Source organism: Molossus molossus, unplaced genomic scaffold (assembly GCF_014108415.1).
Source record: "Molossus molossus isolate mMolMol1 unplaced genomic scaffold, mMolMol1.p scaffold_m16_p_9, whole genome shotgun sequence".
Taxonomy (NCBI): domain Eukaryota; kingdom Metazoa; phylum Chordata; class Mammalia; order Chiroptera; family Molossidae; genus Molossus; species Molossus molossus.
In genome coordinates, this window is record NW_023425403.1 from 60,492,840 (window position 1) to 60,637,018 (window position 144,179).

General features: G+C 39.4%; 1 protein-coding gene across 3 annotated transcripts; it reads right to left on the bottom strand.

Annotated features, from left to right (window-relative positions):
* Positions 1-6,812: 6,812 nt before the first annotated feature.
* Positions 6,813-99,664, bottom strand: TUBGCP3 (tubulin gamma complex associated protein 3). Of its 3 annotated transcripts, XM_036249855.1 has the most exons (22): positions 99,563-99,664; positions 84,119-84,226; positions 80,887-80,954; positions 76,965-77,042; positions 75,956-76,170; positions 73,580-73,752; positions 70,967-71,085; positions 69,808-69,933; positions 66,090-66,158; positions 65,599-65,731; positions 63,479-63,645; positions 45,419-45,529; positions 44,980-45,088; positions 41,642-41,831; positions 39,489-39,624; positions 38,554-38,622; positions 33,379-33,514; positions 23,062-23,150; positions 22,801-22,932; positions 17,681-17,821; positions 10,151-10,267; positions 6,813-7,219 (listed from the first exon to the last, which is right to left on the bottom strand). In XM_036249855.1, the coding sequence occupies exons 1-22, from the start codon at positions 99,636-99,638 to the stop codon at positions 7,061-7,063; spliced, it is 2,721 nt and encodes a 906-aa protein (XP_036105748.1). In that variant the 5' UTR covers positions 99,639-99,664; the 3' UTR covers positions 6,813-7,060. The 3 variants fall into 3 exon arrangements, with proteins under 3 accessions (XP_036105748.1, XP_036105750.1, XP_036105749.1); XM_036249857.1 differs by lacking the exons at positions 6,813-7,219; positions 10,151-10,267; positions 33,379-33,514 and having other exon boundaries at positions 17,703-17,821; XM_036249856.1 differs by lacking the exons at positions 6,813-7,219; positions 10,151-10,267; positions 17,681-17,821; positions 22,801-22,932; positions 23,062-23,150 and adding an exon at positions 32,980-33,093 and having other exon boundaries at positions 33,359-33,514.
* Positions 99,665-144,179: the final 44,515 nt, after the last annotated feature.

Genomic DNA, 144,179 nt, shown 5'->3' on the forward strand with positions numbered 1-144,179 from the left:
GAAGGTTTGGGCCGCATGGCAAGGCAGGGCACCAACATCAGCCGAAGTGAGGTCTGTGGGTGAGGACAACTGAAAATGAACAGTGGAGAAGAAAAGGAGGACCTGGCACAACTTTGCACATGGTGATGGGCAGGGCTCACCCCACTCGCCACCTCCTTCTGTTTTCCCTCAGGAAGAGATGCTCTAACCTTGTCGGGAGAACAGAACTATGGACCATGAAAATGAGCCTCTCAGATCTTCCCGTGGGAATATCAGATCTGAAACCCATGGCCTTCAGGCCACGGCCATGCTTCCCATGGTCTCTCCCAGCCCACAACAGAGTTGCAGGGATACTAATATAGACCCATCCTTGGAGACATAGGCCTCTTTTGGTTAGTAACTAGCACAGGGACTCCATGATATTTGCCAAACACCCTCAGAACCGCACTGCAGTCCACCAAACCATCCTTCCCTCTCGCCCTTCTTCACAAGGATGAAATGAATCTTTGCTGGTTTTCCCAGGCTCCACCAAATCCCTCCCCATTATCCCTCTCAGGTATTATCCCCAATAAATCTCATATATTTTTAAAATATGTTTTTTATTGATTTTTTTTTAGAGAGAAAGGAAGGGAGGGAGAGATAGAAACATCAATGTGAGAAAAATACATCAATCAGCTGCCTCCTGCAAGCCCCCTACTGGGGACTGAGCCCACAACCTGGGCATGTGCCCTGAGTGGGAATAAAACCAGGACCTCTCATTCCATGGGATGATGCTCGATCCACTGAGCCACATTGGCTGGGCAAATCTCACATATTTAATTCCATGTTCTGTTTGCTTCTTGGAGGATCCAGACACAGGTACATAGAAAATCCAAGGAACCTACAGATAAACTATTAGAATTAATAAACAATTGCTAAGCTAATTTAGCAAGACTTAAGAATACAAAATCAATATAGAAAAATTAATAGCATTTCTGTGTATCAGTAACAGGAAGAAAATTATATCTTAAAAAATATATACCATTTATAATAGCATTTTTTAAAATGGAGCCCCTAAGAATAAACCTAACAAAAGTTGTGCAAACCCATCGCGGAGAGGTTTATAGAATTTTGAAAGACATTAAGAAAGACCTACATAAATATAGAGATATACTATGTTCATAGGTTGGAAGAATCAATATTATAAATATGTCACCTCTCTCCAAATTAATTTATAGATACAGTATAATCCTCATCAAAATACCACGTTTTTGGCAGTGTGGGGACTGAATTCTAAAATTCATGCAAAAGAAAAAAAGGTCAGCCTGGCCAGTGTGGTTCAGTGGTTGAGCATCGACCCATGCACCAAGAAGTTACCGGTTTGATTCCTGGTCAGGACACATGCCCAGGTGGTGGGCCTGATCCCCATGGGGGGCGTGCAGGAGGCAGCCAATCGATGTTCCCTCTCACCAAAGTTTCTATCTCTCTCTCCCTTCCTCTCTCTCTAAAATCAATAAAGAAAAAAAAAAATTTTAATAAAAAAGGTCAGAAATAGCCAAGGCATTCTTGAAGAACAGTGAGAAGTTTGAAGCACTTTCCTTAAGAGATACCAATCTCTATTATAAAACTAGAGAAATTTTAGATAGTCTTACATTGATGCAGAAATAGACAATTTGACCAATGGAGAAAAAAACATGAATATATAGATTTTTATATATGTAGATTTTGCTTTATGGCAGAGATAGTGTTTCAGATTACACTTTTCAATTATTGGTGTTTGGAACTAGATACATGTATTTTAAAAAAATCAATGAAATTGGGCTCTTACCACATACCATATGTAAAAATTCATTCCAGGTAAATTAAAAACAAAATATGAAAGGCAAAGTTATTAAGTTTTTAGAATAAAATATAGGAGACTATCTTCCATGGTTTCAGGGCTGAGAAGTATTTCTTAAATAAACATATTGGCTACCAATAACATTTTTACAAAACATAAAGATGACTGTTGGTTCTATACTGAAATTTAAAATAAGAAGACAATACAAAGAAAACATGCCAGAAATTGAGATGTACAATATTATAACTGACAAAAGATGAGCATATAAGATTTATAACGAACTCCTATAAATCAGTAACAGGATGGCAAACAACCCTCCAAACAGCATAAAAGACAGAAGCCAGTAATTGAAAAATGAGAAAATTCAAATAACCAGTAAAACGTTCAAACATATCCAACCTCATTAATATTTAAGAAATATAAATTAAAGCCATAACATACCATCATGTAACCGCCAGATTTGGCAAAAACTTTAATGTCTGGTAATGCCAAGTGTTCCAGGATACTGAGCAAGAAAAACTTTCAAACACTAGGGGTAGGAATGTAATTTGAACATTTTAAAGTAGTTTGGCACTACGTAGTGAAGTTGAAGTTATCCTATGACTAGCAATTTCACTCCTGGTATTTACTCTAGAAAAACTTTTGCATATGGAACTGAGGAATCATGTTCAATGATGTTCATAGCAGCAATGTTTGTAATAGCTAAAAACTGCAAACAATCCAAACATCCATTAGCAATAGAACGGCTGAGTAAATTGTGGCATGTGAAAACATGGTGTACAGGCACACCTGGGAAATATTGTGAGTTCAGTTCCAGAGCACCACAATAAAGCAAATAGTGCAATAAAGCCAGTTACACAAATTTTTTGGTTTCCCAGTGCATGTAAAGTTATGTTTACACTGTACTTAATAAAGTGAGCAATCACCTTATGTCTAACAAAACAATGTTCATACATTAATCAAAAAATACTTTACTAAAAATGCTAACCAGGCCCTGGCCAGTTTGGCTCAGCGGTTAGAGCGTTGGCCTGCGGTCCAGAGAGACCCGGGTTCGGTTCCTGCTAAGGGCACGTGCTTTGGTTGCGGTTTGTCCCCGGCCCTGGTTGGTAGAGCGGGTGGCAGCCAATGTGTCCCTTTCACGTCGATGTTTCGCTCTCTCTTCCTCTCTCTCCCTCCCACTCTATCTGAACAAAAAATGGAAAAATGTCCTTGGGTGAGGATGAAAAAAAAAAAATGCTAACAAGCATCTGAGCCTTTAGTGAGTCACAATCCTTTCGCTGGTGAGGGCCTTACCTTCAATTTGTGAAAAATGCAGTCTCTGCGAAGGGCAAGAAAGCTATGCACAAGAAGGGAGGTGTCCCATAATTCACAGCAACGAGTTACAGCGGCAGCTATCAGTTAGTTATTAACATGAGACTTAAATTACAGGTATCAATATGATCTCCAATAGAAAATGCTGAAATAAATATTTCATTAACAATCTATTGTTGTTAAGAGTGCATACACGGGTGGTAAATTTTTTTTTTAAGCAAGAGAGTGATGCCACGGAAGTCAGGTGACTTACTCACACAGAGAGAGCAGGAAATAAAATCAGGAAGAGTCAAAAGGGAGCTCCCAGGTCACTAGAAATGTTCTACATTTTAAACTAGGAGGTAGGAACATGGATCCTAGCTTTATAATTAATATTTAAACTCTACCTGTCTTAAATACATGCAGAAATTAGTTATGTAGAAAAATACCCATGTAACCAAAAGCTGCTTTTTATAAATCAGTAAAACCAGCACTCCAATGAAATAGCTCTTATCAAAATCATCTTCCTGCCCAATGCAATGATCAGTTCTCTTATAATCGACACCTGCCTTTCAGCAGCACTCAAAGGAGTTGATGATCAGCGACTTCTTGCGATAGTGTCCTTGTGGTCTCCTGTAACTTGCCAACACTCCTGCTCAGCCTCTAAATGTCGGGAGAACTTCAGCCTGGTACTGAATCATCTTCTCTATACTTTCTTCCAGGGCAATCTCACTGAAGTCCATGCCTTGAAATACTACCCACATGTTGGTGATTCTTAAATAAGTATCTCTATCCCTGGCCTCTCCCCTGAATCCCAGACTTATAAATCCATTCCTCATAGCTACAGCCACGAGCAGCCCATGCTCGCCAAGGCCCACAAGCCCAGTGCACGGCTTCAGCTGTCCACACGACCTACAGGTGGTGCGGTCTCCTGTAACACTTGTCCTTTACATATAAACCTTGTGCCTCGTGATTCAACTGGAGGATGACTGTGGCTGTTTGATTACAGTGCTCTTTTCCTACTGAGTGGCATTTTCAAGTTGGCTGTACCCTTCTGTCTGTGTGTTCAAGTCTGGACACATTCTCCACCGGCACAGGGAAATCACAGCGCTGAGTCCTGCCGGGGACACACACCAGGAGGAAAGGCAGGCCTTTCCCCTGCAGTCACGCCTATCAGCATACCAGGCCATGCGGTAGGAAAGTCCTTTCCCCGAGGAACTGAGCCTTCAGCCATGGTAACTGAACCTCCTGGCAGAAGAGGCGTCCTCAGTGACAGAAAAGCTCGGTTAAAGCTTAGGTGAGCTGCTGGGACAAGACTTCACTCTGCTAGAACACGAGAGCGCCATTTGTGAAGAACCTATTATGAGTATTATGCTAAGTAAAGTACGCCAGTCAGAGAAAGACAAGTATCACATGATCTCACTTATATGTAGAATCTAATGAACAAAGTAAACTGATGAACAAAATAGATCCAGAGACATGGAAGTAGGAAACAGACTGATGAACCTCAGAGGAAAGGGGGTGGGGGCGGGATGAGATAAACCAAAGAACTTATATGCTTATATGGATAACCAATGGGCACAGACGTATGAAGAAGGCCTTGAGAGGGGGGCGTCCATGGAGGAAAAAGGAGGGGACATCTGTAATATTTTCAACAATAAATTTTAAAAAACACAAAAAGAACCTATTATGAGCCAAATCTTATGCTTATATTATCTTTAATCTTTACAACCCTGAAAGGTTAGAATGATTACCATTCTCTGGATGAAGTGACCCTCCCAGAGCAATGCCAGGGGTTTCTGCCTCCAGAGTCAAGTCAGCCCCTGCGGCGGGGTCTCCCATCTCAACCACCCAGTGTGGAGCCCCCCGACTTATCCAAGACTTTGTGATCCTGGTTGATGGGACCCTGCTCTGTGACAGGCCTGCCAGTCTGTTAGTGACGTCCCAGCGGACCTGAAATGAGTTCTTCCAAGGCCTCATCTAACCACCAGCCCTGGACTGCCCTGACCCTCTGGTCCACAGCTCCATCTTCCAGACCCACAGTTCTGCTGAGTGAGACCTGCATCCTGGCCCTGCCAGGACTGTCCTGGCTCCATGCAGGGGCCATTCTCAGAAGCTCCTTCTAACCCACAAGTGTGTCCCAATCACTTGAAGGCGCCTAAGTTCAGATGGACTTTTAATCCCCAAAGTAGAATTTTCTGGAGTGGTTTCTACTGAGGATTCATCTCTAGAGAAAGCTTCAAATAAAATACAAGCAAGATCCAAGGTGAAAACACTTTGGAGCTACACAGTTCATCATCATTTCTGGACTGCTTTTCATAGAGAAATCTGCTTCAAATTTCTGACTTTATGAATTTTTAAATTAAAATAAAATCTATATCCTAAGAAGTTTTGACCTTCACCATGAATTCCTTTCTGCATAGCCAGAAATTCAAAAGAATCAGATGCAGATATCCAGTAAGTAGTATCCGTGGGAGACTGACTCCAGAACCCTGCACCCATACCCAATCCGAGGATGCTCAAGCCGCTTATATAAAATAGCACAGTATTTGCATATAACCTATGCACATCCTCCCATACACTTTAAACCCTCTCTAGATTACTTATAATACTTAATATAAATGTATGTAAATAATTATACTGTATTATTTAGGGTATATGACAAGAATAAAAATCTGTACATGTTCAGTACAACCACAACCATGTAGGCCTACCTATACATCAGCAATGACCTTACTCTTTTTTATTTGATCTGTGGTTTGTTGAATCTGCAGATGCAGAACTCACAGATACGACAGGCCACCTGTGTATCCTGTGAGCACTGAGTGGTGGTATCCCCTTCGGCTCTGCACTGAAAGTTGCACACGGTCTGATTTCTTGGTTTCACTGATTAAATAATTCATATACTGAAGCACATTAAATCCAACTCTGTGAACCCCTGTCCCCCCAACCTGGCAAGTGGACTGTGTCTCCATAGACTACTCAAGAAAGAAGCAATACGTGTGAAAGATAATTGCTTTTAATTTTCTAAGTTTTCACTTAAGCAACATAATAAAGGCAGATTTATGTGACTTGATATGACATTTTTACAAAAACATTTCCCTCCAACTTCTGGTCAGCAGTATATAAATATTTACAATGGAAAAATAGGCAAGGAAAAAGGAAATCTTCATCATTCAAGTCAACTTCTTCCCAATGCTTATCAGAATTTTTAAAATAAAATACTTCATTAACTTTCTAGTCATCCATATTTACATACTGCTTCAGCTGATGGTTTCAAAAGAATCTTAGGTTTAAGGATGTTTTTGTTCCACATCACTCTTACTTTGTCCTACACTATTTAGCAGTTATCTGAAAGAGTCAATTAAATATAAAAAAATGTAAACTTTGAAGAGAAAAGAACAAAAATGGGTAAATGCACTAAGATATAAAGGTTCTTATAGAGGTTAATATTTTACAACACTAAGAAACAAAATAAAATGCTCTATATATCTTCTTAGTAAGGACATTTTGTTTAGATTTAATTTGATTATATTAACAAAAATTGCCTCTAAAGAGGATGTTAAAAAATACCAATGACATGACCATCTTAATTGATTCATATCCATGCCCAAATTTTCTCTGAAAGAAACTGATTTTTTTTTAAAAAGTGACAAATATAAATTATATCATGGAGAGCTTAAGAAGCCTCAACAAAGTGTGGTATCTTTTAAATATGAAAACTTTAAAAAATAAATGTGAAGAGTGCAAACCAGCCTATTTACTTTAGTGCTATTACAAATATTTTCAACTCCAATGTGTAACATGACTTTGATTCTACCAGACGCCATGCCATTGAAACACTGAAGTACTTGTGGGCAGGAATGGTGGGTGCCCGTAGCATGCCAGTTGCCTTGAGAATTTAAATGTGAACGTTATGTCAAACAATGTAATGATTAGCATTTTCAGTTCCCTGAGACGACAGGAAACACTTCAGGTGTGGGAACTGCGCCGCCCTCTGGTGCCCAGGGACACGCGGAGTCTTGGCTCTCTGGCTTTATAATGCTCATTAAAGTCCAACCTAAAACTAAGAAACCGGAGGCTTTCATCAGAACTGGTCATCAGCAACACCAAAAACTGCTGCACAATCCCCTAAAAAGAAACAAAAAGAGTAAAACATCATTTCAGAAAGGAACTACCCACCAAACAGGCACACACACACCCACTTTTCCCTTCCAAACACACACGCACGACGACACGGGGCGGTGAGAACTGCTCCAGGAACACCACGGTTTTACCCACCGAGCGAAGCCCGTGTTAGGAGGAGACGCCCATTTTCACAAATACAAATTAGCAACCAATAAATTTCATTAAAAAAGAACCTAACCAATAGACTTTTCCATTTTGCCCTAAGTTCTACAATAATCAAAACAGTAAAGCAACTGATGTCAAAACATCCTATTCTTTTTATCTTAAAAATTCATGTTACACTTTTCATCTTTCGTATGAGTCATAAAGGAGTAATATCACCACAAAGCCCTGCTGGGAAAACAAACTGAAATCATAAAAAATGGATACATGCTCCAAACCCTATTTTCAGGATCCCACCCTAAAGGGTGTGGCTGTATCACCTCCTTACCAAAGGGGCTCTGTAAAGATAATGCTATATGTCAGAGTTCACTCAGACTTTGACAAAATTACTGACTGCTTCTATTAGGGCTGAAGGAGTTACTTAATAATTACAAACTCCACTCCTGTCCGGTTCCACAGCCTGTGGCACAGCTAGCAGACGTGTATTTATCTGTTCAAGGTAAGTGCTTTTGTCTCCATACTTTCATGTTAGGAAGAGTTCTCATCTGCAGAGAAAAAGTCACTTAAACACCCCATACTCATCCTTCCCAGACTCTAACAGCGCTCACGCTCCCTCTCCTTGCTTCGGGAGAGCTGTTATACGCAGAGATCCGTCCACACTATACAAAGGTATTTCATATCTGAGCAAGCATACAGCATACGGTGTGAATATCACTGTCTCTAGACGATAGAAAATTTACATGAAAGTTCCTAAGGAAATGTCTAATCACTATGTTGTACACCTAAAACTAACAATATTTTATGTCAACTGTAACTGAAAAAATTATTTAAAAATATATAGGCAGTGACTTCTTGTTAAGTGATGAAAAATGATAATGTATGAAGCTCACTCTAAGGAAATCTGAGGAATCCTCTCTACATGCTTGAGTCTCTGGTGTTCATTCATAAGCAGTAAATGATGAGCGGCTGTTAATACCCTATCATTTCAGACCTACACAAAGAGAAAAGAAAAGGGCTTTTTTCTGTTAAGGAAAAGAAATTTGAATAGCAATGATTTACAGAGAAGATTAAGACTGTAAGTAAAACTAGGATTATACTGATTAAGACTACTTTTTAAAAAATATACTAACTCTATCAGGAAAATGTGTAACCATCACTGTTTCTTTTAGAAATAAGCACATGGACACATTGTTAAGTTACATACTACTCCTATCTTAACTAATGATATGGAACTAATCATTAGGTATCCATTTTTAAGAATTATGAATATATTCTATATGACAATATGAGGTCAAGAAGGCATTTCTCTCTTTTTTAAAATAATACTTTTTTTATTCTGTAACCACTCCATCCTCAGGAAATCACCTTAGTGTGCCCCACCATGGTCTTCTGTCAGTTCCTTTATTTATTTTTCTTTTTATTGTTAAAAGTATTATCGATGTCCTTCCTTTTTTTACCCCCATTGACCTCCTCCTCCCTGTTCCTACCCCCACCCCCTGCCTTCACCACACAATTGTCGGTGTCCATTGGTTATGCATATATACATATAAGTTCTTTGGTTTATCTCTTCCCGCCCCCATTCCCTCTGAGGTTTGTCAGTCTGTTCCCTACATCCATGTCTCTGGATCCATTTTGTTCATCAGGTTTTTAGTTCATAAGAGGGCATTTCATTATCAAAATACCTATCCAATAAAGATACTTCTGTACTGAACACAAACCAGTCATTATCACCATTTATGAAACAAGTTTTCAACAAAATGCAACAGCAGGCCAATATCAGAGTAATACCATTTGCAAAAGGGACACATTCCACCCTTAGATATGCTCAATAAAAATATAATGAAAGCTATGAAGGCCCCAGGAAGCACACCACGTGCCTCTGGTAGAGCCATGATGCTTCATTCTCAGTTTAGAACCACGTGACGATAATAGCACACAAAAACACAGTTTTTTGGTTTTGTTTTTTTTTATCCTCACCCAAGGACACTTTTGCATTTATCTTCAGATAGGGCGGTAGGGAGAGAGGGGGGAAGAGAGAGACAGAAACATCGACGTGAGAGAGACACATCAACTGGTTGCCACCCACACAACCCCAAACGGGGCCGGGGACAAACTGCAACTGAGGTACGTGCCCTTAGCGGGAACCAAACCCGGGACACTCTGGTCCGCGAGCTGATGCTCCAACTGCTGCTGTGCCAAACTGGTCAGGGCAAAAAAACACACAATTTTTTAGTTTGCTTTGCTTTCTAATTAGTTATTAGCAACTGAATAAAAAATTCTTCATGAAAATCTTTTCATCTGTATTTCCAACATGAAAATCACACTGAGAAACAGATGGAATCAGAAACCAAGCCCACAAAATAGAAACGATGGACCCTGTGGATCAGCTTCCCTCATCAGCAACTTCAGACCTGTTCTGGGAACTTAACCCCTGGCTGCCTTGGCAACTCAGCTCCACACACAAGCAGCTTCTTGCACTTATGATCCTGACATACTTGTGCACTTCTCTCCAGGTCACAATGAAGTCTGAGCTGCAGAGATGCACACTGGTCTTCCCTGAGCTGCCCCCACCACTGTTAACACCTGGCTGCACACAGCACTCAGACCAGAAACTGGGAAGGGTCACAGCCAAGGTTGGGAACCATTGTGGGTGCTACTCACAACAACTACACGGATTGAAATAATTCCTTTTTAATCATTTTGACAGCCAACTGTCAATTCCAGAAAATGAGCAATGAGATTTGGACAGCAGTTTGTTACTCTAATATGTACCTGGTAGAAATGCGTCAATATTCGCAACTGGGAACACATTTTTGGTATAGATTCTTGAAATTCTTGAATCCTCTTGTTCTCTTCCTCCTCCTCTGCTGCTGTAACTCCCCACCGGCCCTGAAGAGACAGAAGTGCCAAGTTAAATTAACATCTGGATCGAAGAAACTGTTCGAGTGGGCCTGCGAAGAAATATCAGGAGTGGGGGGTGGATGTTTTCTACGACCCTCTGTACTGCTAAGAACTTTTATGATAACTTTCTGATGCCAAATTGTTCTCCAGCTTACTTTTCTTCCAATTAGTAATGTACCTTGGCAATAGATCAGTACATATGAGTAAACATAGAACTCCCTCATTGTTTTAAATAACTATAGTATTACACTTAATGACATGTAACGATTTTGATAACTTGTCACAAGCAAGTCTTGTGCTATTACTAATGATGCTGTAATAAACAGTCTTGTGTCTTTCCATCATTTTGCATAGATATATATATATGTGTGTATATATATATATATATATTTTTTTTTTTTTTTAATTCCTCACCCGAGGATATTTTTCTACCCAGAACAGATAGAGTGGGAGGGGGAGAGAGAGAGAAGGAGAGAGAAACATCGATGTGATAGAGCCACACTGATGGGTTGCCTACTGCAAAACCTGACCAGGGCTGGGGACAAACTGTAACTGAGGTACGTACCCCTGACCAGAATCAAACCTGCCACTCATGGGTGCATGGGCCAATGCTCCAACCGCTGAGCCAAACCAGCCAGGGCCATTTTGCATATATTTTAAATACAGACAGTATACATAAAAGTGGAACCCAGATGGGTCAAAGACTGGCACCCCTTAAACCTTGCATTAACTCTTGACTTTAATGGGAATGCTTTTTACTGTTTCCCCTAAGCATGCTGTATGTTTTGGCACTGGAGATACATCCATCTACTTTATTTTTTAAATAATTTGATTGTTCTCAATCAATGGTGAATTTGACTAAATATCTTTTCAGCCAGCACAGAAAGAAATTATCACAGGAGTCTTTTCATCGACTGACACAGTGAATTTACATGAATAGATTTCCCAAACCGTGGCATTCCCGAAATAAACCCAGTCTTGGTAAATTATTCTTTTTAATATTCTATTCAATATTTCCCACTAATATTTTATGTAAGACTTTTTCCATCGATATTTATAATTCAGATTTGATCTTGCTTTTTTTCATTTGGTGTCAACTTCATAATGCTCCATGAACACTGTCTAGAGACTTTCCTTTCTACACCAGAATGATTTATAGAGCACGACAGCTCAGCACCGCTGACAGGTCTGGTAGGCTGTCTCAGGGCTGTCTGGCCTGTTCCTTTTTAGGTGACAGAGCCACTCAACAACTTTATATCTTGTCTAGTAGTTGTTCCGTTCAGAATTTGTTTTCTCTTCTCAGGTCAATTTTGGAAATCTCTAGAAAACCATTAATTTCCTTTAGGTATGTAGATTTATTTCAATGACACTGAGAGAATTGTAGCTGTTTTCTCACTTGTTCTTTGCATCTGTTTTCTCCTCCCATTACCTATTTAGTGAATCGCTTATTTTCTTTCCCTGCCAGTCCTGTGCCCCCAGAAAAAACAAGCTCTTGGATTTTATTCACCTCTTTTTACTGCTTTCTACTTCATTCTTGCTCTTGCCATTACTAAATATTTCCTCTGGCCTTCTTTAGGTTTATTTCACTGCTGCTTTACTAATGTCTTGAGTAGGGTGTTTAGTTTACTTACTGTCACTCTCTATTAACATAAGCACTGAGGATTACGGATTTCCATAACTATGCCATACTACTTGTTTATGTGCACTTGAGCTTCTGTGGTCTAAGAGAAACTGAATTATTCTTCTAATATGGATGTGTTCTTCTGGTATTTCCTGAGTTTTGTTTTATGAATACTGATACTGTAACTGTTTCGATCTTCACTGTGACTTGCACCTTTTGTCATTAGAAGGTATCCTTGGTCTTACTGCTTTTTGCCCAAAGTGCAACTTGCTTTCCTTAGAAGTATTTCACTTGCTTACTATGGCTTATCTGTTCTTTGCATCCTTTCTATGCCACTGTTCTGAGTTTCTCTTATATACCAGAACTTCCCAACTGTAGGTCTGCCCAGACAATGAGTCCTTCAGTCCTCTACCAAGTCACCCTTAGCAATGGGCCATCCAGTCCACTTACTCAGAGGGACCAGCCAAACACTATTACTGAGAATCCTTGTCTTTTATCAGGTGGGTTTAACCTAGTTACCTTTATTGATAGAATGGATAGGTCTGGTCTTAGTTCTGTCATATTTATAATGCTTTCTGATTTTCCTGAGGGTGGGAATATTTTATTATATGGTCTGTGTTTCTTCTGATAACCTGAAAGGTTTATATTTTTGTTCTAATGATTACCTTTATTACTAACTATACTTTCATAAAACGTATCACTTTCCTAACCTATTACTTTTAAATGGTAATTAACACCCTAACCTGAGCAATAATAGTTCGTATTCTCTTTCTGCCACTGGATTTTAGAAGATATTTTCATGTTTATATCTTTTAATATATGCCTGTTTTACTTGCTTTATAAGCTTCAAAAATCACCTTTTTATACGGAAATTACAAAACTTATACAACCTCCTATCTCTTCTACACCTGTCATCTTTTGTCTTTTATTAAACCAGCTTTTTTAAAATATACTATTTTATTCTAGTATAATACACTTTAAAAAGTTTAAGAATCCACCCAGCCAGTGTGGCTCAGTGGTTGAGCATCGACCCATGCACCAAGTTCGATTCCCAGTCAGGACACATGCCCAGGTTGTGGGCCAGGTCCCCAGTGGGAGGCATGCAGGAGGCAGCCAGTCGATATTCTCTCTCATCAATGTTTCTCTCTCTCTCTCCCTCTCCCTTCCTCTTTCTCTAAAAAATCAATAAAATAAAACTTAAAAATAAAAAGTATAGGGATCCTAAATGGACAGCATGATAAACTGTCACGAAGTTAATACACCCAGGCAGCACCATCCCAATGGAGAAACAGAACACAGCCAGTCCAGAAGACCCTCTTGCAGCCCCTAACATGACCACCACCTTCCCACCCGGAGGTAAAGATCAGGAGTGGGCCAAATTAGGTTTACAGCTGTGAGTATGCAAAACACAGGATTTATTCTTGTATTATTATTTATCAATTACTGTATTATTTTCCAAATGAACAACTGTAAACATACTTTTGCCCACGGCTGTAGCTCTGCGGAATGATACCTGATAGAGAATGCATTCCTGTTGAGTATATACTAAGAGTGAACATGCTGGGTCAGAGTTCCTAAATTCAGCTTTAGTCAACTGCCAAATGGATTCCGAAGTAGCTATACAACTTACCTCCACCAGCAGGAGCGGGCAGCTCTCGTTTGTCATATCCTCACTAACATTTGCTGTTGTCTATTTTAAAAATTTAATCATTCTGTTGCGGTGTAATGTATATCACTAGGGTTTTAAATCTTCACTTTCTTAATGTTATTGAGAGTAAGTATCCTTTTATAAATTTAAGGCCTACTTCCAATGGGGTTATCTTATTGATTTATAGAGCTCTTTATACATCTGGATAAACTGCCGCTTACATGTACGTAAATATCCTCTCCCATTCTATAAGCTTGCTTTTTTTCATGCCCTTAAGGGGTCTCTGATAAACAGACATTACTAATTGCAGCATAATGATTAATCTTTCATTTCTTTTATGTTACCTTCTGAAAGCTTTAGCATTTTACCTTTCATGTTGAGATTTACAACCTACCTCATAGTGGTTTCGTGTGTGCGTGTGTGTGCACATGTGTGAGTGTGAGTGTGAGGTAGGATCGAGGTATTTACCTAACACCATTTATTGCTTTTACACTCCCCACAGTTCTCAGTGCCACCTCTGTCAGGAATTAATGATCCCTAATTGTGTGGGGCTCTTTCTGGACTTTACCCTGCTCTACTGATTTGTCCTTCCTTGAGCCAACATCATTAATTACTGTAATTTTATTTTAAGTCTTGGGTATGCATGTATACTCAATTATAAATGTATATCCTCTAATTTTGTTGTTGTTCAGTATTATCTTTACTAGGCCTGATGAATTTCCACATAAGTAGTAGAATTAGCTTATCGTTTTCTACCAAAATAAATAAATAAATAAAAACCACAAAACTGTTGAGATCAGAACTGGGATTGCACTAAATCTACAATATGTATCAGTTCTCCAATCCATGCACATGACACATTTGGCTATTTATAAGAGTCCCTATAACATCACTCAGTGACGCGGTGGTCAGCAAGCTTTTTGTGTAAAGGGCCAGAGAGCGAGTGTTTCAGAGTTTGCAGGCCACATGGCCTTTGTTGCAATCACTCAACCCTACTGCTGCAGAACAAAAGCAGCCTCAAACAGTATGTAAATGAGCGGGCATGACTGTCCCAATAAAACAATCTACAGAAACAGATGGGAGACCAAATTTGGCCAGCAAACCTTAGGTTGCCAAGCCCTGCTTTATAGTTTTCTGTACAGAGATCTTGTATATATTTTATTACATTTTAATGTTCATTTAATGGCATTTATTTTAAAATTTCATTTTGTTTGTTGCTGATAGGAAAAAATACAATTTATTTTTGTAGGCATCTCTTGATTTTTACTTACTGACCTTGTCCTTCTACCTTGATAAATTGACTTATTAATTCTAGTAATTTATCTAAAGATTATTTTGGATTTCCTATGTCTACAACCATGACTTTTACAAAAAGAGAGAGAGAGAGCAAGCGACGAGCTTTCTTACTTTCATTTTGTATTCCTTTTTTTTTTTTAATCCTCACCCGAGGACAATTTTTGCATTTATCTTCAGATAGAACGGGAGGGAGAGAGGGAGGAAGAGAGAGAGAAACATCAACATGAGAGAGACACATTGAGTGGTTGCTACCCATACAACCCCAACCAGGGCCTGGGACAAACTGCAACCGAGGTATGTGCCCTTAGCAGGAACCGAACCCAGGCCTCTCTGGTCCATAGGCCGACGACGCTCTAACCGCTGAGCCAAACCGGCCAGGGTTCATTTTGTATTTCTTTTTCTTGGTTTACAACACTGGCTGGACCACCAGTGATACTGAGTAAAGTGGTGATAGCACCATGTCTCATTCCTACAACCAGGGAGACACTTCTAATACTGCACCATTAAGCATGCTTTGCTGTAGACTTTTCAGATGAACCTTTTATCAGATTTTACTTGTTATTAAATAATTTTCTCCATCTGCTCGGCCGGCATGGCTCAGTGGCTGAGCATCGACCCATGCACCAAGAAGTCGCTGGTTCGATTCCCAGTCAGGTTGTACGTGCCCAGGTTGTGGGCCCAATTCCCAGTACAGGGCATGCAGGAGGCGGCCAATCGATGTTCTCTCTCATCAATGTCTTTATCTCTCTCCCTCTCCCTTCCTCTCTCTCTAAAATCAATAAAGAAAAATTATTACACAACAACAACAACAAATTTAAATAATTTTCTCCATCAGTTCAAATGATTATAATTGTTCTCCTCTGATATGTCACAGCCTGGAGATATTCTGTTTGGGCTCCCACACCTGTGTTCATGACAGAGACTAGTGCCGAGCAGACAACAACAAGACCAACTTGTCCAAATGCTTTGTTTTGTAGATTTGACTTGGAAACCAGGTAACTATTTTACACTATAAAATTCAATTTTGCTTTGTAAAAAAAAAAGCTATCCCAAAAAATTAAAAGAAAAAAATGAAATCAGTTAATCTGTGCATTGAGTTGGTGGCATAACCTTATGGAAATAACTATTTCAAGAGGCATTGCAACATGGAATCTGATGTCCATACCTAGCGGACACACTGATCAGTAACTATACTGGTGCTAGGTTGTCAATGGTATCATCGGATGCTCATTCTGAGAGAGTTGTGTGTGTCTGGGGACAGAGGGTGGCATTAGTGTTGTCGGACAGCAAATAACTGAGTATGCTAATGGTAGATACCAAGATTTCCGATATATAAGATATAAAAAGAAAGAACACACTTTAATCGTAAATTAGAATTAAAAATATCATTATACATGTAGGAGTTCTGAGAAGAAAAACAGACACTGAGGGAACCCTTTGCCCAATGGCAACACACAAAAAAAGACAAAGAGCTGAGAGTGAAGCAGGCAGAACCATGTCCCACCAGACTCAGGATTTACTACACTCAGCAATCTCAGGATTCTGAAATCTTGTTATGAGTCTTCTAGCATAATCTCTTTAAAATGTCAGTGGGCCTTAGGTTTAAATGACTGCTTCATAAATTATTTTGCCTACTGAATTTAAGTAATTTCTCAGGAATAGTTTCGGCTTTTAGATGTTGTACTCTATCCCTAAGCATATCTGAGTAGAATATACTGAATAAACCTGACTTATTATGTAGATCTTGTTCCACTGTCTAGAGAGAGAAAATCGTCAACCCCCAGGCAATTGGCTGCCATGCTATAATCAGAGTGTGAAAATCCTAAAGACTGATGTTTGTAGATTGACATAGTTAAGTAATTCTCCAGAAGGGCAAATTCTCTGGAGCATGGGGGCAGTTTTAAAAATCACAGTAGTGGCTAGCATTTACTGAATACTTACAAAATGCTAAATAACTGACATATATTACCACATGTAAATAAGTAACTCACTCCTACTTTACAAAAAGGAAACGATGTCTTGGAGGAGGCAAGTCACCACAAGGCACAGAGCCAGTGGGGTGGAGTTGGGGTTGAACTGCGGTCTGTCTGGCAGTTAGGCAAGCCTCTCTGTGTGCAAACTGACACTTCACAGCCACCAACAGCCACGCCTGGCAAAACCAATGAAGCATGCACTCCTGATTCTGAAATATCCAGAAGAAACTTTCAACTTGTGCTCTCAGTTGTAAATGGTTCAAGCAAGCTAAACATGATCTATCAGTAATGTTAAGGGAACAAACATTCAAAAACCAAACTAATTAAAATGTATTAACTGAAAGAATTGTCTGTCACCATCCCAAGAAGAAGCACCTTAAAAAAGTAAAAAATTTACAAATTACATAAAATACAAGAAACCTCATAAACAGCCAAACTTGCTCAATAAATCTTCCTAATTCAAGGCCACAGGTGACATAAAGTACTTTAGTGAGGTCACTGAAAATAGCCACAAGTGCAGAAATCTGGTTCCCATGTTTCTACGTAGCCAGCAGCTTCAAACAGTAAAGCAATGTGGAGCCGGCAGCACTGTGAGAGATCAGCATCTCGACACTGCTTAATAATGAGAAGTGGCAAGAGCTTTGTGACTCTTGTGAAAAGTGTTTATTTTCTTAAAACATAATGGTAGTGATAGTGACCACTCCCTTTAAAACAGCTCTTCCTCAGGACTCCAAATGTAGGTGTGAGCATGGTCTCAGCTTTAGGAATATCTCAGCATGAAACTAACTATTGGTTGTATTTGTGATTAAAACGGTAAAATGCTCGTTATTTAAATTGATAAATCCACTAGTATAAAACCTCACCTCAGTTTCACGCTGTTTCTTTTTCTCTTCAAACTGTAATCGTCTCTGCAGTTCTTCCAGGGCAGCTCTATATATTGCATCTTGAGTATTCTGAAGTTCAATGATCTGATCAAACACCGCTCTAAGCTGGTTTAAAAGTGCCTGAAAAGATACGACATTTTTAATGAATACAACCCCAACATACTAAGTTTTTCAAATAAAATATTGATAATTAGTAATAAGATACTATAAAACAAGGTACCAACTCACATTCTCAAAATGCTCATTAGTTGTTCATTCATTCATTATCAAACATTTACTACACACCTACTATACAGAAACACTATACAGGTCCTGGAAAACCCCATAATTCTGTATCACCAGGGCAACACCAGTATGACAAACCCCAAGCTCTCTACGCAAATTACCTCCAATCCTCACAAAACCTTACAAACTCAAAGTGCTGCCCCAAGTTTCAAAAGTAGTAGTAAGTCGGGAGGTGCACTATACCACAGTTCAGAAAGGAAAGGAAAGGAATGGAAAAGTTTTTTGTATGTCTTAGTTTGGTTTGGTGATTCATAGCAAAACCACACATCGGGACTATAAGAAAGAAAATTCTTAATAAAATATATTTTTTTAAAATGCAGCAAGGTTGCCTGGCTGGTGTGGCTCAGTGGTTGAACATCAACCCATGCACCAAGAGGTCACTGGTTCGATGCCCAGTTGGGGCACATGCCCAGGTTGTGGGCCAAATCCCCAGTGGGGGGCATGCAGGAGGCAGCCAACTGATGTTCTCTCTCATCAATGTTTCTATCTCTCCCTTTCCCTTCCTCTCTCTCTAAAAATAATAAAGAATAAATATCAAGAAAAATAAATAATTTAAATGCAGCAAGGTTTTTAAAAAATGAGCATCCTAGCCCTGGCCGGTTTGGCTCAGCGGTTAGAGCGTCGGCCTGCGGACCAGAGTCCCAGGTTTGGTTCCCGCTAAGGGCACGTACCTCAGTTGCAGTTTGTTCCCAGCCCCAGATGAGGTCGTGTGGGTGGCAACCAGTAGATGTCTCTCTCACATCGATGTTTCTCTCTCTCTCTTCCCCCTCTCTTCCCCTCACTCTATCTGAAGATAAATGAAAAAATGTCCTCGGATGAGGATTAAAAAAAAAAATGGGTATTCTATTTTATACCAGGAATGAAATGACTGTTGACCATTGGGGGTGCGGAGGGGTACTCTAAATGTTCTGAAAATATGTCAGTGCCTCGGTACACTCTCTAGTTCATTCGTTCTTCAGTACACAGCTATCATACTTCAGTCTTTCTCCTAGGGCATGGGAAGAAGGAAACAATGATATCTACAGCACAAATTCATTTATGTAAATAAAAAATATATCCATGCAAAATAGCCAAGGCCATATAGCAAACACACTGAAACAAGTCCCTATGGTCGGGCAGGGTCATCGGGGACACAGCCAACTCGAGAGCTTGTTCGAGGACTGACGAAAACAATGCACCACAGCCTACGAGGGTTCACTCTATCCTCTGCAGCCTCACATTCTTTTTCTAACCATTAACAATTTGAGGAGGGGAGAGATCATTTCAATAGTGCAGCGGGGGAAATCGTGTGAAAATTTAACATCCATTCATGATTTATATAAAACATCTAAACAAACTAGGACCTTAATTGGATAAAAGTCCTATCAGATGTCTTGGCAGATATATCACTGTCAATGGTGAAACAATAAAACATGTCTTTAATGTCAGCAATGACACAGAGTCCCACTGGTGCTCCTAGCGACCTAAGCTAATACCCTGAGGCAAGAAAAAATATCAAGAGGCACACCCTGTACAAAGAAACAAAACAGGTTTTCTTTTAATAAAACAGGATCTAAGAGGATCCAGAAAATAATGGAATAAAAAAAATGGATAAAATATGAAAGTAAAGAATAGCATTCCTATAGAGCAGCCAAATTCCATAAACATAGTAATAATTCAACAAAAGATGTGCAAGATGTTTATGGGAGAAAAATGATATGACTTTATTGAGAAGCATAAAAGAAACCTAGAAAACTCGAGAGGTCATTCACGGATGACAAGATACAATAAAGCTTGGACTTACTCTGCTGTTGAAAACGATTTTAGAGTTAGAGAAGACATTTGCAAAACCATCCCCAGCACCATCATAGATGGATGTGGGCTCTACCCTGCTACAACATTTCCCTTTGTGAAGCAACAGTAATTCTTGGGTTCAAATTTCATTTACTAACAGATGAGCTAATGTCTGAAGCTTAAGTAAAACAAAACTGAAATTAGCATTTGCTAAATAATTTACAGAACCTAATAAAAGAGAACTCAGACACTAAAAAATGGACAGTTCATGTTCTTGGTAATTTACTACAATGTACTTGTGGGAAACGCAACCATGCGGACTTGACTGGGTTGATAGAAGGACCCGACCATGTACCACTGCTCTTCTGGTTAGGCAACTCTGAGGTAAACGCTGTGCTTATCTTAAAAGTTTTTGTTCTTTTGGAGGGATCATATTTTATTTTTTAAAAAGGCAAAACAAAAGATGAAGATGGTATACTATTTTGTTTTTTAAATCCTCACCTGAGGATATTTTTCCATTTATCTTCAGATAGAATGGGGGGGAGGGAAGGAGAAACATCAATGTGAGAGAGAGAAACATTGATTGGCTGCCTCCCGCACGACCCCGACTAGGGCCAGGGACTGAACCACAACCGAGGTACGTGCCCTTGACCAGAATTGAACCCATGACTCTTTGGTTTGCGGGCCGACACTCAACCGCTGAGCCAAAATGGCCAGCACTCTGTTTTCAATAATGAGTTATTTCCTCTAATTCATTTCTTTATTGTAGTGAAATAAAAATGTATTATATTTGAGAGCAATTAATTAATCTGTGAGGGAGTTTACTGCTGTTTAGTTCAAACTAAGGGTGCAATGTGGGCTTCTATTAAAATTGTTCATACAGGATAACTGCAAAGTGTGTTCTGTGGTGGTATCAGTTTGCAACAATTTACTGTGTGACTCAGGATTCTTGAGAATGCACAAAGAAAAATTACCCAACTGTATACACACACCTGCAACTGTGCATGTACAAAAGTCTTGTTTTTCTTAATAAGTGATATAATAAAAATATACTTAGTTTATGTCAATAACAAACCGTTTTAATGTCTTACAGAGGAGTTGGCAAAAGTAAGTTTACAGTTTTGAGTATACGAAAGAGTTTAGTCTTGTATTATTTATTAATTATTGTATTATTTATTTGTATTACAGCTGTAAACCTACTTTTGCCCACCACTGTATATTGGGTTTCTTAAAAAAGAAAAATTCTTTAGTAATTATTTTAAACGAACCATCAAATTAAAAGTAAAACCATCATCTAGGGGGAATTTCAGAAATGATTATTAAGCCTTCAGCACAATAACTCCTTCAGTGAAATTAGTCAGGACCAACTCACATGTAAACATTCCATTATCACAAGAAAATAATGTTATAGGCAAAAATATTTTCTCCCTTGCATTCTGTTCAGATCAGTGGAAATGTTCTACAGGCAAGAAGTGTGACTATTTAACTTGTTTCATTAAGAATATTCATATATGTAAGTTGATTAAAACTGTAATGTTATCATTTACCACAGTTAGATTTGGTTTGAGTGTGGATATAATCCTAGTTCACGTTTTCTGAAAAGCATTACATCTAACAATCTCTACAAAATATACACACACAAGATGATTTTTAATCATTTAAAAACAGTAACAACTAACACTTATGTGCCAGGTACTATGATGAACAGTTTTAAGTAAATTACATAATTTAATTCTCACAAATCTGTGGAACAGAGACAAGTGTGCCCTTTTCAAACATGAGAACACTGGGGTCAAAAGCTGCAAAGTGGGACGGGGACCTCAGGCCACGTGCCCGTAGAGCCCCTGTGCTGTCTGACCAGGACACCCAGGACACACGTGACAGTGAATGCCTTGAGTCCAGGGATAATGTCCTTTCTGTTGCTACACTGACCCATCCAATAGTGTGTGAGGATGCTCATCTACATCCACTGAAAACAAATGTGTCAACAGTAGTAACGGGCTAAAAGGTTCGAGATGTGCATTTCTTAAATTACTAATCACATTCAAAGTATTTTAAATTACATTTATGTCATTATTTCAATACATTTATAAAAACATTCTACATAGAAGCATCTTTGACCTGAGCAATTTTCTTACACATATGGTCAATAATTCTTTATCAAAATATCTGTTTTCCCAGCCATAGTTGGCTAGCCCAGATACACTAAAAATTTAGACAAAATGAAAGCCCTTTCAAACAGTGTGTTTCCCATACAAGGACCCTTGAAGAGAGTGGAGGTTTAGTAGGAAGCAGCCCTCTGCAAGCTTGAAATTTCTTTGAAGTTGCACATTTAATGTCAAATGCACTTGAAAATTTGCCTCCTATTTCACACTGTATTTGTTCAAGTGTAAGCAAAGTGTTCCTTGTTTTCCCACATCTAAAACCAAAACTCCTGGAAGACTCGCCACACGAAACATACAACCTTCAGAACAGGGATCTCAGGGAAAGGAATGACGGCGAAAAACGGGGGGCCCTGGAAACTCGTAGGGTTTCTCTATGCAAACAGCCTCTTTTCTAACTCATGGAGCCAGATGCTGACTTCCTGAAGGCAAACAGAGAAGACTTATCCCAGCCTAAGGAAGTGAGCACGCAGTCTGGGGGGCCCTGCGTTCTCTCAGATCTTCCGGACTTTAAGACAGGTTATTGTTTGTTTTTTTCACATGACTTGGTGGGTTTATTTTGTTCAGATATTATCCCTCCACAAATCAAAGCCATCGCGCATGATTATTTTACCTTTTGAACAACCACAAGAGGATGTTATTACACCTAGGAAATAAATGGGCATTTTCACATCCACTTTAGAGCACATTATTTCAGCACTATTGTTCCAATTCTGTTCAGAAACAGTGTACCTGGAACATTAAACTATTAATAAAATTGTCTTAGTCACTACTAATGTGAGCATCAGGCAATTTCTAAGATTCTCCATTTGACAGGAACCCAAGAAAAGGAGACTACGACTGTGTGTTTCTTGTTCCTAAGCCACACATGAGCCTTACTCTGGAGTCAGTGTCCAGCAGACACCGGGAGATGATAGTATCCAGGAACACCTCGTGTGCTGCAATGATGTGGTCCAAATCTTGGGCCTGCTGTACTTTGTTCCAAAGTTCATCCCAAGAACATTCAAGCACCTATGAAACAACAATGCAAAACTTAGGGATAAGGCTGTGTTCTTCCTGGTATAGTATCTTTCATAAATAACAACATACAAAGTCTTAAGACATGACTTAAACTAAAATCAAAGAATGATTTGAAGGTACCTCAAACGTAATATAATACTGCATTTGATGAATGAAATGGACCATCTCAGATGCCAGAATGTGACAGTGATGCAGCACCCCGGAGAACTCTGCAAGAGAGTCAAAGAACTGATGTTAGACACCACAGGGACACGCATGAAAGACCAACACCATGCTCTCCCTCCTGCACATCTGTAATACGTCTTAAAAAAAAAGAATCACAAACTTTTAACTCCTGACCCTAAGAACAAGAAACAACCCTTTCACAATCAATTTCTATGCTATTCAAGCTATAAAAGGATTTAGCTATCTAATCAAGTAGCACTATAATACTTCACAAAATATAGCAACCTTATTAAAAAAACAGCATAAAACAAAATAATTGTATTTAAAAATTAAATAGAAATTATAATAATGCAATTATCTTGAATAAATGTAAGCTCAATTTTATGGCTTCTTCACAATTAGTCTGACTACTGTGTATGAAATATTTACTATTCCCTAGCTATTTGGAGACAAAAGTGACATTTCCTTAAGGACCTGAATGTGACCTTGTCACCTGAGAGAAACATGAACCTTGGAGGGAGGAGAGCCTGAGCCGACTCTGCTTCTATTCTTTACAAGATTATAAAACCATCAAAAGGCTTGAAGGTCACACGGAGCAGCTGTTCTCAGCTCTCACTTCTAATTTTTTGTTCAAAGTCTCTACCAGGGTATGATGGGACACTATTGTACATGAGGGTTCAATCAGAGATGGGCCCATCAGAGGAAGGACTACAAAGAGATGTAATATGGGCCAAACTTGACGTATTCTTCTTATGGCTCCAAATGCCTTTAATTAGCTACCCAGATAATTTGTTGCCACATACAGTTATTTGAAAAATCATTCTTGTCCCTTCTGAAGAGAGTAATGTGGAAGTAAAATATACAAACAGGTGTGAAAAAAGTAACAGTCATGATATATTCTTTAAAAAATACTCCTTTCTGCAAGTTAAGTAAGTGGCACTGTGGGGATCTTGCTGGCCGGGTTTAACATGCACCATTTGCCAGTGAAGAAACAGCACAGCCCTCAGAAGCCCAGCACATGCTCCATGTATACCTGATGCCTTCCACACCACTACAAATCTGTAATCCACGCACATGGTAAATATCCTTCTAAAGAACAGGTTCTAAGTTTCACATTTCATTTGTAAGCCTAGAATGAAGAAGGTACTTTTTTTTTTTTTTACTAAAACTATCAAATGGGGCTAAGATTTCTAGTCTAATACTCAGCCTATTTAACCAAAATTACTTTTCAATGTAAAGAGCATAATAAAATGCTGTTTTAAGTGATATTCATCCATACTACGGTTTAAGTAACCTTCTCAGGGAAGTAACTACCATTTACTACCATTTCTATAGAAACTACCATTTCTACTCTGGGTTTTAACGCAGAGCTGGGAAGACAGAACTGGACCCTCCCCCTGGAACCAGGCAGACTTACCGGGAGCACTGTCTGTTCTAGTTAAAACATTCCATAAGCATACAGGAGTGCACAACACATGCTGGCCCTCAAGATCTTTCTAAGGTGCGATTTGATTTCTTTGTAGTGTGACGAACAAAGTTATGTAAGTCTAGATATTATTTATGAACTTTTTTTTTCATGTTCTTTTTTTTTTTAATCCTCACCGGAGGACATTTTTCCTTTTTTTTCTTTTTGTTCAGGTAGAGTGGGAGGGAGAGAGAGGAACAGAGAGAGAGAGAAACATCGATGTGATGGAACACATCGAGTGGCTGCCACCTGCACAACCGACCAGGGCCGGGGAAAAACTGCAACCGAGGTACGCGCCCTTAGCGGGAACCGAACCCGGGTCTCTCCGGACCGCAGGCCGACGCTCTAACCGCTGAGCCAAACCGGCCAGGGCTCATGTTCTTAATTTTATCACAGAATTCTGGTGGACCTTTTCATAGGGAAACAAACTGAGTAATAACTTTACAGATCAAACATAATGACACTCAGGTCTCACTGAGATATCCAGTGTCTCTGAGTCTACCCTCTAGTGCACTCAATACTTCCTAAAATGCACTGCTTTGCCAGTAGTCACAGTGAACACTATCAACTTATTTTCCAGCCTTATGAACAACTATACAATTTACACTTATCTATCGTGACATTTTTCTACCAGAAGTTTAACATCACTGACAAAACTGTAGATTTCTTCATATACCTGACAGATGATTTATGAAAATGTTAACTAGACAACTCTCAATACTATCTCTGGGTGACCCTATATTTACTCCAGAAGCATAAAAAATGTTTTGTGGCTACTTTCCACCATCTAGGTTCAAGTCAATTTCCTTGGTTCAATACATAGTGAAAGTAGCTCAATTCCATAAAAACTCAAGTCTTTATTGTTCCTTTTAGTCTCTATTTCTTGGAATCTCCTATAGAGTTTTTCAAAGGAGGTACACCAAAAATCAAACCAGCACTACTCAGATATTTAATGCTTTGGTTTTTAGAAGCAGGTTGTACATTTTTGCTAATATTTTTTACATTTGATTTCTGAGCTCTTTTGCAAATCAGGAATTTTTTTTCTGCCATTAAGACAGTTTGGTAAATAGACATGAGTGATTAATTCATTAATTCTGTTTATAATCTCTGATTTACTTGAGTGTACAGTTTCTCCACTACTGATTAATCTTTTAGAGTCTTTAATGTCACCCACATTTGGAAATGAAAATGCAACTGAATGACCATAAAACAAAATTATTTACCAAAAAAATCAAAATTATTTACCAAAAAATCATCATGTAATGTTGGTGTCGATCTAAAACTCATGGCATTCAATCTCAGCTAATTCTCCATGGTGTGGAGAAACCTTTCTTTTCTCTCCCTACCCTAAAGCAGTGTTTCAGCTTTCACTGCCCTGAGCTCTATGATCCACCACCTTCTCTCCATTCTCCCTCCTAGGCCATGAGGAAAAGCAGCCATCTGGTGGGACCCCTCCATCCCCCGGCCACCAAGCCCACACGCATCAACAGCAGCATGTCAAAGCTAATCCCAGCCCCATCTCTGCTCTCAAAGCCCTCTTCTTCTCTTCCTCTCCCTCTAAGATTCATCACCCTCTACTTCCCTCTTTCCATCAGCATTTAAAACTACCCTTAAACAAACAAAACACTGTAGCCATGAGCTTTTGTGTGCAAGAATGCCCACTGTCTCCCCTTCCTCACCCCCACTACCCTCTCACTGCAGAGTGAACACGCTGACCAGCCCTAGCCAAAGTCACCCTCAAATGACACTTAGGACAGTTTCAGCCTTAGCTGATTCCTTGTAGCTGTGGACACATTTCATCTTCCCTCTTCCTTGAAATTATTCTCTTCTTGGTTTCAGAGAAACTACATTCCTCCAGTCCTCTGCCCACCTTCCTGGTTGCTCCTCCTCATCTCCCTTAGGATGTCCTGTTCCACTTTTCAACTCCAAGACCTTTTCTCTTCTTGCTCTATTTCTAGGCAGCCTCATTAATTCCTTGGCTTCAAGTATCATCTAAGTTAATTACATCTACAGTCTTTATCTCTAGTTTGGATCTGTCTTGGGCTCATATATCCTTAAAAAACTCAAAAACATCTTAAATTAATGTATCTGAAATGGAAGCATTAGCCCTAAACATGCCCCTCCTCCAGCACCCCGGCCTGATGAATGACACCACCGCGCACCAGCTCCAGTGGGAGGCCCAGGCTTCCACCCTCCTTCTCATCTCTGCACAGTGAAGCACAAAGTCCTGCCTCCACATCTCCCTCAAACCCACCCACGCTCCCCAACCCCGGAGCTGCTATGCCACCAAGGCCAACACCATCCCTCCTACAGTATCACAACTGAGTGTCTGCTGATCTCTACATTCACCCTGCAGATCCAATTTTTTCAGTGATGCCAGACGAGGTTTGCATGTCAGGCCTCAGTAAAAACCCTTCAATAGCTCCCACAGGCATTAAAGTCAAACTAACAGCCTTCAAGCTCCCTGCTTAGCTTGCTCTCCGACCCATCTTCCTCACCCTTCTGAAAATGCTACTCTGACAGGTCGCTGCCCTATTCCCCACTTCCACACTCTCCTTGACTACACGTACTCCTTTCTAGATGCCAACTTGACTGTCACTGCTGCTGGGAAGCCCGCTTTATCCTGCTTACATCTGTCACACGGCTGCTTCTTACATTCCTGTAGCATCTGGTCTTTCCCAAGTCAGACAACTGACCAGAGTGTTTTATGGGCTCTTGTTTAAATATACATCTTGCCCTAATAGGCAATACATTTCTTGACCACAGGCACCTTGTTTATCATACCGTCACTGGATGCCAAGAACAGAAGCACAAAACAAGCCCTCAATTACTGAATGAGTGACTTTGATCCTCAAAATCAAAGCAGATAGTCTGCATTCATCTATGTCTTGATTAAATTCACATCATTTTCTAAAGGTTTCCATGAGGAAGGCACATTTAAAAACAATGTTAAAATATGTGTTCTTTGCCCAGTCAGTGTGGCTCAGTGGACTGAGTGCCGCCCCATGGGCTGAGAGTCACAGTCAGATTCCCGGTCAGGGCACATGCCCAGGTTTCAGACTCAATCCCCAGTAGGGGGCTTGCAGGAGGCAGCTGATCGATGTTTTGCTCTGATATCGATGTTTCTGTCTCTCTCTCCCTTCCTCTCTCTCTTAAAAAAAAAAAAAAAATCAATAAAAAACATATTTTAGAAACATAAATGAATAAATAAAATATATGTTCTTTTCTTTTATAGTCTTAAAGTACTACCAAATAGTGTTTTCTTTCTTGAAAAATCATCTTCCCTTTTATCTAAAATGAGTCCAGCATCTTAATGGCACTCTCCTAAAATCAAGCCTCTGAGAAAAAAGAGACCTGTGGCTGCTGCTATGAGGACACTGCTTGTTGAAAAGAAATCTGATAAAATCATCCACATAATAAAAATCTGAAATCCCTGTGACACTACAATTCTTTCTCTTCCCCATGCGAGAAATCAAACAATATATGCTGTATTTTGAAATTTCTCACTACGAACTCAATTCGTAAGCAGATTAAATTCACAAGGTATAATTTGGTCCTTTAACTCCTAAAAAAAATACAACTTAACAACTTACACCTGAAACACCACTTCTCTTTATCTAGTACCCTGACAATACATTTAAAACAAAGTTCAAATATTAGTACTTGTGTTTGTATAGTTGACCCACAAATAACAATATAATTCTAAGAATGCCAAAAGCAAAGCAACATCTGCACTGAGGTCCAATAAATACATAAACATAGTACCTCTCCCACTAGGCTAACTTAACAGTAGACAGTTTTATATACAATAAGAATGACCATTCTTTTCTTTAGTTTAAGATCTAAGTATTAAATTCATTTATAATTCTTTACTGCCCTCTAAAGGTTGTTGAAAGAACTTCAACTTTGATTTAAAAACACAAATGGCTCTTAAAGGACTTGACCATGTGGTTTCAGCATCTTCAGACAGAAGCACTTGCTCATGTGGAGATGCACCATAAACAGTGTTGAGTGTTGTTAAATATTATTAAAGCTTCTTGTTTTAAAATACCCTAAAACATTTTCTTCACAATTTCATAATCACTTCCTTCAACCTGTATTTATAACTGATGTGACCGTATTTAAAAAGTGACTTCATCAAATTACTCATCTGATTTATTTCCCAAGTCTAAGGTTTCAGAGGATGCTGGAGAGAATCAGGATTCTCCACAGCTCGTGTTCAGTATCTCTATTCACAGTTAAGGTCCTCCTGCAGACATCATCTGTCCACTGTATCACTAGGCAAGTAGCAACAACTGTACACAGGGTGCTCGCCCAAGGCAGCGCTGGTCTAAGTACTTAACACAGATGTAATCCTGATAACCCAAATGAGGAAACTGAGGCAGATTAGAAAGTCAGCTTGAGTCACAGCCTGATGTTGGTGTTGTGGGGACTAACCCGGACAATGCAGCCCGGGGTCTGTGCTGACAATCCAGCAGAGATAACTTCTTATACGTGTAACATTAATCAGGACTACTTACACATCCATACATACAAAAATGACAGAGAGAAAAAGAAACTTTTAAAGAGAAAAATGACCCAACCGGTGTGGCTCAGTGGTTGAGCATCGGCCCATGCACCAAGAGGTCACCAGTTCAATTCCCGGTCAGGGTACATGCCCAGGTTGTGGGCCTGATCCCCAGTGGGGGGCATGCAGGAGGCAGCCAATCGATGTTCTCTCTCATCGGTGTTTCTATCTCTCCCTCTCTTTCCTTTCCTCTCTCTAAAATCAATAAAGAAAATATATATATATATATATATATATATATATATTTTTTATCCTCACCTGAGGACATTTTTCCTTTTTTTTTTCAGGTAGAGTGGGAGGGAGGGAAAGAGAGAGAGAGAGAGAGAGAGAAACATCGACGTGAAAGGGACACACTGAGTGCCTGCCACTCGTACAACCCAACCAGGACCGGGGACAAACTGCAACCGAGGTACATGCCCTTAGCGGGAACCAAACCCGGGTCTCTCTGGACCACAGGCCGACTCTCTAACGGCTGAGCCAAACTGGCCAGGGCAAGAAAAAATATTTTTAAAAAAAGAGAAAAATGGCCCTGGCCAGTTTGCTCAGTGGTTAGAGCGTGGGCTCATGGACCTGAGAGTCCCGGGTTCGGTTCCCGCTAAGAGCACATACCTCGGTTGCAGTTTGTCCCTGGCCCCAGTTCAGGTCATGTGGGTGGCAGCCAATAGATGTGTCTCTCTCACATCGATGTTTCTCTCTCTCTTCCTCCTGCTCTATCTGAAGATAAATGCAAAAATGTTCTCGAGAAAATATTAAAAAAATAAATAAAGAGAGAAATGTCTGTTCATCTTTAAGCTATTTCACTCAGTCTGGGACAATGTCAAGTGTAAAATGCATAATTATTATATTAACCACCAAGAAAGAAAAATAGCTATCAATTAAACAACAAAATACCGTTAACAGTCCCACGCAACATGTCACCTACAAGGGAGCTGACCACCCTCTTTCGCCCCCACCATGTTCAATTTCATGTCTAATAAGGGCTGAGAAAGGAGATTATTTCAATACCACTCTTTTCGGGAGGGGTTCCTCAATTCACTCCCTTTCCCCAATATAAAAAGGTTGAAAAAGAATTTAAAAAATTCACCTACATCTGTCTACTTCATTTTGTTAAATGTTTTTTGAACTACAAGTTTAGTTGCCATTAATAAAAATACTTTTTAGAGTAACTGAATCTAACAAAAAGAAATTCCATACCACTAGAAAGAAATCTTTAAACAATTTTAGTATAAGCAACTGTTCTTTGTCCAGTTGAATGGCAAGTATGTAAAAACGGGTATAAACATCTTGGTATACCAGTATCAAAAACTCCTGTCCTAAGCACAACATTTTCAAGGGTAACTATTTACTCCAACCCACTTATTTTGATGAATATTATGATGATTCCTAGGGTGATGATTATTGATACTATACATAGGACCAAACCACCTGACACACTGTGCATATGTGCAGAACTCCAAAGGTTGTTTACAGAAGCACTTTATAGACTTGATATTTTTGCCTCAGATGTATGGTTGGTGGGACATTTCTAAATTTGCTGTATTAACAAGGCTAAGTACCTGGTTGATTTCTGTGCATTAATTTCCCTGGCTACTAACAACTTTAAAACACTTCCTTATAAACTAAAGGCAAGAACATTACACCCCAGAAACAAGGGCAAAAACACACAATTTTCCTGAAGAAATAAACATAAATGATGAGACAGAGAAAGAGAGAAAGAAGAGGGGAGGGAAGAGGGAGGAAATGAGAAAAAAGAAGGGAAGAGGAAGGGGAAGAGGAGAGGGAAGAGAAGGAAGTATTAATACTGATCAATAATTTAAAAGCATTTTAAAATTAAAATGAACTTCAATTTCACCTATCAAATTGACAATCTGTTTGAATATAACAATCCAATGTTAGCCAAAAAAATAAAATAACAATGCAGACAACTTTCAAGCAGCGAAAGCTGTGCTTATGAGGATGTACATTAAATTGGTATAACTTTCCTGAACGTAAACAAACATTATGTACCAACAGAGTTAAAATATGTTATATATTAGCAAGTATAAAGTAAAACTAAAATTCATAGCTGTTAACCCAGCGATTCCATTTCTAATTTATCTATTCCAAAGAAATATTCAGAGGCTTATATAAATATACATTTACAAAAAGCTTATAAAACTATTTGTATTAGTGGGAAAAGTTTTAAAACAATAAGGACTACACACTCAACCAAATAGAAAAAATGAAATATGTACACATGAGGAAATACTATATTATTAAAAACATATTAGAAGTTTTAATGACAAGGGAAATGGATTGGTGAAAGAAGCTGAAACTAAATTCCATATAGTAGGATCGAGTAAAATTGAAGTTATTAATTTTATAAAGGGTAAAACATACATTTTCCCATACACAGAAAATCGATCAAACAAATGTATTAGTTATCTTCATGTAGAAAACAAAACGCATAGCTGATTATTCAATACAAGAGAAAAGCAAATTCATATAGACATTGCTAAGCTAATATTCCAATCAGAAAACTGTATCAGAACCAGCTAATATTTAAAACTGTTACAGAGCTCAGATTTCCCAGGGCTAAACATAATACTGATGCTTATTTTGAAAGGAGAAGAGTGATACATGACAAAGTGTCTGCATCCCACTGAACTGACCTAAAGCAGACAGTAAGGGATGCTGGCACAGAGACTGACAGCTGAGAACTGCTCTACTCCACAGTACTAAAAGAATGCAGGGAAGGGGCACTACAGGCCAGCTGAGTAAGTGGCAAGTGCACACCCAGGGAAAGGAGTGAGCAATCCTACAACACACCACAAGAGGCTCATGAGACAGCGGGGAGAGTTAACAGGCGCAGAGACAGTGCGAGGTTCTCTCCAGGACTGATGCCTCCTCCTGCCTCCTTTCAAGAGGCACCCACATGTTAGTCAACCAACATTTACTAGAAAGCGGATGTTGAAGGAAGTATTTACTATTCACAACCATTACAGTATTTATAAGAAAATGTCCCCCTCAATTCCTTCTCAGTTATTTCAAAGGATCCCTACAATTAATTGTCTATAAAATGACTCCATAGGAAGCTAGGTCAAGAACATGAGTATCATGATCCACTGGAAAAGACCTGTTGGGAATAGAGAAAAAACATGGACACTGGGTAAAAACTGCCGATTCCATATGTCAATGCGTGGACAGGAACACTCTAGACCCCCAGGCTTCCAGAGTGCCATTATTCTGAAACTTTGGGAGCAGCTCAAGGACCAGCCTTGACCTAGGAAGCACTCAGAGATCACATATGCCTTTCTTCAAACAACTGCTCCTTTTTAAATAGTCACTTTCACCAATGATTAAGAGTATAATAGTTTAGTTCTTCTTTAGAGACATCTTTGTTGAAATATTTTCACAAAGGCTTTGACCAAAATCAAATTCAATATAAAGATTTCAAAATTATTCATAATTAAAACCATTCAATATTTAAAACAAAGTCCAACTATCTGACATGAGAATGTTTACTATAGCTTTTAATTGTAAAATAACATTATAAAATATGCCTACCACTTAGTTTATGAACCAAAACAAAACACAAAGCAGACTTTAATTAAAACACTAAGTGGATGTTAAATGAGCCAGTGATTTATTAAATGACTTTCTTTCCTTAAAAGTAATTTTTTAAAAAATTAAAGTACACATATGAACACTACAGTGAAAAACAAATGTGATTCTAATATAAATTTCATGATCTAAACAAATCTAACTTGACTCAACTTTTTTTCTGATTTGCACTGAGGTCAAGATAAGCAATATTACAAATGTACCTTATCACAAAAGCCCAATCCAAAAGCACAATAATGAATCACTTTTCAGTTCAATTACTCTTCAGTACACTTTCACTTTGCTGAGCTGTTGTATACCAGAGCGTGAAGCTGCTGGTAAGCACGCACCAACGGGGACATGGGTTCATCACCTGCCTTCTTTTTTTTTTTATCCTCACCCAAGGATATTTTTCCATCTTTTGCACAGATAGAGTAGGAGGGAGAGAGAGGAAGAGAGAGAGAGAGAGAAACATCGACGTGAAAGGGACACATCGAGTGGCTGCCACCCGCACGACCAACCAGGGCCGGGGACAAACTGCAACTGAGGTACATGCCCTTAGCGGGAACCGAACCCGGGTCTCTCCGGACCGCAGGCCGATGCTCTAACCGCTGAGCCAAACCGGCCAGGGCCATCACCTGCCTTCTGATGGGGTTACCTGGCATATTTCTCAGGAGCTTCGCATTGCACATGTGCCCCTTTCGTATGTCAGTAAGGATATATTCCATCCGCTTAGCCCTCCACAGGAAGTTAAATACTCTTAGGTAGTGGCTCATACATTCTCGAGTAAATACCTAAAAAGAAGAGCAGAAGACAGGCTGATAGTATTCTGTGACATGAGGATTCTCCTAGTACAGGTCTCAATAATTTTTTCTTTTTTAACAAAAGAGCCAGAGAATAGACAATCAACTCTAATAGATGTTAAATAGTATATAAGCAACTGATATAGTACATTTTAGGAAAGTGTCATTGTATAACAACTACACTGATTATTTATGTGCTAAGCAGCATGCCAAGTAAACTCACAATGATAGAAGGTAGATATTTTTACACCAACTTTACAGATGGGGAAACAGAGGCCTAAGTAAGGTCACATAGCTAGTAAATGGTATACTGGGATTTTTAAACCTAACCTAATCCTAGTCTAAAATGCAGGGTCTTCACAAGTCCAAACATGTAGGCAGTTTTCTACTCCCACCACCTGAAGGATATGTGAGGTGCTGAATCTCGTGGAAGGAGGACCTAGAAGAATCTCTAGTCCAAAAAGAGGCCTCCCAGTTATTTTAACACATGTACTTACTGCTGTGGAAGACCATTTCATTGCTAATAGACAGCAGTTTCACCATCAGGGAGAATGAGCCCTGTGGGCAGGGATGGGGTGAGGCCTGCTCTCTATGCCCACCTCCCTCTTATGGTGGCCAGATTTAGAAAATAAAAACACAGGATACCCAGTTAAATTTAAATATCAGATAAACCATAAATAATTTTCTTGTGTAAGTATGTCCCACAAATAAAGGTAACAGGGTTTTCTGTAGATTTCAGCCAAACACTTTAGTGATGCAAATGTTTACACAGCACAGACATGGGCACGTTTTCATCCCTTCCTAATGCCGCCAGCACATTTAACGTGACATGATTTACAGAGAATCCATTTATATGTGCTATTAAAAATAACTGGTGCAAGCAGGGCCTGGGCACTCAGCAGCTGGTCTAGGCTGGGTATTCAGGAACACATGCTCTGCTTCTGCAGAGGTTACTTCTCACTCTTGAGCTCAGCTTTGTTCATTCACGCCTTTAGGGCTTAACTCACCTTACTGCCCTAGAACCTAGTCCATCATTCTCTTCTGCCCAAATCCCACCTGTCCCTCAAGGACAAGGGCCACACAGCCAGCCATTGTGGCTCAGTGTTTGAGCATTGGCCCCATGCACCAAGAGGTCGCCAGTCCGATTCCAGATCAGGGCACATGCCCAGGTTGTGGGCCAAATCCCCAGTGGGGGACATGCAGGAGATGGCCAATGGATGTTCTCGCTCATCAATGTTTCTATCTCTCTCTCCCTCTCCTTTACTCTCTCTCTCAAAAAATCAATAAAGAAAAAATAAAATAAACTTAAAAAAAAAAAAAAGGCCACACTTTTCTCTGTTCTCACCAATTTCCCTCTTCGCTTAGAACATTTACTGCTTAACTCTGAAAATTTTAGTGCTTAACTATAGAATGTTTTAACTTGTCTTATTTCATATATTCTTGGCACATTTCACCTGTTGCAAGGACTACTTGTTTATTCTTCTGTATGCCTTTTTGTGCCAGTATTTGGTAGGCACTCAATACTGATGATTACATGTCTATAGGAGTGATTAGGAGCTGCTCTGATAGTTCAACACCAACTATGAATGTTTTGGAGATTATCCACTTTGCTGGGCTGCTTATACTATTAACATTCTTACCATTATTTAAATGAAGGGTGATCAACTTAAATAATTTTACAAATAAAGGATTCTTTGCTATACAAATAATATCTTATAGGGCTCCTTTAAGTACCAAGCTCCAAGAGCACTTTTTTTTCTTTATTGCTTCTAGAGAGAGAGGAAGGGAGAGGGGGAGAGAGATAGAAACATCAATGAGAGAGAACATCGATTGGCCCCCTCCTGCATGCCCCCCACTGGGGATTGGGTCCACAACCTGGGCATGTGCCCTGACTGACTGGGAACCAAACTGGTGACCTCTTAATGCATGGGTCGAAGCTCAATCACTGAGCCACACCAGCTGGGCCCAGAGCACATTTAACATGACCTGATTTACAATAATTCAGTTTAATAACAATTTGTGTTCCACTGCATTTTTTTTTTTTCTTTATTGATTTTAGAGAAAGAAAGGGAGTGCGAGAGAGAAAGAGAAACATCGATAAGAGAGAACATCAACTGGCTGCCTTCTGCATGGCCCCCCTATGGGGATTTAGCCCACAACCTGGGCATGTGCCCTGACCGGAAATCAACCACTGAGCCACACAGGCCAGGCTCCACTGCATTTATATGGGGGAGAACATTCTCCACATTTTAGTTTTGCTAGGTATATGTTCTTTCAGTTTATCACCTACTATAAAATAAAGTTCAGATAAAATTAAACAAATAAGCTTCTGATACCTCATCTAACACCCTGGATATCAATGACAGAAATAAAAATATTTTATCCTGCCCACTGTCAAAAAAAGATTAAAGATAACCTTTCCACATCCTTCTTCACAGAGTTAATAACAAGCTAAAATTATATATGTTATATAAGATATAATTATAACTAATATATGTACCTATTATAACTAAATTCTGTACAAAATGACAATCTCAATTAATGAGAATAGAAAGTGAATAGATAATATGGTGAATTAAGTTTAACAGGGTAAAAGTAGAAAATTCATTTTCTCCTGAAATTTGACTCTAAAAGCATACTTTTAAAAGCAATAGTCCTTTTTTTTATCTTTCTTGTAACTTCTGTATACAACTGAATAAAATTTAACCTACTGATAGTTAAAAATGATTTCAATTTCTAAGATTAGTCTGAATACCTGCAGTTGTACAATGATAAGGCTATAGGTAAAGCCATGTAGCTGAAAATACACCAACCGAGGATATAAATTAACCCTAAGACTAGAACATCAAAGACCAGATATGCAAGAGATAGTTTCCCATATGATATCCCTGGTAGATCTTGCTCATCAAATATAAGACCCTTTTCTCCTTCCCAGCTCAGCCCCTCAGGTTGTACTATCAGCCCACTGGAGTTGGCACTGATTGGCCATAGACAGAAATGTATCCTAAATTTGTTTTATAAAATAAATGTATAATTTAAACTTCCTCTGACTCTACTAGAGCTTTCAAAAACCTAAAATTTTTTAAAATATAATACTGCACAATCATTTATATACAAGGTATGCAATGCATTAACTTTGATACTCCCTCGTAAGAGCTGCAATATTATGAAATAACACTGTATATAAAAACTATTTTAGTTTATCTATCACTCAAGACCCTTATATTTTGTGAAGTAATTGATACAACTGCTTTTACAATGGTATCTTTTACACTATGAAAAAATATGTAATGTATACATTATTAACAAATGAGGCAACACAAAAATTTCTAATTTAAATAATTTGTTAAAATATCCTCTTTTGTACATTTAAATTATTTAAAACTGTTTAGGATATAAGTCAAAGGTGAAAAAACTAACATTTTATTTCTGTCCTTGGTCTGCCCCATGTCTCTCTAAAAAAAATAAGTGTGTTTAAAATATGGAGTTTGAGATTTATAATCAGCTACAGAAACCTGTTTTACTACTGATTTATAGTTTTGGTCAAGGTATTCATCTTTTAAATATTTTAATAACTTAGCTTATTATTTACTCTGATAAGACAAGTTGAAGTTCTTAAACTATGAAGACTAATTTTCAATATGTCCAAATTTGTATTTGCTAGGTAAAGATACCACTTTTAAACATGTATGGCTTGCCCGGCCAGTGTGGGTCAGTGGTTGAGCGTCGACCCATGCACCAGGAGGTCACCAGTTCGATTCCCAGTCAGGGCACATGCCCAGGTTGGGGGCCAAATCCCCAGTGAGGGCATGCAGGAGGGGGCCAATCGATGTTCTCTCTCATTGATGTTTCTATCTTTCTCTCCCTCTCCCTTCCTCTCTCTCTCTAATCAATAAAGAAAAAAAAATTTTTTTTAATGTATATCTTGCTAAACCATTATTGTATGAGGTTGATATTTAAATAAGATTCCAATTATGTATCTTTTTTTAAAGAAATAAAGTTTAGGAAAGCAAAAACAAAAAAGTCAAAAACTAATTTGAATATGACCAAAAATTTAATTTGAGAGCAGTTATGCACTTAAAATATGGTAGATTTGATCTGGTCAAGTTTAAACACTGGTAACTTATCTGTAAAAGGAACTGCACCAGTAGCAACCATTTCACAGTAGACACAACAGAGTCATTTGTCAATGGCAAATCCGTTAACTCAAAAGTGAAAAGAGGAAGGGTATGACTTTGATGAAAGTATTCTAGTAGGATATGTGATTCACACCATGAGAGGCAGGAACAGCCATGGAGTCAAAATTCTGCAAGAACCGCTAAGGAGAAATTTTAGACCCAAATTATATTACTTATTTCCCAACAATTAAAAAAGTGAATGTCCTTTCTCAATATTTCAGATATAAAAATGACTGCAATGAGTTCAAAGAGGTATCTTGGTCAAGGAGAATTTATGCGAGTCTGAACAGAGAAAGAATAAGTGCTTAAGAAGGGGCATTTAAATTTCAGGCACAGAAAAATGCACCTCTGCTGGTCAATCCTTTATGATCTGGTAACTGTTAAAAGAAATAGTACTTTCCTTTAAGCACGGTAAAAGCACTATGAACAACAGTACTGCTATTTTCTCATCAATTGAAATGAATACTAAATATCAAATTTTGTCTAAGTAGTAAAAATACGACTCCCCTAAAATATATTTTATAGTTCCTTTCAAATTATCCTAAATTAGTTATACAGTCTAAGAATAATGGAACAAAATGAATAATGCATTTATTAAATACTTGCTGAAACCGGTGATAGAACAAATGCTATTTTTAAGAATTCTTAAAATAATACAGCATTTCAGCACTCATTAACGATTATTTAACACATACACAATTTTGGTTTAAGTATTCATTCACTGTGTATATCGTAGATGTCAAGTGATCAGTTTAAGTAGAAGTTCTTATAGAAGAAAGCCAATTCTACAACAAGATGTTTAGCATTCTAAACAGCCGTTGACTATTAAAAAAATACCCAGAATGATCTTACAGTTGCAATTGGTCCGTCAACATGGTAATCCAGGCTGAAGACATCCCACCCAGTGTCACCCGGAGACACCTAAGAGCAAAAACAAATAACTGCAGGATTTTCCACCACCAGCGTTAAGCTTAATGCTGAAGAATGTGTCAAATCCTCAAAGAAAAGGCAGTGAGATGAAGCACAATTTTTAAAAAATGTTCAATAACTTTGGTGTTAGCTACACGAGAGCAGAGAACTACTTCTCTTTGTCACCTCCTGGGTACTCAACATTCAGACTGTGACAGGCACATAATAGGTGCTCTACAGATATTTTGGAATAAAATGGCATATTTTTAAGTGAATATTGTAAAATGTGTTTAAAACTCATCGCCATTTTTTATTACAAAATCTACTCCCTTATATGTTCCAAATCCTTAAAAATCAACATTAAAAAAAAAAATCCAACAGGTTCTACTAATGGTCCTTCATCATAGCTAAGCAAACAGTATCTGATGTTTACGATACTCATTCCCCTAAGAAACGTTATCCTCTATCAAACTAAAACTAAAAACATCTATTTTTTATAAATATTATTATTATTCTATACATCTCTGTGCCTCCTATCAACATTACCATTAAAAGGACCTACAATTTACTAGGCATCTATGACATGCCACCAAGCACTGTAACAAGTGTTGTATGTTCTCTGCCCAACAGCCCTGTGAGGGGCCCCATTTGTAAGGTGAGAAGTGAGACTCAGTGTCGTGTAGATGGGCAGTGGCTTGTGCAAGGTGACACCATAACAGGCAATAGAGCGGGGATTCAAACCCAGGTTGTCCGCGTTTCAGTAATGACTCTTAGCCACTAGACTAGACGTGCCTTAAACACCATGGAAAACGATAGGGGGAAGTGTGGGTCCCAGTGAGAGCTGCTTTGTGTAGACCGTAGAGAACCCCAAGCTGTACCTCCAGCAGCCTCACATCCAGTCTTTTAAGGATCTCAGGACTGTCGAACTGGGCATTGGTCGCTCTGACAGCAGTTTCAAGAATTCCAGTCAAATTGTGTTGATACAAAGTTGTAGCTGGACGGACAAGTTCTGGTCTTAACAGATTTTTAAAAAAGAAAATGTTACTTGAATTCCTAATGAGCTGTGTAGAAACGTAATTTTATAAAAAGAATTCAAATTATAAAAACTAAAGACAAATGGAACCAATACAGTATCGTAACAAAACTTTCACAGAAGTAGCTATAAAGAGGATTTCACTAAGTATTTGGGGAAGTAAAGCATTACCTTAAAATCTCAACAATTTTGCTTCTGCTTAAATCGAAAATACTTAAATGTGCCATACATGTGAACAAATAAAGCTTTCCAACTTAAAACTGGCCTATAGTAGCATGAACTATTATAATTTCCTATATAGATCCAATAGGAGGAGGGGTCTTCATTAAATCAAAACAATCAAATTGGTGGATGTCATGATTCTAAAGGTTAAAAACTACCGCATTATCAGTCAACATTCCTGAAGGGGTACTAAAATCAGGGTTTCTAAATATGAAGTTGACATTTCTGTGACCAAGAGTTGACCAAGTTAAGGACACAGTCATCATCCCCAGGTGTGCATATAAATATGTCAACTGCAGGCCTTCATGGCAGTAAAATATCGGGCAGAGACACATGAAAAGGGGCATTAGCTCCACTCAAATAAAGGAGGCAAGTGAGATACTGATGGCATTCCCCTTTAAAACTAGAAACTTAAAACATGCTTTTGAGAAGAAATAAATTTTTCATTTAATACCAAAAACGAGTCAGCTAAATGTCTAGATCTGATCTAGAATGTTGCTATCCTCTAAATTTTACTTTAACTTTAAACTGTAAGAAACGCCTTACTAATCTCTAGCTGTGTGTCACCTGCATATCCACACATCCTCACGTGTACTGCCATTTTAGTCCTCTGGCATTTAAAGAACATTTCCCCTTTAAAAACTCAGCACCACTCACACTTCCAATAGGCACTGACCTCATAACTAGTATTTAACTAACTAGTAAACCCCTTCTCTACTTTGAGTGCAGACATGAGTAAGTGTAATCACTAAGAGTTCATGTTTAGCAGATAATCAACTCTTTCACGAGCTAATTAATCAAACAGCATTACCCGTGAGCATGTAGAAGGTAGTTATTGTAATATATGCCCCCAAAACCTAGATTATTTTTCATAGTAGAGGCAGGCTATAGGAGCTTACGTGACTGAAATAGAGCTTCTCAAAGTGCAGTCCTCACACCAGAATCATCACCTTCAGCTGGACCCTTGTTCGATATACATTCTGGGGCTCTAACCCAGATCTATAGAACCAGACTCTACGGGTGGGTCAGTGATCCACCTCAATAACCTCTCTAAGGAATTCTGATGCTCACTGAAAGCTGAGGACCAAAGGCCCAAAACAATTGCTTGATTAGCACAGGTATGATTGAAAGATACCATACTATTTTAAGTGTCGTAAAGAGAACACCAAAAAATAATTTCCATTCTTACATGCTTGAGTGAAAATCCCCATGCTGTGGCTCACACTCAGCATGCTCTCTCCCCAGGGCTGCTGGGAGCCCTGACTGTATCTGGAGGGTCTACAGTCTACTCCAGAGCCAGGAGCATGACAGGCTCCGCTATAGAGATATCTACATCGCTAAAGATGGAGGCGAAGGACACACATTTAACTAATGTCATGGAACAAAACAAAGAGTAATAACAGTTGTTTTCTGAGTTATTTTTATAACAAGAATCAATATAAACTAAAAAGTTCAGTTTCAAAAGACATCTTATATTTATGGCTACTTTCAAAGTAAAGCAGTAAATTGTGACTATGCCATGTGCACCTCGTACACTAGACTGTTGGTGCCACAGTGTTTGTTAAGAGCACACGCTTCTTCTGAGAACAAGCAAAAATAAAGAGCTGTGAACATGACAATGGGACAATTTTCTTTTCTGATTTTATCTTACCTATATGTTGTAAAGAATTCAACAAATTTTCCTCTAATGCCATTTATTCTTTAAACAAAAATTCTAAGACTCTTTATCATGTTGAAACCTACTGTATATTTATAAAAACAAAATGGTTTTCATACTTGAGCAAATCCATTAAGTGCCTTATGAAGTCTCCTTGACCGAGAAGCAAGTACCGCCTCATGGCCTGCATGTGGTCCAGCAAGCTATACTTTTTATTGAGAACATCCAATAGATACTTGCTGGTCTCAAAATAAGCTGCATCAATTTTCCCCTGAAATGCATTTTCCAAGTCTGTGAATAAGTCTGCAGCTGTAAAGAACAAAAGGAAAAAGTACACATATATACATAATTTGTATTTTAACAAAGCTGACATCCAGCTAGATTTACAGCAAACATCCGCATTGTAACCTACAGGAGGACTCCTAACAGCACTGTTCATCACTTCACAGACTTAAAGTTCAAATTACCTTCTACAACGTAACACTCAAAATCTCACTGAAACACTTTGCTAAAAATTGCAAAGAGAACAGGGTGGGTCAGCGTTGAACCACCTGAATATGCCTACAAGACATTTCAAAACTAGTTTCACAACAAACCAAAGTGGTACATATTACGAGCTTTGCAATTGTGAAACTCAGTGTAATAAAGATTAGGTCCTGTTATCATGCAGCCATGTCAGAGAATCAGACAGTAAACTTGAGGGAAAATTTTGGAGATTTTCCAGAGGACATGTAATAACAGCAGAATGTCACCAACAAAGAAGTCTAACTGGAAGCAGTAACGTAAATAATTAATAAATAAATAAATAAAATTTTAAAAACAGCATTTCCATAGCTTTCTATTGAAAAGAAACTGCATGTGAAGATTAATAGAGCTTTGCAATGCTAATTTGCATCACAAAACCATTTATATCTAAATACTTGATTTTATTCAAAAACCATAACACCTGAATTAGCAAATAATCCCAATGTCAAGAAACAATCTAATATTCAAAAACGGTAGTGTACTACTTGTTCAAGATTAAGCAAGAAGAGGCAAGGTCTCTGGATCCAGTTGAAGTCTTCCCCACTACCTTAGTTACCAATTTGAAAATATCAGAAGACTTTAGGATTGTTTTTGGTTTGTGCTTCAGAGTAACAGACCCATTAAGAAAAACCTATTTTGGCACTTCCACTATTCCAATTACACATTAACAGGGGAAAACCAGGGTGTCCATAGTGAGGAAAACATACCCTATTTTCTGTAGAAGGGCCTCCTGCCCTCCCAAGGGTGCCCAACTTTGGTGTATAATTAACCTCAGATACCAACTTTCCATCCACAATCCTGCAGGTAATGGCTTTTTGGATGGATTATATGGAGTGGCTGTTGTCTAGTGTGTCACCAAGATGGAAGTCGTCTTCTTCTTCTTCCAGCAGGTGATGGTATGTGGCAATCTCAGCCTCCAGTTTGACCTTGATGTTCAGCAGGGCCTCCTACTCCTGGGCCTGGGGCTGTCCCTCTGCCAGGTCTGGACCAGCTCTGACTCCAGGGGCAGCAGGATCCAGCTGAGCTGCTCCATCCATGGCATAGTGCGTCTCCACCTCCCTCAGGCTGTTCTCCAAACTGGCCTTCACATTTCTCATGGAATCCAGGTATATCTCCAAGGACTGGACCATCTGTCTCAGCTCCATGAGTGTCATCTCCACAGCTTCTATCTCAAGGGTCTGTGAGGTGACTGCTGTGGTGCTCTCCTCAACCTGCTGGGACCAGTACTTGTCTAGATACTCTCAGTTCTTTCGAACCAACTTGTCATACTGGGCCTGGATATCCACCAAAATCTTGCTGAGGTCCTGAGATCTGGCGCATCCAACTCCACAGTAAACCCAGAGTTGTTGATCTAGTTCTGTAGACCATTTACTTCCTCCCTGTGGTTCTTCTTCATGAAGAGCTCCTCCTTGAGAGCTTCAATCTCTGTCTCCAGATGCAGCTGAGTGACACTGGTGTCATCAGTGACCTTTCAGAACCTGATGATGTCATTCTCCACAGACTAATGCATGACCTGCTCCCTCTCATACCTGACTCTGAAGTTATTATCAGTAGCAATATGGGGCACTGTCAATCTGCAGAATGATGAGGGCAATGTCCACAGAACTTGAAAAAATCTGAGCCCTCTGGTCCTCAATGGTCTTGAGACAATGCCTCCTATCTCTGACCTGGGGTCCCTTCTTTGCTAGGTATTCCCAGATTTTGCTCTCCAGTCTCTGATTATCACCCTTTCCAGGTAGGAGGCCAGGCAGTCATTCAGGCATTGCAGAGCCTCCTTCTTACTTAGGATGCCCCCTATGCCCAGGAGACACCCCGCTATTCCCATAGCCAGGCTCCCGAACTCCCAGCTGCCCCATACACGGGTACAGTAGGACATGGAGATCCAGGAGCCTGAGTCCTCAGCACCTGCATAGATGCTGGCCATGATGCTGGCCGGCTGGACCCAGAGGCTGGGCATCTGCATGGAGCCCAGGGTCTGGTGGTTTGTGGAGAAGCTGGAGCGGGTGCTGAAGCTCATTTATTCAGGGAGGAAGACGAGAAGCCGAGACTCAGGTTCAAGCAGCCTCCATGCACATCTAGATTATAAACTCATGAAAGGCACAGCCATGGTGAATTCATATTATCTCCCCTATAGCTACCACAGAGTCATATGCAAAGTAAACCTGAATGAACCAAGATGACAATCTAAATAGCAAATACAGCCGAGACACAAAATACCATTAAATTGTTGAGGCTGGGACAGGCAGTAAATAGAAAAAAGAAAAGAAAACAGCAGTGAATGAGGAATAACCATAAATGATTTAATGCAGGCAGAAATTTATGCAAAATTTTCAAAACAATAAACATCTGTAAATCCTTGCTGTTTTCTGGACAAGTCTCTGAGTTCCAAAGTATGGCTATCATTAGCAACATTTTTTCCTTATGCTCTTATTTTGGTATATTATAACTACATAAGAAAAGTAATACATGTCCAGCTAGAGTGGTTCAGTTGGTTAAACATCACCCTGTGCACCAAAAGGTTGCTGGTTTTGATTCTAGGTCAGGCACATACCTGGGTTGCAGATTTGATCCCTGGTCAAGGCACATACAAAAGACAACAGATCTCTCTCTCTCTAAGCATATCCTCAGGTGAGGATTAAAAAAAAAAAGTAATACAAATAAGCGTTAAACAGCTACACCTATTCTAAAATTCATTGTTTAACTCTGTATAAAAAGGGTAATTCAAAATTCGCTTAGTAATAGACACTTTATACACATTACATGTGTATTAAGGTATTTTGGGATAATTTAGAAAATGTGTCAGTTCTGTTGAACAAAAAATACTTCAAGCAATATATAGCATCGTTATCACTGTCACCACCACTGCCATCACCACTGTCACCATCCATCACCACCACCATCACCATCACCCCCACCACCACCATCATCATACCATCTTGGGGTGATTCTGCAGACTTGGTCACAGCTATCATCTTGGTAGTGGGCGTCTGGTCATGACAAACCTGGTGCAGGAAATTTATTGATTTTCCTATCAAAAGGACCTAAAAAAGGGAAATATCCTAGAATCACCTTTATATAAAATTAAAATGATCAACTGTCCAACTACAACAAATATTCATAAGAAACAAATTAACCGTTGATTTTAAAATAAATAACAAGAACATATGGGATGGTATGAAGTGAATTTGAGGAAGTGAAAGATGTTATTAACAAACTTGTATTAGTATGTTGATGTATCCATCCATATATACTTCACCTCAAGAATGCTAATCCTAATATGCAAGAAAATTTTAACTGAAGATTTTTTTCACATGATCTAGGTAGATACAGCATTAAAACATCAAAATCCCAAAAGTCTATTCTAATCCTACCTTCCTAGATTGATCCATCGTAATAAATGAAGGAATCATCGATTTCCTTAAAGTATACTTGTCATGCCACAGTCGATCTGTTTTAACTGTTGGATCTGATGCTACAAAAAACTGGAAACAAAGAGGCATTGAAACATTAAAAAGTAATATGTATGGCAAAATATTATCTAACAGCAACATCAAACAATGTTATTCTACAAAGCAAAGTTCTACAGATACAGGGAAACTTACCATTTATATACTAAAACTTGTTTTAGAAAGCATTTTCGATAGATCTCTCAAAATTAATCACATATTCCCCAGATTTTTAAAACCAAAGTATAATGAGAAAAAATTCAGCTCTTTCTTGAAGACTTGTGAGCCTCATTATGAGTATCAATTATGGCCTCTGCCGTTAACATCGAAGATCTAAAGGTGAGGGCTTCCAAATCTGCTTCTGACTTTAGTAAAAACATACCACTTTCTAGAGCTGCTTGAATATTCAATTCACGCCTGCTTCATAGTTTCTCTGTCTATGCTCCTTCCATCTACTCAGCTGTGTCTCCCTCCACCAGTGTGCTGGGCCTCTGTAGGCTCTTTCTTGCAGAGCCCCTAAGTCTGGAACAGAGATGCCTAAGCTAACATACTCTACTCAGACTGCCAGCTACAGGGAGACCATGACATAAGGGAATGGACAGCACTAGTCTACTAAATGGCATAAAAGGAAGTGACCTTCTCTTGGTAGCTCTCCCCAAAAACCACCTATGCTCAGAAGCTTCTCCCCAGTCTATCATGCTTCTCACCTTTGCTTTCCCTACCAACCAGCCTGATCGTTGACATCAGGAGGAACACAGGATGGTAAAGAGAAAACTAAATTGCTATTGTTTACACTTCATCTGCTATTCCAAAGAGGCCATTCTCATTTTTAACTCATATATCCCAATAGATTTGTGCTTTTATTTCTATAAACTCAATTTCTAATATCAGAACTGCTAAGTCAAAGTAATATTTAATTTGTATAGATGCCAAATTTCCTTTCGAATTACTATGTCGACTGATATTCCCACCAGCAGGATACTCTGTATTCAGCATCCTTGCTCGTTTTAGATTTTGCCAATCAGTTAAGTAAAATCATGATTGCTTAGACTGCAACTTTACTGACAACAAAAGTTGAGCCTGTTTTCACAATGCTGATTGCCATTTACTTTTCTTCTTCTGTGAATCATCTTTTCATATCCTTGACCTATTGTCTTTTTATCAACAGTTTTTGTTATATCAGGGATAGTGACCATTTGTGAACCATTAAGTATTACAAATTTAATTTTCCCAAGTTAATTATTTACCACGTTTGTGCTATGTTCCATGTTTGTGTTTTGTTCTACTTTTGTGTTTTGCAGGTAAATGTCTTCCTTTATGACTTCTGAGTTTCCTATATTCCTAAGATCTTACCAGTCTCAGATTACAGAATACTCCCTTATTTTCTTTCAGTATTCCAATTGTGTTATTGTTATTATATAGATCTTTCTTGCCTTTAGACTTTATCTTAAATATAGTGTGATGGGGGGAGGGGGGTCTCTGTTTCCTTCTAGACAGAACTGTCTCTTTAATGGCCAGGACAGCACCTTTTACTATACCATCCTTTCCTGAGCTAGGGATGTCTCACCAGAAATTATAACTAATTATATCAATAGATTAAAAGGGGGAAATTTGACTATATCAAGAGATCAAGAGGAGATATTTGATGATGTCTTTATTTACCATCCTCCAATGGAGACCAATTTAGCTTTTTGTTTGATCATCATGAATATGAGTTTAAGTATATCTAGAGTTTCAATCCATTAGTTATCCTTATTGGAGCTGCATGTTCTCATTCTGGGATGATGGGAGCATCTTCAAAGCTGGCTCTTGAGTCCTCAAGACTTCACCTGAGTAGTCTCCTTGCTTCTGGTTTCAAAGGTGCTCTAGGCTCATCTTGTTCATTTCTATCCCAGACCTAGAATCTGTCAGTTCACCAAGAAGCCCTAATTTCTTCTGTAGAGAAATGGCATTTGGACGGCAACGTCAGTACTTGAGTTTTTTCAGTTAGAAGCTGGATAGTTTGAGGCTCAGCACAGGCTATAGTATACGTGGCAGCTTAATTCCTCAGGCGGACTACAAAATCCATTTAAGTCGTAACATACCTAAAGTGTCTTTTTAGTGATACTTACATAGATTCCAAATCAGGAATGGGTGAACAGCACACAACTTTAACTATGAAGGTGCATCCACAGACACAAAATGGATTTAAAGAATTTAAAATATATTTTTAGTATTTATATAGGAATACAAAATTAATGGTTTCCTTGCAAAATTTAAGGAACCAAATTAACCCAAGAAAAGAGAGAAGGGAGAAGGGCTCTAAAAAGAGCAATAGGTTTAGATGTTATCACTAAGGCCAAATCCACACTTTTAAAACTGGAGTGTAATGAAAACAAATTAAGAGCCTACTTTTTTAAAGTTATCATTCTTATGTTATTTAAAGTATTCTACATCACAGAAAAATGTACAGAATGTTAGTTTAGTTTATGAATCCTGTATAACACTAGCAAAAGTTGATAAAATACCTAAAATAGAAACTATAGGCCAGTTTCATTTGCAAATATAGATGAAATTCTGAATAAAATATTATTCTTACATTACTGGGATAAAATATTTTTGGTCAGAGCATAAGCAAGGAAATATATAATGAATTATAAAGCATTATCATGTAGTCATTTAAAATAAAGTTTGTGCCCTGGCCGGTTTTGCTCAGCGGTTAGAGCATCGGCCTGCGGTCCCGAGAGACCCGGGTTCGGTTCCCGCTAAGGGCATGTACCTTGGTTGCAGTTTGTCCCCGGCCCTGGTTGGTCGTGTGAGTGGCAGCCACTCGATGTGTCCCTTTCACATCGATGTTTCTCTCTCTCTCTCTCTTCCTCTCTCTCCCTCCCACTCTATCTGAACAAAAAAATGGAAAAAATGTCCTCAGATGAGGATGAAAAAAAAAAAATAAAGTTTGTTCTTAACTATCACAAACCCATCTGAGAACCTGATAAAAAATATAGATCTTCTTCCCAGGAAAATGTATGTATGTGTGTGTGTGTGTGTGTGTGTGTGTGTATCCACAAAAACACATAATTCTATATACTACTCAGGAGCTTCAGAGATCACATTTTTTGTTGTTGTTGTTGTTCAGGTAGAGTGGGAGGGAGAGAGAGGAACAGAGAGAGAGAGAGAAACATCGATGCGAAAGGAACACATCGAGTGGCTGCCACCCGCACAACCGACCAGGGCCGGGGACAAACTGCAACCGAGGTACGTGCCCTTAGCAGAAACCGAACCCGGGTCTCTCAGGACCGCAGGCCAACGCTCTAACCGCTGAGCCAAACCGGCCAGGGCCAGAGATCACATTTTAAGAAGACTTGGCATATTTATTTATTTTTATAATTTTTTATTAATTTATTTTTGTTACAGATGTTTCTCCTTTTTTCCTCATTGACACACTCCTCCCCACCCCCCTCCCCCACACACTTTGTTGTCCATGTCCATCGGTTATGCGTACATGCATATAAGTTCTGTGGTTTATCTCTTCCCTCCCCCCACCAACCCATCTTGGTATAAAAGAATAATATTTAATGACATGAAATTAGTTTATTTACTTCATGTAAAAAAAGTTTATAAAATACTATGCATGGTCCCAGTTTCTTAGGTATAAGGAAATGTATTTCTAGGTCATTTTCTAAGTCCTAGTCCTTAATAGAAAAGCCTCTTAAATATTCTTTTATTTTATTTGTGGTTAACAGTTTTGTACTTCACATTTTTTTAACGGCACCACCCAGTCTCTTGTTTCTAGCTAGTCATCTTCAAAGTGTTGCTATTTCTTACTGGTAGTAAAAATGGTTCTGTTGCATAAAAAAAAATTTTTTAAATAAAAAAATATTATGCATGATATGATACACACATAGAAATAAACAAGAAAAACTCGAAAAAGGGATATATACAAATATTAACAGAGGTTATCTATTATGAGATTACTAATAAATTTTAATTTTCTATTGTTTATATGCTTAAAATTTTTTTAATTGCACAAATATTTTTAAATCAGAAAAGAAAGTTGTTCAAAAGAATTGAGTAATTCAAACCAATGAATAAACATAATGTACCGATAAGAACTGTTTTGGTGACATCATTTTCCCTGGGCAACTAACTATAAAAAAGCTGCTTCTTCTGTTCACACAAACCTAATACCAAGGGTAAATATTTAAGGAAACAAAATGTTTAATGATGTCAAGGTCTTATATTTGTTCCTCATAAGTTAGGGCTAGATGATATCGATTACATACAGTCTCCTTTATAAGTAAGTATTTGAATAAATGCCAACATTTTTATGAACACGATGAGAGTGCTATGTTTATTTTCAGGTCATATTTCTTATCACTGGGTACTAATTTAATTTACTAAAGTATTTATTGATCTTTATTTTTCAGTTTTTAATTTATATTCCCTTTCTAATTTTAAACACATACCTAATGACTGTTTTTGAGGGATAAGCAATACTACTATAATGAGACTATCATCACTTTAACATATACTTAAATTATCCTTGATAGAAATAAAAACATGTTATAATCCCACCAGGAGTACTAATCTAAAAGGTTACTCAATCATCATGCTATGACTGCTCTATAGCTTGCCATACAACAGATTAGATTAATTGCATATAAACTGTTAATTGCATATTTATCTGTTATTCACTTAGACAGAAGAGCCAGTTTCTACAAACACACTAATTTATCCTGAGAGTTGGAGTGCAGCAGAATTTTTATCAGTACGAACAATAAGAAAATTTAATTTAAAACATAAAAACCTTAGACAATTCTGTCTTCTTTAGAAGTTATGAAAGCATCACTTCAACTGAGGGCAAAGTAGCATACAATTACTCTACTAGCAAACATCCCGTAGCAAACACTGAGAGGAATAGGTACATCTTAGAATTTAATTAATCTTGTGAAAAATATATAGAGGAAAAAATCAAGGTCAGAATATAATTGCAATATGCTTTTATTTTATTGATGCATTTTCCACTCAAGGTTCTTTAATTTCCAGCATTATGTCAAACACAGAAAGAACTGAGGGGAAAAATAAAACATAATTGTACCACAGTTTCTCATTAACTGTTGGGCAAATGCCAAGGCCTCCCCTCTAAAAACAGAAATGAAGAGGGTAATTTTCTTAGCAAGCAACTTAGTTTCTAAGAACCAGATCCATTAATACAGACCACAAAAGACCCAACTTCAACTTGTCAATCCTGCAGGCAAATACCAAGAGACCCACACCTAGAGAAGCTAAAATGGTTCTGAACCAGAGGAAGGGGTGAAAGGGAACTGACGAGGTAAACTGATAGATTACACTAGTTCAGTAGTGGGGCATAAAAGGACCAAAATAAAAAGGTATTTATATGGGAAACTTTTAAATTTCAATAATTATCAGCAAAAGTGTAAAAGGAACAAAACAATAAGAGAGCTGAATGGATCGATCCACAGAGATAGTCCCAAAAGCAATCCCTGTAATATCATTTAAGTAAACATTTGAAGCAAAATTAAAAATTTTCAAATTTTGAAAGCAATAGATTTTACTTTTAATTTTTCCATTCTTTTCCTTCTCCTAGTTGAGGCCCATATCCTTTATAGCTTTGCCAAGTTTATCTGAAAGGCAAAAAATAATAATAAAAAATTAACAATGAACTATCTTATTCTTGCCTTGAACATGCTGGCATACTTGTTTTCCTCACTCAGATTATCAGAGAGAGAACCCAAGTGAGCTACTAAAAAGCCTAACAACAACAAAAAATTTGGTTTTCTTCTACAGTGACACCTTTTAAGAGCCAAAAATGGCCCAGCCAGTGTGACTTACTGGTTCCCATGCACTAAGAGGTCACTAGTTCAATTCCTAGTCAGGACACTTTCCAGTCAGGACACATGCCCAGGGTGTGGGCCAAATCCCCAGTGGGGGGCATGCAGGAGGTGGCTAATCGATGTTCTCTCTCATAGATGTTTCTTCTTCTCTCTCCCTCTTCTTGTCCCTCCTTCTCTCTCTAAAAAATCAATAAAAAATAAAAATAAAAAAAAAGAAGAGCCAAAAATAATTAGAAACCTCTCCCCAAATGTTGAAAGTACTTTCTACACTAATCATTCAGGATATATGTAAATTCTTATAGCCATCTATTTTGCCTGCCTTTGCGTTTCATCAAAATACAAGAAAAATAAAAGTTGGACTCCAGTCCCTGCACTACTGGACTAAGGGATATCATTTTTATAGCTAAAAGTAAAATGTCAACCAGTGGACCCAGAGGCCGATTTTAATGATGCCACACTAAAAATAGCGAAGCTCACAGTCCACCTGAAGTTTTTATTTCAGATTAAAAAGAGTAAAAACTCATCCTTCGGTTGCAAATCAGCCAAACCCAGAAGCAGTTAAGGCGGGACACTGAGCATCACTCAGCAGCAGGAAGGGAAGAGAAAGCCTTTCCTGGAAACAGGTAACCTTGGGCATTTGAAAGAACTTTCCGGGACAACAGCAACAAAGCTACTTACACCTAAAGTGAGCTCTGAATAGCCATCAGAGAGAGCCTAATGCAGGCAAGTTACTGAGGAGGAGCGCACAGCTCAGCCATAGAGAAAGAAGGTCCAAGAAGCCAGACAAACACAGACAAGGGCAGAGGTGATTCCCACGTGTGACTGGCATTCACCAGGGCCGAGGCAGGAAACCTAGAGATGAACGTTCACATTCACACATGTGATAACTACAGAAAATTAGCTCCATTCCACAGTATCAGGACCAGTTCATAACTTTTCTTGTAGGTTTGGTTCTGGGGGTGTTTTGACTTGGAGTCCACAGAACAAAAGGCAGTGAACTTGGAAGGAAGGTAATTACACCTTATTTGCACTATCCTATATCTGAAATTGTTTTTCCTTCAAATAACAAATCACAAATCCAGTGACTTTGTCACCAATGGAAAACATGTATTTCCACATGGCATGTGTTGCTGCACACACTTTAAAATAACACTAATCCATCTCTTTGAGTGTTAATAAAATCACACATCTATTACTATATTACTAATTTAATATTAGTAATGTCATATAATGTAGAAACACTACATTAAAAAAGTTCTTTACTATAGAATTTCTATAGTACATACTGTTTCCTTTTTTTAAAAAATTTTTTAATGTTTTTTCTTTATTGAGTTTTAGAGAGAGACAGAAACATCGATGAGAGAGAACATCGATTGGCTACCACCTGCATGCCGCCCACTGGGGATTGGGCCCACAACCTCAGCATGTGCCCTTACCAGGAATCGAACTGGCGACCTCTTGGTGCAGTCAACCACTCAGTCAACTACTGAGCCACACCAGCCAGGCCTGTTTCAATTCTTAATTGACTATCGAACGTTTTTTTTCTTACAGAAAAATTCCCAAATATTCTACAAATGATTGCTGGTGTGGAATAAGGTGGCACTCTGAATTCCTCTCCTTTTCATCACCCCAACCTTTAGGACAAATTCTGCACATGTCCCACTCAAGCCTGGTTGGTGCTGCAAGGAATCAGAGGCCGGGCATACCAGCTCAAGTGCTGCTGCACATCGCAAACACCAAAGAGATCTGGAAATCCTTCAATCCCCTATGAGGTTCCCAAGTGCGACCAAAGGGACTTGCAGATTCAGAACCACTGAGCTCTACTTAGGCCCAGTGAATACATGGTAGATGGCAAGGAAATTCCTAAATCAGCAGTGAGGCAGAAAACTGAGCAAATGAACCAGAAAGTAAGTTCAATCTTAGGAGCCAGATGTAGCTGGCATCCCTTCACATAATATAAAAATCACTATTTTAACTTTTTTAAAGCATGTAATTCAGTAGCTTTTAGTATTATTCACAATAATGTTGCGCAACCATCACCACAAATTCCAGAACATTTTTATCACCCAAAAGGAAACTCCTACCCATTAAGCTGTGATCTCCCCTATCCCTCTCCCCGACAATCCTGACAATGTTACTTTGTCTCTATGAGTCTGCCTGTTCTGCACATTTCATGTAAATTAAACTACACAATGTTGACCTGGCTTATTTCTCTTAACCTAATATTTTCAGTATTCATCCATGTTGCAGCACATGTCAGAATTTCATTCCCTTTTGAGGCTGAATACTATTCCACTATACGTACATACATTTTGCTTACCCCTTCATCAGTTGATGAGCATTGCTGTTTCTACTTCCTACTTCCTATGAATAATGTGCTGTGAATATTCATGCACAAATTTTTATTTGAATGTATGTTTTCACTTCTCTTGGGTCTATGTTTACCTTTCTGAAGAACTGCCAAACTGTTTTCCTCAGTGGCTCTACCATTCTATATTCCCACTAGCAATGGTTGAGGGTTCTAATTTCTCCAAATCCTCAGTTACGTTTTTTGTTGGGGGGGGGGGGGTTGGTAATACCATCCCAGTGAGTGTGATGTGGTATCTAACTGTAATTTTTATTTATATTTCCCTGAGAACTAATGATGATCATAACAATTTCCAGTGCTTATTGGCCACTTATACATCTTCTTTGGAAAAATATCTACAAGTACTTTGCCTATTTTTAATCAGGTTATCTTTTTGTTGTCAAGTAATAATTGTTCTGCAAATATTCTCAATACTAGACCCTTACCATATATGATTTGTAAGTATTTTCTTCTATTCTGTAGGTTCTTTGTACTTTCTCGATCATGTACTTTGATGTACATAAGTTTTTAGTCATGATGAAATCAAATTTATTTTCTATTGTTGCTTATGCTTTTGGTGACATATCTAAAAGAACTATTGCCTAATCCACAGTCACAAAGATTTATACCTATATTTACTTCTAAAAGTTTTATAGTTTGAGGTGTATAATCTATTTTGAGTTAATTTTTATATAGGGAATGCAACTGAGGTCCTAATGCATTCTTTTAATGCAAATATCCAGTTGTCCCAGCAAGATTTGTTGAAAAGACAATTCTTTCTCCTTTGAGTGGTCTTGGACATTTCTTGAAAATCAAGTCAACAAAAATGAATGAGTTCACTTCTGGACTCTCAATTCTACTCTGCTGATCTACCAGTCTATGGTTATATCAGTACCATACTGTTTTGATTAGTTTGCAATTTAATATGTTTGAAATCAGAAAGTGTGAGTCTTTCAACTTTGTTCTTTTTTTCCCAAGAGTATTTTGGCTATTTGGGGCTCCATGCCCTTCCATACCAATTTGAGAATCAGCTTTTTCATTTCTGCAAAAAGAGGTCATTGGAATTTTGATAGAGATTACATTAAATCTAAAGTCAAAAAGTTCTTCCATTTATTTAGGTCTTCTTTCATTTCTTCAACGTTTCATAGTTTTCAGTGTACAAAATCTTGCACTTCTTCGGTTAAATGTGTTCCTAAGTATTTTACTGGCTTTGATAATACTATTGTACATGAAATTGTTTTCCTAATTTCATTTTTATATTGTTTATTGCAAATATATAAAAATACGATTTTTGTGTATTGATCTTATACCAGTTAATCTGTCAAACTAGTTTATTAGATATATATAGTGGATATTTTACTTTTCTGTAAGATCATATCACCTGTGAACAGAAATAATTTTACTTCTTTTCCAACGTGGATGTCTTTGTCTTTTAATTGTTTGCCTTACCTAACTGCCCTCGCTGGAATATCCAGTATAATGCTGAGTAGAAGTAGTAAAAATGTACACCCTTACTTGTTCCTGATCTTAGAAAGCATGCGTTCTTTCACCATTAAGTATGATGTTACCTACCCTAGCTGGTTTGGCTCAGTGGTAGAGCGTCAGTCCTCGGACTAAAGAATCTTGGGTTCGATTCCGGTCAAGGGCATGTACCTTGGTTATGGTTCAGTCCCCAGCCCTGGTTGGGGTCCTGTGAGAAGCAGCCAATCGACGTGTCTCTCTCACGTTGATGTTTCTCTCCCTCTCTCTCTCTCCCACTCTATTTGAAGATAAATGAAGAAAGCATCCTCGGGTGAGGTTTAAAAAAAAAAAGTATGATGTTACCTATAGCATTTCATAGATGCTCATGAATAGATGAGAAAGTTCCTTTCTATTCCTCCTGTGAATGTTTTAGTACTTGAGTACATGAGTACTGAATTTCATCACATGCTTTTCCTGCATCAACTGAGTTGATCTTGTGCTTGTTTTTCCTTCATTCTATTAATATGGAACATTACACTGACATTCTTGGGCTAAATCTCACTTGGTTATGGTGTACAATACAGCTGAATTCCAGTTTTCAGTATTTTATGAGAATTTTTGAATAAAGGGTATTGGTCTATAGTTTTACTTCTTGTGTTGCCTTTGTCTGGCTTTGGTTTCAGAGTAACACTAGCCTCACTAAAGGAGTTAAGAATTGTCCCTTCCACTTCTATTTTTTGGAAGAGTTTGAGAAGGATTAATGTTAGTGCTTTAACTATTTAGTAGAATTCACTGGTGAAGCCATCTGATTCTGGGCTCTTCTTCATTGCAAAGTTTTTTTATCCTTACCCGAGGACATGTTTTTGCATTTATCTTCAGATAGAGCGGGAGAGAGAAGGGGGTAGAGAGAGGGAAACATTGAAGCGAGAGAGACACATCGAATGGTTGCCACCCACACGACCCCAACCGGGGTAGTGACAAAATGCAACCAAGGTACATGCCCTTAGCTGGAACCAAACCCAGGACTCTCTGGTCCACAGGCCGACACTATAACTGCTGAGCCAAACCAGCTAGAGCTGCAAAGCATTTTTAGATTATCAGTTAAATCTCTTGTTACAGATCCATTCAGATTTTCTATTTCTTCATTAGTTACTTTTCAGAGTTTATTTCTAGGAATTCTCTCAGGTTTTATTTATCTGGAAATACCTTCATATCTCCTTTACTATTTTTGAAAGAGAGTTTTTGTAGAATACAAAATTCTTAAATGATAGCCTTTTTCTCTCAGCTTTTGAATATATCATCCTACCGCTTGCTAGCATCCATGGATTCTATGAGAAACCAATTGTTAACATAATAGAGGATCATTTCTATATGATGAGTTTTCCTCACTTGAGGTTTTCAAGATTTTCTCATCTTTCTAGTTTGATTATAAAGTACCTTATTGTGGATCTTTTTGAGTTTATCCTACTTTGAGTTTGTTGAGCTCCCTGAATGTATAAAAGTTTCTCATCAAATTGAGTACCACAGAAGGTCTCATAAGCTCTTTTCAATCCCCCTCCCTGTTTTTTTCTGTTCCGCAGACTAGATAATTTTAATTGATCTATTTTAAAATTGCTTATTTTCTTCTGTTTGAATCTGCCATCGAGCCCCACGGATAAAGTTTTTCATTTCAGTTATTGTACTGTTCAACTCTAAAACTTCTATATGGTTCCTTTTTATAATTTCTGCTTTCATTTTTGTGCTTTCATTTGTTTCAAACACAATGCAGTTGTCTATACTACCAAATTCTTATGATGAATATATGATTTAAAATAAAGAGAACCTTCCCAAAATTAATCAGACTTAATATTTATAAATTTAGGGTTCAACAGAAAACACACAGTCAGACAAATAACAATGCAAATGAGAAAAAGGCCATAAATTTAGGGTTCAACAGAAAACACACAAGTCAGGTAACAATGCAAATAAGAGAAAGGCCACAGACATCTTTGGGCCACTGTATATTCAAATCTCATCCAATGTTTTTTTGTTTTGTTTTTACATTTTTTTCCTTTATTGATTTTAGAGAGAGAGGAAGTGGGAGGGAGAGAGAGATAGAAACATCAATGAGAGAAAACATCAACTGGCTGCCTCCTGCATGCCCCATCTTGGGATCAGATCCACAACTTGGGCATGTGCCCTGACCGGGAATTGAATCAGCGACCTCTTGGTGCATGGGTTGACACTCAACCACTGAGCCACACTGGCCGGACTCCAATGTTTTTCTTATATTAACAGCAGATAATATATTGCACGCTTACTATTTGCCTGACTCAATCCTCACACAAAATCCTATGAAATAGGCACTACTATTCTGGTACATATGAAAGATGCATAAGGTAAGGCTAATAGAAGGTAAATTATTCACCCGGGATACAAAGCCATTAGAAACTGAAGCTGAAAATCAAACCCAAGTCATGTGATTCCAGAACCGGAACTCTTAAGCTCTACCCATAGAAATAAAGCAGATGAGTTATAACAAGACACTGTTAAGTGGTAAAGCCCACTGGCATAGCAGAACTAAACATGGCAGGCCCATCAAAACACATGAAATATATTCTGTCGACAAAGACTGATTTTAGCTCTATCAATCACAATGCATTTTTGAAAAATCCCACAAGCAAAACTAGTGAATTGAACAAGAACATCTGAGGTATACTAGCAAAACAAAAAATTTACAAATCTTGAACGTCCTAAAGCCCCATCTAAACTCAGACTCAAAGTATAAATAAATATCAGTAAATACAGAACCTTAAAAAAAAAGATAAATTTATTGTAGTAAAATGTTAGCATTCAGGTAATCTGAGAAAAGGGTACCTAGGAATGTTTTGTATAATTCTTTCAACATTTCCAGAAGTCTATAATTAAATAAAAACATTTAAAAATACATAACTTTACCAATGAGGCAAAATCTGAGATTAAGTTTGTTAAATGATCATTTGAGCTACTAATACTAATCTTGTATTCAATAGTCATGGATACATATTTAGTTTTTTATCTTTAAATAAATAAAATCTGGAAGTTTGCCTTACACATATTCTATGAAACAAGAGTTCTTCAAAAAAACAAAAAGGGTACACCAAATTTAAGCTATGTAAATCAGTTCAAAATAGTAAAGAAAAAGTCCAGAAGAAATTTAATTTTGGAAGTTTGTACCCAATTCTCTCTACATTTTCCATCAGCTGGAGTCCCATAATTACTATCAACAAAATAAATAAATAAGCCTGAATAACACACAAGGTAGATAATCAATAAAAAAAATCGGTGATACTTAAGCCCGGCCAGGGTGGCTCAGTGGTGTGTCGACGCATGCACCAAGAGGTCGCCAGTTTGATTCCCAATCAGGGCACATGCCCAGGTTGTGGGCCTAATCCCCAGTGGAGGGCATGCAGGCAGTGGCCTATCAATGTTCTCTCTCATCAAGGTTTCCATCTCTCTCTCTCCCTCTCCCTTCCTCTCTCTCTAAACTCAATAAAGAAAAAAAAATTTTTTTAATTGGTGATATTTTTAAAACTCTTCTAAAAACACAGGTGTCTATAATGAATTAGTGATATAATTAAGAACTACTTTAAAAATCTGACTGCTGCCCTGGCCAGTTTGCTCCGTGGTTAGAGCATTGGCCCACAGACCAAAGAGTCACGGGTTCGATTCTGGTCACGTACCTCGGTTGTAGTTCGTCCCTGACCCTGGTTGGGGTTGTGTGGGTGGCAGCCACTTGATGTGTCTCTCTTACATCAATGTTTCTCTCTTTCTCTCTCTCCCTCCCTCCCACTCTATCTGACGATAAATAGAAAAATATCCTCAGGTAAAGATTACAAATAAATAAATAAATAAAATAAAAATCTGATTGCTAGAAAATACTAATTAAATTATTCTCAAGAAGCCCTGGCCAGTTTGGCTCAGCGGTTAGAGCATCGGCCTACAGTCCAGAGAGACCCAGGTTCGGTTCCCACTGAGGGCACGGCACGTACCTTGGTTGCAGTTTGTCCCCAGCCCTGGCTGGGTCATGCGGGTGGCAGCCACTCAATGTGTCCCTTTCGCGTCAATGTTTCTCTCTCTCTCTCTCTCCCCCTCCCACTCTATCTGAACAAAATATCAAAAAATGTCCTCAGGTGAGGATTAAAAAAAAAAATTATTCTCAAGAAGAAAAGACAAAAGTAGAAATTAGGTTCTGAACTTAAAAAAGATAATTAGCCACTTTGTGGCTTTAATTTTTGTTTTAATTGGTAACACTATATATCTCAGATGACAATTTCAAGCCCAATTTCTGAGGAAAATCAGGTTCATCAAGTCAACTGATCAGCAGTTATTTTAAAAGTTCATATCACCCAAATTCATATTATAATTAAGTATTAATTACTGATGATGGAAGAATCAGAATACAGATTTTTTTATTAAATAAAAGGTACAATTTTTCATCTTTTAATAATCCTAATTTTTTAAAGGCTGCCTTAAAAGATTATCCTTTTTCATTCTATGGGTATAATTTTAATGAGTGATAAAATTAACCTCAAAACTGAAAATAATAATATACAAAACTTTTATTTCTGGTAAGTCAGTCAAGCTATTTCTTATAAATTTACATAGTAAGCATGGCTCATCAGATACAAATTATAATATAAAAAGAACATTTATTTTTTAATTTTCTTAACCATAAGATCACTTAGACTCTCTTAGCTCATAAATGACAAATTCCTAAAATTTCGATCATTTTACTTTTTGCAATAATGGTCAGTAGAATTAATAAGAATTGTAAATAATCAATAATACAGGTTTTTTAATAGCCTCCAAAATTAACCTTATCCTGCAATTGCAGAATAACAGACATCAAATTAATTAAAAATGACATTTCACGCTATCTAAGTAAAAGCATCACCTAGAAATTTCCTTATCACAAAAGTGATAAAAACTGAATTGTATAAGAATTAAAGTCTCCATTTAATCTTGAACATTTAAATTGATTTAAAGTTCTAATTAAATAAACAACTGTATGGCATTTTCCAAAAATTTAAACTTAAAGATTCATACTTAACCACAATGAATAACAAGATGCTCCCCTACAGATGGCATGTAAAATGTATTTCAGTATATACAAAATCTGACTCCACTTACGTAAAATTGAACATAACACAAAACCATGCCATTAGAAGTGAGGAAAGTGTTTACCTTTAGGAGTGACTGGGGTGGGAGAAGGTGGGGACATACAATGAGGATGCTAATAAGGTGCTATCCTAACATGAATGATAGCTCATTTTGTAATAAGGCATCAAGCATTACTCTTATGATTTGTGTATTTTTTCATATGTATATCTCACTAAAAGAAAGTATAATTGAGCCCTGGCCGGTTTGGCTCAGCGGTTAGAGCGTCGGCCTGTGGTCCGGAGAGACCCGGGTTCGGTTCCCGCTAAGGGCGCGTACCTCGGTTGCAGTTTGTCCCCGGCCCTGGTCGGTTGTGCGGGTGGCAGCCACTCAATGTGTCCCTTTCACATCGATGTTTCTCTCTCTCTCTCTGTTCTTCTCTCTCCCTCCCACTCTACCTGAACAAAAAGTGGAAAAATGTCCTCCGGTGAGGATTAAAAAAAAAAAGAAATTATAATTGAGCTTGGTAGTAAGGAAGAATACCAGTTAAACATGAAAGATATGTCTAAATAAGTGATACAAATCTAAAGGCAAAGTAAAATAAATTAAAATCTTAAGAGAGGCCCTGGCCAGTTTGGCTCAGAGGTTAGAGCATCAGCCTGCAGACCAGAGAGTCCCAGGTTTGGTTCCCCACTACGGGCACATACCTCAGTTGCAGTTTGTCCCCAGCCCCAGTTGAGGTCGTGTGGGTGGCAACCAGTCAATGTGTCTCTCTCACATCACTGTTTCTCTCTCCTCCCTCTCCCTCCCTCCCATTCTATCTGAAGATAAATGCAAAAAAAATAAGGCCTCGGGTGAGGATTAAAAAAAAAAATCTTGAGAGTATGCAATTTTTACAAATTAAATATAAAAATTGAAAACAATACAACAACATGGCAAAAGCTATAGAGATTAATTGCCTGGCAGAAAAGAACCTGGGGGAGGTACAAATTCCTTATCTTAATGTCAGGAATAGATTAATAAAACTGGTTTATTCTTGACTTTAGCATTTAGAAAAATATAAGTTAAATAAAGTTCTGAAAAACTGAAAAGTAACCATTAGTAAAATTAAAACATATATAAATACCTTTCAAAGCTTTCAATTCATAGTTGTTGTTTTTTTAAATAGCTCATTTAGCCAAAGGAACACAGAAAGTATAAAAACATGTCTCCTTAATCTATAAATCAACGTGTGATCCCTATAAATATAAAAAAGGAATTTTTGGCAGAATTGACGAACTGATTCTAAATTCATATCTAAGTAGAGATGTGCAAAAACAGTAAGGAAAATTGTGAAAAGAACAAACTGCTCCCATCAGATATAAAACCATAAAGCTATGGTTATTTAAATAATATTGAAAAATAACCAACAAAATATAAAAATCAGAAAATAACAGTCCAGAAACAGACTGAGATGTATATGAGAATTTACTATATAATAATATGTGGCAAAACATCCAGAGAGTTTCAGTCAAGACTATGATTCTTTGTGCTATTCTGACAATTCTTCTCAAAGTCTGAATAAAGTAAAAATCAAATTAAAAGAAAAATAATTAAAGGAAAAAAGTGCCATTACAGGTATAAGTTATCCAAATGTAAAACTATCCCATGACTCGATTCTTAAAAAGACAGACAAATCCACAGGAAGACTGGGCAAAGAATAGAAATAGCAATTAGTAGAGGAAATAAAAATAACTAATAAACATGAAAAGCCGGTCAATCTCACTAGTAACCAGTGAAATACAAATAAATACCACTGTAGTTAAAAACACTTTAAAGTTGAGTAATATGAAATGTTGATGAGAATGGAGGATCAAGAACCATAACAGAAAGCTGATGAGTGTCAGGAAAATTGGTAGAGCCACTCCAGAGCTCAAATGGCAGAATCAAATCTTAAAGTATGTATTCCTCACATCCAGCAATCCCACCTCCCAGTACTTACCTTAGAGAAACATAAATATGCACAGAGAGGTACATATAAAGGTTGATTTTAATAATGTTCAGAAGGTTTAAAACTACAAAGAACATGATCTCCATCAATAGAAGAGCTGCTAAATAAAATACATGTCCATACAGTGAAATAATAGCAATAATAAAGTACAACTATAATACTGACGTGGAAGGAGCCACAAGACATATCGAGTGACTTGCACAACACATATGTGCATATATACTGCCATTTATGTGTTTCAAAATACCCACAAAACAATACCCTATACGGTTGTTTCTGCTATCGTGCTTGTTTTTAAAACAACTTGTTACGGCATAACTGATAATTACAAAACTATTTGAGCATTAACGCAAATTTCATGATTTCTTAAGTGCAATTTCATTCATGATAAACTAGGTGAAAACAGCAACCCCGCCACATGGGAATCCACAAATCACACACACAGATAGATGTCAAACCCACCAGCAACCTTAATCTATCATCGTGTGTGTCAGCAGCCAAAACTTTCTGTTCCACTTCAGACAAGCCTCGTTTAGCCTATGTCCACAAGCCAACACCAGGGCTTTTTCAAGGTAATTGCTATATTTATTCTAGAAGTTACGTATTTCTTAACAATTTAATATGTGTTTAAAACTACTACAACTTCTATTAAGCTCCCATACTTTTTTACTTAACATCACTGACAAGGATATTGTGTGTGATGCCCTCTTCATTCTACTTTTTATCAGAAGTCCTGTGATTTTTACTCTGTGATATTAGCACAGTGATTTTTTAGGAACATGTGTTGCGTTATAGCAGAAATAACTGTACAACGGGTACATACACAGGTAACTTGTTTCATTAAAATTTTTAGCACCACAGTTTAGTTTCATATAATCATGCAAAGCAACAGAACATATAATACTGCTCTGCAAGGAAAACTGGACTAAGACTTAGGAGACCTAGTCCTAGCTTTGCAATAAACTTGCTATTGCTAGTAATTTTGGACAAGTGATTTGACCCTGCTGAGTTTCCCACTATTAAAAATGGGATAACAATTTTCCACTGATCAAATACAACTCTGCTGATAAATGAGATAAACAGCTTTCAAAGCACTGTACAAAATACACATAGCATTCGAATGAAGTGTGGTGGCATTACTGTTAAGAGAAAACAGTAATCACTGGGGAAAAAATGAGTAATTGAGTGCCCATGCTTCTTAAATCCGAGTCTGACAATCGAGTAGCATTCCTTACTTCATGGTAAGTGTCCTCAAGCTCCCCGTCGTATATCCAACGGTAAAGGAAGCTCAGGACAGGATGCGACACTAAGCTGAGAATGTGCTGCACCAGGGACCTCATGTATGGGTCTCCCGTTTTCGTGTAGGCGTGGACAGCTGAGGCCAGCTCACCTCCTTTCCTTCCTGAGGAGGAATACATGAAAAACGCCCAAATTAGACTCAGTAACTTAACACTAATCAAAATGGTCAAATAATAAAGTGTGTTTGTTTTCTTAATGCCACTTTGGACATAGAAGCAACAATAAATGTCATGGATAAGAAGCCAAGAGAGCAAGAGTCTCCCCGTGGCTTACATGGGTCAGAGCAAGTCACTCATCTCTTCATGAGCCCTATGGAATACTCAGTAGTAAAACTTATACTTGCTATGTGATTCAGAACATGATTTTTCAATTTTTTGACACATTAAGATTCACATTTTACACTGCAGTCCAGGAAATAAATAAATAAATAAATAAATAAATAAATAAATTGAAATAAAATAAAATAAAAGTTTATAAAATACACGTTAACATTTCCTATTTTCTTCCTTTTTTCTTTTGATATAATATGCTAATCACAACTCAACTCCCTAACCTGTCACAACACATCAATTGGTTGCAATTTACAGTTTGATAAACACTATACTACACTGAGATTACAGTCCCCAGTATCCTGGGCGCATAGCTCAGTATAACATACAGGGAGTGGCAAAAATCAAGTCCAAAAATATAAGCATGTGAAGAATTTCTTAAGTTAAGAATTCAGGATTTTATTAGACTGCTGAAAGATTTTAAGAAAAAGACTAAGGTGATCTGATTTTAATAAGATTCTTCTGGCATTCACGCACAAAAATGGAAGTGGGTGAGACGAAGGACAGTCAGTGAGCAGGTTATTACAATAGCACAGAGACAAGATACAGAACATGAGTCAACAGAATCCTGTTTGAGGACACTGATTTGGGAGAGGCAGTGATTTGAGACATGAAGGAATTAGAGGTATCAGGACTTCAGTGGCTAACTGGATATTGAAAGACATGGTGGCGGGGGAGGAATATAAAGGAGGAATCTGGTAGGAATCCAATTATGGGGGAATGCTGGTAAATGGAGAAAAAGAAGATATTTATTCATTGTGTTCAACTTCTTTCTTTTTTAAAATTTTTTCAAGCCTTTTTATTGGTTTTAGAGAGGAAGAGAGAGAAACATCAATGTGAGAGTGAAACATCAACCGGTTGCCTCTCGCACACACCCCAACCGGGGATCAAACCTGCAACCTAGGTATGAGCCCTGACCAGGAATCAAACCTGTGACCTTTCAGTGTAGGGGATGATGCTCCAAGTAACTGAGCCACACCAGCCAGGGCCAACTTCTTTTTTTTTTGAGGAAAGTGTCAAGAGGTGGAGGAGGCAGGGCACAGACGGCATGATGAACTTGGATTTAGACATGCTAAAGTTCTGATCTTTATGAATCATCTAATATAGGAGGACGGCAGCAAACACTGAGCCATGAACTAAGGGCAGAGGACTGACATCTCACATCTCATTTAGTACTAATAATCCTAAGAGATACAGACTATTAGTGCCCCAATGTTATGGATGAGAAAACAAAGAAAAAGGTTTTTGGCCAAGGTAGTACGAACAGTGAGAAAAAAGGTTCAGAAGGCAACTAGAAATCCAGACCAAAAGCCCAGGAGAGAATAAACGAGACATGCAAACATAGGAACTTGTAACACAGAGCTAAACATGGACCATAATCTCAGGAGGAATGAAACTCTGGAAAAGCCTGTGGTTGAGAGACAACTAAGAGAAGAATATAAATAAAGAGCTATAATATCAAGGACTACCGCAAAAAAGAGAGAGAAATCTTTAAAAACCTCCTCCTTTATTACTTCATTTCAATAAAATCCTGAGCTTCCACAGCTATAAATATTGGGCCACATTGGTAACTTGATATTTTCTCAAAGTCCATATCTATTAATTTGTATTTAATCAGCATATTTATGGCTATTAAGGATACAAAAGAACAGGCACAAAAATAAACCCAGATGACATTCCCTAAAACCTGCTTTGAAATAAAGCGGGTCCATCAGATGCAAAACAACCTTGGCAATGGTCCACCAGAGCCGCAAGAGTCTTCAGTCTTATCTTGGGATCGTATGTCCAAACCAGGAGGCGCCGAAGTGTCAAGCTACTTTCAAGACCCAAATTCACACCTTGATCATCTTCTAACTGTAGCTGAAAACAATAAAGATATAATGTGTAAGTACAGGTCACTAAATATGTCAATCATTTCTTAATCCAAGTAAAGTAAATATGGAGAGGAGATTATTCTCATAAAAATGAAGCAAAAGGCCCCTCTGAAAAAATAATAGGTACTTCAAACTACTAGTGATCTGTTTCAATAGTAGACAAGATCACTCTGCCTCTAGGATACAGTGAAACTTTATAGATATCCAGACCTTACAAACAGTATTATCAAACAGATTTTTATCTTATAAAAGTAATATATGAAAAAAACTTTAAAGTTCTACACAGCTGACATTTTGTAACACTTCAAATCATGAGAAAATTTAAATAAAAACAAGGTATTTACCTGGGAGTGTAAAACAGAGAGTAATCGGTAGTATTCTTTAAGTTCTTGGTGCAAGGCCGCACAAAAGCTCTGTGCACAAAGGAGTAAGTATAATTAAAGCACAACACTGTCATTACACACAACATAGTCATTACACATCAACTCAGTTGAATTGCACAGGCACAATGCTTTAAGACAAAGTTCAGGTGTTCTGCATGACTTAAATTCTTGTTGTGTCAATGGGCTTCTAGCAGGTTTAACCACCACAATATAAAGTATATTGAATAATGCTAGGAAGTGTTGTCCCTTACATGAACTGTGCAGAAGAGAAATGAAGAAATGGGAAAAAAGATATGTTTTTCATAAGGCTAAAAGTATATTTCACTTCAAACAATGATTCTTTGTTTTGAAATTATGTCCCTTCTATGGAGTGGCAAGAAATATTCAAAATTATGAAAAGCAAGAACCTACAATCAAGATTACTCTGTCCTGCAAAGCTATCATTTAGAATCAATGGACATATAGAGTTTCTCAGACAAGAAAAAGCTAAAGGAGTTCATCACTACCAAACTAGTATTATATGAAATGTTAAAGGGTCTTCTTGAAGAAAAAGAAGATAAAAAATATGAACAATAAAATGGCAATAAATACATCTCTACCAACTATTGAATCTACAAACAAAATGAACAAGCAGAACAGAAACAGACTCATAGATACAGAGGACATTTTGTTGGTTGCCAGTTGGGAGGGGGGTTGGGGGAATGGGTGAAAAAGGTGAAGGGATTAAGAAGTACAAATTGGTTGTTAGACTGACAAACCTCAAAGGGAAGCGGGGAGGGGGAACGGAAAGAGATAAACCAAAGAACTTATATGCATATATGCATAACCAATGGACACAGAAAATAGTGTGGGGAAAGGCAGAAAGAGGGGCAGGAGTGGGGAGGAAGCGGTCAACAGGGAAAAAAAGAAGGACATCTGTAATACATTCAACAGTAAAGAAAAGTTTTAAAAAGTAAAATAAATTTTTATAATATTCCTAGATGACAAAAAATAAATAAATAATAAAACTGTGTCCCTTCTAAGTTTATAGTATTAAAATGTAGTTTAATGTTCTTAATTTAAAAAATTTTGTAATGGCAACTTTATGCCAATTATCGCCCAGGTTTTTGTTTGTTTGTACTGCTCATTTTTCCCATCCATATTATTAAAAACTTCTTTGTATCTCTCCAATCTCAAATGCTAAATAGATGTCAAATTAGAAGCTGTATGGAGGACGTTCATATAGCCCTATGACAAGAACTTTCTGGAATGAACTCTGGGATGTAAACCCAGGTATACTCCATAGGAAGCTTTGGTTTTGAGAGCCTATAACCGAAGTTGCAAAGGATAAAACCTGTTTTCTTTAAGTATCAGGCTCTACACTTTTCTGCTTATTTTAAGGCAATACATAATCAGTCATCTAGTTTTACTGTATTTATATTTTGTGGATTTGATCTAGTATAAACATTTCCCTCCTTATAAACTATAGAAAGGAACACAAAACATACTAATTTTGCAAACTCAAAAGAGTATCTCAATAGTTAAATAATATTCTCAGAGAAAACAACATTGCATCTTTTTATTGTTTTTATGTTCTTATTGATTTTTTAGAGAGAGAGGAAGGGAGAGATAGCAACATCGATGTGAGAGAGAAACATCCACTGGGGATCGAGACGGCAACCCTGGCATGTGCCCTGACCGGGAATTGAACCGGGACCTCTCAGTCCATGGGATGATACTCAATCCACTGAGCCATACCAGCTGGGCAACATGGGCTTTTCGAGCATAACATCACTTTTTACAAAAACCTCATCCCAGAGTCTATGACAGACAGACACGTGCACAAACACATAAAAGCTAAAAACCAAACTGCTGATCAATAGAAATAAATCATAATTTATCCATGGAGAACACTGTGTGTGTGTGTGTGTGTGTGTGTGTGTGTGCGCGCACGAGTGTAAAAGTTAGCCTGTAAGTAGTCTTCCACCAAAATAATGGAATTACAATCTGAGTATTTCACCACCTCATGTATTCAAATGAAAGTCTCATTTAACTGAAGCTGTTCTCATCTTGGTTTATTAAAAACTGAATATAAGATTCATACTTAGGAAACAATATCTTCCTTTATAAATAAAATGTGTTCTATTTAGTATGTCTCGAGCCAGGACACTTCTGAGAGTAAACGGGGACTAATAATAATTACACTAGAACAACAAGCAGAAATCAATAGAACCCATGCTAACTGCAACATATGATCACCCCAATGACAGCACTCAATGATTCTTCTCATAAGGTAAACCATTATTTCTTCAGTAACTACATAATACAGAGCAATGATTTTAAAAAGCAGAAAATGAGAGTGGAATGCAAAAAACTAGAGTAGAGCCCTGGCCAGTTTGGCTCAGCGGTTAGAGCGTCGGCCTGCGGTCCGGAGACCCGGGTTCGGTTCCTGCTAAGGGCACGTACTTCGGTTGCAGTTTGTCCCCGGCCCTGGTTGGTCGTGCGAGTGGCAGCCACTCGATGTGTCCCTTCACGTCGATGTTTCTCTCTCTCTCTCTCCCTTCCTCTCTCTCCCTCCCACTCTATCTGTACAAAAAATGAAAAAATATCCTCGGGTGAGGATAAAAAAAAAAAAAAAAAAAAACTAGAGTAGAAATTACATGTCATATTCTGGTCCCATGTAAAAATCAATTAAACTTTATGAGGTTCAACTTGTATATCTGCAAAATCGGGACAATTACATTTGCCCTGATAATTTTAGAGGGCTGTCATTATAACCAAATATGAGCGAAAAGGCTTTTAAATCCAGTACTATAAAATACTATATGACACTACTATAGTGATTATCAATCAACTTAATGGTATATAATAGTTTATTCAATTTTCCTGTATTTATTTTGTGTTTGTTTTACTTCAGATCTAATAAATTGACTAGGATCTATCAGTGGAATTTGTATTCATAAGAGAATGACACAAAGGCATGATTAAATGGTCCCTTTTGAAAAGGTGCAAATGCCATATATCAATGAAACCTTCCGGTGGAGTCCTGACGGCCTTGCTATACGTCCTATCTGCGTGACAGCGAGAGGGAAGGGTCCCAGACCCATCTAGCCAATTCTCTATACTGGTGAATGGTATTAACAGCAGTGCAAGGCTCAGAACAGCAGCTTTCCAGGCACTGTCTCCTAATGCTAATCACCTTGAAGATTATCATTATTTTATATATTATGATCACCTCCATTCTACATACACAGAAATTAAGGCCAAGAGGAGGTAACTTGTGCAAGATGATATTACCATTAACAGGTGAAGCGCATGTGAACCCTGGGCAGTCTTTCTTCAAAGCCACGCTCCGAATCACCAGCCACGCTGCAGTGCTGTGCAGTGCTTACAGTGCAGTTTACGTCTGTTCTTTCTCTTCCTCGCAGTAATTTTTTGAAGACTTCATTAGACATAATTACTGCCCAAGAATCAACTTGAGAGCAAAATCCTATGCTGCCTAACCATTAAAGGAGTCGGGATTCTGTAAAGTTCACTTTTTTGTTGGCTGCCTCCAACAAATGAATCATGACTGATATAATAATCATTACCAACGCTTTTTTATTTAAAAAGAACCCTCTTAAGAATTATTTTTTAAAAGTTTAAGCAGCAGTTCCCGAAATGAATGGCATCCCAAATGTTCTAGTAATAATGAACATACCTGACCTACAAGTCCAAATGAACGGTCTAGACTCCTCTGGTCCGTGTATTTTCTGATTTTATTGTGTAACCATCCCAACTCAGCAAGTCTGGCTGTCGTATCCCTTAAAGATTTATTTAGGTTTGCCTAAAAGTTAAACATATCAAGAATTTAAAAATTAACAATAGAGTTTTAATTATTATTTTCCTCTACCATTTGTACTTTTAACATTATAATTCTTAGGTTTCAACACATTTAATTTAAAAATAACTAATACACAATCATTAAAGTGAAAACAATGAGATTCTGAAAACCAAAAAGCATCTAGTGACAGGCAGGGAAAGTAAAACACCTCCAAGTAAATGTTAAACTCAAGTAGCATCACCCCAAGGAGTGACTGGCTGGGTCCCCCAGCGTGGGAGGGACAGTCTGTGATGTCAGTCACCTTGTGAAACAGCTGAGAGTTGAGAAGAACACAGCATCAACAAGAAGGGGCTGTGGGAAAAGCAATTTCTAGAAGATGAAAGCAGCCCTGGCCAGTTGGCTCAGTGGGAGAGCATTGGCCTGTAGTCCAGAGGGACCCGGGTTCGGTTCCCGCTAAGGGCAGGCATGTACCTCGGTTGCAGTTTGTCCCCAGCCCTGGTTGGGTCATGCAGGAGGCAACCACTCAATTTGTCCCTTTCACGTCGATGTTTCTCTCTCTCTCTCCCTCTCCACTCTATCTGAACAAAAAATGGAAAAATGTCCTCGGGTGAGGATAAAAAAAAAAATAATAGAAGATGAAAGCAAAAGCAAGCAGAGGCACCTTATCTAGAAGCCAATATCAACAGCAGAGATGCCAAGCCATACCTGTGCCTCAGGTACCTGACATCACCATCACAGGATACAGAAATCAGCTAAGGGGGGTGGCTGCATCAGTGAAAACAGGAAAGGAAGAAACGCAAGGGAAAGGATGCAAAACAATAGGAGAGCTGACACAGGGCCTCATAACAAGACGACACAAGTCACAAACTGAACAGGGAAATATAAACCAGAATTTAATAGTTGACTGGTAAACACAATTTTATAAATCCAGTCTTTATTACACCAATAACCCCTCAAAATTAATAGCTCCTATCTGGTCTTAATCACATTTACCTGTTCTTTTTGACTATTTCAGATGGGGTTTCAGTTACTGTACCTTTCCCTCCGCTTTGTAACAATTCTCAGTGTTGCTCATTTTGATGATTTTGCCATCTATGCCCTGGAATACGTACAAAATGTCTCTGACAAGGGCTGCCTCAGTAACTTCCGCAGTACCTGTAAAATGATTTTTATAAGGCAGCAATTATTGAAGAACACATTTTTAAGACGAAATGAATTTTATTACACAATTAGCTCCAGATTATATATTTGCATTCAGGACAAAAATTAAAAACTAAGTAAATGAGCTTAAGATGGAAAAGAGAGTACTAAGTTATTAGAAACAAGAATTTTCTGAAAAGGATATGGAGATCACGTAATTCCTTATACAAAGTCCTTTAAAAAGACAATGCAATATGTGGAAACATATAATCAAAAAGCAACACAATTACAAGGGTATGGATAATTATTTCATAGATGGTGTTTGGAAAAACTGGCTTACTATACAGCAAGTGTATAAATCTTGGTCCACTCCCAACAACACATAAAAAGGAATTAATATAGCAGAAAAGTTATTTATAATTTCCATAAACCTTGGAACAAAAGCTAAGTCGGAATTTAGGTGTTACTCAAAATAATGACAAAGAGATATGCACTATTTCAGTGAGAGGAGAAATTTAATCAGAGTATACAGTCAGAGATCAGCACTCTCAGAACCAGGCTAGCACAGTCAGAAAGCAAGGACAGGTTTGTATTTCAGTCGTGGGGATAATATACTATAAACATCAATTACATCAGTTTGCAAGTAATATTGTTCAACTCATACCTATCATTATTGACCATTTTTATCTACTTTTCCATCAATTACTAAGAGAGAGAAGTTGAATTTTCCAACTATAATTGTGGATTTCTCTGTTTTCTTTGCAGTTTTTTCCGTTTCTTTGTGCATTTGAAGCTGTCAGTAGGTGAATATATATACATTTAGGAGTATTATTTCTTCCCAAAGAACTGACCCTTTTATTGTTATGAAATGTCCTTCTGTCCTTTCTAACACTCCTGCCACTATCGACTTTAAGATTAATTAGCCACCCGTCTTTCTCATTGCTAATGTTTATAAGAGGCATTTTTTCCATCCATTTACTTTTTTTTTTTTTTGTGGTACGTGCCCCTAGCAGGAACAGAACCTGGGACTCTCTGGTCCGCAGGCTGACGCTCAACCACTGAGCCAAACTGGCCAGGGCTATCCATTTACTTTTAATCTATGTGTCCCTATATTTAAAATGTCTCTTGTGAGCAGTGCATAATTACCTAAATAGCATACTTTTAAAAATCTTAAACAAAGTATCTATCCCCATGAATTTAATATAATTACCAATATGTTTGGATTTAAATTTACCTTATTCAGGTGTGCTTTTTATTTATCCCACTGTTTTCTTCCTTTGTACTTTTCCTGCTCTTTTGGATTAATCAAGTATATTTTTAAGTCCTTTTATCTCTTGGCTTTATATAGCACATAGGTTTGAAGGCACTGGTTAGAGATCAGGAGTCATAGCAAACAAAAAGCAGAGAACAGCACTCTGACTCCGTCTAGAAACTAGCTTCTACACCCAAGAACACACAGCTGTCACCTGTCATAGGACAGCTGGAGGCTGGAAAGTGCAGCTACACGGGGGCAGGCCAAGATGTGTATGAATGTCCTCACAAGTTTATTTATTTATTTATTTTTTATCCTCACCCGAGGATATTTTTCCATTTTTTGTACAGAGAGAATGGGAGGGAGAGAGAGGAAGGGGGAGAGAGAGAGAAACATCGACGCGAAGGGACACATCGAGTGGCTGCCACCCGCACGACCAACCAGGGCCGGGGACAAACTGCAACCAAAGTACGTGCCCTTAGCGGGAACCGAACCCGGGTCTCTCCGGACCACAGGCCGACGCTCTAAGCGCTGAGCCAAACTGGCCAGGGCTGTCCTCACAAGTTTAAAAGACACAGCTCATCCTCCCATCCCATACAAGGACAGAAAATAGCTACAGGAATTTCAGAATCGGTGAATTATGAATCAACAATAAAGCCCATTGTTCTATTTTTGGGGATTAATAATATTCCAAATATTGCTATTTACAATGTTCTCATGTAAGAAACTCAAACTTTCTTTGGAATCTAAGAGAGTTTTAAAATTCAACGAGACATTCATTTAACCATCAAATAAATCTTTAATGAGTGCCTTCAACATTCTAGGCGCTATGCTAGTTACTAGCACAGTGAACAAGACAGAAATGGCCCCTCCTTCATGGAACTCAGACTGCAGTGGAAGATGGTCACCTGCATGAGGGACCCTGGTCCAGCCTGGAGATGCTTTCTCAGGAAGGCAGAATAAAAAGAGAAGGGGAATGAGACAAAGAAGGGAAGAGAAATCTAGACAGACGACAGCACTCAGACAATAACCTGAAAAGTGGATGTGCTGATGAATACAAAGTCAGGGTAATATAGGGTAATAGAACCAGACTTCCCAAGGCATCACAGACCATATTCAGGATTCTGAACTTCATCATGTGAACAAGAAACCACTCAAAGTTTGTAAGTGGGGATTCCTGATCAGTATTTTAAAATAAGGGAAGCATAAATTCTAAATGTTCAAAGAAAAGCTACATTAAAATATATCCTTACTCACCACTTACATCCCCATCTCTTCTTGGCCTTGTCACATTGCGAGAAACAGTGTTGGGTATACCTTTTGAGGTAGCGGTTTGTAAAGAAGGCTGGTTTCCTGTTAAAGTCCATGCAAGACGTGACCCCAACTGCTGTCGAAGACAGTCTCCTACTCCTGGAGCTTGATGAGACTGTCTAAAAACAGAAAAGAACATTTTATATTTTCAAATAACCAGGCTATTCAATGGACAGACAAAAACACTTCCAGAAATTTTTCTTATATTACTAACATTAAATTATATAATTTTATAAATCCAAATCAGATGAATGAATGACTTAACTGTACCAAATGTACCAGTCCAAAGTCTCCTTGGAACCCTTAGCTGGCATTCAGGCTCTTACTGCCATCTCCACACATCCTTCTTCCCATAAAAACCAAAATATATTTTACTTTTCTTTATAAACACATAAATACACTAAAACCACCTTGAAATTCACTACTGATTTTAACTTCAGTATTACCACCATTTATTCACTCAACATTTGTTGAGCACAGGAGTGAAAAAACCTGGAATACTGTCACTCTTCCCTGTCCTCACTTGTCTCCCTCCCTGCCTCTGGTGTTCGACAGGAAAAGAAAAACCTAATTTGTAATTAACTTCAAAAGAGTACAAACAACATCTAGGGAAAAAGCACATTCAAGGTCTAAAAGTTAGCTTTGAGTAATTGGGAGACTATGTCAAAGACGCTCTTTGAAGATCTAAGAATATGATAGCTGATTTCCAATGACATGTGTGTTGAAAACTGCAACAAAATTATCATCTTCTAGGACTGCAAAATGCAAAAAAAACCAGAAATCTCAACACCACCCTTGCTTCCAAATGGCAGAGCTCTATTTATTACTGGTGAAGTACTAGTGGGTCCCTCTATAATCCACTGATAAAGTAAGGAAGAAAAACAAAAACCTGAAGCAGCTCTCACTTTTTTCTGTTTTCAATGGGAAAAACAGTCATCTACAACTACTAAACCTATGTCTTTGAACACAGTCCTAAATTTAAGAGGAAAATTATAAAAGACCATTCAAAGTTCTCTGTAAAGCTTTTTTCATATCATGACAATAATTATTTCAAATTTTAAGGTGAAAATGAGCAAGTCTGTTTACTCTTTTAGCCAGAATACGCGTTTGAGATTAAATTTGTAGAATGCATTATGTTGTCTTTCTAGAACTTTAGACTCTATTTATAGTCCATGTGTATGGTATACACATTCCATTTTCTAGTAATTGAACATAATTTTATTAAGTCACAGTGATTTTTTTTTTAGTTGTAATTTTATTATTGAGTTTTTTTATATATTCTGGACACAATGATTTATAATTATATTATGGTCATGTGGAAAACATAATTTGATGGTGAATCCTTAGTCACTATTCTTCTGCAAAAATACCCACTTTATAACAGACTGCTTTAAAATGATTTCCAGGAATAAACTGTCCATAGGAAATGTAAAGCAAAAACAACAAAAGCACAAAGAAAAAAAAAGTTCTAAGTGTATTAAGGCACTGGCATCTACGGTATTCTCAACCATAAATCCTGTGTTTCTTCAAAATGTAATTAGATGTGACAGCAGTTTAAACTGCAAAGTATGTAACACCTTAGTTGTGTGTTCCTGTGGTTTCTCATCTTAATTCACTTGTACTACAAGAAGCCATAATTCTTAGTCTGAAGTTTTTAGTATGTGAGGATGAGAAAGCTTTATTTTATTTACATTTATTAAAAATAACTCAGTGAAGAGAATAGCATACATCAATGAAGGGGACAATAGTCACTGAGAGATAAATATGAGCATATAGCAAGAGAAAAGTCAATCAGTTACCTCAAAGTGAAAGGCTCTGCACATGATGCTTGTGAAGTAGGTCCTTTACTAATATGCATTTGCATTAATAGGTTGAGAGTTGATCAAAACTCTATAGTCAACTAGGATTAGAAATGGAAAGAATTCCTACCTAAAAGTGTACATTTAAGGAGAGTAAAATCCAAAGACAAAACACATCAGACCCAGTACCTAGAACATTCCTAACACATACAAGCCTCTAGCAGTGGTGGGGAACCTTTTTTCTGCCAGGGGCCATTTGGGTATTTATAACATCATTAGCAGGCCATGCAAAATTATCAACCTAAAAATTAGCCTGCTGTATTTTGTTCAGCTAATTTGGTGAGGTGTGTAACCTTAGCTGGTATTGATTTCGCTGGCCTTCTACAGCCCTCTGGTCATACATTCCCCACTCCTGCTAAAGGCAGTTTCAGTGAACACAAAATGCCTGATTAAAAAGCCTTTTATCTTGAGGATTTTCCTATTTCTACTATTTCAGGAATCAATGAATGCAAGCTTGATTTACCCCGGAACAGACTGTGGTGTGGGGGTCGGGCCATTTAGCGCATACATGCTGATACTGCTGATGCCGCTGCTTCCCATACTGCCAGAGCTCTGCGCTGACTGGGTGCCGCGATCTTGGTAGTTCAATGGGAGAGTCTGAGGCCGGGCAAAGTAGTAGGGAGTTGAGTGAGCATCTCTTGGTAGTGCTTGGGCAAATAATGTGGCATAGCTAGAAACCTGAAAATAAATGTAAATGTATTAAGAATATGAAGATATAAAATTACAGAACATTTTTCCCAAACAACAGAGATAATTTATGTTTAGATTTCAGTTCTATCTCTATAACTGTATTTTGCACTTATTGGATAATAAATTAGTTGGTATATTTTTGAAATATGGCAGAACTGATGCAGTTTTAGAGTTTTCTAAAACTCCCATGTGATGTGGCAAATGAACACTTTAGTCAGAATCCATACAAACTAAAACTCAAATGATTACTCAAATACTGTTATATAATGACAGAATGCTCATTATTCAGAATAAGGCTTTAGGTATAAATATAACTCTTTCACCAACACTCTTCAACTTCTAAGCACTCAAATTTCTGTAGCAGAGAATTTTATTATAACAGACTCTCTGGAGCAAATTGCTTTTTCAAACACTGCACAGGCCAAAAATTGAACCTGTGTGACAACAAAGGTTTCACTGGTATAACTAATTAATGTTCATAATGATATCTTAAAACACACACAAAAAAATCCTAAAAGGTCTTCTAACTCAAAGACGTATGCAGCTATGCTAATATTAATAACTTCACACAGTAAAAAATTTGAAAGCTGCTAGTTTATGCTCTATTTAATTGAACATTGTTATATTTGCATAACAGAATTCTGAAAAACATCTTAAGAACACAGAATAGTGACTAAAATTGCTCTTAAAAAAAAAAAAAAACTTGGTCTTCTATGCCCATAAAACTAGATGCAAACATTCCTTTAAAGAGGTATTGAACTGCAAAAAATAGAGTCTCTCACCTTGTTTGGCTGCTTGCGTGGATCTTCACTAAGGCTTAGCAAGAGGTAGAGAATTGACCATTTATTTTTCAAAACTCCCTGTTCCAAAAGAAAAGATTAAAAGAACAACATTGTACTACTCTCATTTTATCCTCCTTTCTCCAAAATTATCCCTATTTCCAAAATAGAATTGCATTTCAAATTCACATAATAATAGCAAATCTAAATTTGTTCATTTCCCAAGCAATGCAAATAGTACTGTCCATCAGAAGGCTAGAGATAATGTTCTCAAGAGGTTAATACCTTTGGAACCTTTAATCCCCTGAAAACTAACTCCAAAGTCCCTAATAAGAACATGTTTTTTAAATTACCCTATTTCTGAATAACAATATTTTCCCTGTGAAATAATTCTTATAATAACAACTTCTCAAACATAGTAATTATAAGAAAAATGCCATCATAAAATATGTGATGCTTCCACCCTCATCAATGCCCCACTTAGGCCACAAAATAGATTATTATAAAAAAAATTTATTTTAGCCCTGGCTGGTGTAGCTCAGCTGGTTGGAGCGTCACCCCATACAGGAATGGATGTGGGTTTGATTCCCCATCAGGGCATACACCTACGTAGCAAGTTCAACCCACAGTTGGGGTGCATATGGAAGGCAATCAATACATGTTTCTCCTCACATTGATGTTTCTTTCTCTCTTTCTCTTCTACCCCTCCCCCATTCTTCTCTATCTAAAAATCAATAAACATATCTTCAGGCAAGGATTTTTTTTTAAGTTTAAAAATTTTTTTAAGAATCCAAAAGTGCAAGATGTAAGTCTCGGCACCATGCATACCCAAACTCAAGATCTTAGTGTCAGGATAACTAACTCCTAGGTTTCTATGTAAGGTTATCCTACAGATTTCATTAATTTTCAATTATCTATATCCTGTTGCCCTGATCCACAGCCATTAACAGAAGCCTATCCTCAATACATTTCATCCAAATTTATAGAACATTCTACTCTGTTCATCTAGACTTACCTTTTGGATGCACAGGCTAGAATATATCAGTATCTTTATTTACAAAACAAATTATGGATGGTTAATTACATTATACAAGTTCTTCATTATATAAAATATTCCTTGAAAGATTCTGTAAGCTCATCCCAGGTATTTATATTATTGTCTAACTTAAAAAATTATTTACACAGAAACAACAAAGTCCCCACCTGAGGCAGCACAAGTAAGAAAGAGGCCCAGTCCAGTAGTAGATAGACAAAAGAACAAGTTATTTCAGTATGATAAAATACATTTCAGACATAGGAAGATCACTCCGGCTCAGGAAAGGAGTCTCAGAGGAGACGTGAGTCTAGAAAGATGGGTGATGAAAGGCAGAAGGGGGATAGGCATGGCTTCTTCGGGGAACTGAAGCTAGACATGAGAAAAGAAACTGAAAATTGAATGAAGGATCAGATCAAAGAGGGCCTTATATGCTGAACCAAGAAATTTGGATTTTAAGCTGAAGACAACAGGTAGCCTTTGAAGGATTCCATGCAGGGCAGTGACTGGATCTGCTCACTGACAGTCCCCTGGAGAAAGGACTATAAGGGAGATAAAGCAAGACACACAGGCCCTCCATAGGAAACTGCAGTCATCTGGAGGGAAAATTACCAGAGGCTGAACTGGGATTCAGTGACTGAGGATCTGCTAAGGCAGCGGTTCTCAACCTGGGGGTCGAACAACCCTTTCACAGGGATCGCCTAAGATAACTGGAAAACACGTATTTCCGATGGTCTTAGGAACCGAGACACAGCTCCTCTATCCGTCTCCAGGCGGGTCCACCCACATGCAGATACGCCCACATACAACATGAGGAACTGTATTAAAGGGTAGCAGCATTAGGAAGGTTAAAAACCACTGCACTAAGGTAACCTTGACAATCCCCCATAAACTGAGCCTCTGGGGCTAAATGACTCCCTTGGGGCATAGGACCAAGGAGCCAAACTGCTCTGCTTATCTCAAAGAGCTGCTCTCTACCAATCCCGTTTCCTTTAAGCATTAGCGGGCAGTTAGTCAGCAGCAGCTGTCATTTAAAGGAGCTCTGCTGGGACAAGTCCTTACAGGCATCATATCCCATAATTATCACAACCATACTGAGACACAAGCTTTATTCTCTTCATTCTATAAATAAGTGAAGTAGAGGTGAAAGTTAAATAACTTAAATACAAAGCTATACGCCAGGGTTCAAACCAACATCTGTCTGACTTGACAGGGACAGATGAGAGGCATACCTAAGAGAATCAATCAATAAGACTTGGGGACAGGTTGAATTTGGGGAGAGAGGTAGAGTCAAGATGACATCCAGGTTTTTAGTCTGGCAATAAATGAATGGTGTTATCACTCACCAAAAGGGAGAACACGAAAGGAAAAGCAGGTTTAATGTGGATGGATGTGAATGGGCTCCTAGATGTTTGAAATTTTATTTTTACTTTTGTTTCTGTTAATCCTCATCCGAAGATATTTTTCCATTGATTTTTAGACACAGTGGAAGGCGAGAGGGGGAGGAAGGGAATGAGAGAGAGAGAGAGAGAGAGAGAGAGAGAGAGAGAGAGAGAAACATCGATGTGAGAAAGACACATAGACCAGTCGCCTGCCACACGACCCCTATGGAGACCGGGGATTGAATCTGCAACCCTGACCGGGAATCCAACCCGCGACCCTTTGGTCCTTAGGCTGAAGCTCTAACCTGAGACAAACCAGCCAGGGCGATGTTTGAAATTTTAAAAGTATGCTCCTTTCAGTTCCTAGGATGCCAAGCTGCAAGCCCTTGCGAGTGTTTCCTAAGGAGTGCCTGAGTAAAAATGCCCAGCAGGCATCGGGAAGACGGCAGACATTCTACCTGTGCAGCAAGAGTCCTGGGTTACATCCTCAGCTGTTTCAGAAAAACACAGATGTACATGTGGTAGAGAAAGTTTCAAAAATGAACAAAACTGCACAAAAAAATTAGCAAATGTTTTAAAAGTGGAGTCAGTTTACTTTTGTTTTTTAACACAGAAGAACAGGTATTAAATAAACAGTCAGGATCAGTCTGTTGAAGAGCATTTGACAGAGAGACAGCATACTGAGGTGTATGTAACTACACAGGGACAGGAAAACAAGAGGTGGTGAAGCAGGCAGGGACTACTACCAGCAAAGTAAATGTTATCAAAGATGAAAAAGTATACTTAAGACAGTAAATCAAGTTGAATTAAGGAATCATAGTGGTCAGCAAATAAATTTAAGCTTATATTTACAAAGGAAAAAGGAAGATCTGAAAAATAATGAGTTAATTACTAGCAGCCTTAGCCACAACTCAGTGATTTTTATTGTTGTAACACTAACCTGGATTTCATTTTCTTCTCTATAAAAGGTGGGAGACAGCTAGATAAACTAAGATCTTTTATAGTCAGAATCACAAAAAGCTCACCCTATCATTCAAATAATCTATTGGTGTATATAGGCTGTCAGTCTTTAACAAAAAAAAGCAAGTTAGGAAAACCACTGTGTGCAAGTATCAACATCTAATCACAAAATGTTCAACATCAATTTTAAGTTATTCACCATAACAGTAGAAATTAGGACCTGATAAACAATAAAGTGTATCAAGATAAGCTTTTGCTGTTATACCAATGTGCTTCTTCCCAGCAACAGAATTAAGGGTTCTGTAATACATCCGTATTGTATACATAAGTCTGATTACTTTCCCAATGCACCTTTATTCATCTTTATAAGCAATTTAGCATTAAATGCAGCTAAAACTTACTTCTCACACTGAAAATCATTTTAAAAAGCAAACCCCATTACTCAATACAGAATAGTTTAATGATACCACAGAAAAAGGTTCAAATGTTCCCAGATCACTCTCACAGCCTCACCATTGCTGGCATGGCTTTCAGAATACTTGTATGATACCTGTGAATGAAGTTTTCTGTGGAGTTCTGAAAACAATGCAGCATCTGCTTCTCTTCTTTGTCGAATAACTATAAAGTTAGAAAAGAAAATAAGCATGTTAATCACATACACCAAAATTCATTTTTATGATACTATTTCACTTATAACAGACCACTCTGAAGTCGGAAAAGAATCCTGAGCTTAAGAATCAAAAGAACTAGACAATGAGTGACATTTCAGCTCTGTTAATACATATAATTTCTCTAACATTTGCAAAATATGGACAATTTTAGGCTGGAATCAAATAGTTTATGTAAAAATTAGCTAAAGTAACAGAAACGATAAGACCTTTTATTTTTTTTTTTTTTTTTTATCCTCACCCGAGGACATTTTTCCATTTTTTGTTCAGGTGGAGTGGGAGGGAGAGAGAGGAACAGAGAGAGAGAGAGAAACATCGATGTGAAAGGAACACATCGAGTGGCTGCCACCCGCACAACCGACCAGGGCCGGGGACAAACTGCAACCGAGGTACATGCCCTTAGCGGGAACCGAACCCGGGTCTCTCAGGACCGCTGAGCCAAACCGGCCAGGGCACGATAAGACCTTTTAGATTCTATCTACAAATATTAATAAACAGTCCAGTGAGGAAAAGTACCATCAGTTTAACTAGTTACTAATGGCTATCTGGAGTGAGAGATGTGAATGAAAATATCTTTGGAATCCTAAGTTCAAAGGGCAGTAACAAAAAAGTATACCATTCATAATAGTTTGACTTAAAATTACACATTCTAAGCATTTTTCTTAACATATACAGCAAAATTAAGTCAATTACTCTTTCAAAATAAATATCAAAACAGCGTATTAGCTCATTTTTCATCCACTAATTCATTCTATTAGTAAACGTCTTCAGATGCTTGCCACTACACTTAGAAATTTTCTGAAAGCCACACTTACAAATGAGAAGTCCACACTCTACTCTGTTCTAAGAAGGCTACACACAGGATATGGGTCCCTGAGGGAGGAAACCCCACTCATCCACATCTATAATACTGCACATACCATCTGTGCACAGGTATCTCTCAAAGAAACCCCATTACAGCCACGAGAAAAGGAACCACTTTTAAAAGCCATCTTAGAGCCTAGCTGGTGTGGATCAGTGGTTGAGCATCAACCCATACACCCAGAGGCTTGATTTCCAGTTCAGAGCACATGTCCAGGTTGTAGGCCCGATCCCCAGTGGGGGGCATGCAGGAGGCGGCCAACCAATGTTCTCTCTCATCGATGTTTCTATCTCTCTCTCCCTCTCCCTTCCGTTCTCTCTAAAAATCAATTAAAAAAATAAAAATAAACTAATCAAATTTCCAAAATGTTAAACTATAAAAACTATGTCTAAGAATTATTGAAAAATGATAATTCAATGGTCATCATTACATGAGAGGACCATCAATAACACTCTATGAACTATAGCTGGGCCACATCAATGCTGGGGACTCTGGAATGGGTAATAACAGGGGTACCCAACAGAAGCTGTGGACACCTGGTGGGAATGGGCAAAAGAGGTAAGCTGTGTCAATATACAGCAAGTCTTATTTCAAAACACAGAAGATACACAGGAAAAAGACTATATGATTACAGTTTTCTTCTTAAAAAAAGAAATCCCAAGATTTCCTTACCATATTCACTGCAACAATGTAGCTGCCAGTTCTTTAAATCTGAATTTCAAACTTTTTTTAGCTACTACGTGTATGTGTAATATGCTCACCAGGAGGCCTAGAAATGTAACTTTGTAAAGGGAATGGTCTGTTGATACAGTACCAATAGGTGAGGTTCTAACTAAATATCTAAAATATAAAATAATCTAAAATGGAAAAATAATCTAAATGTAATAATCATCAGGGTTCAAGAACAGAGTACAGTGTTCTTATATTGTTTTATATATAAGAAAGCAAAATAAGTTCTTATAAATTAATAGCAGGATAAATACTGCATTTTTTACGCTCTACTTTAAATAAGACATACATACTAAGTTAACACCAAGATCTGACTCATATCAGCAGAATCATCATTTCAGACTTGAATTATTCATCAAGCTCTAAACAAGTAAATGTACCCACAGCCTGATCCAGTTACTCACATGCCATAGTCTCAATTCTACCACCAGCTACCCCACCAGCCAGCTCAGTTACACGGCTCTGAAAAAGGACATCCACACAGACCACCAGCCAAATACAATTAGTAATGCAACAGCTGGGATGGAAAACTGTGCCATGAAGAACAGATCTCCTAGAAGGTATCATTACCAGTTTGCCAGCACACTTAGAAATAAGATTAAAGTTCTTATTTTATTGGGCAGTTTAACAGCAAGGCCCCAGTAGGAAGACAACTAACTGTCAAGGCAGCTGCTTTTCAGGTACTAGAGCTGGACTCATACAGCCCAGAAAATGAGGAGGAAGCAACTGGCCATCAGAGAAAAACAATTCTCCAGCCCGGACAAGAGCAATTTTCATACGTGGGTTCCTATGCTCAAAGCCTCCCTCCCTTAGATACTCTGAGGTACGGAGGGATGGCAAAGCTCCACCTTACATAGAATCCATTAGTAACCAGGTGCTAATAAATGAAAAGCTGTCTTCTCTAAGGTAATAATGTTTAAGACAGCTTTCATTATCATCTCAGAATTAAAATGTTCACAAAATAAGTTCTAAAGTACAGTAAGTTTGTATACTGACAATTAACAGAAGCAATATTTGACTCACTAAGAGTTGTTTATTGCCAAGATAGTGTGTTCTGTTATCTGGTCAAAAGGTGGATAACATTAAATACTGCAAATCACAAGATAAGCAGGAAATGATATTAAATCCTTTTACTTCCTCACACTTTTAAAGCAAATTATGTTGTTACAATAGTATTTAAACAATCCTCTTCCACTATGTTCTAACAAAAGACAGGACTGAACTGTCCTTATTTTTAACATAATTTTATACATACATATAAAACAGTACACTGGGAACTATATACAGAATGTGACAAAAGTAGGTTTACATTTGTTCATATGGAAAAATAAACTATAATAATACAAAAATAAACTGTGTTTTGCATACTCACAAGTAAAAACATATTTCTGCCTCACACTATATGATTGTGTGTGTGTGTATGTGTGTGTGTATACATGTACATATATGTGTGTAAGTATATATATAAGCTTTGACAAGTTTAAGAATCCAACACATGATAACATTTAGGAAAAAATACGTACGTTCTTTCTTGATTTTTTCAGCTACTAGAAATTCATCTCTTTCAACAGTTGGGGCAAAGTTGCTGCCAATAACTCGCACAGCATACTGGAACTGTTGAGCTACATCAGCTGAAAGGTAAATAAAAGAATGTAAATTATTTCCAATCACTTTTGATAAGCTGAAGCTTCCAGTTCAAGACAGTGGACTAGACACATGTATCTACCTTCCACCTTCCCAAGGTTTTAACTGAGAGGATAGAAAAGCTATTAAGAAATCAAAACAATACAATAAAAGACTTAAATGTGATTCATGAATCCATGAAAATCCTAGAAGAAACTGTAGGCAACAAAATTTCAGACATCATAGGCAGCAGAATTTTCACTGATACATCACCTTAGGCAACAGAAACAGGAGAAAATGAACACATGGGACTACATCAAACTCAAAAGCTTCTGCACAGCAAAAGATACAATCATCAAAATGGAAAGGCAACCCACTGTATGGGAGAGCATAACTGTCACTGATATATCAGATATATAGAGAGTGCTCATACAACTCCACAAAATGAAGACAAAGAACCCAATTAAAAAATGGGCAGAGGAACTAAATAGACACCTCTCCAAACAGGACATACAAATGGCTAAGAGACATATGAAGAAATGCTCAACATCACTAATCATCAGAGAGACGCAAATTAAAACAACAATGAGGTATCACCTCACACCTGTCAGAATGGCCATCATCAACAAATCATCAAACAACAAGTGTTAGCGAGGGTGTGGAGAAAAGGGGACTCTAGTACACTGCTGGTGGGAATGCAGACTGGTGCTGCCACTATGGAAAACAATATGGTGTTACCTCAAAAAATTAAAAATTGAACTTCCATTTGACCCAGTGATCCCACTTCTAGGAATATACCCTAAGAAGCCTGAAACACCAATAAGAAAGAATATATGTACCCCCATGTTTGTAGCAGCACTATTTACAATAGCTAAGATCTGGAAACAGCCCAAATGTCCATCAGTAGATGAATGGATAAAAAAGCTATGGTACATATACATATACATAATGGAGTACTATGCAGCTGTAAGAAAGAAAGATCTTTTATCCTTTGAGATGACATGGAGGGACCTGGAAAGTGTCATCCTAAGTGAAACAAGCCAAACAGAGAAAGACAAGTATCATATGATCTCACTTATTTATGGAATATAATGAACATAACAGTCTGAGGAATGGGGTAGTCCCAGAGACGTGGAAGTGGGGTACAGTCTGACAATACCCAGAAGAGGGGGTGGGGGGAGATAAACTACAGAACTTATAGGCATGTATGCATAAACAATGGACATGGACAACAAAGCTGGGGGCAGGGCAGGGAGGGAGGGGGTGGGGGGATCAGTGGGGGGGGAAAGGAGAAACATCTGTAACAAAAATAAATTCATTTAAAAAAAAGAAATCAAAACAAAATGAATGAATAAATAACTGAAATAACAGTTCTATAAAATAAGAAAGAGAGAGCAACAGGCCAGATAATCTGAAAAATCCTAAGAGATAGGAAATAAATTGGACTGATAATCACACAAAAAAGGATCAGGAAAAGTCACAGTGCAAAATGTGATGCATGAGAGAAGAAAGCCTGCTCAAAGAGAGTCCCTGAGATGCTCCAAAGTCCAACTCAACAAAAAACAAAAAACCAGAAGTGGGCCATGGAGCAATCAAAATGGGCAATTAATGTATAAACTGTGTCTGCTCTTCTAGATAAAGATGATGGCTTAAACCAGATGTTTGTATCCACTCCCTTCATAAAACCCACTGAATTGAGAACAAAGTTGTTTTTTTCATCCTCACCCGAGGACATTTTTGCATTTATCTTTAGATAGAGCAAGAAGGAGAGAGGGAGGAAGAGAGAGAGAGAAGCATCGATGTGAAAGAGACACATCGACTGTTTGCCACCCACACAACCCCAACCGGGGCTGGGGACAAACTGCAACCAAGGTACGTGCCCTTAGCGGGAAACAAACCCGGGTCTCTCTGGTCTGCAGGCCGATACTCTAACCACTGAGCCAAACCGGCCAGGGCTGCTTTGTTTTTTTAACCCTTATTCGAGGATATGATTTTAGAGAGGGGAAGGGGGAGAAAGGGAGAGAGTGAGAGAGAAAGAGGGAGAGAGAGGGAGAGAGAGAGACATCAATGTATGAGAGAAACAGCGATCAATTGCCTACTGTGTGTGCCCCTACGAGAGACTGAACCCGCAACCTAGGTATGTACCCTGATCAGAAATTGAACTGACAACCTTTCAGTACATGGAGCAACACTCCAACCAACTGAGCCTCACTAGACAGGGCCAAAGTTTGGGGAGTTTTTTAAGTCATAAATCAACAAGGCAAAAACAATGCAAAAGAGGAGTCAACAAAATGTGAGAAGCTGGAAAACAAATGGACTGGTGGTAACTGATTCAGGAGGACAGTGACACCTGAAGCTCCATGCCTGCTGGGGTAAGGGGGTTAGGGGAGACAAAGGCCAAGAAGAAACAGAGAAGCCCAGGGAGGCTCCAGAAGGGAACTCAATACATCAGAAGATGTGGATGAAGTAGGGCAGAAGGACAAGGACTGGCTACAGTATGGATATGAAAATCAGACTTCTGGGTCCTCTACCCCATCCCTACAACCAGATTGCCCTACCACCCAAGCAATCCAAAAAAGGTCTGGATGGAACACCAGGACAGCAAAGAATATGAAGTAAAAGTAGAGTACTGAACGTAAGGACCCAGCCCTTCCTCTCCCAGAGACTAGGAGTCAAAATTCCTACACCCAGGAATGCTAGCCAAAAGCAACACCCTCTCATCTTCTCACTAAAGCTCAACTGCCCTACTGTGTGCTGCCAAGTCCTACACCAAACAAAAACCAATTACAAAACTAAAGCCTCAGTCCCACAGGTTCTACTGTGAGAAGTGCCTTTCTTGGTAGTCAGAAAAATACGTGATCAGAAAGTGAGCCAGCATACAGACTTCAACAATACCACCACCCAACTAAACCTAAGTTACAGAACATTCCACCAATCAACAAAAGAATACATATTTTTTCAGATGCACATGGAACATTCCTCGGGCAGATTACATTTGGGGGCAGGGGGTCACAAAATAAGCCTTATTAAATACAAAATAACTGAAATTATCCAAAGTACATTTTCTATCAATAGAATTAAATTAAAAATCAGTAACAGAATGATATCTAAAAAATCCTCAAATATTTAAAAGTCAATTAACACACTACCACATAAAACACTGGCCAGAGAAAGTCTCAAAGGAAATTGGAAAATATCTCGAACTGAATGAAAATGAAAATACAACACATTAAAATGTGTGGGATAGCTGGGCCAGTGTGGCTCAAGGATTGGGTGTCGTCCCATGGACTGAGAGGTCCCGGTTCCATACCTGGGTTTCGGGCTCAAATCCCAGGTAGGGGGCGTGTGGGAGGCAGCCAAACACTGTTTCTCTGACATTGATGTTTCTACCTCTCTCTCCCTTCCTCTCTCTAAAAAACCAATAAAAACATATTTAAAAAGTAAATAAAATGTATGGGATACAGCTAAAGCAGTGTTTAGAGGAAACTTTATAGTATACAATGCTTTTATAAAAAAGGAAGATGGGTCTCTCAAATCAATAATATCAGCTTATACAATATAGTCTAGAAAAAGAAAAGCAAACTTAATTCAAAGCATCAGGAAATAATAAAATAAGAGCAAAAAGCAATTACATTTATAACAAAAATATTTTTTTAAAAATCAGTAAAACCAAAAATTGGTTATTTAAAAATTAATAGAATTGATAAACATAAATTTGTGAGCAAGAAAAGAAACAAATTTAGGAATGAAAGAACATTACCACTGATCCCAAAGAACATTTTTTTAAATAATAAAGGCTAAAAAATTGTTGTAGAGCCCTGGCCAGTTTGGCTCAGCAGTTAGAGCATAGGCCTGCAGTCAGGAGAGACCCAGGTTCGGTTCCTGCTAAGGGCACGTACCTCGGTTGCAGCTTATCCCCAGCCCTGGTTGGGTCGTGTGGGTGGCAACCACTCGACGTGTCCCTTTCATGTCGATGTTCTCTCTCTCTCTCTCCCTCCCACTCTATCTGAACAAAATATAAAAAAAAAAAAAAAAAAACTGTTGTAGATACTACTCCTTCTTGGAGGTGAATGAAACATAACACCCACTCTTTAATTGTAGGCTGCACAGTGGCTTCCTTCCCAAGAGTAGAGTATATAGAAAGGGAGTAAGCGTGCTGTGCAGTGCAGTAACCCAACAAATACCACCTCAGCCAGGTGATCAAGGTCAAGGTCCATGGTGATGACCCACCATGATAATGTGTACTACAGATATAATGTGATAAGAAGGGCACTTTACCTCTGAGATCTTCTGACTAAACACATATAACCCCAGTCTAATCATAAGAAAAACATCAGACAAATCCCAATTGAGACATTATAAAAAATACCTGACTTTTAATCCTCAAAGCTGTCAAGATCATAAAAAAGTAATAATAATTGTTAAAGTCTAAGAAACTGTCAGAGCCACAGGAGACCAAAGAGACATGAAAGATAAGGTAATATAACACCTTGGATGGACCCCTAAAATAGTAAAGGAGTATTAGGTAATAACTGAGGCAATCTGAATAAAGTATGAAGTTTAGTTAATATTAATGTATCGCATTGTAACAATTATACCATACTAATGTAAGATGCTTATAATAGGGGAAAGGTTGTGAGGTATACGGGAACTCTTTATTATTGTTGCAATTTTTCTATAATTCTAAAATTAAAAGTTTATTTAAAAAATATACTGACTCGCCCTGGCCGGTTTGGCTTAGCGGTTAGAGCGTCGGCCTGCGGTCTGGAGAGACAAGGGTTCGGTTCCCGCTAAGGGCATGTACCTCGGTTGCAGTTTGTCCCCGGCCCTGGTTGGTCGTGCGGGTGGCAGCCACTCGATGTGTTCCTTTCACATCGATGTTTCTCTCTCTCTGTTCCTCTCTCTCCCTCCCACTCTACCTGAACAAAAAATGGAAAAATGTCCTCGGGTGAGGATAAAAAAAAATATATATATATATATACTGACTCTAAAGTCCATCTTTCACAAGTCATGATTTTATTAGTCTGGAGTGGAACCAAGGTATCAATTTTTTTTTTTAAGTTCCAATTTAAAACCTTTACCTAAAAGTAAAAGAAACTTAAATGTTGTTTTTTTTTTAATGTTTTCTTTGGAAAACTCAAAAAAGAACCTCATCCTATACCATACAACATATACAAATTTAACTCAAACAGATGATAATAAGTGTAAAACATAAGACTACAACACTCTTAGGGGAGAAAATGGAAGAAATCTTTGTGACTCTGGGTTAGACAAACAGTTCTTACATAAGACACCAAAATCGTAATCCAGTAAAAAAATTATAATAAACATTATTCAAAATGTAAAACTTTTGCTCTGCAATGGACACTATAAAGAGATGAAAATACTGAGAAAATATTTGTAACATAGATATCCAACAAAGGAACTAAATCAAGATATACATAAAGAACTTTCAAACTCAATAAGGAGGGAAAATCCAATAAAACATAAGCAAAAGTTTTTAACAGACAATTCACCAAGAAGGTAAGTGGCAAAGAAACATATGGAAAGACACCTAATGCCATTCATCATTAAGGAAATACAAATTAAAAATAAAATAAAATAATAATACCCATCTATCAGAATGGCTGAAATTAAAAAATACTACTATGACCAAGTGCTGGTGAGGATTCAGGCAGAGCCCCTGGAGCTCTTTTACACTGAAATAAAACTGATACAGCTACTCTGAAACAGTTTAGCAGTTTCTTTCTAAGTTATACATACACTTACTATATGACCTGACGATCACACTTGTAGGTATTTATTCTAGAGAAATAAAAACCTATGGTGACATAAAAATCTTTACATATATTTTTATCGCAGTGTTATCCATAATTGCCAAAAATTGGAAATAACCAAATGCCCTTCAATGGGTGAATGAATAAATAAACTCTGGTATATTCATACAATGAAACGCCACTTTGCAATGAAAAGGAATGAACTACTGATATACACAACACCAAGAATGAATCTCAAATAGGCTAAGTAAAAAAAAGCCAGTCTCAAAAGACTGCATACTGCCCTGGCCGGTTTGGCTCAGCGGTTGGAGCGTCGGCCGGCGGTCCAGAGAGACCCGGGTTCAGTTCCCGCTAAGGGCATGTGCCTGGGTTGCAGTTTGTCCCCGGCCCTGGTTGGTCGTGCGGGTGGCAGTCACTCGATGTGTCCCTTCACATCGATGTTTCTCTCTCTCTCTCTCCCTTCCTCTCTCTCCCTCCCAGTCTATCTGAAAAAAAAATGAAAAAATGTCCTCGGGTGAGGATAAAAAAAAAAAAAAGACTGCATACTGTATGACTATATTTACATGATACTCTGGAAAAGGCAAAATATAGGGACAGAACAGATAATTGCTGCCAGAGGCAAAGTGGCAGTACAAAAGAAATAATTGTAAAGTTGTTTGTTTTTTTTTTAATAATACAAATTTCAAAACATAGGTGAGCAATTAAAGAGAAATTAAATGCAAGCTGGGAAATCAAACACAGACAATAATAGAATTCATGAACACAAGAATTCATGGCAAAATTTTTCCATAATTAGTCCTCAAATTGATGGATCACCAAGTGTTAATCCAGATAAACTTTTAAATCCCAAACTTAGACAAAATTTTGGAGAATAGTAAAGTTTATATACAGCAAAATTTCATAACATAAAAGATAAAGAGAAAATCAAAATCCTAAAAGCTGCCAGATAAAACTGCAAAGCAGTAAGAATCAGGTTAACATGACACTTCTCAATAGTAATGAAGAAATACCTTCAGAGTGGAGAGAGTTTGAAAACAACTTCAGACCAAAATGTCCATATATGATTGATAATTCAAGAGCATGGGGTTAGGAAAGAGAATGAAAATAGACATTTTTATGCTCTTAAGCAATTATTCATATCAGTAAATCCTATTGACTCTACTTCTAAAAGTATATCCTAAATATGATCATTCCACAGCTATTATTCAGTTGCAATAACTCCCCTAAGTAGCTGATCATGCTGCCTCTACATTTACCTCCTTAAGGTCAATTAACCACATGGCAGTCAAGAGTAATCTTTTAAGACATAAATAATAAATAATATCATAGTTCTACTCAAACCCTCCCATCAGACTCATAAAATCCAAACTCCTGCAGACAGTCTGCATGATGTGGTCCCTTGCTACTTCACCAATACTGTCTCCTGCCTCTCCCAGTCATGCCACACTTCACGGTCTTGCCATTCCTTGAGCACACCGTGTACACTTCCAGCTCAGAATCTTGACACAGTCTTTTCCCACATCTTCCCAGGACTTATTCCATTACTTCACTTGCTTCTCTATTTAAATGTCACCTTTTTAAATGCCTTCCCAGCTCCAGCAGACACAATTGCATACAAGCATGCACACATATGCAGAGTTTTTCTTATATCAACAGAATATGTTCAATGCTTGGTGAATGCATACATGGGAAGGGAGCACAAAGAAATAATCTAAAATGTTTCTGTGGAGTCATAGGATTAGGGGTAGTTTTTATTTTCTTCCTTATACCTCCACACTTAAAATGTTCTACACTGAATATATGTTAATTTTATAAATATTAAAAGTATCATTGAAAATTATTCATTTAAAAGAACTGCTTGTCATCCGGCCAGTGTGGTTCAGTGGTTGAGCGTCAACCCATGCACCAAGAGATTGCCTGTTCGATTTCCGGTCAGGACACATGCCCAAGTTATGGGCCTGATCCCCAGTGTGGGGCATGACGTAAGTGGCCAATCGATGTTCTGTCTCATCAATGTTTCTATCTCTCTCTCCCTCTCATTTCCTCTCTCAGTAAAATCAATAAAGAAAAAAAATTTTTTTTTTAATTTTTTTAAATAAAAGCACTGCTTGTATAACTGTTCTAGTTAAAAATATTTTAGAGTACCATGATCCTGAATTCTACAAAAAATAATTCATTAATGACATATTCAAATACATCAAACAAAAATCCACACTCCAGAAGTTTCATAAACCATCTGTAACAAAACTAATTAATAAAAAAAAGTTTCATAAACCAATGAATTTTTTTTTACGAAAAATTCAAAACTCCTCAATAGCAGAAATACTCTCCTCTTCCTCTGTCTCTACATTTTCCCTTCACCTTTGGTATATATATTATATCATATCCACCTCTTCATTCACACTTCAATTTCCCTACCTGCCTGCCAACCAAATTTCTGGTCTGACTTTCTTGTTGATTATAAAATATATGAAAAAGCCATCTGCTGAATATATGTACCCCTATGTTCGTAGCAGCACTATTTACAATAGCTAAGATCTGGAAACAGCCCAAGTGTCCATCAGTAGACGAATGGATAAAAAAGCTGTGGTACATATACACAATGGAGTACTACGCAGCTATAAGAAAGATCTCTTATCCTTTGAGACTACATGGAGGGACCTGGAAAGTATCATCCTAAGTGAAACAAGCCAAACAGAGAAAGACAAGTATCATATGATCTCACTTATCTGTGGAATATAATGAACATAACAGTCTGAGGAATGGAGTAGTCCCAGAGATGTGGAAGTGGAGTACGGACTGACAATCCCCAGAAGAGGGGGTGGTGGGGGAGAGATAAACCACAGAACTTATATGCATGTATGCATGAACAGTGGACATGGAAAACAAACTGGGGGCAGGACAGGGAGGGAGGGGGAGGGGGAGGGGGGAATCAGTGGGGGAAAAAGGAGAAACATCTGTAACAAAAATTAATTAATAAAAAAAAATTAAATTAAAAAAAAATAAATAAATAAATAAATAAAAGAAAAAGCCATCTGCTATTTCTTAAACCAAATCTACCTATCCTATGTTTCAAAGTAGACACACAAAATCTGAAGCATTAAAGAAATTAGCAGGGGCTATTGTTCTTTGTTTAGTGACCCTGCCATCAAAGATTAAAATGTGAAATATCAATGTCAGCTACAAATTTCTAGTTAATACTACTAAAATATTGCTCAGCTTTTAAGTATAACTATACTCAATCAGTAATTCAATGAATAATTTCTAAGCACCTACTATGCCAAACACCACAGCCCCCAAGAACACAAGAAAATAGTGGTCAACAAGGCAGCCTTAGTGAGAATACAAAAAAAAAAGTTGACAAATAAATACACAAGGAAATTAGATTGTGATAAGAGCTACAAAGAAAATAAGCCGGACACCATGGTGGCAAATTACAGGAAAGACTTCATGAAATAGGTTGGTTAGGGGAGGCTTCTCTAAGGAAATGAACTTGAAGATAGGTAGGGGCCTGCCTTGTGAAAAGCCAAAGTAACAGGTGAAAAAAACACAACAGTGAAAGTCACAGGGCTACTTAGAACACTGTTCCTCAAAGGATGCCAATGCCATTGGATTCTAAAATCCAAACCATAAAAGCCAGCCATTTCAACAAGAGTTCCAGATAAGGAGGTCCAGACTGTAGCTCTTTGATGATCTGGCTTAATCCAAGAATAAAAATTAGAGTACTGAATGTTTAGGCCACAAAGTAGCAAAGGAATGTATTATACTGTCACCTCCAATCTGCTCTGGGAACATGTGAGAGGTGGACCATTATCAGGAGCCGGGAAAGGTAGACAGGTAATACTCTGCCAAGCCTCTGAAAATATTTCTTTAAGAACTGGACACCAGCCCTGGCCGGTTTGGCTCAGCGGTTAGAGCGTCGGCCTGTGGTCCAGAGAGACCCGGGTTCGGTTCCCGCTAAGGGCATGTGCCTCGGTTGCAGTTTGTCCCCAGCCCTGGTTGGGTCATGCAGGTGGCAGCCACACGATGTGTCCCTTTCATGTTGATGTTTCTCTCTCTCTCCTTCCTGCTCTATCTGAACAAAAAATGGAAAAATGTCTTCAGGTGAGGATAAAAAAAAAAAGAACTGGACACCAGTGAAGTGAAGGATACACTGTGTGACAAGTACCAGAGAGCAGATGTTGTGCTGCTGACACAAAACAAGCTGGTGACGGCAAAGAGAGGCCATCCCACCAGCAGGGTTATGTCTTTCCCACCTCCATTCAGCACAAAGAGAAATAAACAGTCAGATTCTACACAGAAGAGTAGGAATTAATTAATTAAAGGTAACAGGCTCTAGAATCAGAAACCTGGGTTCCATCTTGGCCCTACAATTCACTAGCTGTGTGACTGAAAGCAAACTACTTAATCTCCCCGTCTCAGTTTCCTCATCAATAAAACGGGGTTAACAGTAATTATTCCGACCTCCCAGATCATTTGAGAATTAAATACACTATCTCACAGTGTAAGTACAGTGTCTGGCATATAGTTAGTACTCAATAAATGTTATTTTTATTATTAAACTGAAAACATTGCTTAAATGCATGCTGTCTACCATAGCCATGAAAATCACAATGCAATAAAGCACCCATTGTTTTTAACTTTAAGCAAGATAATTTGGTCTTCATCCTAGAGAACAAATTAAGTCTCAACAGATCTGATTAGATTTGTTGTGTAGAATGAACCACTGGATGCAGAGTAGAAAAGGAACTAAAGGAGTTGCAAAACCAGGGCAAGATATGCAAAGGAACTGCAGGATCTCAGTCCCAAATGTGAAGGCTACAAAGAACATTTAGATATGGCCCAAGAGTCTGTAAATGAAAGACAGTTGCCTTTTGCATCCTACATAAAAGAAGACATCTGAACTTGATACACAAAAATAAGCACAGCTCAAGTGAATACAAAAACTCTACAGTTGTATGCTTTCTAGGGATTCAGAAAGTGATGGGGGGGGGGGCTGAATTGTTTGGTAAGACATTAACTTTCTGCCATCCTGCATCTTCTCTCTGTACATGATGCTGTTTTTCTAAAGGACACAACAAAGGGACAGTGAGTTGTGGTAGCAAGCCTCTAAACCACAAACGCTCTGTCCAGCAATTCCTAAAACAGCAATTCCCAACTCCAGACACAGATCAAATTGACTGTGTGTTTAATGTTTCAGACTCCAAGCTCTAACAGAGATCTAGACTAGAGGATCATAAACTCTGGAGATGAGATCCACAATATTAATTTTTTTTTTTTTTTTTTATCCTCACCCGAGGACATTTTTCCATTTTTTGTTCAGGTAGAGTAGGAGGGAGAGAGAGGAACAGAGAGAGAGAGAGAGAAACATCGATGTGAAAGGAACACATCGAGTGGCTGCCACCCGCACAACCGACCAGGGCCAGGGACAAACCGCAACCGAGGTACGCGCCCTTAGCGGGAACCGAACCCGGGTCTCTCAGGACCGCAGGCCGACGCTCTAACCGCTGAACCAAACCAGCCAGGGCCACAATATTAATTTTGAATAAGAACCACATTTACTGAATTCAAAACCCAAAGGCGTAACATCAGATAGACTAAAATAGTCTTCCTCCCTCAACTATCTAGTCACCCTTGACACAAGCAATGTTACCAATTTCTGTGTAACCACAGATGATTCTGATGCACAGCTCTAGTTGGCAAGCAATGCTCTAACACAAAAAATAAAAAACACTGCTCTAGATTTGTGGTCCTCAAACTTTTTGGTCCCAGGGCCCATTGACACTCTTAAGATTAAGGATCCTTGAAAGTTTGTGTTTATTTATACGAGTTATATCTATCAATATGTACTGTACTGAAAATTTAAACCAAGTCCATTTTTAAACATTAAGGCATTTAAAAATAATAATAAGCCCATTAAGTACAACTTTCAAAATAAGCCTAAAACTTTGAATTTCAATATACACAATAGATATTTAGTGAACACTTTAACATTTATTTAATATAACTTGTGATATATAGAGAGAGTACATTGACTTTCCCAAGCATATAATGAAAAGAAGACCATATTTTATTTGGAACTTTATTAACAGCTCTTCACCATTTTGGAAAATCATAAAACCAACAGCAACACCACTTGTAGTCAATGAATCACCAAGACACCATTTCCTTATCTGTCTGCACTGTGGCTCACATACACTCAGAGGTGTTACAGATTAGGGCAATCATCTCACTTCAATATGTAGTGTACAGTAGTCATACCTAAGCACTTATGTTGAAATACTTATCTTTAAAAAACTCGTTTTTCTCGTAGCTAGAAAGAGGATTACAAAGTATGAAAAGGAGTATTGCCTCTGATGGAGTTGAAACACTATAACATCAAGCACATTGTTTCCAAAAACAGAAATAATAACTATCCAAAGACATAATAGTAAGTAAAATGTGCTCTGGGAGGGGGGCAGGGATTGGAGAGAGAATTTTCCTGTAAGTGGTTGGCAGTATGTGTTTGAAGCAAGCTCACAGTTGTTATAAGCTGGAAACAGTAGGAAATAATGGTTATACAACTTTATAAAAATGTCAAGCACCACTATAGGTAGGTGCTTTGTTCCTGAAGGTCCCTTGAAACCAACTGTAAAAAAATTCTTTTTAGCTTGGCAGGGGGCAGGATAGAGAGGAGGGTGTCTGCAGGGCGGTGGGGAGGAGAAACATCTGGAACAAAAATAAATTTAATATAAATTTTTTTAAATACTCTGAAAATTTGACTCACATAAAATTTACATTAAAAGTAACAAATGTTGCCCAGCCAGTGTGGCCCAGTGGCTGAGCATTGACCCATGCACCAAGAGGTCACCGGTTCAATTCCCAATCAGGAAACATGCCCAGGTTGTGGGCCAACTCCCCAGTAGGGGCATGCAGGAGGTGGCCAATCCATGTTCTCTCTCACTGATGTTTCTATCTCTCTCTCATTGATGTTCTTATCTCTCTCTCCCTCTCCCTCTCCCTCCCTTTCTCTCTAAAAATCAGTGAAGGGGAAAAAAATTTTTTAAGTAACAAGTGTCTATTATGTCTCAATTTCATAGTATTAAAAAAGGAATGTATTACAAAAACGTATGCCAATTGTAATATGTCATTAGAAAATTAATCAAATGTTCTAGTTATCAGATAAAATATACACTAATGAAAAGAAAAAAATTTAAATGTCAAAATTGTAAAGGCAGCAATTAATATTGTTACTTTGCTAAGGTAGACAAATTAAAATAAAACAAAGTAAGCTATTAAATACTTATAAATGCTTTATTAATATTAATAGCATTATTTGGAATTATGAATATGATTGTTTGGCAACCCTAGCTATCCAGAACAAGCAAGTAGAGCAACATCTTTAATAGATTTTATGTTTTATTCAGAGAGGATCCCCTTAGAATCTCATAGGAAGCCTATTTATTCTTAACTTAGACACAATTCTAAATGGAGATGCAGCACTTTACTAAAGATGTGTTTCAGGCCTAGTCGGTTTAGCTCAGTGGTTAGAGCATCAGCCCGAGGACCAATGAGTCATGGGTTCAATTCCGGTCAGGGGCACGTACCTCGGTTACAGTTTGTCCCCGGCCCTGGTCCGGTCCTGAGGGAGGCAACCAGTCGATGTGGTTCTATCACATTGATGTTTCTCTCTGTCTCTCTCCCTCCCTTCCTCCCTCCCACTCTATCTAATGATAAATAGAAAAATATCCTCGGGTGAGGAATAAAAAAAAAATAATAGTGTTTCAACCTCCTTGAAGGGATGAAACTAAGTTAACCAAAAAACATCTCAAATTTTTTTTTTAACTGAGAAATATCATGCTACCTCATGAGTGGCCTTCAAAGTCCAGTTGTGATCATGGGAATGTGTGGTTTATCCTTGGAAGACAATTCAAGATCCACTGGTATAATGAAAATACTCATGTTAAAGTGAGTAAGTCATAACCAACAATCTTAGCTCTCTGGTTTCTTCCATGATTAGGAACACCAAGTTAGACAAGCAACTCAGAGGACTAGAGATTTACATACAGAAAAGCCAAAGACAATTGCAGTAGACCACACCACATCACAAGGCCATTGTACCCTCTACCCAGAATCATCCTCAAATGTCCACAGGGCCCTCCCTCACTCCATTAAGGTCTATGTTTAAGCATCTCCTCAAAGGTTTTCCCTCACCATTTCCCTCAATATCCCTTTACCCTACTTTATATACATATATATATATTTACACACACACACACACATACACTTATATACACATATACACACACATATATATATATATTTGTGGTACATGCCCCTAGCAGGAACTGAACCCAGGACTCTCTGGTCCGCAGGTCGACGCTCAAGAGCTGAGCCAAACTGGCCAGGACTACCCTACTTTATTTTTATCACAGCATTTATCACTAATTAACATTATACATCTATCTACTTTATCAAGTCTCCACTAGAATGTGAGAGGAAAAACTTGTCTGTGTAACTCTGCATCACCAGCACCAAGTAGAGTGCCTGAGGGTGGAGATGCCCAAAGAGTTACTGACAGAGTGAAGAGTCACCTAATGTAGCAAGAGCTGTGTGAAACCGGTGTCATTTAATACTGGCAAAAAAAAAAAAAATTCATCTTTTGCCCCTAAGAGTATCAGAGAATATCAAAATATGTACACCAATTGTCATGAATCATGAAAGGTCAAAATAAAGCCCTAGTATTTTCTAATGTAATTTGGTTTAAAGTCTTCTCTCAAAAACCGCACAATTTCTTTTCCACATTAAGATGCTTAAGGAATAAGCAACCCAGTAGCTACAATTACCGAGAAAATTCCTTACTGGTGCATCCTTACTCCCTCCCGCCAAAGCAAATATCAAGATACAGCACACTGTGCCACGTTTTACAGGACCATGACCACAGAATGGCTTTACATACTGTACAGAATTGGGTTTGAGTAGCAGCATTTGCTATGTGAACTCTCCAGAAATAGCTTTACATTAAATCCAACTCTCAGCCCATTATAGTAGGAAAATATGGCAGGTAAAAAGGTCGTAAGCACCCACGTTGCATTATTCTCAAATCCGCTATGCTTTCCTAAGGGAAAATGATGTGGCTCGCCACCACCTGACATCCCCCTCCGCGGCGTCACTCGGCGCTGTCACGCACGTGTGACTGCGGCCCAGCCCACGGCTCTCCCCACCCAAATAAACGCGGACGCTGCCCTGTCCTGTGACTTTACAAAGGTGGACACGTTCTCGAACTGACGTCTTTGCAGGCTTCACTCTCGGGATCAGAGCTCGAGGGAACGGTGACTCAGCCCACCCCAAGCCCTGCCCTCCTTTCCTTCCCCCCGGGGGACCCCAGCCCTCCCCACCCTCCGCCCGGGAGGCTGCAGCACCCCACCAGCCGGCCGCGCCCTCGCGGAACCGCTACCGCCGGCCTGCGGAGCTGGGGCCCGCCCTGCCCCGGCCCCGCCAGTCCCTTGGGCGCCTCTGAGCTGCCCTCGCAGGGAGTGGCCTCCAGGACGCGCCTTGGACCCCGAGCCGCCCGGCCAGCCCCGCTACCTTCGCTCTTGCCCAGAATCCGGCAGCACAAGTTCTGCAGCAGGACGTTCGGCGACTTCTGGTCGGGAGTCGCCATCCTCACCCGAGACTGCCCACGGGGGCCCCGCGGAGCCGCCGGCCCGAGCCCGCCCGCCCCGAGCCCGGCGCGCTCAGGAGGCCCCGCCGCGCCCCGGTGCCTGTGCCCGCCACGCGCCCCAAGGCTCCCGGCCTCCCCCAAAGTCTAAGGCCCCACGGAAACCGCCGGCGACAAGGGCGCCATTTTAACGGAACCCGCCGAAACCGCGGGCCCTTCCCACAATGCCCCACTTCTTCCGGGCGTTCGGAGCTTTCCCGCGCGCTGGTCTTAGGGTTCCCCGTGCGGTCGCCGCGCGTTCCCCCGGCCTCCTCCGCCAGGCCCGCAAAGTTCCGGCACGCACCGCCCCAGCTGCTGGCCGTGCGCGGGCTCCCAGTGCGCAGACTGCCCGGTAAATCCCGGCCTCAGGACGGCTGCTGACTTACTGTGATAAGTGCCTGGTGCCCAGTAGCTATTTGGAAGTCATTGGGTCGAGTCACACTTTTGGTGGAAGAAGTCGTTAAGGGAAGGCAGGATTTTATGATTTTAACATTTGGTTGAGCACGGACATTATCCTGGTACATTATCTAGCTTTTCACTAGAGCAGTGTGTGGTGTCTCATCATCCCCTCGCTCCATACCTCACTGTCCTAATCCCAGGTAACCAGTCATTGGAGACAGGAAGATGAAGAGAGTGGAAAGGCCCGAAGAGAAAAGGATAAATAAACAGGCAATTGCAAGTCCTTTTAAAAACAGTTATAGACGCTTAAACGTGAGTGCAAGAAAAGCCACGGGCACTGAGAACTGCCCAATCTGGGAACAAATGACTCAATCCACAAATCAGCTGATCAAGGTGTGGGTTCCTGGAAACACACTTATCCCACTTGGGACCAACCTACATTTCCAGTGAATTAGGGATTAAAATTTTTTAAATGTATTTCTCTGCATGGCCTGAACAATAACAAGAAAAAAAAAAAAAAAAGGTCACTTTCCAACAACCAAGTGAGCTTAGGAGAGAAAACTCTAGCCCTCCCTTTCCAGGGTGAGAGAAGAATAGCAAATCTTACAAACCCTGAGGCATCCTGCTGGAACTCAGGGATGTTAGATGGTACCTTAAAGAGAATCTATCGAAGAGTCAAGACCCTAAAAACTTCTACCTTTTAGATAGAAGAATTTAAATACCTGTCTTCTACCACTTGAAGTCTAGAAGTAGGAAAACCATAACATTCACAAGACAAAGGCCAAAAGCATCTCTGAGTGAGGTCATCGGAAGGCCAGGACTTAATATCAAAAGAAGAACTGCAGTTTCAGATACTAGCGGGTATTCATAGCTCTCCTCCTTCCCAGCCCTCCTGCTATACTTGCCTGGGCTTCTCAAGTAACCGAGCCCCAGTAGCAGTCAAGACAGTAACATCAGAATGTGACAGTGAGAGGCTCATCAAGGAAAGGAGAGTACAGAATACATGGCACAGGATAGTGGACATTGTGCAGGTGTGTCCTTCTCCATTTCCGTCACTGAAACTTACCTGAATGTGCCTCTGCTTTTCCCTTCTAAAGATGGAAATAAAATAAAGTGCAATATAGTGGGCATGTAACAGGGTGTAGAGAAGGACTTGTCCAAGAATTGGCAACTAGGACACAAAACTAAGGACATTACATTTTAAGAACACAGAAAATGGGAGGCAGCCACTGCCTTGGGTTTTATTAGGAAGCAGCCACCTGGCATTGCTAATTCTCCAACCATCACTCTCATTGCTGAAAGTCCCTCTGCAGCTGATCAGTTGACCATGAAAAGGAGGGTATTCTGGAGGTCATAAGACTATTTTAGGGACATCTAGATCTACCTGCCAGAAGATCGTATAGAGGTGAGAACCACTGTGTGGATCACTCAAGAAAAGTCATACATGCACTCCATAAGAGAGTTGGCCTTGAATGCCTCCCACAAAGATGGCATTGATGGCCACTCAGAGTTAATCAGAAAGTGGAGACTACTGAAAGAGGATATGATCATGTACCAAGTTAGTTGAAAGATTTTTAACCCTTGTCCCTAATCCCTTCATCCTGACTCAAATGAAGAGAATTAAAATTAGTAATGGGAGGAATAGAAGGGAAATTATGTCTCCTACTTGGGGAACAGTAACTAGCAAAATAAAATAGAATAAAAAACTTTTAATGCATAACCCTGTAAGATTAGACTGCTGAAAAATAGGCCATATATGCTAAGTATAGGAAGCAACTATGAACTAGTGTTCTGCATTTTTTGCCCCAATAAACAATACTTCCCAGAGTTCTCACCTTTTTGTAATCCCCTCCCCCTTGGCTCTGGGCAGATCCTCTGACTTACCTTCCCTAGTGAGATGTAGTGGAAGAACTGCTATGTCAATTCCCAGCCTCAGCCTTCAGAAGACCTGGGAGGTTCCTTTTTGGCACTCTTGGGAATATTGAACGACCATGTTAAAAGTCCAGCTATCCCAGAGGGAAGATCATGGGTAGAGGCTATATGGAGAGGAAAAGATCCTGGGATCCCATGAAATGAGAGAAAAGGCCCCAGCTATCCCAACATCCTAGCTAAGTCCAGTCTACTGCAGACCCTCTGGCTGAATCCAGCCACACTAGTGACTATCTATAAATCAAGCAGAACTGCCCACTGCGTTTAGCCCAGCTTTCAGAATTGTTAGCCAATAAAGTGTTTGCTGCCATCAGTCCTTAAATTTAGGGATGGTTTATTACACAACAGATTACTACAAATTATCTTTGTCTGGTGGGGTTCAAGAGTGGCTTCATGGAGGACATGCCCATAATTTGCCTATTTGCTCTCAGATCCGTTCCCTACTGTTCCCTGATCTGCTCTGTATCCTAGCATACACCATAATGAAAGTTCCCTGAATAACTGGTTCAATCAATGGGAGTCACTGGTAGAAAATTGAAGGTCAGAGGGAGACAACCAAAGTTATCCCTCTATGGCATTTTACCTCTCACTTTGTCTATGACAGTAGCTGAGTCTCCTCCTTGACAACATCTTCTATTGGTTACCCCTTCTTTGGTTCCAACCTCCTCTGTACAATTCTCATCACAGATCTGATTCCCATAGACAGGTTTTAGAGTATGGTCAATTCTTTCTGCTGTCTCATCAGCCCTATGAAAAGTAACCACTTTCTGTACTTGACAGTCTCTGAGTTGCTCACCACCTGCTTCAACAACCCATGTAATTGATTCCCTGTATTAAATTCCCTGTGTTAGAGTCATTTCTGTTCTGCAGATTGATTCCAGTTATACTTGCCAAGGGGAGTGATCCCAGGGAAGAGATCCTCAGATAGGATTCCCAGATTGGGTCGGTCACATGTCTGCACTTATATACATTGGGATCTTTTTGAAAGTGGAATCCATGGCATGTTGGAACACCACAATGGCTCATATTATCATGTGTGGCTGCATGGAAGAAAGCACTGGCAGATAGCAAGACTTTGAGGAATTAAGTAGCTGCTGTAGGCAGATGTTTTGGCAGTAATAATGACTACAGAGACTATTGGGTGAGATGAACTGTACTGGAGTACATTCAGAAAGCTCCAGTCTTTACATTTTTAGCTCAAGGTACAGCCATAGAACCAGAGAACTTCTATAGCAGCCCTAAAATAAATCGCTTATTCTTGTACCTGCAAAGTAGTCAGAACTGAGGACTAGACTCTAAACTTAATGGTAAGCAATGATGAGAGTTGAACATACAGTCCTGCCAAAAAGCCTTTTATGTTAAGGGTGGGTCATTAATTGAAGTGGGACCCTGAGATTTGGAATGGAGACATTTGGATAAAACATGAAACTCCAAGTCACTTGAACCAGCTTAAACAGAGCACAAAACTCTCCTCTGTATGCCGAGATTGGCCTTTCCTTGATCTCCTGAAACCATTAGACTGGTTATTCTCCTCAGCAAATAAATTAAAGTAGAATTCTAAAGGATTAAAATAATCTAAAAGAAGGCATAAAGGATAGACAGAGAAAACAAAATTCAAAGAGGCCAACAAATCAAACTTTTTTTTTTGTACATGCCCCTAGAGGGAACCAAACCCGGGACTCTCTGGTCCACAGGCCAACACTGCAACTGCTGAGCCAAACCGGCCAGGGCAGAAAACAAACATTTTAAATGGTAAAAAGTATTTAGTTAGTACTAACTGTACTTAGTTACTATGACTAAATACAGTCATACTAACAAATACAACAAATGTTAGTGGATGGAACTTTCTAATTCAAAAGCAAAGATTGTTGAATAAGCTTAAGAAAAAGCAGAACCGCCCTGGCTGGTTTGGCTCAGCAGTAGAGCGTCGGCCTACGGTCCGGAGAGACCGGGGTTCGGTTCCCGCTAAGGGCATGTATCTCGGTTGCAGTTTGTCCCCGGCCCTGGTTGGTCGTGCAGGTGGCAGCCACTCGATGTGTCCCTTTCAGGTCGATGTTTCTCTCTCTCTCTCTCTCTTCCTCTCTCTCCCTCCTACTCTATCTGTGCAAAAAGAAAAAGAAAAAGCAGAACCTATTTACAGGTTATATATAAGTCATGTTAATATAAAGACATAACTAAGTTGGAAGTAAATGGTTGAAGAAAAGATACACTCACCATAAAAACAGTGAGTGTAAAGAGTCTGGAGTTGCTACATTAGCATTAGATAGAACAGATTCAAGAGAAGGAATATTACCAAAGATAAAATACATTTCATAGTGATAAAAAGGTCACTTCATTAGGAAGGCACAACAATATCAAATGTGTGTGTGTGTGTCTATTGCAGAGCTTCCAAGCACAAGGAGCTAGAGGGGCTTCTAGATGTAAAGATATAAGCATCTCCTCTCCGGCAGAAAAAGAGAGAGAGAGAGACAGAGAGAGAGAGAGAGAGAGAGAGAGAGAGAGAGGAAGGAAGGAAGGGAGGGGGGAGGGAGGGAGGGAGGACTGGACAAAATTGTCAAAATGAGCCAAGTCAGGGCACTGAAAATCAACCAAAGATGGAAATCAATCACAAATTGAGAACATTTATTCTTGAAAATGATCAAGCTTCTAGTGAGAATAATGGGTATGTATGGTCTTCTTGCTAGGACGGTTCCAGTCCTCACCCCACTGCTTGATCGAAAAAAAAAACAGAAGTAGCCCTGGCCGGTTTGGCTCAGCGGTTAGAGCGTCGGCCTGCGGTCCGGAGAGACCGGGGTTCGGTTCCCGCTAAGGGCACGTACCTCGGTTGCAGTTTGTCCCTGGCCCTGGTCGGTCGTGTGTGTGGCAACCACTCGATGTGTCGCTTTCACGTCGATGTTTCTCTCTCTCTCTCCCTCCCACTCTATCTGAACAAAATATCGAAAAAATGTCCTCGGGGTGAGGATTAAAAAAAAAAAAACAGAAGTATTCCTTGGTCAGGGCCAGCTGTTCAACCCATTGGCTTTGCCACCAGAAAGGGCAGGCTCTATTTGGGGCAAGAGGTAAAAAGCCATGGCTCCCACCTGGGTAGGAAATGGACAGGGTGACACTCACTAGCCCAAGGTTGGGGTCGCACTTGGTACAGTGGCAGACCAGCTGAATTTTAATGCTGTGAGGGTTAGTATTGTGTGTGAGTTTGGCTGGGCCACGGCACCCAGATATGTGGACAAACATTGTTCTAGGGGGTTCTGTAAAGGTGTTTTGGGGTGGGATTAATGTTTAAGTTAGTTGACTTTTAGTAACGCAGAATACCCTCACTAATGTGGGTGGACCTCATCCAGTCAATTGATAGCCTGAATAAAGCAAAATGACTGACCTCTCCCAAGCAAGAAGGAATACTGCCAGCAGATGGCCTTCAGACTGGAACTGCAAAGTTGGCTCTTCCCAGAGTCTCCAGCCTGCCAGCCTACCCTGCAGATTTTGGACTTGACAGCAATTCCTTAAAATAAATCCATCTCTTTTTTTGCACTAGATAGATGATAGATACATAGATACTTATAAATATGAGAGAGAGAGAGAGAGAGAGAGAGAGAGAGAGAGAGAGAGAGGCTATTGATTCTGTTTCTCTGGAGAACTCTTGCTAATAAAAATAGAGAGCCAAGAAATGAGACAGCCAACAAATACCTGATATCAAATTCCCACAAATATCTGATGGAAAACATGGAATAGACCTGAGAGACCCTAGTGAAACAGTGACATACAAAGGAGACAATGAGAACTTTTTGAGTGTATTTCCAACCCACAAAGGGATCCATCTGCAGAGTATGAAATTCTCACAAATCATTGCTTGAGCACTATGTTATGCAGACACAGAGCCAAGCCCTAACAAACCAGGCTAAAAAAATAAAAATGAGAGTAAAAAACTGAGCAGGAACATCAGCAGTTGTACACAGTGGGAGAGACAAATTACATAGTTTAAGTACAGGCAATTTACACACACACACCTCAGAATTCAGAATTGCTATAACATGCTATATTAAATTTCTAATTTCCTACAAAATAAAGTTCGCAAAACTTGCAAAAAAAAAAAAAAACAGGAAAGTGTGACCCAGGCAAAATGGACCCAGATGCTGGATTTAGCAGAAAAAGACTTAGAAGCAGCTTTTGTAAATATATCCAAAAGGTAAGAAACAAGTAATGCATAGAAACAGCAAAAGGTAAATTAGAAGCAATCTAGAAAATAAAAATGCAAACATGTGATATTAAAATTGGTAGGATGCACCCAGAACAATGAATGGAGGAAAACTTACTAAAATAAACACATATAATGAAAAAGAAGAAAGGTCCTAAGACAATGATCTCAGCTTCTAATGTAAAATATTAAGAAATGAAGAGTAAATAAAACACCAAATAAGCAGGAAAAAAGATTACAGCAGAAACCAATGAAATAGGAAAATTTTTGAGAAAATAAGTGATATCAACACTGGGTTTTTTGAGAACATATAAAATATAAACCACTAGGCAGATTAATCAGAAGAATAAAGATAAAAGTTATGTCATCAAAAACAATAGCAAGAGAAGTGACATCACTACAGGGTCTACAAATAATAAAAGAATAAAAATGAATATTATGAGCAAAATTATGCCAATAAATTTGACAACTAAGATTAAATGTACCGATTTCTTGAAAGACACAAACCACTGAAGCTAGCTTAGGAAATAGATAACTTGGCCCTAGCCATTTTTGTTCAGTGGTTAGAGCGTCGGCCCGCAGACTGGAGAGTCCTGGGTTAGGTTCCTGCTAAGGGCACATACCTCGGTTACAGTTTATCTCCGGCCCTGGTTGGGGTCATGTGGGTGGCAACCACTCGATGTGTCTCTCTCACATCAATGTTTCTCTCTCTCTCCTTCCCGCTCTATCTGAAGATACATGCAAAAATGTCCTCAAGTGAGAATAAAAAAAAAAAGAAAGAAATAGATCACTTCAATAATCCTATATTAAAAAACAAAAATTTTTTAATGCCTTCCAACAAAGAAAATGGCAGGTGGCCTGGCCAGTGTGGCTCAGTGCTTGAGCATTGACCCATGCACCAAGAGGTCAACAGTTCGATTCCTGGTCAGGGCACATACCCAGGTTGTGGGCCAAATCCCCAGTGGGGGACATGCAAGAGGTGGCCAATTGGTATTCTCTCTCACTGATGTTTCTCTCTCTTTCTCCCTTCCTTTCTCTCTAAAAATCAATAAATAAAATAAAAGAAAAGAAAAGAAAAAGTCAGGTGGCTAGCTCTGTCTAATATTAAAAGAAATGACTATATACAAACTCTTCCAGAAAATTAAAGATGAGAGAATACTTCCTAAATCATTTCATGAAGGCAGAATTACCCTATACCAAAATCTGACAAAAAATTACAAAAAAAGAAAATTACTCTCCCACATTCCTCTTGACATAGATGCCAACATTCTAAACTAAAATTAGCCAAATAAGTTCAACAATACATAAAAAGAATAACACATGTGACTATGTGAACTTAATTTCAGTATTGAGGACTGAATTGTGTCCCCCAAAACTCCTATATTTAGAGATAGGTGAAGAGATTAAGAAGTACAAATTGGCCCTGGCCGGTTTGGCTCAGCGGTTAGAGGATCGGCCTGTGGTCCAAAGATACCCGGGTTCGGTTCCCACAAGGGGTGCGTGCCTTGGTTGCAGTTTGTCCCCAGCCCTGGTTGGGTCGTGTGGGTGGCAACCACTCGATGTGTCGCTTTCACATCGATATTTCTCTCTCTCTCTCTCTCTCCCTCCCACTCTATCTGAACAAAATATGGAAAAATGTCCTCGGGTGAGGATAAAAAAAAAAAAGAAGTACAAATTGGTTGTTACAGAACAGTCATGAGGATGTAAAGTACAGCATAGAGAATAGTCAGTAACATTGTAATAACTATGTATGGTGTCAGGTGGTTGCGAGATTTATTGGGATGATCACTTAGTAAGTTATGTAGTGTCTAATCTTTGGGGTGTACACCTGAAACTAATATAATAATGTATGTCAACTGTAATTGAAAACTCAATATGATTTAAAAATGAAAATAAATAAATAAAACAGCATTGTGTTAAAAAAAAAAAAAGAAAGAAAGAAAACAACAGAATCAAGAAACAAACCAAGTTGTAAATATGAGTAGCATTTAAATCATTAAGGAAATGTGATTAATAGTTTTTATAGAAACTATTAGACAAAGTTCAAATATAATTCCCAAATCCTTTAATCCATTTCCCACTCACATGAAATGAAGTCAAGGCCTTCCAGAGCTGTTTAACTGTACTTATCCCTAACGAGAATGTAAGTGATAAAAATTAGAAATAATATTAAAATTTTTTAAATAAACAAAATTTCTCACAGATTACATTAAATATAAACACACTAAGTCCACAGATATAAGGTACAATTCTAATTACATTGTATCAAGGCTGCATTCTGTCAATGTGACTTCTCACTGTTGGTGTTGACCTTGGTCACCTGGCCTCAGGAGCAGTGTTTGTCATGTTTCTTAATGTAAAGTTACTTTTTTTCTCTTCCTTTCCACGCTGTGCTCTTTGAACAATGTCACTTTCAAGGAATAGGTAACTATGTTCTACTTCCTTAAGTGTGGTATATTTATATAAATTATTTGGAATTTTTCTGCATGAGAGATTTGTTTATTCAATAATTTTCTTATATCAGTATGTACTCATGGGTCTTTGTTTTGTTTGTTTGTTTGTTTGTTTGTTTTTTTATCCTCACCCAAGGACATTTTTCCATTTTTTGTTCAGATAGAGCGGGAGGGAGAGAGAGGAAGAGAGAGAGAAACATCGATGTGAAGGGACACATCGAGTGGCTGCCACCTGCACGACCAACCAGGGCCGGGGACAAACTGCAACCGAGGTACGTGCCCTTAGCGGGAACCGAACCCGGGTCTCTCTGTACCGCAGGCCGATGCTCCAACCGCTGAGCCAAACCGGCCAGGGCGGGTCTTTGTTTTGTACTCTGGGTTATAATCCAATTCTATGTTGTTTATTTTTTGCACAAATTGTTCCAGGCTTGACCCTTTTAAGCTATTTCAGTTGGCTCCTGTATCTCTTTGATATTCTTTTATCATTGTGAGCTCTTAACAAATAAGTAATAGACTTTCTATTTTTATTAGTCTCATTTTATATTTATAGAAAAATTGGATAGCACAGAAACTCTCATATATCCATCCACCCCCAGCATGTAGTTTCTCCATTATTAACATCTTGTATTAGTGTGCTATATTTATTACAATTAACGAACCAATATGGAAATATTATAATTAACTAAAATCTATGGTTTAAATGAATTCATTGTTTCTGGATGATGGGATATCGTGGTAACACAATGAGTTCTATGTCCATGTCATGCACCACTGTCTCATCCTTTCTGTTAAATGAGACCCTTCCTCTAAGGCAAAGTTGTATGATACCATTTCATTTCTCCACATCTGGCTATTTTTGATCCCTTCATCCCTGCGTGAGTATGCTGCTCCTCACAAGATTAGGGCAGGCTGGTCTCCTTTCTCCTTGATATAAACTAGATTTAACATTCTTTTTTTTACAAAATCAATATTTATTGCATGAATTATTTGACAAATGGATGACAACATTTTATACTATAAAAGTTTATTAATACATTTTGATATACTTTTTTATTGATTTTTAGAGAGAGAGAGAGGAAGGGAGAGGGCGAGAGAGTGAGACATTAGTGTGAGAGTGAAATGTTGATTAGCTGCCTCCTGCATGGCCTCTATCAAGGATTGAGCCCACAACCTGGGCATGTGCCCTGACTGGGAATCAAACTGATAACCTTTCAGTGCATGAGACAATGCCCAATCCACTGAGCCACATCGGCCAGGGCTAACATTCTTTTATATTCTCTCTTTCATGTCACATTTGATATTGTAGGGGAGAAATGCATTTAAGCTGCCTAAATTAGAAGCTTTATGATTAATGAGGTTATCAGTACCCAACTCAGTTATTATAAAGATCTTCTAATTGATTGACTAAAACTAGTGAACAATCTTTCAAATTATAATTATTTTATAAATTGAGATTCACTTTTATTTTTTAAGATCATAATGATTTATTGTTTTGACCTCAGATCAACAGAGAGAAATTCCAATTAGGCTTTGAAAAGTCATATATTTCAGGAAAGTGTCATTTAACCATTGTGAATAGATGAATAAATTACTTTAGAAGTCAAGAAGTCTTTTGAATCACTCTCCTTTCTGTTATCTTGTTTGTGAGTATGTAGTGTTTCTTATACTATTTTTTTCTTTTTTTTTTTAAATCTCCCCTGAGGGTATTTTTCTATTTATCTTCAGATAAAGTGGGAGGAGGGGAAGAGAGAGAGACAGAGAGAAGAGAGAGAGAGAGATCGACGTGAGAAAGACACGTCAATTGCTTGCCTCCTGCACAACCCCGACCAGGGCCAGGGACCGAACCATAACTGAGGTACTTGCCCTTGACCGAATCAAACCCGCAACTCATTGGTCCGTGGGCCGACACTCAAACTGCTAAGCCAAACCAGCCAGGGCTCTTCTTATACTTTTTAAAAATTGAAATTGATTTTCAAAGGTTAACATTTGCAAGGCTTTACTCTGAATATCACTAGGATTAAATATTGCTTCCACCTGTCTCTCCACATTAGCAAACGAAAGCCCCTACCCCCCTCTTTTCTAGAATTGCTTTTGCCTGTATTCTTTTATTATTCAGGATTATACATTTACAACTCTTGAAGCATATAAGTTTTTTAGTACAGTGTTCAACTGGAACACTGATCCTTTGATTCTAAAAGTATTTTTAATTAATATTAAAACACTATAAAAAAGAATACAGATGGCTTTTCATAATGGTAGTGAAATATCCTTGTTTGGGTACAGAATTTTATATCTAATATTTTAATCCTTCTCTTGTTGCTTCTCGTATTTCCTTCATTTAATAGTGCACTTACCATAACTTGATCTTCACAGTTCACTCATTAACTGGTTGAACGTTCTTATGCTGTTGTCTGGGGTTGGGCTGGAGATAGACGAGTTTCCTATCTAGAAAGAGTGTTGGTGAGGAGTAAATGAGCTGAAAGCCAATGATGGAGGATGCTGTGTGCTTCTGGCTGGTGAATAACACCCAGAGTGTAAGGGTCTGGGTTGGCATGGAGTGCCGGGGGCTGATGCACTTGGAAGATTAAACCTACCTCAAAGATTAAGGACAGGACAACACCTTTCAAGTCAGGCTGAAGTTGCAGTCGGCTGGCCCTCCTGATTGACGTCCTTCATCCCCTCCACCCTCACCTCATCATCCCCAGGCATATGAAATGGACTTAGATGTTCTCTCCTTTTAGGGCATATAAACCTTTATTTAAGCTCACACTGGACCAGACCTGCCCCAAAACATTGTTTGATTTCCATGGCAGGATATAACATATGCTCAATAAATCTTTTAAAATTCTGGGACCCAGACCATCCCAGTCAAAATTCCTGAGTCCCAGGCCCCTTAGGGCCACTTCCGCAGGAAATGCTGTGCCCTCCACATTTCAGGCTCACACACTTCTATTAGGCCATTAGAGCCACCTCTTCCCCATTGCTATTTGACATCAGTTAGCTGCCACGTACTGCTCTTTGTGTCAAGCACAGTATATTTACATCGCTCATCTTCACAACAACGTCACAAGGTCACTTCTGTTCACCCCATTTTACAGAAGCAGAGACTGTGAGCTAAAGTTATACACAGCCCATCCGAAGTCACAGCTGGGGAAAGACCCAGGATTCAAATCCACATCGCAAGCCTCTGAGACTGGAGCTTTTCAGGGCTGCAAAGGCGCTTCTCCTTCAAAGACATTTTTGATCGCTTAATATATATCATTTTTTATAACCACTCTTCAATGCCTCTAGCCCTTGAGTCCTGAGGAATTGGAGGAAAGCTACAAAGGAGAAATCTGATAAGGCATTTGAAAAAAAAAAAGAAGTTAATTAGTTTTACGGATGATTAGAGTGCTTATTCCCCTTTTGCTGGAACAAATGCTTCGCCCGAGTTAATAACATGAAGAAGATAGGGAGCCTCTTTCGACCACAAAACCTTCAGCTGCAAACTCTTCCAGGAGCCCTCGTGCTGAGCTGAGGCCACACACCCATTGAATGAGAAGGTTTTCCCTGTGCATGGAGCTTTGTGCTCAGTGATTGATTTGAAGCACATGAATGACTGGACGGCTCATTTATTTCTATAAATATCTATTATAAATTACCTTGGCAGCGGCAGAATTAAGTTCGTCTCCGCAGAGTAGAGAAAAACATTTGTTCTTTGTCACGTTTTCATATTTGCTGTGCCTCACAAAACAACCGAATGGACTAGTGACCTGTCATGCACGACCGCTACTGTCTGTTCGTTTTCCATAAAATTAGTTTAATGTATTTTTAAAGCTGGAATAGAAAAGGCAAGTCTTTAGCATAGAAAGTATAGAATCAAAACCAAATGCCTTTGTCCTATGTTTTACACATTCACTCTTTAATTTACACAAATTATACTCTTAGACAACTCCTTACTAACATTAACAGTCAGTATAGAGCGTAAATACAAAAATTCCATGTAGATATTCCCAAGGCAAGAGCTGCACTGTACAGTCCATTGTGCGAAAACTCTATTTACAGTTTAAAAGCAACAGACTGAAAGGGCAGACTGAAACCAAACACAGAGTGGTCCTGCTACTTACAAAGACCAATCATTTAATTTCCTCTAGCCTGCTTTCTGATCTGAAAAACCAAACTGTAGTATTTTATTCCAGATTCTTGTTGAAAAAACCACATGGATCCCATCCCATTAACTTTGACCTCACCTCACTGTTACACTTCAGGCTCCTCCATCAGCAGTCACAGATTTGCACTCCAAGGTAATGGCTGCGGTACCTCTTTGCATTTTCCAAGGCTGTCCTTGTGTTTATATGTAGTTATTTCAGAAACTTTTTTTTTTTTTAATCCTTACCTGAGGACCTTTTTTTCCATTTTTGTTCAGATAGAGTGGGAGGGAGAGAGAGGAAGAGAGAGAGAGAGAGAGAGAGAGAGAGAGAGAGAGAGAAACATCGATGTGAGAGGGACACATCGAATGGCTCCTCCCGCACGACTCAACCAGGGTCGGGGACAAACTGCAACCAAGGCACGCACCCTTAGCAGGAACCGAACCCGGTCTCTCTGGACCGCAGGCCAACGACGCTCTAACCGCTGACCCAAACCGGCCAGGGCCAGAATTTATTTCACCTGAAACTAGTCCAGTTTTTGTTGTTTCCTGACCATTTTATTTAATTACAAATTATTTATATTTTGAGGATTTGTTTTGCTTTGTTTTCAAGCTCAGAAGCTACTAAGAATTCAAGGTAACAATCCAAAATGTTAATAACATTCACAAATGTATCACACTTAACTTTTTCATCTTTGACTTATAGAATGAGGTCAAGGGTGACATGTCCAGAAAGAAAGGAAAGCAAAGCAGGTAAGAAGGAGGAAGGAAAGAAGACCAAGAAGGAAGGAGGAAAGGAGAGAAAGACTGGTTTTGCTTGCTTAATGGGAATCTTGTCTGCTTGCTCTGCTCCAAATGGAAACTCCAGCCCTCTTATTTTAGCTGCCAAACTGTCCACCTTTTCTATTCAGGTTAGTATTTCTGCCCAGGATCCTCTAACAGATTTCCAGACAAAAAGGGTCACTGTTAATCTCTAGTTCCAAAATTTCTAAAAGGATTTTAGTGATAAACTAATAGGATTTGCCTTTAAAATAGGGTTTTCCTGAAATAAATAAATAAATACATAAATAAATAACCCAATCAGATTTAGAACTTTGCTCTAATTTCTACCAGGTCTTACTAGGTTTTACTCCATTTTCCTTAGTGTCTTGGCATTATGGGCTTTTATTTATCAATTCACGCATTCTTTTTAGATTTCTAAGGTTTTCTTTTGGCGTGTGTGTGTGTGTGTGTGTGTGTGTGTGTGTGTGAGTGGTACGTGCCCCTTGCGGGAACCAAACCCGGGACTCTCTGGTCCGCAGGCTGACGCTCATCCGCTGAGCCAAACTGGCCAGGGCTCTTTTGGCATCTTTTAATTCGGAAAACTGTCTTCACATATTCACCCACAAAATTGTTCTTCTTTTACTGGCAATATTATATACACAAAAATCTTTAAAAATTGATCTTTTGTTTCCAACATAACAAATATACACTGAAAAATTGGGAAACAAGAAAAAATATATCTGAAGGATAAAAATCAGGCATGAGTGTCCCCATAGAGTTAGCCACCATTAATGTTTTTGTATTTATATATCCAGTCTATATACACACACAATTGTACTACTCACACTGTTCGTTATCTCCCATTTCACTCAATATTATATCTCTTAGGGGTTTTTTTTGGTCGCCAAATAGACTAAAACCAGACTAATAAGGCTGTGTAATATTTCATCCCATGGACATATCATAACTTATGTGTTTGATTTCCCTCTTTATGTCCTTGGACATCCAATTTGCTTACAAAGTTTTTACTCTATGTAAAGTACATTAAAGCCAAACCACTGGACCCAAACCATTGTTCTATGTTCAGTTGTAAAGCTATGAATTTGAAGCAGACAGTTGCTCTACATCTTTATGGAAAATGTTTCCTTGAAGATAAAATTCTTTATCAGCCAATCTCATTAGAAGTTAGAATGATTTGGGAACAACTCTAGTCTTTATACCTCCACGTTATCTTCAAATTAACTAGGCTATACCATGAGGAAGAAAGGGAACAGGATTTGGAGCCAGAAGATAGAGCTTTAGATCCTAACTCTGCTGTTGACCATTGCAAAGCCAAGTACACATTCAAAATGGTGGCTTCCTGGTCAGTACAATGGATAGCACCTGCACAGTGAAGATAAGTATACTGATAAAATGCTATACACAAGCTAAACTCGTATTTATAACTCTGAGCACCCACCTTTGATTATACTTGTCCTCTTAACAAAGAGTTGGGGATGAGACAGGTATTATGGTCCCTATTTATTAATAAAGAGACTGAGGCTCAGAGAAGTTGAGTGCTTTGCCAAAGCTCACACAGCACTAAATGGCCAAACAGAGAATTAACGTCTCTCCCAGGCAGATGTTCTCTAGCTAATTACTTAATAGTAACTTTATAGTCCAAATTTAAGTTACCAATTGAAATTTAATTTTAAAATCTCTATTTGAATAATGATTGTCTATAAAATATATTAAAACTTTTCATTTTAACACTATTAAAAATTAGGAGATAGAAACTCAATTATCAAATTGTATGTTAAAAAATCTTTACCAGTCGACTTCTACCATGTCACAATGCTGCTATTTTATGTTAAAAAACAAACAAACACAGATTCTTTTTCCTCCCAATTAGCACTATTTTCTTCCCAGAAGTCCCTGGCCTGTTGCATAAAAATTTAATATTTTTTGCAATTTCATCTAGCTTCAGGAAATCATTTGTAACTTTTGCTGCAGAACATACAGTCAAAAATATTGTTGAAGACAGCAATCAATACATTTGATGCAGAAAAAATACACTTTCAGTTACTGATAGGATCACTATGTGGAATAAGTTACTTGAGAAAAATGTGTATTTGGTTCAGAATTGTCCCAATTTTTTTCTCCATTCTGTAAACATGCAGAAGACCAGAGAGGAGGTCGAAGAAGAAAGGGCACCCTTCTTCTGCCCTCGTGCCTACTAGACCCTTCATTACTTACAGAGCCAGGCCACCAGTGCCCCTCAGGAGTCTGAGATGGGCTTCACCAGGTAATTAGAAGAATAAGGCCAGAGTGATGTTGGTCACTGCTCTGGACCATTCTCCATGAGCCAGCCTAGTGCTGCCCTCTGCTGGCCAACTGGGCTGAATTGCTGCCGTGAGTCACCGGAATTGCAGCTTCATCAGATCAACTGGTATAGAGAATAAATCTGGTAAGCATTATATCATTAACAGAATTCTCATAATTCTGCAAATAAGTGTCTCCTATACAATTCCAAAATCCTTGCTTTACTGAAAAAAAAGCTGTTGTTGGAACAGTCCATCTCATTTTCAGGATGTTTGTAAGACTCTTGCACCCTGCCATCAGTAAGAAAAAGTGAGAGGCAGCCAAGCATGCTGCAAAGTTCTTCAGAAAAACTTGGGTTCAAGTCTTACTACCAGCTGTGTGCCTCTGAGCAAGTTATTCTTCAAACTTTAGTTTTCTAATCCTTAAAATAAAATGAACATTTTGCCTTACAAGATTTTGAGAGGATTCAACAAGTTAATGTTTAAAAGAAACAACCTGGTGAGCATTTGAAAATTATAGCTCTAAAAGAGGCAATGGGCCCTGGCCGGTTTGGCTCAGCGGTTAGAGCGTCGGCCTGCGGTCCTGAGAGACCCGGGTTCGGTTCCCGCTAAGGGCATGTACCTCGGTTGCAGTTAGTCCCCGGCCCTGGTTGGGTCGTGTGGGTGGCGGCCACTCGATGTGTCCCTTCACATCGATGTTTCTCTCTCTCTCTCTCCCTCCTACACTCTATCTGAACAAAAAATAGAAAAAATGATGTCCTCGGGTGAGGATTAAAAAAAAAAAAAAAAAAGAGGCAATGGAAGGTCTATTAGTAGATGTCAGTATTTGAATTTTTCAAGATTACATTGCAAAGACCAACAGAGAGATTCATTTTATCACTCTGAATCTATTAAAAAATGAAATCTAATTCAGCATTCTACATATATGAATACTGCATTATTTCATGTACAAAAAATTAATCAAAGATAATGGAGAAGTTGCAAAAGGCCTAACTATGTAAAGTTATTTCAATAGTAGTAATCAATGATCAAAGGCCTGGTCTTTAGAGATTCGTTGATTCAGTAAGCACAGGGTTCTATGTACATGTTTCCAGAGTATCACTGTCCACTTGAAATATATGAGTCACAAATGAGATCACATATTTGAGGTAAAATTTCTGTAGCCATGATTTAAACCAGTAAAGTTAACAAATTTGTTAGTAAATTCAGATTATGTTGTCTTACATTTTACTTTCTGAAAGAGAGCATTCGGGCTTCAGAGTCTGAAGTTCTAAATTTGAGTCCAAGTTTGGCTACTGGGCAAACACTTCTGAGATGCTGGAGAGTGTCTTTGAGATGGACACATCTTAGCCCATGGGCACAAAGAGACCTCACACAAACAAACTATTGCTGCCTGGGATTAAGTCAGACTGCTGCCTCTCCTCCGCCTCCAGACCTGCTTACTTGCTCTTTTTCCTGCCGGCCAGGACTCTCGGTCATTACTTTGGTGCTCACTTACTTGGTCTTCTGTGCTAACACATGGGGTATAAAATATATGTCTATATTAAGTATTCATTTTTCTAATTAGAAAGTAGATACATGTTTAGTAAAATGTTGAACCTTGTTGAAATATGAAGTAGACCAGAAAAGCATCGAAAGGGCCCTGAACATTAAATTGTCATTGTAATTATAGCTCACAAAAGTAAGCTAGACCTTATACACTAAACATAACCAAGAATGGATTCTTGATAAAACAGAAGACTTGAATAGGATCCAAAGTATTCTAATATGATATTCAAAATGTACAGAATACAAGTTAGAATCACCTGTCATAACAAGAAGCAGGAAAAACACAACTTGATCAGGAAAGACAATGAGGCCACATAAACACTACAATAAATCAGATAGTAAAATGGTCTGATTTTAAGGTTTTTTAAGCAAGCATAATAAAAATGCTAAGATCTTAAATGTTCTTGCCACACATACATAAAAAAGGAGTAACTATGTGAGGTGATGGATGTGTTATCTAACTTTAATGGCATCATCACTGCACTAAACACATGTATATCAAACCATCACAGGGTACACCTTATACTTACACAATGTTATTTATCAATTATATTTCAATAAAACTGGAAACATGAAGGATACACATACATTAAATAGATAAAATGTGTCCTTTATATTTATTTTTATTATTTAGAATCCTTCTGCCTCTTACATGCCCTTTGCTATCTATAAAAAGGCAACAAGATATTTCAAGTGAAAGGAAAAAGTTGTCTTTTATTTTAGGTTAGATAAACATTATCTTGCTCAGGAAATGTCCTTCTCATCCACCTCAAGTTCCTTTTAGCATCTGGTTGAGATGAAGAGAAAATGGTCTTCTGATATTAAATCAATATCAAAGCAGGATAGAAAGAGTGTTTTATGTCAGGGTTCCATAATGCCAGTGTCGACTACGCGAAAATGCTTAAAAATGATGCTGCGGTCCCTGCCAACAATAGACTCAAAAGTGCAATTTTGGCAAAATAAATAAAATGATGGTTAATAGATGGTTTCTTTTGCAATGATCTCATAGGTCATGACATTGAAAGCAAGGACACATTTCTTGCAAGGGTTGCAGACTATATGGGAGATGGTTGATAAGAAAGGTCATTGTTATATATTTAAATAATGTAGAAGGAAGGGAAATAGATCAAGAAGAAACCAAAATTTATTATGTGTCTACTAAGTGCCAGGAACTTTGCATAAAATATCCCCACTCCTGACAACAATCCCTGAAAACGTATTAGTTGACACCTTATTCATTGGTTTTCAATCCTGGCTGCACAATTCCAGAGGAATTCTTTCAAATACCATCAGGATCTCTGGGGTTGGGTCCAGGATGGTGTTTTTTAAATCTCCCCAAACGATTTGAATGTGCAGCCAGGGCCTTATCCCTTTGATGCACCCACCCCTCAGCCTCCATCCCCTCTCCGAATCTCGGGTTTTCTGGCTCCTGCGGCCTTTCTTCATCACAAGGTTTTGCTCTTACCTGCCTCTGGATTTCAGCTCTTCTTTCTGATCTCTGTTTTGCTCACGGAGAGCCTGCATGCTTCTTGTCTACAGGTGCCTGCTCTGCAGTATCCCTAGATGTCACCCCTGAACCCTCTGGCACTGACACTGTCCTTCCTTACCCTGGCCCGAAGGTGTGTCCTCCCCAGCCCATCCTCCAGCTGAGGCCCACTACCTTCCCCACACTGACAGCAAATCTCAAATACCGTTTCATCCTTCAGTGTTTGGGCAGGTCATTGATATTTAACCAGGAAAACAAAGACAAGATGCAACTAAAACAACAGCAAGCATTTTTTTTTTGTACTCAACACCCTTTTTAAAAATGGTGGATCTCCATGGAAACTGGGGATAAAATAGCTACCTTGTCTACTTCATGGGGTTGTGATGGGTATACGGTACGATAAATGCACAATTGTTTTGTAAGTGCTAAGATGCTGAATAATCTAGTTGTATCACTAAGTCCAACGGACAAACCTCGCTGGCAAGTAGATGCTGTCACGTGTACGATGCTTCCCCACCCCATCCTGTACCCTTCCTTGCAGACAGCTATCCTGCTGCGTCGTCCAGGTCACCCAGGATCTCCGCGCCGCCCAGATCAAAGCCACATTCAGTGTGACTCTCCCCAGCGTCAGACTATCATCTCTCCCTGTGTCAGGAACACCCCTCCTCTCGGGTCCTATACAACCAGCCAATCGTTGTTGTTGTCTCCGCAGTGGTTCCTTCTTTCGTCAGCCTCTGCAAGGTGTTTCGGGTGCCCGGGAATGGTCAGTGCTGGGATGAGGGCCAGACGCTGAGCACACCCTCTGGACAGAGCCCTCACCAGTCATCCCATGATTTATCCATTAGCCTGTGAACTCCTGGAGGGCAGAAGCCACGTTTTATTAATACCTATCTCCCAATATCGATATATTGCCATTCAATAAGTGTTCACTATGAATAAATAAATGAACGCTGATTAAATATGATTCAAAAGGCACTTAAGGGAAAGACCATTTGCGAATCATAAATATTCAGAGGAATGATCAAAGTATACTGAAGCACTTTATGAAGCTAAGAAAGATACTTTTACCCCTAATTTTGGCCTTGTGAAATAACATAAGTGAGGTGTGATATTCATTTGTTTGGCATAAAGCCAATCACTTGAAAGTGGTTATTTGTTCAAACTGACAAGGACTTCAACCTGCTGTAAATGCGTGCAGTTTCCTTGGAGATGGAGTCAGCCTCCACCTACGAGGTCTCATAAGTCATCACTGCGGTGACCCAGGTCCACCAGCCCAGAGCTTTGTGTTCATAGGATAGTGGTATAAGCATACATAGTGGGTAGTGCAATTGTTTTCACTGCTGGCATCTGATGGCTAAATATCCCCACTTCCTTCATGGTAATTTGTGTCTTGACCACCAATTCACTTAAGCCATTTAAATCTTCTTATTGCTAATTACAGATAAGGAGTTCCATGAATGTACTTATTGTGAAAACGAATACTTTCTTTGAGAAGTAGAACAAATACTTTCGCCTCTTCCAAATTAAAGAAGATTCTCCCCCAATTCCAGGATCCCGAGTTTAGCAATCAGTCAGTTCACTTGACCTCTTATCTTCATGGTTTTACCAAATTCAGCCTTGCCCTTGAAGGCTCCCTATTTCCAGACTGATAACTCTGTCTTTCTAATCTACTTTTTTTCTGAGAAGTAACTATTGCAAATGGTCATCTCTCAATATTTCTCTTGCCTCCTACATGCCTGGAAATTTTCCTAGTATTTCTGGAGTGGACTTGACACTAGAATATTGTCCTAGAATATGCTAACGCATTACATGTATCTTTTTTTTAAAGCCTCACCCAAGGACATGCTTGGAGAGAGAGAGAGAGAGAGAGAGAGAGAGAGAGAGAGAGAGAGAGAGAGAGACATTGATGTGACATATGTGCCCTGTCTGGGGTGGAACCAGAAACCTTTCAGTGCACAGAACAGAGATCAACCAACTGAGCCACTTTAGCCAGGCTACATTTATCTTTAATACCTTTTTGGATGACCTTAGGCATTTTACTGTACTCATTATACTCATAAACTGCTCTTGATAAGAGACTAAACACAGAGTAGTTTCTAGAATTTCAATTACTTCTCACCACATAAGCAAACAGATCACCTATGAGACCAGGCAAAGCCCATCCAGACTTTTCAATTTTCCAAAATGCACTCAGAGTTGAACTTGCCTTATTCCAAATGGTGGAGAAACTGCAGAATCACTAGGGCTAGGAAGTGTTATAACCCAGTAATTCCCCATCTGCTAGAAGAAGGAACCTCTCCTGGGTTCCTTGAACCCGAGTTGTTTTTGCAAAAACTCTTGAAGAGGAAGGTATGCATCAGCCATGACCATGAGCTTAACTAATCAGGAGATGCCAGACGGGACAATGAGGCATTCAAGGCTGGGGGTCTAATAAATGTTAAGAAATATAAAACAAACAACTTGTACAGTTACTAACAGCTGATATCTGCTTCTGTACACATAGCTTGCTTGCTCTGCTAAACTCTTGAGTAACCCCTGTCCTATATAAGCAACCCTCCCCCTGAGCTCGGGGCTGCAGTTCTCCTCTGTGTAGGTTGGCTGCAGTCCCTGCGCAGGTAATAAAGCTCCTAATATTCAAAATTACTTGATGTCTGAGTGAGGATGACTCTCCTGGGTTACAACAGAAGGACCTTGACGGTAACTCTGATCCATTTTCTTTCCTTCAGAAGGACCTATTCAACCCATCCTGGACAGGGGGAAATTTATCCTATCTTTGAAGTCCTTCAGAGAAGGTGATTCCACATCCTTACCCAGCAATCAATTCTTACCGAAACATCTCCTTCGTGCGACCTGGATACATCAAGCCTATCTTGAAGAATCGCTTCTGCCAGGAAACTTCTCCCCAGCTATAACCTGAATCCAGGTGTTTATTTCCTCTTGTCCTTTGCCACGTCAAGGGTCAGAGCTGCTCTCTCCTACCCTCTGTGTGAGGTGGCTTTATCAAGCCCGGTGCCTAGAGTTGATGTTGATTGGCTGTATTCCAATCACCTCATCTGTCTTTGTTGGAAGGCACACAGTGCTGAATGTATGCACAGGATTCCTGCTTCGGATGTGTGCTTCTCTCTTAGACCTCGAGATTCAGACGGAAAGATGGAGACCTGGGGTACCTGCACCTTACTGCAGGACTTTCTGTGACCCTTCCTAAAGCAGGAAACAGATTAGAGGAGAAGCAATGAACAGAAGGCTCAGCCTGGCCAAGTGGCTGGGGAGGTCCCTGGGGAGCCCAGATTACAACAAGCTGGATAAGCAGTACACTCTTGGACTCCACACACTTGAGCTTGGGGCTGGGAAATGGAGAATCCATACCTTTAAGTCTGGAGACACTCCACCTCCACCCCAAGTGAAGATGCAACCCTGAGGGTTTCACTCAGTTGTCTGTTGCTTTCTGCAAACACAGTCATCCCGGGGCCTAACCTTCCACACTGGAAATGTTCCACCAATGAGGCCCTCTCTCACAAGAAGTGCAAAAGGACCTTCTCAAGATGGGACAGTGGTACTTGGTTTGGAATCCTTGGTAAATGGGATTCAACTAGTTCATCCCCCAACACAATGGCTGTCTTTACCCCTTTTGACAAACTCATGGTAAACTGTGCTTGTGAAATCTCTGTCTGTGCACCCCTACACAGAAGTGAACTGAGAACTGAACAGTCAGCCAGTAAGTGCTGAGTTCCCACCTCGAGTTAACTTAGGCATCACAAAAAATGCAGCATGGTGGATGTTTCTCTCTCACATCAATGTTTCTAACTCTCTCTCCCTCTCTCTCTCTCTCTAAAAAAATCAATAAAAACATTAAAAAAACAAAAAGCCCTGGCCAGTTTGGTTCAGCGGTTAGAGCATCGGCCTACAGTCCAGAAAGACCCAGGTTCAGTTCCCACTGAGGGCAAATACCTTGGTTGAAGTTTGTCCCCGGCCCTGGTTGGGTCGTGTGTGCGGGAGGTGGCCACTCGATGTGTCACTTTCACGTTGAAGTTTCTCTCTCTCTCTTCCTCTCTCTCCCTCCCACTCTATAAAATATAAAATAAAATAAAATAAAATAAAAATTTAAAAAGGTATATTTTTTTTAAAATTGAAAAAAAGGAATGCAGCATGTTGCTGAGCCCATGAAAGGATTTGCTCAGAGCTCTCTTCATTTCCCCATGTTCCCTCCTGGGTGACCCATCCAAAGCTGCCCAGCAACTGGAGCTGGCTTCAGCCACAGGGGGCTAGAGGGCATGTCCCCTGACCAAGCCCACAGTCTTTCTCTGCCAGTCGCGAGGCAACATGGTAATGAGTGAGCAGGGAGCTTGGAGTCGGACTTGGGGTTGTTTGAAGTCCAGGTCCACTATTTTCCAGTTGTCTGATCTTGGGTGAGTTACTTATCTTCCTGAACTAAGTGTCCTCAGCTCTAACATTTGATGTCACAGGGTTATGAGAAATTCTAATTGTTTCTATTGTTATCCTTCCAAAGAGTCCTTTTGATGCTGGTTAGCACCCTGTGGACATGAACATTTGAAGCTGACTGCTGGGATTGCCCTTCTGGACACGTCTGCTCTGTCAGCCCCCAATTTTCCTAAACCTTCAGAGTTTATGGTTATCAGACTGGTTGCTTTATAAAATAGCTGAGATTGATTGACTTACATGATAATGAAATGAATGTGGCTCTCTGTCATTTCATATTTTATTTTATATTTTTTTCCTTTATTGATATTAGAGAGAGGAAGGGAGAGACATTGATGAGAAAGAACATTGACTGGCAGCCTCCTGCATGCTCCCCACTGCGGACCAGGCCCATAACCTGGACATGTGCCCTGACCGGAAATCGAACTAGTGACCTCTTGGTGCATGGGTCGATGCTCAACCACTGAACCACACTGGCCAGGCCATCATTCTATATTTTAATGAGAGCCATTTTAAGAAATATATTTGTATTAGTGATTCTGTATTCTTTGTTGCTGGTTTGGCTTAGCGGTTAGAGTGTTGGCCCATGGACCAAAAAGTCATGGGTTCGATTCTGACCAAGGGCATGTATCTCGGTTGCGGTTTGTTCCTGGCCCTGGTCGGGGTCGTGCGGAAAGTAACCAATCGATGTGTCCCTCTTACATCAATGTTTCTCTCTCTCTCCCTCCCACTCTATCTGAAGATATTTGAGAAAATATCCTTGGGTGAGGATTAAAAAAATAATAATAATAAATAGAGATTCTTTTATTTTATTTTATTTATTTTTAATTTTATCTGTATTGTTGAAAGTATTACAGATGCTCCCCCTTTAGAAATTCTTATATTTTAGAAAATGAATAGACAGTCATAATAGCTAAGCATGTCTTTATGTACCAAGCACAGTTCTAAATGCTTTACAGATATTAATTTATTTAATCCTCACAACAATCCTGGGAGGTAAGAACTATTTCTATTCCCAGCTTAAAGATGAGGTAACTGTGGCACAGAAAAGGTAAATGAGGGCCCAAGGTCAGACAGCTAGAGAAGTCAAACTCAGGCAGGTTGGGTCTGGAGTCCATGGTGGTACTCAATGCCTCCCACCTTAGAAATTATGGCTCTTTCTTGGAATTGTGGATCTATTTCTAACGAGGTTCTCTAAATGCTTTTTGAATATGAATGTTTTGTATGAATAGAAAAAAAGGAAGAAAGAAAGAAAGAAAGAAAGAAAGAAAGAAAGAAAGAAAGAAAGAAAGAAAGAAAGAAAGAAAGAAATAGATATAGATAGAAAAAATGAAAAAGAGAGGTTATGCTCTATTTTTTAGGGTCCAAGAGTTCTAATACATGGTGTTGTGCTTCTTTTCCATCTTAATATGAAAACAGTTCGCACATTGGGAATTATCTGAACGGCCACCTTAGCAGTGAGTATTGCCACAGCCCTGCCCTGTCTGTACTCTTAATTGTGCTTCTGATGGTACTTGGCAGAGAGCATCCTAAACACAGTGCTACCTGCTCCTATGGACTGACTGTCCTCAATTCAAAACAGTGGTGCTCCTATTCTTGTCCTGTTTGTGTTTAAAACTTTGACAAGTTGAAAGTAAAAATTGCCCTGGCCGGTTTGGCTCAGCGGTTAGAGCATCGGCCTGCGGTCCGGAGAGATCCGGGTTCAGTTCCCGCTGAGGGCACGTACATCGGTTGCAGTTTGTCCCCGGCCCTGGTTGGTCGTGCAGGTGGCAACCACTCGATGTGTCCCTTTCACATCGATGTTTCTCTCTCTCTCTGTTCCTCTCTCTCCCTCCCACTCTACCTGAACAAAAAAATGGAAAAATGTCTTCAGGTGAGGATGATTTTAAAAAAAAGAAAGTAAAAATTTATTTTGCCATTTGCTTAGAGTAAGACTTTGTCATCTTAATTTATTTAATAAACTTTGAATTGACACTGTCAAGGCACCACAGTGTGGCAGAATAATATATCTCTTTACATGTCAAGGGCTAATGAAAAAGGAATAGAGCTCAAATTAAACATATAAATGAGATAAACTCCAGTAAAGGCCAAAAAACTTCAAGGTATACAATATGAAATATGGTTTCACAGGAACATGATAGAGAATCAACTTATTTTATGTCACAAGTAACAAAAGTTTTTAATATTGCAACTTAGTTTCTGCAGCATGTTCATATTTTAAGTAGATATCTTGTGTGGATTTTCTTTCCCTTGTACTAACATTCATAAAAGCAGTTATTTATTATTTTTCAGCAATGTATTTTGATGACAATTATTAAATGATTAGCTCATCTAAATAATGGATTCTGGTGAAATTGATTTGTTGGGAAAAAGAAAATATAATCATGATGACTCAAATGATGGTACATTCTGTTCACAATCAAAAAAATTAGTTGGGCCAGTGAAGCACAGAACAGGCAAATTTATTGGTATTTTACATAAACCAAAACAATTCGTCTATTACGACAAAATGTTAATTAGGATTTTATTGATTTTATTGTTTTGTCTTATTTCTTTTGCTAAAATATGAGCTCATACATAATTTCACGCTTGTACATATTTAAGTACTATTAAGCATAATTTTAAAATACTTTGTTGAAATTGTGGCGCAACAGTATTTTTCAAGTGAGATTCACATATTTCTCAATTTTGAGAAAAAGTAACATAAAATAGTTAACAGTTGTGTTATTTACATAATATGATATATATGTTTGAAATCTATCTCTTGGGGCTAATAAATTTCCATTTTTTTTATTACTGAATGTATTTTTTTTTATTTTATTTTTTTTTTTTAATCCTCACCCGAGGATATTTTTCCATTTTTTGTACAGATAGAATGGGAGGGAGAGAGAGGGAGAAACATCGACGTGAAGGGACACATCGAGTGGCTGCCACCCGCACAACCAACCAGGGCCGGGGACAAACTGCAACCGAAGTACGTGCCCTTAGCGGGAACCGAACCCTGGTCTCTCCGGACCGCAGGCCGACGCTCTAACCGCTGAGCCAAACTGGCCAGGGCCTGAATGTATTAATTAATACTTATTTTGTTTCAAAAGTTCGCCTGTCATAATTGGATGATTAATGCAACTTAATTTCACTAGGATTCAGTCTACCCATTATTGAAACAATAATGCTGGTGTCACAGAGAGGTTTTGAGCACTTAATTTTATGATGGATGTGAAGGTACTCCACAGAGTCGTGGTATAAGGTGAGTTCTCTGTGAGAGTACATGTATGTATTTCTTATTAAATTAATTTATATTGAGCTTAACTATATAGGCTATATGCATGTTTTCTGTTCTTCCTGTTTTGAAACCAGGTAACCAAGAACTTTTTCAACCTAGTAATCATTACATTATTCTAAGATATATTTTTTCTTTTGCTTATTGTCAAACTAGAAAGTAAAACTTTTTCTCCGTCAGTCTTTTTATGAAAAAAAATCTCTCTGTATGCTTGAGAATATTTAAAGCCTCCTGGGATTTTCCTAGCTTTATTATGTATTTCTCAATTTTGGCAACCAAAAAAAATATATAGATTTCCAGGTGCAGAAATTGGTAGGATGTTTTCTGCTCTGTTTCCAACATCCTTCTTGATGATGCACAGCAATCTTTGTTGACATTTTTGTTGACCACAGCAGTACACTGGGTTTTGATTTCATCTCCTGGGCTAGAATACTTCACTTGAATGCTTCCCTTAACCTCAAACTCCACCTGTCTGCAAATGAGCCTCATCATCTCTCCCATCTACCTTCCTGCATTTGTACCTTTGTCCTTCCTATCACAACCCAGAATTCTTAGGCTCATGTTTGACTCCTCCTTGTCCCTTCCTTGTCACCAGATTTATCTATTTCTTCTGAGTTCCTTCCAAACCCACCCTTTCTTTTCACTTCCATTGCTAGACCCCTAGTTCATCCACCCATTCATTCAAAAGAGTATTTAGAATCTACAATATGTCAGGCACTGTGCTGATGCTAGGAATCAAAAGAGAAGTAAACTGTACTATCTGTCCTCAAGGTCATGAGTTAGGCAGGATGACACGCAGTTACTGAATAACAGGATAGGTGGTATACCACATGTGCAGTAGCTGTGCTATGAAGCAGGTGTTACTAGTTTGGTTTGTTCAAAGAATTCTTCCCAGAAAAGTTGAGGTCTGAGGATATAATGGCAAGTATTAGGAACCTCTGAGAGAGAGCAGGTAGGAAGGACAAAATATGCACACACAGAGGAATTGTCCCACTTAATCTGCAAAACTGGGATAATAATAGCTTTTACCCAATGAGGTTGTTGTGAGATGTAAATCTAATGAAATAGTCCGGCCAGTGTGGCTCAGGAGTTGAGCGTCAACCAAGAGGTCACCAGTTCAATTCCCGTCAGGGCACATGCCCAGTTGTGGGCCAAATCCCCAGTGGGGGGCATGCAGGAGGCACACAATCAATGTTCTCTCTCATCAGTGTTTCTATCTCTCTCTTCCTCTCCCTTCCTCTGTCTCTAAAAAAATCAATTAAAAAAAAAAAATTTTTTTTTAATCTAATGAAATAATGCACGCACAGTGTTTAATATCTGGCACAGAGGAGGCACTCCAGACCTGTTAACTGTTGTTATTATTCAAAGAGTGTACAATCTTATTGGGAACATAAGACATAAAATCATGAAAAGTTTCACAGAGATAAAAATATTTAAATAACGCCCTGGCCGGTTTGGCTCAGAGGTTGGAGTGTCGGCCTGCGGACCATAGAGTCCCGGGTTCGGTTCCCGCTAGGGGCATGTACCAAAAAAAACAAAAACAAAATACAAAATATTTAAATAACATTCTAGTGGCAAAAGGACTAAAGTGAACACTGCGTATAATTTATCTCTACATTATTTCTCTATTTATTTTCAACAATAAGCAGCTCTACACCTCTATCATTTACTATCATATCCTGGCACCTCTATCATATCCATCCTATCAGAACACATGCTGGCCGTGTTCTGCAGGCTTTGCTGGATGCCTAGCCTGTATTACTTCCAATCCTCACTGTATCTCTCAGGGAGATATCTGATTTCCCCTTTGTGCATGAAAAAATTAGACCTCAGCTTGGTAAGGGGCCTGCCCAAGTGGCTGGTTGAGGTCTGAACCCAGGCCTATCTGCTGTTGAACACACTCGCTGACTCCATCAGCATGAGGACTACACAACTTGGGGAGTCACACTTCATCAACCTCTCTCCTCCTGGAATCCCTGAGGACGGTGTCACTGTGTAGTCCTTCTTTCAGACAATTTATGAAACTGTTCGCTGAAACGAGCTATGACAATGTCCTGGCAGTGCCCTTTGATAATGACAGAACCATGGCTCAGTCAGAAATGGATCAGGCTATTCTGAGGACAGCCCAAAATTAGATCACCCTCCCCCCACAGGCAAAAGGGGATCTGGGGAAGGGCTTGTCAAGAAGGGCAGGAGAGCCCTGGCCGGTTTGACTCAGCAGTTAGAGCGTCGGCTTGCGGACCAGAGAGTTCGGCTTTGGTTCCCGCTAAGGGTACCTACCTCAGTTGCAGATTGTCCCCAGCTCTGGTTGGAGTCGTGTGGGTGGTGACCACTATATGTGTCTCTCTCACATGGATGTTTCTCTTCCCACCCCCCATCCCCGCCATTTGTTCTAAAGATAAATGCAAAACTGTCCTCGGGTGAGGATAAAAAATAAAGAAGGGCAGGAAAAAATGTGAACAGCCATGAAAGGGGGCAGGTGGCAGCATGTCGTGGTGAGAGGGGGGAGCATGGCATCAGGGCTATCTGCACAGCGCCAGCGAAGGGAATGCTGGTGAGAAGACAGCATCAGCCTGGTGGAGGTGGGAGCAGTAACTGTAGCTTTGCAAATAAAATCAACTCCATACATAAGGAAGATGCCTTACTGGGCAAGGTTTTGAGATCCCTGGCATCAGCCATATCCTCTGTTGAGTGTTCTTGTTAATTCTCTTGCCTGGTTGATTCACTGGTCCCCATTTTCCAGCCACATCCTCCATTGCTAATGTCCTCTCCTCTCTAAGGCTAGCTGCTCTCCCAGCTTCCTGGCCCACCCACCCTCTGGAGGGCTAGAGGGCTGGAGGGCTCCAAGCACAGCCTGCTCCAGGTCCGAGGCACAGCTTCCCCTGATATTAACACATAGATTCTGGTCTACAAATTTCAAGAGACGCAGTTGGGATTTTAGAAAAGCTTTTACTCAGGAAACCTAGGAAGTAAAAACACAACAGCAACGAAGAGGATAGAAAGGCATAGCAATGGCTGAACTCTGAGGATGAACACTTCAATTACAATGACAAAAGCCTATGTTGTTTCCTCAGCTCCAGCTGTAAATGCACACTTGATGTGAAGCTGTCTTTGTGGTTCTCAGCCAAGGATCCCACACTCTCCCCCCGCATCACTGGGATAATAGCACAGAAGTCTCCATCCTGCATGGGCTGAAGGACACATGTCTCCAGTCTGAGATGGGAAGAGCCCTTACATATTCTGCCTCAGCCTCGCTTCCTGGTGAGGGATGCAGGGCACGTCCTTCAAGAGGTCAGGTAGCACCCATTCTGAACGTCAATGACGTATGGACAACGTGCAGAGAGCCAAGAATGGGGCCCAGTTACCAAACGGGGCTTCAAACGATGACTTAGATATAAGAAATAGAAATCTGGTTACAGATGCTGAAGTATAGGGCCAGAGCAGAGTGGTTGCCAGGCAGACTTGTGCCAGGTTTTGGAAGAACCCGTGCATGACCAGGTCCCTGTCAGGGTTATGGCTGCCAGCAAAGGCTCTGGGCTTGCTCTAGGCTGGTAGGAGGGAGAGGCAGGGAGTCAGGTGGGCAGCCCCTCAGTCACACTCTTGGGCCCCTCGTCTCTCCTCAAGGATATGGCTCCTGGCCCCACAACCCCTGAGCCACGTCTAGTTCACGTTCAACCTCGGCCCTTATTCCTACAGATTCAACTGGAGGTTGGAGCTCACCTGGTCCCTAGGGTCAGTCCTTAAACTAAGACAATTTTTCCTAGCCTTTGTCTTGTTCTCTCTTTTCTCTTTTGTCTTGGTCCTGCTGTCTGAGGTCCAATTAAGACTAATCCTCCAACCAGAACAAATCAGACCAGGCATGACTCTTTCCTGACATTCCCAGAAAAAAATGTCTGGTTTCGAGTTTATATATCCCGCCAATGTTACATATTCCAGTAGCCTGGAAGGAAGCGGGCAGCACTGGGGTTTTGTCTGGAATGCAGAAAGCGAGAAGATTACCCAACGTACAGTCAGCACTGTCGAAGAGGCTTACTCTAGGTGACAATCCTGCCTTTTTAGACCAAAAAATAAAAATAAATGAAACCTGCAGAGGCGGCCAGTTGATGTTCTCTCTCATCGCTGTTTCTACCTCTCTCTCCCTCTCCATTCCTCTCTCTCTAAAAATCAATCAAGAAAAATAAATAAATAAATAAATAAATAAATAAATAAATAAATAAAACCTGCACAGGTAGAAGAAAATAAACGAGGCTAGGCAGGACAACTTAGAGACACCAGGGAAAGTGTCCAGGCCTACCCACCCTCTGCAGGACAGGAGGGCTCCAAGCACATCTGCTCCAGGTCCTAGGCACAGCTTCCCCTGAAATGAGCACATCGATTCTGGTCTACACGTCAGCACTAGTTCTGGGTTAGAGTGGTAGGGTATTAACTTAACATAAACTAAAGTACCGTATTTCTTAAATACGAAAAGTTGAGGGCAATATAGTAAGCCCTAATGACTCACCAAGCACAGAGGTCTTGTGCAGCCAACAGGAAGGAGCTGGCAGGTTAGTGTGTCTGACTACAGATCCCCCACCCCAACCCATGCTGACAGTAGGTGCCAGGAACACTGTGAATGACTCCAGCAGGGACTGCACTGTTCATTACCCAGGCGTTGTTTTCCCGTGGTCTGTGTAAAATAACAGCTGCAAGTGTGTGTTCTCACAGGAAGAGCGCGGGGAGGGTGGAAAAATCAGCTGGGACTCAAACTGCATCTCTGCCCTCAACCCTGGGAAAAACGTGTTTTCATCTCAGTGTCCCCAAGTGCTCCAAGGATCATGGTGGCGCCCAGGTTTTTTGAAACAGATGTTTCTGTGGCTCACTACTGCTTCACCCCTCACACAAGGAAGGGCAGACCTGTACCTCGGACAGGGTCTGGGGTGGGGTAGACGCCCAGTAATTACAGAATGAATAAATGAATCCAGAGAGGAAAAATTCCTTTTACATTGGGATATAAGCTTTATGAGTTTCGTGAAGATCTCTGGTTACTCTAGGTGGAGAGGAGGATGGAGAGAACTTATTTCTAAAATAAGTTGTACAGATGACATAATATCAGAAGCTTCAGTACAATAAGAATAACAATTTCTTATTTGTTGACTTAGGTGTGTCACCTACCTTGTGGCCTACAAACTGGAGAAGAGCAAAGACAATAAAACAGAGATGATCTTCTTAATCTGCTCATTGCCCATATTTATTTGATATATGTGTGATGAGGGAAAAGAAACAAACCTATTTACAGCCATGAAGAAAATGTTGTGCCCCTAAGGTGCTGGCCGACACCACCCAATTCATCTTGCCCAAGGTGCCCGGAGGGGGAGGTTCAGCCGCAGTGCGTCCTGCTCCGCCCAGGAACACCCGATGGCTCACAGGGCTCACTGTCTCTCTTCTCCCGCTAAGCCTCCTTTCCCCTAAGCCAGGAGCATTATGTTACCTGCAAAGCCAAGTACCTCTGGCCTTAAAATCTCTCGCAGAAGCAGCAAAACTTTATAATCAAGTTAGTGTTGTTGATTTATGTGACAGAGATAATTTCATGAAGAAAAGGAATTCTAGTAAAATATCACTGCAGCTCTAGTAAAGATAAAAGCTTACATTAAATTATCCCTTGAGCCCTGGCCCGTGTAGCTCAGTGGTTAGAGCGTCGGCCTGCACACCTAAAGGTCTGGGATTTGATTCTCTGTCAAGGGCACATACTCAGGTTGCAAGTTTGATCCCCAGTCCCACTTGGGGCTCATACAGGAAGCAACCGATTGATGTGTCTTTCTCATATCAATGTTTGTCTCTCTCCCTCCCTTTCACTCTCTAAAAATCAATTGAAAACAATTCCCTTGAGTGAGAAAGATTAAAAAATATATATATTAATTAACTTTTGAGAATCAACCTATTAATAGGAAAGCTGCTTTAATATTATGAATTTCTGGGCATTACATTTCTGGACAAGCCCTGGCCGGTTTGGCTCAGCGGTTGGAGCGTCGGCCTGCGGTACAGAGAGACCCAGGTTTGGTTCCCACTAAGGGCACGTACCTCAGTTGCAGTTTGTCCTCGGCCCTGGTTGGTCGTGCGGGTGGCAGCCACTTGATGTGTCCCTTCACATCGATGTTTCTCCCTCTCTCTCTTCCTCTCTCTCCCTCCCGTTCTATCTGAACAAAAAATGGAAAAATGTCCTCAGGTGAGGATAAAAAAAAAAAAAAAAATTTCTGGACAAAAATTCAAGATTAAAGGATTTTTACTATCAACCTGCATTTGAAGGAATATTTCCTAATGTCTTATGGGAGCCTTTATCATAAGGAATTCAAATTAAATGACTTTTCTACTTTCTTAGAGCTGCACAGACAATGGGGAGGGGGATGGGTATTTTTATCTAAAAGATTACGCCATTAAGAGACGGGGCATGATCAGGGCGAGCTGGCTCTGTCTGGCACTGGGAGGTGGTAAGGGACACACACACATACACACACACACACACACACACACACACACAATGGGAGGCAAGAGCTGGCCCCCTCCCCCTCCTGACCAGGGTGTGTAGGATGCAGGCGTCCCCATTATGATGGGCAGTGCCCTGACCCTCTCCAGCTCCAGCCCCTTCCCAGCCCCTCCGCCATGATTTCACTCTCCCTTCTATCCCCAGCCCCATTGGCAGAATCAGCTTTGAGTAACTACAGTTTTCCTCATTGCTGGAGATTTATTTGTTGGAGTTTCACTTGTTTAATGGTCTGGGCTCATTTTGGAATGGAAAAAATAACTAAAAAAAAAAAAAATGGGGCATGAAATGTTGAGTGAAAAATTATAAAATAATAACTTAAAAGCATATGACCAAGAGCACTGTTCTTGTATTGGAGGAAAGAAAAGGTAATTGGAAACAGTAGAGGCTAAAAGGGAGGAAGCAGGAGGTAATTGTACATGAAGTACCAGGTTTTGGGAAACTAGCCTTTGGCATTAAAAACAACCCACATAGATGATGCATAACTATTGTTTAGAGAATAGTAGCCCAAGACCAACCACAGAAAAACAATAGGTGGTAAATAAGATGTTTATCTACCTGCATTCCGGAGTTTATTTATTTTTTTAATCCTCACCTGAGAATATATTTCTAGTGACTTTTTTTTTTTTTTTAATCCTCACCCGAGGATATTTTTCCATTTTTTGTACAGATAGAGTAGGAGGGAGAGAGAGGAAGGGAGAGAGAGAGAAACATCGATGTGAAGGGACACATCGAGTGGCTGCCACCTGCACGACCAACCAGGGCCGGGGACAAACTGCAACCGAAGTACATGCCCTTAGCGGGAACCGAACCCGGGTCTCTCCAGACCGCAGGCCGACGCTCTAACCGCTGAGCCAAACTGGCCAGGGCTCTAGTGACTTTTTAAGAGAGAAACATCAATCCATTTCCTCTTGTATGTGCCTCGGACCAGGGATTGAATCCAAAACATAGAGTGCCCTGACCAGGAATCAAGCCCACAACCTTTTGGGCCACACCGGTCAGTGCCCTGACTTCAGTTTATTAACCACACCTATATACCTTAGTTCCCCTGCCCCAGGAACCAGGTATTTATTACTGATCAGTCAGAGAAGCCTCATCTGGAACAACTGTACATGGGAGAACCAATCTACATTTCATGCATTTGAAATGAGAATTGCTCACAGAAAGTATGGACAATATTCCAAAATACTCTTCAGGGCTTTGCAGCTAGTGCAGAGATTTGTACTAGAGTGTGTTCCTTTTTATCTCACCCCACCTCTGGCTGGCACCGCCCTCCTCTGGCTGGCACCGCCCTCCTCTGGCTGGCACCGCCCTCCACTGGCTTGCGTCCCAAGAGGGTTAACAATAATGTCAGTTGAAGGTGGTGTCTGTGGTGTGGCAGGAGCAAACTGGTCTCCACCACGCTAGGACCAGCTTGACATTTTCTGTTTGAATTGATGTCAGGTTTATTCTTTTCCATAAGGAAGTGCGGCTGTGCCCTAGAGTTGAGATGAGGGAGATTCTCATGTGGTGACACAGCTCAGTCGTCCCAAAGACCCTGGTGCCTGGGATGTTCTCCAGGATATTCTTCAAAGCACATGACCAGCACTCCTAAGACAGCCGAGGTTGTGAAAGACAAAGACAGGAGTTGTCACAGACAAGAAAACAGAGAAGTTCCAAGATGTTATCATTCAGTCCAAGGATCTTAAACTTTTCATTTGGAGAACGTGCCACCTTACAGAAGATTTGCAAGAACAGTTCAAAGGCTATTCATACACTCTTTGCCCAGATTTGCCTATTGTTAATAAAAGCCCATTTGCTTTGGCATTTGTTCTCTTTCTCCTATAAATAATCACATTTGTCTATCTGACTATTGATCATCTATCTATCTTCCTCCCGAACTGTTTGAGAGTAAGTTGCATACACCATGGCCTCTAAATACTTCATTTATTCTCTAAATATTTCAGTGTGTTTCCTTAGATTAAAAGGATATTCCCTAACATGACCAAATGCAGCTATCAATTTCAGTACATTTAACACTGACACAATATTTTTGATCTAATCTACTGCCTGCATTCCAATGTTATCATTGACCCAATAATGTCTTTCATTCTATTTTTTCCCTCTGGTACAGGATCTATTTATTCTAGGGTCATACATCGCTTTGGGCTTTCTCATCCTCTAGACTCTTTTACTCTGGACCATTCCCCAGCCTTTCTCTGCCCTTTACTGCTTTAATGGCAATAGGAGGTAACTATGGTGTTGCTGCTATTGTCTAGTAGGGAAGGGAGAGCTGCAGTCACAAAGCCGCAGAGATGTGGGGATAGGACACCCGCTGGCTGAGGGGCTGACCCACTCTCTCCAGCAAGGTAGAATCCATGGGCATCAACAGCCCTCACCCAAGTCTCTCCTTTTCCTGAATTTCTATAAATTCTGTTGCGTAAATAGCTAGGCAAATGCCTGCAGGCAGAAGGGGCATGGCTCCAGCCCTGGACTGCCTCTGCAGTGCCTTCCTTTTCTGCCCCGAAAAGATAGATGGACAGGAAGAAAGGACTTCAGGGACCCCGAGGCCCACCCCAGACCCAGAGAGGGCAGCAGAAGACAATGTCGTGACAGCCGAGGGTCACAGAGAAAGAGAGGGACTGAACTGCTCCACAACACCGTCCTGTACTCTCGGTGTCCTGCCGTCACTGACAGAGATCATGGAATTCAGATGCCTGCTCCTGGGCTTATCTGAACTGGCCAGACAGAACCGTGAGGGATGAGCTGGATGAAGACATTTAAAACCCGTCTTTAGGAGCTATTTCAGTTATTTGGGCTAGTTGAACTCTGGCTAAATCCGGTTATTTCAGAATTTGGAAGTCTTCTAAGGAGAAGTGAAAAGCCCTGGGAGCACACTAATAGAACGTGAGTACCTTTTTTTTTATCCTCACCCGAGGACATTTTTGCATTTATCTTCAGATAGAGCGGGAGGGGGAGAGAGAGGAAGAGAGAGAGAAACGTCGACGTGAAAAAGACAGATGGAGTGGTTGCCACCCACACGACCCTAACTGGGGCCAGGGACAAACTGCAACTGAGACGCATGCCCTTAACGGGAACCGAACCCAGGACTCTCTGGTCCACGGGCCAATGCTCTAACTGCTGAGACAAACTGGCCAGGGTCCTTTTTTTTTTTTTAAACCAAAAAAATGTTTAAGGAATCACATGTTCAAATCAGATTTAATCCAGCTGATACTGATTATTCACTTGTAGTGGATTCCAAATTTTCCAAATTACACTCTGCCCCTACTTTTCCCTGATGGAAAAAAATCAACATCTCTTTCAAAGATAGGATCTTATGTTTTCCTTAATTCAGCATTTAAATTACCCGTCCTTTCAAACTGGGTTTCTTTCTGTCTCATTCATCATCAGGCCTTGGTTTCTATTCTGTGGCATTCTACTGGCTGTCTCTGTCAAACCCGTGCTCCAAGCTTGGCAATTAGTGACGCAAGTTAACTAGGTTGCCAATCCAGAATTAGAAAAAATGGGCTTCCCTTTTTACTTTAATACTGTGATGGAATGCCAAGAAAAAGCAGCTGTATCAGAATGCTTTCAGCTGCAATGAACAGAAAACACAGCTAAAGTGAGGGGAACATGTCCCCTGACTGTCACTGTACTCCTGTGATGATGCTGAGGCTGACACTCTGAGCAGATAGCAAATAAGGGTCTGAGCCTTCATTTCTTTTTCCGGGGGCTATAGTTTCACCTGGGGAGCTTTCCAAAAAAACCTGGTCACGGCTCTACTGCCAGTTCTTCTGAGTCTATCGCTTGGGGTGGGTGTTTTGGTGTTTTCTTTTTTTTTTTTTTTTTAATCCTCATCCGAGGACATTTTTCCATTTTTTGTACAGACAGAGTGGGAGGGAGAGAGAGGAAGAGAGAGAGAGGGAAACATCGATGTGAAAGGGACACATCGAGTGGCTGCCGCCCGCACGACCAACCAGGGCCGGGGACAAACTGCAACCGAGGTACATGCCCTTAGCGGGAACCAAATCCGGGTCTCTAAGGACCGCAGGCGGACGCTCTAACCACTGAGCCAAACCGGCCAGGGCTGTTTTGGTGTTTTCTACAAGCTGTCAGGTAACAAGCCAAGTTGGAAAGCACTATTTTGAACCTTTGTCTTGTCATTTGGGGTAGAAGCATCTGTCCAATGTAATTAAGCACCGATTCAAGGAACCCCTATTATGCACCTAGCCCTAAGCGAGGTCCTACGGCAGTGGTTCCCAACTTTCACTGACCAGCAGATGTGCCTGACAACTTGGAAAGAATACTGACGCTTGGTCCCACCCCTAAGACTCTGCTACATTTGGTCTGGCCAGAGCCTGGCATGAGGATTTGTTAACATTCCCCAGGTAATTCCAGGTATAAACAAGGCTGAGAGCCACTGTGCCCAGGATATGAACATTCAGGCTCTTCCTGTGAGGTGTTCCTGGTGTATCCACCTCGTTAGCCACCCCAGACATGAAGAGTACTATTAAGGACAGGGAGAATCTTTAGAGGGGAAGGGAGCATCCCCAAGTGCGTGATCTTAGCTCAATGTCAGCACAGACGTGCCCCTCGGCAGTCCAGGTATTCTCTTTCCTGGAGCTGGGTTCCCTTTTTTTTTTTATCCTCACCCAAGGACACCTTTCGATATTTTGTTCAGATAGAGTGGGAAGGAGAGAGATAGAGAGAAACATCGACGTGAAAGGGACACATTGAGTGGCTGCTACCCGCACGACCCAACCAGGGCAGGGGACAAACTGCAACCAAGGTACGCGCCCCTAAAGGGAACCAAACCCCGGTCTCTCTGGACCGCAGGCCAACGCTCCAACCACTGACCCAAACCGGCCAGGGCTGTGTTCCCTTTTTGTCTGTCTTTCCTTTGTTGCTGAATCTGCACAGCATAAAAATGCCATCAAATCAATTAATTGCTACTCAATGCTGTAGCCATATAGGCAGGTGATATCCATCCCATCAAATACATGGCCATGGTCACTTCAGGATTAAATCACCCAGCAGGCAAACATTAATTGTAGCTAAGCCCATCCCTGCTTCCAGTAACCTCTACTCTTCATATCCTGTAACTCAGTAACCCAAAGTCCTCGCTCTCCCCATTTCCTATTTTAAAGCTTAGCTCATTTGCTTCTCAAGGTGGCAAATCAGATAAATTAAGTTCCTTTAAGATACAAATAAGTTGATAAGGCTTAGTATGTTTACTTTCTTAGCAATGTTTCTGTTCCATTAGCGAGTGTACCTTAAAGTTTGAAGGCTTACATAATCTGAGCTGTATGTTGGGAGACAATTCCCCACAGGTCTCTCACATTTCTGCCTGTCTTGCAAGCAAGGCATTAACTGCCCTTTGTTTCTGACTATCTTTTCTAGAATGTCTGTATAGCTAACAGCCTTGAAAGATAGAGATGATGTTTCACTCTGGAGCAAAGAGTAGGCATGCTTACTGCCTATTATAAAAGATTCAAGGTCCCTAGGCTCAAGGACCTCTGTGAAATGCACCCACTATGTGTGCAGGTCCCCCCTGGCTCCATCTGCATCACCCCTCCCCCCACTGTAAGACTTGAGGACAAGGAGAACCAATACAGTTATGCTGGTGCCCACGCTGCCTGCTGTGCCATGAGTACTAAAGTCCTTTGTCCCTGACCCCAGAGTCTCTTGCCTCCTATCAGCATCTATGAAACTGTGCTTGGCTAACGTGTTAGCTTGCAAGTAGGGTAACATCTCTGTCACTTTATAGCTCTTGGCACTATATTCATACAATGGGCTATTATATAGCAGTCAGAGGAAATGAACTGTACAGCAAGACATAGCAATATGGTAAAACAGCTATTTAATAAGTGAAAAAGTAAGTCTAGAAATACTACATAAAGCGCAATACCATTTTTATGAAGTTAAAAACAACTGTTCTCATAAACATACCTTTAAGAATACATATGGACACAAAACCATATAAAAATGAAAGCAAGGGAACAAGGAGCACAAGATTTAGGATGATGGTTACCTGGGATGGGAAAAGGAAGAGGGATGGGATAGGAGCATAGGATGAGGTGGAATCATATAGTTAAAAGTAAGTTATTGTCAAAGTCCTAGTCTTCATATGGGGTGGTGAGTTTATAGATGCTTATCACATTATCTGAAATAACTAACTAGTAATTCACTTATCATCTATTGGCCAATAATGAAACCCTACCATAAACCAAAGATTATGGTCCTTATTCCCGTGGCATGTTCACTGAGCCCTGGGCATTGTACAGAGAAGGATGTGTGTGCCCTGCTCATGGAAGCTTAGACTGAACTACAAAGCACCCTGGCGGCAGTTCTGAGCCTGCACCAGACCTGCTCTGAGTTGTTCCCAAACCAGCCATTCACATCCTGCTGAGTGAAGCACGAGGTTGAGTCGGCCCCTAATTGTGCCCTGCATGTGGATGACCTTCTCGAGATCTGACCATTCAGGTGGGACCCTACAGACAGTTCATTTCTTTTCCTAGAGTGTGTGCTGTCTGTGCTAACATGGTAGGAAAAGAGATGCCAATTTACAGACTTTTCTGGGCTTGAACTAAATCTTACAAGTTAACTTCCTTGAAAGACTTGCCCTGAGCTGAGAAAGGCTTATGTGATCCTAGAGCAAGGAATTATGTGTGTGACTTAATACTGCTTCATAGGAAATAAAATATTAATCATTGAGGCGTGGAATTCCAAGAGCCGAGCAATGCAGGACCTTGCTGGAGGATTTACCATTAATAAGCTTTGTGACCTTGGGAGAGTCTCCCAACTTTCCTAATCTTACCCATCAGTAAAATGAGGAGATTGCAGCAGCTGATCACCACAGTCCCTTCTTGCATTGAAACGCTACAATTCTGTTCTATGACCTCACTCCCTTTTCCCAGGCCCCTAAAAGAGGAATGAAGCCATAAAGATTCTGTTCCAGGTGTGATAAGCAGCTCTCTCTTTTTTCCCCTCTCGGTTCAGCAATCTCATACAAGTCATCTGAGTTCTTTAAGGTTGTTGTTTTTCATCTGTGGCCTCTGATTAACAATACTGGTCTCCCACCAGTCTGGGAAGGTTCATTTGATAATGTCTGTGAAGTGCCTGACCTCATCAAAGGGAAGTGCTCTATGAATCCAAGGTGTTAAAAATAGAAGTGAAACCAGAAGAAGTTTAAGCTCAGGGGTAGACATTTCCTGTGCAGCTTAATAAACAGAGTACTCCGAGAGGAGCCATAGGCACAGCCGAAGGTGAAGGACAGTGCTCTACTGTGTGACAGTCTATGAGGCATCAAAAGGAAAGACAACTCTGTAATTAGATGCCAACGGTTGACAAGAAGGCCTGTTTTGTGGCCGAAACATGTAGATGATACACAGGATCACACATCATGGTGCCCAGGTGCTCCGATGGGGAGACATGGCAAACTAGAATGGGGGGTAAGCAATAGAAAGTTGGGAACAGGGTCCTAACTTCTCTGGACCTTGAGCAGATCATCCTGTCTCTGAGCCTTATCTAGCAAGAAAGGTGTTGACCAGATAACTTTTTCAGTTTCCTCAAGTTCTATGACGCATTTCCAGCAAGAATTTGGTCAAATTCCTTATGCTTCTGGGGTCTAACTCTTTCTGTTTGAGAGGCAGTGGCACATGGTGGCCAAGAACTCTGGAGCAAAGCTGTCTTGGTTTGAATCTGTTCTGCCACTTTTAAATATATTCCCCCAATATTTGTAATGAAAAATTGTGAACACAGAAAAGCTGAATGAATTGTTTAGTGAACATCCATGTACTCATCACTTAGATTCTGTGCATCCAATATTTTATTTTATTTATTTATTTTTTTAATAATTTTTTTTTAATCCTTACCCAAGGATACTTTTGCATTTATCTTCAGATAGAGCAGAAGGGAGAGAGAAAGGAAGAGAGAAACATTGATGTGAGAGGGACACACCAAGTGGTTGCCACCCACACGACCCCAACTGGGGCCGAGGACAAACTGCAGCCGAGGTATGTGCCCTTAGCAGGAACCGAACGCAGGACTCTCTGGTCTGTGGGCCAACACTCTAATCGCTGAGCCAAACCGGCCAGGGCTTTTTTTTTTTTTTTATCCTCACTCAAAGAAATTTTTCCATTTTTATTCACATAGAGTGGAAGAGAGAGAGAGGAAGAGAGACACATCAACGTGAAAGGGACACATTGACTGGCTGCCTCCCACACCACGCCAACCAGGGCCGGGGACTAATCACAACCGAGGTACGTGCCCTTGACCAGAATCGAACCTGCGACTCATTGGTTCATGGACCAGCGCTCTAACCGCTGAGCCAAAGCAGCCAGGGCGCATCCAATATTTTATCCATATCTGTCTATCTAGCTAATTCTCTGCTCACCAATCCATTTTGTTATTTATGTGTTTCAGAACGAACTGCAGACAAGACATCAGCGCATTTCCTCTTCGGTGTAGTTCTGCCACATTTTAGTTGTGTGATCTTGGCAAGTCAAGGTCTCTTTGCCTGTTCCTCATCTGTAAGGTATGACTGTATGTGGACCTACCAGTATGTTCCACGTTGTTGGGAAGTTAATGTGCATAAAGCACTTAGGGCCAGACCCACAGGAGGTACGAAATAAGTGTTCTCTATTGTTATTGGAAAATCGAGACACGGCAGGACTCTCTGCTCCAAAGCAATGGTCTCCACAAAAACTTTTTCCCAGAAAGACCAGCTGTCTGGATGCCATTTCATAAACAGGATGCAAGATTAAGGAGGAAACTTGCACGGGAGATAGTTGCAGTGTGCTCAAGTACTATCACTGATTGGTGCAGGCATCACTGCTGGCCCTCAGCCCCAGACCGCCACCTGCTGACAGAACAACTGAAAAGGTGTGGCTGTTTAGTGAAAACATCTGGACCACATCTGCTAATATTGTTCTTTGTCATATTTTTCTTCACGAATAGTTTCAAACTTAGTGAAAGTTTGAAAACACCAAAAACCTGTTGCCATGACTTAACTATTTGCATTATCTTTTTTGATCCATTTTGTGGGAGACTTTTTGCATGGCATCCATTTTGTTACAATCTGCTCTGCCATCTCCTGCCCCAAGGCAAGGTCTCTCTGCATACAATGTCTCTGCATTCCTCTAGACAATCATTTACTCTGCTAGCCATTCTTTGCTTATCATTTGTTCCACCTGGGGTATTTACTGGAATTTGCTTCAGGTGGGATACTCATTAAGCTTTTTGCCCTATATATTGTGTGAACTCCCCCCGAATAAATGAGACTTGATCAGAACCCTGTCTTGTCTCCATTTCTCGTGTCTCTTGTCCCTCCTCATCCTCACTCCCCCTCTAGAGTCCTCGTTGCTCGACCTGCGGGATGGGTCACCATTTTATACAGACATCCTGGCAATTCACCCTAAACAACCTCAACTTGTGTCTCTGAAAAGTAAGGTTGTTCTCCCACACACAATACTTTTGTCACACACCTAACTCTTTAATAGCACTTAAAATCAAGTCTAATGCCTTTTGTTGGAAAACCCAGTCAAGATTCATGCATTATATTTTGTTTTTGTCTATTTTTTTTTTGGTACCTGCCCCTAGCAGGAACTAAACCCAGGACTCTGTGGTCCGCAGGCTGATGCTCCAACCACTGAGCCAGACTGGCCAGGGCTTGTTTTTGCCTCTTTCATCTCTTTCAATCAAGAACAGTCTCCCAAAACATTCTCCCTTCATTATTTACATAGCATTGGCTTTTTGGAGAGACCAGGCCCATTTTTGTGTAGAATACTACACATTCTAGATTTGTCTGACTGTTCCTGTCTATTGTTCTTTGCTCTATATTATGTATTTCCTATAAACTAGGAATAATCTATTCGATTTTATTTCTAGAGTTGGGTATCAAAGCATGTTTCACTTGTTAATATTTGAAGATTTTCCTCCTTTCTCTTCACAAGGAAATTTAGATAAGATCAAAAAATGGCAAATGGTGGGTCATAAAGACATAGTTTACTAATGAATTTACCTATTAATAAAAGTTAAACTTGCCCAGCCAGTGTGTCTCAGTGGTTGAGCATGGACCCATGCACCAAGTGGTTGACAATTCGATTCCCGGTCAAAGCACATGCCCAGGGTGTGGGCCAGATCCCTGGTGCAGGGCATGTAGGAGGTGGCTGGTTGATATTCTCTCTCATCGATGTTTCTCTCTCTCCCTCTCCTTTCCTCTCTCTCTAAAATCAATAAAGAAAAAAAAATGTTTTTTTAAAGAGTTAAACTCAAATTATCTCTCCAGTTTCTTTTAAAGATATATTATTAGAACAAGATGATCTCAATTATCCCACTAAAATGCCATCTCACTGCCATTTAGAAGCATATTCATACTCCTCACCCTTTCACACCATGTTGTGAACCAGCTGCCAGTTCCGAGGAATAACTACAATGTCAATAAACTCAATGCCAGTTTTACTTTCACGTAGAAAAGAATATTCCCACTGTGAGAACGGGGTGGTGCTGAGTAGCCAGAAGAGCGCAGGTTTATGGACGAAAAGACCTGCCGGGCTACCTCTAAGGAGAAAATAGCAACTGGCTGGTCCAGACTAAGGATTTTTAAACTCAGGGCTGGAGGGGTGGGTGTTCAGCCAAGGAGACGTGGTCGTCTTTGATTGGTCGGGGTGGGGTCTCCTGAAACTTGTTTTTCTTGTAGAGCGACTGTTTGCAGTTTGGGGTGGGTTAGGGTGGTTCCATCATTCAGTTCCTCCTGACTGGAGTGAAGGGTTTTGGTTTCCTGGAATGAGAGGCTTAGGGCAAGGTTAAACGATAAGAGGCTTGGGGCATCAATATGAAAGTAAAAGATTTAAGAGACTTAGGGCAGTAATATGGAAGTTAGAGCTAACACCCACAACATTTCTACCTTCTTTAAAAAGATTTTTTTCTTATATAGTTTATTTTACAATGATAATTCTGCTTTCTCATTATTTTTTACTCTGAAGAGGCTTAGAAATGTCCCTGAGATGTCCTCTTTGGCATGTGAATTATTTTGAGCCGAATGCAATCAAGACCCTACAGGCTCACAGGATACTTTCACCTCTCCCTTAAAGAATTTTA

Coding starts and splice junctions, on each gene's coding strand:
- TUBGCP3 (XM_036249855.1), bottom strand. CDS start 99,638: ATGGCGACTCCCGACCAGAAGTCGCCGAACGTCCTGCTGCAGAACTTG. Junction 33,515..38,553: donor TTGACGGACCAATTGCAACT/GTAAGATCATTC, acceptor TCTTCTTTTTAG/GTATTTACTCGAGAATGTAT. Junction 23,151..33,378: donor GCTCCTGAGAAATATGCCAG/GTAACCCCATCA, acceptor ACTCTCTTGCAG/AGTTCTCCGGGGTGCTGCAT.